This window comes from Pelophylax lessonae, assembly GCF_965119305.1.
Source record: "Pelophylax lessonae genome assembly, chromosome: 7".
Taxonomy (NCBI): domain Eukaryota; kingdom Metazoa; phylum Chordata; class Amphibia; order Anura; family Ranidae; genus Pelophylax; species Pelophylax lessonae.
The window spans coordinates 234,603,136-234,747,314 of NC_138774.1; the positions used below are offsets into that span (position 1 = coordinate 234,603,136).

A 144,179-nucleotide genomic window follows, 5' to 3' on the forward strand; every position below is an offset into this window, starting at 1 on the left:
TCTCTTGCAGTTTTCCTAAAGTGATATGGATGTCTCACCGCCCCCTGGTGGCCAGCCCTTACATTACAGGTAAGATTGGTTTTATTCCTCTCCCTGTAATGTTTGGGGGTTTTTCTGCTGTTCTGTTGAGTCTTTATTTTCTTTCCTAAAGCCCTTCTAGGTCTGAAAGACGTCACTCAGCCCGTGAAGATCAAGATCCTCCCAGGTTGCAAATGCGGCATTCATCATCAAGTTCCAGGCGCCATCGGTCGTCCTCTTGGCGACATGGTGAAGAGTCTGGAGCTACTTCAGGACACCACCACTCTGACAATAGATCCTGCTGGGGATGTGGGGCACAGGTGCCTTATGGAAAGTCGCTCTGTGTGCCCTGTTTTGCACATGCTGCAAACGAAAGGGAAGACAGCAACCAGCAGATGGAGTCGCTGGTCAGGTGAGTAGTTAAGGAGTCCTTAAAAACCTTGGATCCTGCTCGTGCTGGAACTTCCTCCCCCAGGATGGCGAGTACTCCGGCTGGTGAAAATATTCATATCCCTGGGCCTTCCCAGCACAGTCACTCCTCATCTGACTACTCTGAGGGTGAGCTTGAAGCAGACGACCCTGGTGCGGGTTTTGACTTTGCCATGGTTCCCTCCTTGGTCAAAGCTGTGAAGGAAGCCCTGAAGTGGGATGAGCCGGTAGAGAGTCACCCTCTAAACAGAAGAGGTATTTTAAGCACCTCAAGAAGGAACACCCTTTCTTTCCCCTGTTAGGGGAGGTCGGCGAAATCATTACAGACGAATGGGGCTGCACAGAGAGAAAAAACTCTCTACTCTCCAAAGTGAATAAAATGTACCCGTTTAAAACGGAAGAGGTTAAACACCTGGAATCTGCACCTCTGGTGGATGCAGCACTGATGCGTCTGGTGCGTCATGTCACCCTTCCGCTTGAAGACACAGTCACCTTTAAGGATGGCCTTGAGAGACGCATTGATTCAGACCTCAAGCGCATCTATGTGTCAGCAGGAATGGCATGCAAGCCAGCATTGGCTCTCGCAGCCCTGTCTAAAGCAATGGAGGTGTGGACAGACAGTGTGGACACAACGCTCAGAAGCGTGTCGGAAGAAGTTGCAAGAAATTCGCCAGTACATGAGCTGAGGCTGGCAGCGGCTTTATTGGGGGAGGCCTCCCTAGACATGGTCCGCCTTGCGGCACGGGTAATGCTTTCATCGGTCACTGCAAAACGGGCTCTTTGGTTACATCCTTGGTTGGCCGATTGAAAGAGTGTATCAACGTGCCTTACTAAAATATATATTTCATAATATATATTTCAGCTCATGCCCACTTTCCAATGGAATGTGGTCCCTTGCAATTACATATTAACGAGCCAGACTAACACTCATTCATACACCCTGGACATCAGACAGCTGTATTTTGCATATGATGACAAGACGTTGACATGTTAAACACCTTTACATTCATTCATTTGGACACTTGACAAGTTGAGGCTTCACATAGAGATTACTGACACCACCCATAAACAATTGCTTACATTAACACATCAGACAAGCTGAGCAGAGACGGAACGGCCCTTGTCCACAAACACAATCTCAGACACACGACACCCCACACTTACAGAGATGTATAGGGAAAACAAAAGCCTTTCATGTATTGTTTCTGTGAGATATGTTCTATTGTTAAATTGACTCATGAATTGTAACCAGTTTAAAGCAGTTTTTGCCGCTCAAAACCTCCCTTAAATATGAGCGAAACTTGCAATAAAATCAGATGTGTCTACACCTTGCTTAAGTGCGCTGTGTCCTCGCATCTCCCGGCTGGAGAGAGGGAATTCACTATTCAGGGGGGTTAGCAACTGAAGGGCCATATATCATCTTGAAAATTGCCTCCTGACAAGATTTGAGCTAACACCGATCCTGCGTCAAAACAGGCCTGGTGCCGAATTCCATTTGAGGGGTCCTCCCTATTTGGCAACAAGTTATAAAGCGCCATTTCCCATGCCGCAGGTGGTAAGTCGGGGTTCCTTCCCCAGGATAGGCGCTTGCTGGACCAGAAGAGGTCTCAGCCCAGGCAAGGGGCTGATCGATCAAGGGATGCTCGCCTATATAAGCCTGGCCGTCAATTCCGAAAAAACTGGAGAAGACCGCAGCCTTCAGGACAGAAAGCACCCAGAGGAGGGTCTTCTGGTGGTCGGGAGGCCACAAAGTCTTTTTGACATTGTGCCTGCCCAGGCGGAGCAAGTCGGGGGTCGACTACTAAGCTTCCAACACGTCTGGGCAGCCTCGATAAATGACTTCTGGGTCGTCAAGACAGTATCAACAGGCCATTCCTGGAAATTCTACAGTCCGCCCAGACTGAGGTTCATTCCAACCTCATTGCCACAGTCAGAAGAGAAAAGACAAGGCCTTCTGTCTTACGTAGATCTGTTGGTGGCTCAAGGCGCAGTGGTTCCAGTTCCAACCAACGAGAAGTTCCAGGGTCTATATTCCCCTCTCTTCTTGGTTCAGTAAAAGAGCGGTGCTTGGAGACCGGTCATAGACCTCACGCACCTGAACCCTTTTATCAAGAAGGAGAAATTTAAGATGGAGATGCTATTCACCATCCGTCAAGCAATACAACCGGCAGACTGGCTTGTGTCAATCGACCTCAGGGATGCCTATTTCCATGTGCCAGTAGATTATCAGAAGTTTCTACGATTCGCAGTAGATCAGAATCATCTACAGTTTGTCTGTCTCCCGTTTGGGCTTACTACATCGCCGCGGGTATTCTCAAAGGTCTTACTAGCAGTGGTGGCTTTGATCAGCACCAAAGGCGTCCGTCTGCACCATTATCTGGACGACCTGCTCCTGCTGTCACAAGACCGAGAACAACTTCTGGTACACAGGTCTGAGGTAATAGCCACTCTTCGCGAGTTCGGCTGGTTACTGAACATGGAGAAGAGTCACCTGGAGCCTACCCAGTCGTTAATATTTCTGGGAGCTCAGTTCGACACAAGTCGAGGCACAATTTCTTTGCCCCTCGAGAAGATCCCGGTAGTCAGGGACAGGGTACGCCTAGCTATGACGGCCACTCACCTTCGAGCATCTCAGTGTCTAAGAGTGGTTGGGACCATGGTAGCCACGACTCCAATGGTGAAGTGGGCACTGGGCACAGTGGAAAATGTGGCCTTTCCAAGTGGGGTTTCTCCATCAGTGGCGTCCAGGAGATCAAAATCACTTCATTCGCATAACATCATCAATGCGGGAGAGCCTTCCATGGTGGTTGCAGAGCAAAAATCTCCTCAATTGCCATTCCATCATGCCCATCTCTTGGATCACGGTTACCACGGATGCCAGCAACACCGGATGGGGTGCCCTCTGTCAGACGGAGATAGCCCAGGGCAGCTGAGATTTCCAAGCTCACAGGGTAGTGTCAAATACTCTAGAATTGCGAGCTGCTTTGTGCGCTCTGAAAGCATTCCGTCACCTAATAGAAGGGACTTCTGTGATCCTGAGGATGGACAATACGACCGCGGTCTCCTATGTGAAGCGACAAGGAGGCACTCGCAGTCGCTCCCTGTTGAAGGAGGTAGATTCAATCTTATATTGGGCCCAGAAACACCTGGTCAACCTCACTGCAGTGTTTCTTCCGGGGGTACAGAATGTTCAAGCGGACTTCCTCTCAAGAGTCCGCTTGGACAACAACGAATGGAACCTTCACAACTATGTCTTCCAGTGGCTCACTTCTCTGGAATTTCACCCGGAAGTGGATCTATTTGCATCTCCATGCAATCGCAAGCTTCCGAAGTATTATGTGAGGTTCCGTTGTCCCCAAGCCTTTGGGATGAATGCTCTGACAGACCATTGGAGATTCCACAGGGCATATGCCTTTCCCCCGGTTCCTGTCATTCTCCGGTTCCTGGCGAGACTCAGGGTGTAAGATGTGGAAGTGCTAACAATAGCCCCATACTGGCCGAACAGGCCATGGTTTCCACTGCTGATGCTCCTCAGTTTTCGGCATCCAGTTCCTCTACCCATCAGGCCGGACCTTCTGTCCCAGGGAGCAACTCTACACTCATGCCCGGCTCATCTGCACCTGAAGGCATGGTTTTTGAGAGGGAAAGGCTGGAGGCGTTAGTTTGCTCGAGTGGGGCAATTTCTACTCTCTTAATTTCCAGGAGAGCAGTAACTAACAAGGTCTACGGAAGGATCTGGTCCAGTTCATGGATTTTGTTACCAAGAAAGGGGGGTCATGCAATGACCTGGTTTCCTGCAGTCGGGACTGGACCTACCATTATTATTAGCTCACTACGTGTGCAAGTTTCTGCTATTTCGGCCTTCACAGGAACTTCTTGGGAGTCTCATCCCCTTGTTCGTCAATTCTTTCGGGGAGCTTCCAGACTCAGGCCACAGAGGAAGCCAAGGTTCCCTAAATGGGATCTTCCACTCGTCTTGAACTTCCTTTCTGATGTCAGAAGAAGTCACACGGACCAACTCTCTTTATTGATCTGTCTCTGATATCGGCCTTCTTGGTAGCCGTCACCTCGGCTAAAAGAGTCTCCGAGATTAGTTCTCTGGGTTGCAAAGAACCATTCCTGACCTTCTTCCCAGATCTGGTGGTTCTTATCCCCATGTTGGGATCACACCCCAAGGTGGTCTCTGTTTTCCACAAGAACCAGGAGATTGTCCTTCCAACATTCAAATCGTCAAATGATCCGGATACACATCCATTAGATGTGGGTGCAATTCTGAGACTGTACCTGGATGCAACAGCTTCCTTCAGGCGTTCAGATTATCTATTTGTTCTCCTCCACGGAAAGAACAAGGGCTTGCGGGCCTCGTCAAGATCCATAGCGGCATGGATTGTTCAGACCATCCAATGGGCATATAAGGCTAAGGGCTTGGCTCCTCCAGAAGCGGTGACCGCGCATTCGACAAGAGGGGTGTCCATGTCCTGGGCGGCTTCTTGTCATGTGGCCCCTGAAGTAATATGCAAGGCGGCATCATGGTCTTCCATTAACACTTTCATGACTCATTATTGTATTGAGCCAGCTTCATTGTCTTCTGTTAACTTTGGTTTGCAAGTACTGTCTGTTGATGGTGCAAATTAAATTTCTTTTGGCCAGCAGTTTCCCACCCTTGTGTGTTTGGCTAGTTATTTCCCACACATAAGCTGCCATGGAGTCTGTCAGGAAAAAGGAAAATGGTTATCAAATACTTATGCCAGGAGCAGGTGCTCTATATGACCCCATCTTGGAATTATTCAAAAAAGTGAAATTCGCTTGGTCCAATTTTTGGTTTAAAATTCAGCTTCTGGAAAAAAATATGCAATTTCTACTTGTAATTTATAAAACAAGGGTAGACTGATTTTTCTGAATACATTGCAACTGCCAAGTAAAACATGCAAATTGAGATATTTTTTGGAAGCAGGCAACAGTTGTAAATTTGTGCAATTTTTATTCAGTATAATGAGCAGAATTCTATTTACAAACATACAGAAGAGACAAATATATAAGAAGAGACAAATATATAAATATATGTTAATCCAACATAATGATGGTATCCAACATGTCGCGTCATGTGGTCTGTTGGTAAACAGATCAACTGCTACCAGTCCATAGTTATTCATTTAAGTGCATATCAAAATTGTTTTTAAAAAATCCTTTATTTTAAATTATGTATTTTAAAAAATCTGCTATACTGTATATGAAATTAAATATCACTTTGCTTTTTACATTTTCTACAATTACAAAATATCACCAATCAGCACTTGGTATGACAGAGATTGAAAACTATTGACTAAGCAGCCTTGAGCTTCAAGCAGGCCTAAAAGTGGGTGCCTAATGTACCCCTACTCTGGAAAACTAAAATGTACTTTTACTAAGCACATATATCGGTTATTATTGAACTATATACTTTTAATTTGAGCATTTTACATTGTTACATGCTTGCTCCTTTCTAGTTTTTTAGTTATCAAACAATGAACTCAATCAATCATTCAAAGTTGGATCTTTCTTGTTTTTAATACTGTATTAAATGTAGAGATCAGCCAATAAGACCCTAGAAGTACAACCGATTAATCTCTACAATCTTGCTGCCTTCACTTTTTAGCAAATGTTCAGATAAGGTATCAGCCACACAAGAAATACATTGTTTTTTTTTTTTTGTTTTTTACTCCAACCTATAGAATTAAATTGTGAGAAGGAAGAGTTAAACTGGAAGCAGGAGAGAGCGGCGCAATAGTTTAGCAATAGATTTAATAGATGGACAAATAACATAGTAACTCACTTCAAGGTAAGGGTAAGCGCCGGTTCACATACACGCGACGCTACTTCCCGGGGCGACCTCCGAGATCGCGGTGCGAGCAGCGCGCCGCGACCTCGGAGCGGCCGCCAAGGACTTCATAACATTGAAGTCTATGGCGGTCGCCTCCTGGTCGCCCCAAAGAAGCTCCGGACCCTTTTTCTAGGTCGGAGAGACTTGTGTCGCTCCTATTAGAACCGGTCCGCAGCTTCCCTATGGGAGGCGACCTGTGAGGCGACCAGGTCGCCCTAGTGTGAACCGGGACTAAAACTGTGTGGTACAAGTGATGGTAAACACAAGCGGGCGGATCTCCGAAGTGACAGGCAGGGTCAGATTGCAGGGTTCAGCATAGCTGAACCCTCGATCTGTCCTTGTGTCACACAGTCACCTCCCCCCACACACGTTTGTAAGCACCAGGCATACATTAACCCCTCCCTCTCCAATAAAATCAACCCCTTCACTGTCAGTGTAATTTTTACAGTAACAGTGCATATGTATAGCACTGATTACTGTAGTAATGTCACTGGTACCCCCAAAAGTGTCAAAAAATGTCAGTCAGGGGTCCGATCTGTCCGCCGCAATGTCGCAGTCCCGTAAAAAAAAGAAAATCGCAGATCGCCGCCATTACTCGTTAAAAAAAAAAAACACCAAAAATGACATAAATCTTTCCCTTAGTTAGTAAACGCAATAACTTTTGTGAAAACCAATCAAAATACGCTTATTGCGATTTTTTTTACCAAACATAGGTAGCAGAAAACAAATTGGCCAAAAATTTAAAAAAATTTTTGATTTTTACATTTTTTTGGGGGGGAATTTCATATAAAAAAATTTCATATATATTGTTATTATTTCAAAATTTACGCTCTTTTTTTGTTTATAGCGCAAAAAGTAAAAATCCCACAGGTGATCAAATACCACCAAAAGAAAGCTCTGTTTGTGGGAAAAAAAGGACGTAAATTTAATTTGGGTACGGCTTCGCACGACCGCGCAATTGTCCGTTAAAGTCGCACAGTGCCGAATCGCAAAAAGTGGCCCAGACGTAAGACAGCAAAATCCTCCGGTGGTAAAGTGGTTAAACCATGGGTGTCCAACCTTTTGGCATCTCTGGGCCACATTGAGTGTAGAGAAATTTTCTCGGGCCGCATATAAAATATATACTGTAGTTAAGGTAGATAAGCAATAATACGCTGCCGTGCCCTTCCTGCGCCGCCGCCGCGCACCCCCCCCCAGCACTAATTTAACACAATTAGAGGACGATCAAATGAAATGGAATCAGTATACAGAGGTTTACTTCTCCTGAGAGTTATTAAAGGAACACTCTAACCACCATGACCACTTCAAATCCCTGAAGTGGTGATGATGGGAGGAGTCAGAAACACTGCACATGCTGGGATATTTACAGTTATGTGCTGGGGGATAGTTGCACTCCTCGCAGATATGACTTAGACAGCCGGAAAATTTAATTTCCCTATTCATACATGTATGATCATGGACATGACATATTATGACAAAACACAACTAGTTAATAAAAAACATATTGCAACAATTTACACACGCTAACGCACATACCTTTTCTACTGATTTTGTAGACTGCTGGTCATGCCGGTGTAACGTGAGAATTACCTACCCCGTGAGAAAAACCTACCCTCGTCATTTCCGGCCAGGAACAGCTGAGCAGCGCAGCAGTGCGCATGCTCACAGACCCGGATACCTATAGGAACAGATGAGGAGCTGTGTAGTGCGCATGCGCACTAGCATGAATTGATGAGGGTGTCCGTGAAAAAAACCTACCCACGCGGCGGGTACATTAAAACAGCTGGGCTACAATACGAGTAATCTCCACTCCTGACCCTGTGACTTCCCTCATCTTGGCTAGTAAATATAAAAGCGGCTGGCGGGTCCGTGAATTGTGTTTTCATACACCCGCCGCCGCTTTTATATTTACTTGCCGAGATGAGGGAAGTCACAGGGACAGGAGCGGAGATGACTCATATTGTAGCCCAGCTGTTTTAATGTACCCGCCGCGTTATACACACTGAGGGTGAACCGGAAGTGACGAGGGTAGGTTTTTCTCACGGGTAGGTAATTCTCACGGAACACCGGTACTGCTGGAGGAAGCAGCGGCTTCAGTAGAGAGCAGAGCCGCTGCTTCCTGTATGGCTCCTGTCACAGGCGGAGGAGGAGTGCATTTCATATCACTCCGCCTCTGACAGAGCCAGAACTATACAGGAAGTAGCGGCTCCGTCACTGACTGCAGACACCTTAAGTCTCCCGCAGCAGCCGGGAGATCGCACAGCACTTGCAGCCCAGTGTGTGCCCATCCAATGCAGCCTAAACAGTGCCCATCCAATGCAGCCTAAACAGTGCCCATCCAATGCAGCCTAAACAGTGCCCATTCAATGCAGCTTCACCAGTGTGTGCCCATCCAATGCAGCCTAAACAGTGCCCATCCAATGCAGCTTCAACAGTGCGTTCCCATCCAATGCAGCCTAAACAGTGCCCATCCAATGCAGCCTAAACAGTGCCCATCCAATGCAGCTTCACCAGTGCGTGCCCATCCAATGTCGCCTCACCAGTGCATGCCCATCCAATGCAGCCTGATCAGTGCCCATCCAATGTAGCCTCACCAGTGCATGCCCATCCAATGCAGCCTCACCAGTGCATGCCCATCCAATGCAGCCTCACCAGTGCATGCCCATCCAATGCAGCCTCACCAGTGCGTGCCCATCCAATGCAGCCTCACCAGTGCGTGCCCATCCAATGCAGCCTGATCAGTGCCCATCCAATGCAGCCTCACAAGTGCATGCCCATCCAATGCAGCCTGATCAGTGCCCATCCAATGCAGTCTGCAATGAAGATAGAGGAGAGTCGCTGGATTACACAGTGGGGAACTCCCACTTACCCGGCGACCGCTGTCATACGAAGCCCCACCTCCTGGACCGGCTCCTATAATAGACTTCACCAATGTGCCGTCTATCACAGGAGCCAGTCAAGGAGGCGGGGGTTCGTATGACAGCGGCCTACGGGTATGCAGGAGATCCCCCCCTCTGTAATCTGGCGGCGCTCGCCCCCTCTCCTCCCCTTCAAGGTGGCCTCTGTCTACAGTTAGTTGGAAACCACTGTGGTCGTGCCCCCGAGTCGACTTCCTTCCTGCCCAGCAAAAATAAATAAAAAACTGTCAGGGGGCAGTGGGCCGCATTGCCTGCGGTTCTGGGCCGCATGCGGCCCCCGGGCCGCATGTTGGACATGCCTGCTTTAAATGGCTTTCTTACAAAATGTGTCAAATCACTGATGGTACTATGGCCATGCTCTAACGAATTCGTTTTTTTTGTAGCAATTCTGAACGGATATGAACGTTCTGTCCGCAGGGTTAGCCATTATAGTCAGGCTTTATCATCATTATCTAAGCTGACAGCGTGCGTTTTCCAACATTACTGCTGACCATTGAGAAAAATCCGGACTACATTCGTCTATCCCTCACATTTTGCTGTCTCTGTCACTGTGTTCACGATACTTGTGACGCACAACTTTGAACCGAGCTCACACACCCCCCTCTCCCTCTTCTCCTCAGCTCTCTCTACTCAATAAAGGCGGGAACGAGTAGCCCCGCCCATTTCCTCTGTACAATGGAACGTCCCCTCACACGAGAGAGAAGGGCAGGTAGGCTCCGGCGCGGTGACGTCACCATCGCGGCTGCTCTCGCGCCCTGCCCACCCCCTTTCCCTCCTCAGCCTGTGGAGGAGCCGTTAGAAAATGGCCGCCGCGCCGAGCGGAGAGGAGAGACTGTGAGTGCTGGCTTCCCGGCCGGTCTGTGTGCCCCCACTCCCACCCTCCCTTTCCTTACACCACCTCTCCCGCCCTCCTGCCTGCCATTATCTCCCTGTGTGTGAGGGGAGGGGGGCGGGTCTGACAGGGTGTCCGTGTGCTTTTTTTTTTTTTTTAATGAATCCCTGAGGTGAGGGGGGCGGGGCTGTGTGTGAGGAGAAAATGTCCCTGTCACTGGGTGCTGATGGCTGTCTTGTGTAAGGGGGGGTCTGGTGTTGGGTCAGAGTGTAGTGTCGCCCACCCCCCATCCCTCAGGCCAGGGATGACATTTGCTCAGTGCGTCATTGAAGCCCCTGTGAGTGAGGAGGCCCCGGACTGTCCATAGTGTGAGGGGCCTGAGCTGGGGGAGCACTGCATGACACACCCCTTTATGTCAGAGGACTCCATCACAAGTCCTGACCCTGTCCATTTACACCATGCCATGTGTCCTCCATTTTTATATCACACCTAGGCGTTCGGCCCCACGTGTGCGGCAAATCCTGGCGTTTTTAGGTCGCTCGTTGTCACGTCCAGCATATCGGAATCGGCGGCAGGCCGAAAACCGCCACAGCTAGACGCTGCAGAGAGGGGTATGCGTGTTCAGTATATGTGCAAAGGCATGTATGACCCGAATGCAGGAATTCTATGCTCTGGACATACGTCCCTGAATGCATGCGGTACACCAACAAACCCATCAAAACCTATAGTGAGCTGAAACGCGGTAGCGAATAGTACCAGTGTTTAGGGTTGTAGGCTCCGAACGCTGGAATTCTACATTCCGGAATACATCCCTAAATGCGTGTCGTACGGTGACAAGCCTATCAAAACCTATAGCGAGCTGAAACGCAGTAGCTGGACGCAGGGGCGAATAGTACTCGTGTTTAGGGTTGTAGGCTCCGAACGCTGGAATTCTACATTCCGGAATACATCCCTAAATGCGTGTCGTACGGTGACAAGCCTATCAAAACCTATAGCGAGCTGAAACGCAGTAGCTGGACGCAGGGGCGAATTGTACTCGTGTTTAGGGTTGTAGGCTCCGAACGCTGGAATTCTACGTTCTGGATATACTTCCCTGAATGCATGTCGTACGGTGACAAGCCTATCAAAACCTATAGCGAGCTGAAACGCGGCGGGTGGACACTGGGGCGAATAGTGTTTGGGGTTGTAGGCTCCGAACGCTGGAATTCTACGTTCTGGATATACTTCCCTGAATGCATGTCGTACGGTGACAAGCCTATCAAAAACTACCACAAGAGGACACAGTTTTAAATTAGAGGGGCAAAGGTTTAAAAGTAATATGAGGAAGTATTACTTTACTGAGAGAGTAGTGGATGCATGGAATAACCTTCCTGCAGAAGTGGTAGCTGCAAATACAGTGAAGGAGTTTAAGCATGCATGGGATAGGCATAAGGCTATCCTTCATATAAGATAGGGCCAGGGACTATTCATAGGATTCAGATATATTGGGCAGACTAGATGGGCCAAATGGTTCTTATCTGCCAACACATTATATGTTTCTAACCTATAGCGAGCTGAAATGCGGTAGCTGGACGCAGGGGCGAATAGTACTCGTGTTTAGGGTTGTATGGTCCGAACGCTGGAATTCTACGTTCTGGATATACTTCCCTGAATGCTGAATGCATGTGGTACGATGACAAGCCTATCAAAACCTATAGTGAGCTGAAACGCGGCGGCTGGACACTGGGGTGAATAGTACTTGTGTTTAGGGTTGTATGCTCCGAACGCTGGAATTCTACGTTCTGGCCTTACGTCAGAGTGCAAATGGTATGGCGACGAGCCACTGCGTGTTTCACATCAAGTCTGTCAAAATCTGACGGACTGAAATAAGCGATGGCTGGACGATGTGGAGAGCGGTACACGCGTTTAGGACCTCATGCACTAAGGCATGTATGCTCTGAACGCAGGAATTCTACATTCTGGCCATAAGCCCCTGCAGGAATTCTACGTTCTGGCCATAAGCCCCAGCAGGAATTCTACGTTCTGGCCATAAGCCCCTGCAGGAATTCTACGTTCTGGCCATAAGCCCCTGCAGGAATTCTATTTTCTGGCCATAAGCCCCTGCAGGAATTCTATTTTCTGGCCATAAGCCCCTGCAGGAATTCTATTTTCTGGCCATAAGCCCCTGCAGGAATTCTATTTTCTGGCCATAAGCCCCTGCAGGAATTCTATTTTCTGGCCATAAGCCCCTGCAGGAATTCTACGTTCTGGCCATAAGCCCCTGCAGGAATTCTACGTTCTGGCCATAAGCCCCTGCAGGAATTCTACGTTCTGGCCATAAGCCCCTGCAGGAATTCTACGTTCTGGCCATAAGCCCCTGCAGGAATTCTATTTTCTGGCCATAAGCCCCTGCAGGAATTCTATTTTCTGGCCATAAGCCCCTGCAGGAATTCTACGTTCTGGCCATAAGCCCCTGCAGGAATTCTACGTTCTGGCCATAAGCCCCTGCAGGAATTCTACGTTCTGGCCATAAGCCCCTGCAGGAATTCTACGTTCTGGCCATAAGCCCCAGCAGGAATTCTACGTTCTGGCCATAAGCCCCTGCAGTAATTCTACGTTCTGGCCATAAGCCCCTGCAGTAATTCTACGTTCTGGCCATAAGCCCCTGCAGTAATTCTACGTTCTGGCCATAAGCCCCTGCAGTAATTCTACGTTCTGGCCATAAGCCCCTGCAGTAATTCTACGTTCTGGCCATAAGCCCCTGCAGGAATTCTACGTTCTGGCCATAAGCCCCTGCAGGAATTCTACATTCTGGCCATAAGCCCCTGCAGGAATTCTACGTTCTGGCCATAAGCCCCTGCAGGAATTCTACTTTCTGGCCATGCGGCCCTGAACGCATACCATATGGCGACGAGCTGCCGCATGTTATACATCCAGCCTGACTGAAATACGCCACATATGCAAAGGTGTGTATGCCCCAAATGCAGACATTTTACCTTTTGGCTAAACGCATGCGGTATAGCGACGAGCCCCTGCGTGTTTCGCATTCATCCTGTCTGAAATACGCCACGTAAGCCCCAAACACAGGAATTCTACATTTTGAAAATGCGTCACTGAGTGTATGCAATACGGTGTCCAGCCTGTCAAAACCTATAGCAAGCTGAAACGCGTTGGCTGGATGCTGGGGTGAATGGCACTCGTGTTTAGGGTTGTATGCCCCTGAGCTCATACGGTACAGCGATGATCGGCTGCGTGTTTCACTTCCAGTTTGTCAAGATGTATGACTGAAATAGGCCACATGTGCAAAGGTGTGTAAGCCCCAAATGCAGGAACTCTACCTTCTGGCCAAATGCCCCCAAACGCATTGCGGTACAGCAATGAGCCACTGCGTGTTTCACATCCAGCCTGTCTGAAATATGCCCCAAACGCAGGAATTTTACCTTCTTGGCCATAGAGGCTTAGGATACATTTTTCTGTCTGTCAAAATTTCTGACAAGCTGAAATTGAACGCTGTGTTGAGCGGTACGCATGTTTAGGTTTGTATGCATAGAGCAGGGATCTCCAAACTACGGCCCTCCAGCTGTTGTGGAACTACACATCCCATGAGTCATTGTAAAACTCTGACATTCACAGACATGACTAGGCATGATGGGAATTGTAGTTCCTGAACAACTGGAGGGCCATAGTTTGGAGACCCCTGGCATAGAGGCAGAAATTCTGTCCCTGAGTGCATTCGATACAGATTGTTGAAACACGATGGGTGAACGCTGCATATTTCATATTTAACCTGTCGAAATCTATGACTGACTGAAATATGCCACGTATGCTCCAAACGCAGATATTCTATGTTCTGGCCTATACGTCTGTGCAAATCTATGATGGACAGAAAATTGCTACATGCGCAAAGCCACGTATGCCTGGAATGCAGGAATTCTACCTTCTGGGCTATACAGCTCTGAATGCATAGGGCACAGCGTTCCGTCTGTCAAAATTTCTGGCAAGCTGAAATATGAAGTGGCTGGATGCTGTTTTGAGTGGTACGCACATTTGGGGTCGTATGCGCAGAGGCACATATGCTCCAAACACAGAAATTCTATGTCCCTGAATGCATACGGTACATCGTCCAGCCTGTCAAAACCTAGGGCAAGCTGAAATATGAAGTGGCTGGATGCTGTTTTGAGTGGTACGCACATTTGGGGTCGTATGCGCAGAGGCACATACGCTCCAAACACAGAAATTCTATGTCCCTGAATGCATACAGTACAGCGTCCAGCCTGTGAAATTTTACGGTGACCTGAAATACATGCTAGCAGGTGAGTGCTACAGACGTTTAGGGTTGTATGCACAAAGGCACGCATGAGCCGATCCCTGGACACAGCGTCCAGCCAGTTGAAATCTATGGCGAGCTGAAACGTGGTGGGGGGTACACTGTGGCGAGCAGTACGCACATTTGGGGTAGTATGCGCAAAAGCATTGAATCTTGAGTGCAGGAATTCTCTGTTCTTGAGAAAAAACCCTCAGTGCAATAAGTACAGTTTCCAGCCTGTCACTCTATGGTGAGCTGAAACGTGGTGACTGGACGCTGTGGCGAGTAATACAAATGTTTTCATATGCAGGAATTCTATAATCTGGGCATACGTCCCTCAGTGCATACGGTACAGCGTCCAGCCTGTCAAAATCTTTGGTGAGCTGAAATACATGATGGCGATGACTGGACATTATGGTGAGCGGTACGCATGTTTAGGGCTGTATGAGCCAAACAGGAATTCTCCTGCCCCAAATGCATACAGTGCAGTGTCCAGCCTGTGAAAATCTATGGTGAGCTAAAATACGCGGCAGCTGTCGCTGTGGTGAGTGGGGTGTACCTTTAGGCTTGTATGTGCAAAAGCACTCACAGGAATTTTCTGTCCTGGAACACACATGATACAGCATCCAGCCTGTGAAAAATCTACGTCAAGCCGAAATGTGGTGGCTGGACGCTGTGGCAAGCAGCATGCATGTTTATGGTTGTATGCGCAAAGACACGTTTTCTCCAAGCACTGGAGTTCTGTGTTCTGGCCATACCCCCTTAAATGTATACGGCAGAGAATCGAGCAGCTGTACATTTCACAACCAGCCTGTCGGAATCGATGACTGACTGACAAACACCACGTCTCAGCGATGTAGTGAGTGGTACACACATTTAGAGACACATGCACAAAGGCACGTGTACCCCAAATGAAGGAAATCTATGTTCTGGCCCATTCATTCCTGAACACATAGGGTACATCGTCAAGCTGCCATGTATTTCATGTCCAGCCAGTTGAAATGTATGGTGAGCGGAAATACACAAAGGCACTGTGACAAGTGGTACTTACCTTTAGGCTCATATGCATAAAGACATGCATGCCTCAAACACAGGAATTCCGGTGTTGCGGGCTATACGTTCCTGAATGCATACGGTACAGCGTCCAGTCTAAAAATGTATGGCGAGCTGAAATATGCAGTTGATGGATGCTGTGGTGAGCAGTACACACATTTAGGGCTATATGCTCTGAATGCAAGAATTTTATGTCATAAAATATCATAAAATGCATACAGTGCTAGTGGTGCTCTAAAAATTCAGGATGTACTTTTCCGAAACTGAAATTGATATTTTTTAAAAATATATGTATATTTTCATAAATAATTTTATTATATTTGGCTTTATAGTTATTATGAATTTAAATTATGAATTTATTGTGGGCCATTATCGGCACTTTTTGAAGAGGTGTTCAAAATCCTGCTTGCTGAATTTTTGGTGCATATTTGGCAAACCACACCAAAAACGCACCTCCCCCATTCAAATACATTGAAAAGGACGCATCAAAAATGCACCCATATTGAGTTTTCAATGCTTTTTTTTGAGTCACATGACCTATGAAAAACACACCATAAGCAGGGTAAAATGACAGATGTCTTTGGCAGCCGTCATCTGCACCTTTTTTTTTTTTTTTCTTTCGCCACAAAACTTAAAACTGGTACATGTGTTTTAGGGTCATATGCGGAAAGGCAAGTATATTCCGAACACAGGAATTGTACGTCGATGAATGCAGAATATGTGTTGAGCTTGCAGTGCTATTAATTCTTCACGGCACCCCAAACATGGCTAGCATGCAAGGCTGTATGTCTTAAAAGGTGCAGGAATTTGGGGCATGTTGGGAAACCCATTCAAGTCCTGCAAAAAAATTCATAAAAAAAAAAAAAAGCGGGTAAAAACGCACATTCCTGCTACACTAGGTTTGAATGAAGCCTTAAAGAGGTTGTAAACCCAAATTATTTTTTTTTCTCACCCTGAAAGAGAAACGCATAATGAGCTAGTATGCATCGCATACTAGCTCATTATGAAATACTTACCTTAGAACGAGCTTACCTGTATGACGGGCGACATGTTCAGTCGCCTGTCTTCCGGGATCGCGGCATCTGGCCATCTGATTGGCCGGAGCCGCGGTGACGTCACTCCCGCGCACGGGAGCCGACATTCACGACACGGGGCTCTGAAGGAATGGCACCAGCGGCCGTTCCTTCAGAGCGCAAGTGCCAGTGATGTCACTTGCTGCATTTAAGGTAAATATCTTCTAAACGGTACACGTTTAGGAGATATTTACAGTACCTATAGGTAAGCCTTATTATAGGGTTACCTATAGGTGCAACTTACAGAAGTGGGTTTACTTCCTCTTTAAGGCTTGTTCACTACTGCTTTACTGTCTGAAGAGTGATATACATTCGGATTGCTCTTAAAGCAGAGTTCCGGCCTCAAAATCGATTTCGGGCCATCCGCTTGCTCTAGGTCACCTGAAAAACAAATGGATAATTACGATTTTTTTTTTTTTGTTTACTTACCTTGTTATTGAAGAAAATATACTCAACTTTCTTCCACTTCCTCCCTCTGCGGCTGTGGTCCGCGCTGTCACTTCCTCCTTGCAATGATTCCTGGGAGCTGAATGTCATCGCTCCCAGGAATCAATGCGCCTGCACCGGCCCCGCTCGTCAGTTCCAGTGCAGGCGCGTCATTCCCTGCTAAACAGCTTCTGGGTGTGTCCAGAAGCTGTGGAGGGATGACGCGCCCGCACCGGAAATGACGAGCGGAGCCGGTGCAGGGCATTCTGGAAGAAGAGGACATGGAAGAGGCCGCAGAAGAGGATGCACTGGCATCAGCTGCCCACATTTGAGATGGCAGCGCTGGAGAAGAAATTTTCAAGGTAAGTATTTCTTCTAAATGGCACAGCTCATAGGCTATCCATTGTGGAATGTACTAGCCCTGACTGTCCCGGGGGTATTCTTATCTAAATTTCACCCCTGAGGCCGGAACTCTGCTTTAAGAGAGCATTAGACAGGTGGTGAGGTGGCATTGTATTGCCTTCTTACTGTGCTTTTACCCCCCTGAGCCATGGACTCCTACTCTGCGGGAGAAAGCGGTGGGATCTACTGCAGGACACACCCCTCTTTCCTAATATGTTGTGCCTGAGGACACGAAGACCAGCTGATTTGTACCGCCATCTAGGCAATGCTTCATCTATCAGAAGCTCTCTCCCTGGGAGCCTGTCCATATAAGCTGCATTCACTTCATGGCATGTGTCCTCTGATGTGCTTCCTTTTTCTGTTACAAATGAACTTGTTAGGTGTGTGTCAAATCCTAGCAGTTTTTGGGCATAGCTGTCACATCCAGCCTGTCAAAATCTACAACAGGCTGGAATTTTCAGCCACTGGATGCTGTAGCAAGCAATAAACCCGTTAAAGGTCGTATGTGCAAAGGCATGTATGCTCCAAACACAGGAATTCTATGTTCCTGAATGCATACAGTGCAGTGTCCAGCCAAATCTACTGCAGGCTGAAATATGCAACGGCTGGCTTCTGTGGCATTTAGGGCCGTATGCCTCAAACACAGAATTTCTATGTTCAGGGTGTATCAAGTAGTGATGAGCCCAGGCATTCTATGAATTCCTCTCTATCTGAGCTTCAAAATCCCACTATTTTCTGTTTTGATCAGTAGGAAATGTAAACAAAGGGGCGGGAATGCTCGTGGCATCATTAGTGCCCTTGTCTAGACACAAACTCATCCTCAATGAGTTTGGAGGATGCTGAGCTCATCTCGAGTAGCAACCCGGTCGACTTTTAGGGCTCGTTGACACCTGGTGCATTGAGCTTGAGCAATGCATCTTAACACAAGGACACTGTAAGGGCTCTTTCACACGGTCCGCCTCCGCAGGCGGATCCGTGTTGCTCAGCGGGGATCGATCCGCGATCCCCGCTGAGCCGGGCGGATGACAGCTCCGTCTCCGCTTGCAGAGCGGAGAGGGAGGTGTCTCAGCACCCGCTGCCCTCTATGGGGGATCGGATGAGAGCGGACCGCTTGTCCGCTCTCATCAGATCCGCTCCGCTCCGATTACTGAACGGATGGAAAAATAGGGTTTCCATCCGATTTCAGCACAGGATCGGATGCGGATGGCAGCGGGTGTCAGCGGAGGTGTCTCCGCTGACACCCACAGCCCCATAGAGCTGCATGGAGGATCCGATCAGATCCGCCTAAAAAACTGACAGGCGGATCTGATCGGACCGCCCGTGTGAAAGAGCCCTAAGGGCTCATTCACACTAGCTTTGCTCTCTGAAGAGCAATTTGAGTTCAGATTGCTCTAGATTGTTGCTTCAGATTGTTGTATCGCCTCCTCACCACCTGCCCTAACACCTTGAACACTGCATTGCACCCGGTTGTGAGAGGCCTGTAGTGCAGCCCCATGCACTTGAATGGTTCTGGAGCTATGCCCCCTGAAAGCGACTGGTGTATGATTCCTGCCACAGCCACGAAGCAAAGTATTGGTTAACATGTGTACACTCCCAGCTGCTGCCTCTGCCACTAAAAAGGAGTGGTTGGGGATGGTAAAATTGCAACTCAGCCGTCGGGTTTTACTCTCTCCCTCAACCGCTAGTATGAACAAGCCCTTAAAAGAGATAAGCCTGGGCATCCTCTGAACCCCTCTTTATCTGAACATGAAAATTGCGCCATTTTCTAGTCCAATCAACTGCAGGCTGGGTCATTCACCACCTCGCAGGACATGTAAACAAAGGGGCAGAATGCTTGTGGCGTCAGTGCCCTTACACATACCCGTAATTAGTCAATGACAAAAATAGCGCTTCTTTCATGTTAGATAGCAATACGTTTGAGGATGCCTGAGCTCATCTATAGTAGTAACCAAGTCATTTTTTTAGGGCTTTTTGACATTCGGTGAGTCGAGCTGCATTGATAAAGCACAGGGACGCTTTAAGGGCTGACGCACTTGGACATCTTAAGGTGCAGATGTGCCCTGGTGTAAAAATCGTGATGTTTTTCTATGCCCAGGGAACCTCAGCTGGCATATAAAGCTGACTGTAGAAGTGAATTGCTGTATTTGGATAAGTGCTGATACTTTTGTACATTGGTTTATACATGTGCATGCACTTGAAACATTTCCTGAAAGCATAAGGCTGCGTTTGGTGAATACACCATACACATGTGAACACTGATGCATACGTCATGTAAAACCATTCACTTCTTTGGCCATCTGTACTTACCAACTGCAGCTCCCTGAGCATGGGATTTGGTGTACTTGGGCCAAGGGAACTGGTGAATTAGTTGTAGGTAACATTCCAATCAACTTTTAGGGCCGTTGAAGGGTGGTAAAACCCAGTGGTTAAGCTGTGTTTTTTTTTTTTTTTTTTTTTTTTTACCACCCTCCTTGACTGCATAGATAGCAGTCAGGGATGTACACATGCTTTGCCATGAAATATGCTAGGCCATTCTGCAATTGTCCTGCAACTGCTCGCAATGCATGTGGTTGTGGTGCGCTAGTGCCGAGTTCAAGAGGTTTAGGGCTCTTTCACACGGGCGGTCCGATCAGATTCGCCTGTCAGTTTTTTAGGCGGATCTGATCGGATGCCCCATTCAGCCCTATGGAGCAGCGGATGTCAGCGGTGACATGTCCGCTGACACCCGCTGCCATCCGCATCTGATCCTGTCCGTGAAATCCGGACGGATGGAAACCCTATTTTCCATCCGTCCTGGGGATGGGATCGGATGAGAGCGGACAGGCGGTCCACTCTCATCCGATTCCCCATAGAGGGCAGCGGGAGCTGTGACACCTCCATCTCCGCACTGCAAGCGGAGACTGAGCTGTCATCCGCCGGCTCAGCGGGGATCGCGGATCGATCCCCGCTGAGCAGCACGGATCCGCCTACGGAGGCGGACCGCGTGAAAGAGCCCTAAAGCAGCCAGTAAGAACTTAATAACAAGCCTCCTCTCCACCTGTCAAATGCTCTCTGAAGAAAATGCTGATCAAAGCATGTATAAATGAGCGCTTGGGTAGCACTACCTGTTAAAGTCGCTTTGGGGCAGCAACCTGCAGTAAAACGCTTTACTTATGCAAGCTATTCTCCCTTTTGGTTCTTAAAAGAAAAAAACAAGTGTGCATTTAGGAAGTACCTCCTAAATGCCTGCAGATCTCTTCACAACTGCTTGCAAAAAGCAATCCACTGCAGATTGCTTTTCAGGAGGGCAGTCATTCACACTATTGGATGTCCATAGATGTAAAGATTTGCTGGGAAGAATGAGTAAAATTCATGGATTCCCTCATCTGTTAAAACGGTGCGGATCGGAAATCTCCAGCTGACCCCTATTGTAATCTGAACAGTGCCTGCATTTGATTGGCTACAGTTGCTGTTTTGTCCGTTTAGTAATATTCAGATACCTGTGTGAGCACACTTATGACTTGTTCTAATTAAAGTGCACCTTGCAAGATGATTCAAGGTCCATTTATCTGGCAGCCCCCCCCCCCCCCAAAAAAAAAAAAAAAGATTGCAGAGCAGCATTGTTGATTGGGGAAGGTAGTGTTTCAGACTGCTGGAAATCTATAGTGTCCTGCCAGCCCTGGGCAGCTTAATATAGTGGTAAAGAAAAAATATAGAAACAAAGTTCTCCCTTACTAGGGACCAACCGATATCGTCACACGGTATCCGTATTTGAGCAGCGGTCTGTCAAATGCAAATTTTTGGGGAAAAGATACACTGAATTTAACCGTTTGCCGACTGCCAACAGCAATATTACTGCGGCAGTGCGGCTCCCCTGCGTCCAGTCACGTAGTACTACGTCACTGGAGTGCATGTGATTCCGGTGGTTTAGACACAGCGGGAGACGGTGTGCGGGAGGAGAGGTGGCGGTGGTGGCCGCCTTCCTCCTCCGATCATCCGGGAAACGGAGAGAAGACTCGCCTGCTTAGGTAAACAAAGCAGGCGGATCTTCTCTGACAGGCAGGGACAGATCATCAGTTACAGCTAAGCTAAAACTGCGATCTGTCTGTGTCTGTCACAGAACCCCGCCCACACAGTAAGCATATAGACATACATTAACCCCTTTGATTACCTACAGGGTTAACACCTTCCCTGCCAATGGCATTATCACAGTAACAGTGCATATTTTTAGCACTGATTACTGTAATGTCACTGTTACCGTACCCCCAAAAATGTCAGAGGTCCGATCTGTCCGCCACAATGTCGCAGTCCCGCAAAAAATCGTAGATCCCCGCCATTACTAGTAAAAAAACAATAAAAATGACAGAAATCTTTCCTGTAGTTAGTAAACGCAATAACTTTTGCGCAAACCAATCAAAATACGCTTATCTCAATTTTTTTTTTTACCAAAAATGTGTAGCAGAAAACAAATTGGCCTAAAATGTTAAAACATTTTAGATTTTTTTTTTTTTAATTTTTTTGGGGAATGTCCTATAGCAGAATGTGAAAAATATTGTTTTTTTTTTTTCTTCACAATTGTCGCTCTTTTGTGTTTATAGTGCAAAAAATAAAAATCGCACAGGTGACCAAATACCACCAAAAAAAAAAAAAGCTCTATTTGTGGGGAGAAAAGGACGTAAATTTCATTTGGGTACAGCATTGCGCGACCGCGCACTTGTCCATTAAAGTAACGCAGTGCCGAATCGCAAAATAGGGCCTGGTCAGGAAGGGGGTAAAACCTTCTGGGGCTGAAGTGGTTGAAGAAAAACTAAACCGTAAAGTTAGCCCAATTTTTTGTATATTGTGAAAGATGTTACGCCGATTTAAATAGATACCCAACATGTTACGTTTTAAAATTGCACGCACTTGTGGATTGGCGACAAACTATGGTACTTAAAAATCTCCATAGGCGACCCTTTAAAACATTTTAATGGTTACCAGTTTAGAGTTACAGAGGAGGTCCTTTGCTAGAATTTATGCTCTCACTCTAACGATCGTGGCTATACCTCACATGCGATTTGATCACAGTTTATATTTGCAGGCGCGACTTACAAATTAGTTTTCTGAGCATGAAGGGACAGGGCGCTTTAAAAAAAAAAATGTTTTTTATTTTTACACTTTCGCTTTTAAAAATAAAAAAATTCTGGTCACTTTTATTGCTGTCACAAGGAATGTAAACATCCCTTGTAACAGTAATAGACAGTGCCAGGTAATCTTTATGGAGGGATCAGGGGTCTAAAAGACCTCAAACCCCTGCTCTGCACTTCAAAGTATTCAAAACTTCAAGATTGGCGTTTTTGAATACTTTGGATACCATTGGCTGCTGAGTTAACTGGAAGTGACATTGTGACATCACTTACGGGTTACTACATTGGAGACCCAATCAAAGCGGATTCCAGCTTTTTTTGGGTCTCCAAGCAGCCGGCGGACGTGGGGTTTCCTGTTGGGACAGAAGACCCAGGTGGAGCTGCGGAAGGCGGCGGGACGTCCCTTCCCGCTGTTTGTGATAACGGCCAATGGGCTGCTTAGGGATCTAGCTGCAGGCATCACCCCCGGTACAACCACTTCCTCAAAATGACGTACAGGTATGTGATTTTGCAAGAAGTGGTTAAATTATGCAATTGTAAATATAATAAAAATGTAATTGTAGTTTTGTATTGCAAGTTTTATCAACATTCTGGGTAGAAATGACTGGTTGAGGACATTTACATAATATTACAGGCATAAAGTTTACCTGCACCATTGTTGCATCTGCTTGTCCTAGGGACCATTGTCTTTGGTACACAAAGTGAGAAAATGGAAAAGTGGAAATCAAAAACTCTAAAGTTGTCACAGGAACAAGGAAGGAGAAAAAAATCTTTCAATGAGTACAGGAGGGGATATTCCTTACTTTAGAGAGATTTCTTCTTTATGTTGTATCTCTGGGACAGGAAGTGAAGGGAAATCTACCGAACATAACCTAATAATTGGGGTCTTACCCATTCCCTCCTTTTCCAAAACCTAAAAGAAGCTTGTGCTTTGGACACACATGTTGTTTTAGAGTAACCCGATTATTTGAATGGGCTGCCTAATGCACCAAAAAAAGGTGCTGCATTTTTGGCAGTGCATTGCACAATAGTATGTTGTTAAAGTGCTTTGTGTCATTCCGAATGAATGGCACCACATCACAACATTGTGTGTAACACGCATTAGCATGGTGATGCAAACAAAACTCCCGATGTGAGCATTGAATTGTGCCAAAGGTTAACAGAATAGCTGAACAGTGGCTGCATCTGATTGAATGCAAGTGCTGTTCTGCCAACAATTTCCCACCTGGCCCCTTCAAATTTTCAGTCAAAGGATGTTGGGTGGATTGGTGCCAATAGGGCCACCCACTGGTTGAATTATAGCCTCTTTGTTATGAACCCAGCTGAACTTCACTCAGTGTTAGACCCGATTTAACCATCAGTATTTAACAATCAGTATTTTTTTGCAAAAAAAATTACTTAGAACCCCCAAACATTATATATATATATATATATATATATATATATATATATATATATATATATATATATATATATATATATATATATATATATATATATATATATATATATATATATATATATAATTTTTTTTTTTTTTTTGCAGAGACCCTAGAGCAGTGATGGCGAACCTTGGCACCCCAGATGTTTTGGAACTACATTACCCATGATGCTCATGCACTCTGCAGTGTAGTTGAGCATCATGGGGAAATGTAGTTCCAAAACATCTGGAGTGCCAAGGTTCGCCATCACTGCTTTAGAGAATAGAATGGAGATCATTGAAATACTTTGTCACATCTTATTTGTCATTCAAACACAATTTATTTGGAAAAAAATACACTTTTTTGAATTAAAAAATAAGAAAACAGTAAAGTTAGCACAATTTGTTTCTATCATGTAAAAGAGAATGTTACGGCGATTTAAATTGATACCTAACATGTCATGCTTCAAAATTGCGCATGCTCGTGGAATCGCGACAAACATTGGTACTTAAAAATTCCCCTAGGCGACGATTTAAACATTTCTACAGGTTACCAGATTAGAGTTACAGAGGAGGTCTAGGGCTGGAATTGTTACTCTCACTCTAACGATCGTGGCGATACCTCACATGGGTGGTTTGAACACCGTTTACATATGTGGGTGCGACTTCTGTATGCGTTCGCATCTGCGCTAAAGCTTGGAGGGACGGGGCGCTTTAAATTTTTATTTAATTTTTACAATGTCTCTTTAAAACAATTTTGGTTTTGATCAATTTTATTCCTATTACAAGAAATATCCCTTGTAATAGAAATAAGCAGGACAGGTCCTCTTTAATGTCCGTTCTGGGGTCAAAAAGACCTCCGATCTCACATCTATTCTTAAAAGCCAACAAAAAATGTCATTTTGGCCCTTTTAGGTCGTTGGGAGGAAGTGACATATGACAACGACGTCACTCCAGTCCCCCCAAGGCCATATAATCGAGTGGGGGCTATCTTGCCCTTACTCAAATTCCTGCCTTGGACCTTAAAGGGCCGGATCGATTTCCCTGCTATGGACGGCTCCTGTAAGTGGGGAAAATGACCGGGAAGCGGCAGGAGGGGGGTGGGCACCTCTCCCACCGCCTGTAAAAGGGATCCTGCGCTGCTGGGACCACTCTTATGTTAAAGAGGACTGGGGTTATGGCTGTAAATACACGGTGGGTGATCCAGAAGTGGTTAAAGTGAACTTTTGATGGTCGGTCTGCATTAAATGCCCTACTGCTATGTGGTTGTAAGAAAATGCTTTGTATGGGTATGTTGATCAACTAAAAGATAAAATACACAATTTTTCACTTGAACTATAATTTATGGATGTGTTGCTTTTCACACATTCTTATTTTGCAAATTATACCAGGTTCAAAGTACAGTACTTTGTTTTTGACACCAGGAATCGAATGTGCAGCTACCAGTACTGAAAAAGTTCCCTGTTGGACTGGTTCACAATTGTGGTACCACATCCCTCGATTTGATTTTACTAGTAACAAAATTAACAGGATGGGACTTTAACAATACCAATCATCCAAAACCTATTAAAAGTCTTTTTGTTCTTGTTCATTAAAATACTACTAAATGAGATTCAGTACCATTACAGAAATATTATTTTTGCATCATTTAAAATTATCTGTAAAGGTATTTTTCTCTTTTCATCTCCTAACCTACTGAGCGGCTTATATAAGGCAAGCAGTAGGTTTTGAAACCGGAGGATTATGTGTTTAAAGAGAAGTATGTTTTATTGTATGGTACCATGTTAGGCACGTGCTAACATACTGTAGCTCAAATGTGTGATTCACCCCTTAATGTAACTAGCCTCTGACCTAAGATGAAAACAAATGTTATAAGAACATTTATTATTTTTTTCTAATCATTAGTGGGTCAAATCAACATTCGTTTTCAACCGTGTAACAGGTAAATTCAAAGGAGCATGATGAAAAATGTATCTGAAATGAACTCATTTTTAACCATGTATGTATGTGGTTTTCGTTCTGTAAAGTCCATTAGTTCAAAAGTCAAATGTTAAAAGGAAATCAAATCTTTTGAATGTTCTGAGACTTTTTAAACGAATCTTCAGAAAAGGTAAACTAACGTTGTACACCTTTCCAAACCCCTGGTAACCGCTGTCCATGGGCACTGAGCTCTCAGTTCCCACACAGCTGGTGCAGCAGTCCAAGGATACGAAATCTCTGCTCTTCTCCCTCTTCTCTGTGCAACGCTTCTGGGTTGGATCAGAGCAATGCTTTGTCGGCTCTGACCAGTCAGAATCAATCTGATCTGTCCTGAAAGTGCTGCACAACAGTGTTAATTTTGTTTTGCGGAAATCATTTTCGTCATAATTTTTAGCATGTTTCCAGTGACGAAAACGGAACAAAATTGTAAGGGAGGGCCTTTTTTTTTTTTTTTTTTTCAATGGTATTATTAGATGTTATTAGATTTTTACTCCAGGAGTATATGAGTTTGCAAATTCTAGAGAAATGCTTAAATAATGCATTCCATTTTAACTAAACCCATTCAATTTTAGTCAACTAAAATGTACTGGAGATTTTAGTTGACTAAAACAGAATCAAAATTAAGACCGCTGCACAGAGGAGGAGGAAGAGCTGGGATTTCAATTCCCTGTGTTGCTGGTACCAGCTGTGTGAGCACTGACAGCTCAGCACCCATAGAGGTAAGCACAGCAGGGACCAGAGGTGGGGAGGGTGTACCGTGTTAGGCCATATGCACATACAGCTCTTTTGAACGTCTTTCTCCTGCATTAGAAAAAACGCCAACATTTTAGGTGTTTGACTTTTTTTTTCTGCTCCTAAACACCTCTCTATGTTAACATATGTGTCTATGCACTTACAGTTGTAGGGGTGTTTGTGGACAGAAATATAAATGCATCAAAATCACATTCAGGAGATGAGTATTTGGACAGAAGAACTTCCGACACACCTAAATGCATGTAAAAGCGCCCTAACGCAAGCCCTGATCCTCCTCTTCTCAGATCCCCCACTGACACTTCTGGCCCCTCCCTTCTGGCAAGTGCTCCCAGATCAAGCAGCTTGCTTGGCCCCGCCTCCTCTCTCCTCATTGACTCACAGGTTGTGATTTACAGTAAAGGGAGCCAATGGCCAGGAGCGCTGACGGGACCTAAAAAAGAGGAGGATCGGGGCTGTTTGTTTAAAAAAAAAAAATCTGCTTTTAATATCACTTTAAACACTTTTTGAAATGTTAATAAACGTTTTTTTTCTACTTGGTGCAGGTGACCAGTTCTTGTTATTAAGACATTAGACCCCTGATGTTATCTCTGCGCTGTCTGTAAACACAGACACATGACCTACCTGTGATAATATGTATTTTTATAGGCATATAAATGTACATTATGATTCACATGCATACTAGCTCATTATGCCTTTGTCTTTCAGGTTTTTCTTTTTTTTTTTTCTGAGGTTTACAACCTCTTTAAAGTGTAGTTACACCTTTTCAGAAAATAAAAAGGTGAACAAATACCTTACAGCCTCCCCGCCCCCCCCTGCTCCACACTGTACTTACCTTCTTGGATGATGAGCTGTTGGTGCTCAAGGAACTGGTGCAGCGGTCCAAGGATTTAAAATCCCCACTCAATCTCATTCTTCTTTCTGCAGCACTTCCAGGATGGGCCAGAGCAATTCTGACTGGACAAAACAGAGCAGTGCTCTCATCCAGTTTGTCCTGGAAGTTCTGCAGAAAGAAGGGGGAGACAAGTAGGGATTTCAAATCCCCTGGACCACTGCATTGGCTATGTGGGCACTGACGGCTCATTCCCTACTTAGGTAAGTATGTTGGGGACCAAGGGAGGGTGTATGGTGTACATCTTTTCATTTTTCTGAAAAGGTGATCTCATCTAACCCTTGAAATAATGAACAGAAATCAAAGTATGCAACTCAAAGTAATTATAAAAGGATATTTCATAACAATTGCTGTATTCTAATTAAGATAGGTGACCGATTCTTTTCTGTTAACCGAAAAAAAGGTAAATAAATTGACAAGTGCAGATTAAATAATATGCTTGCAAGGGAGATTTGTTTTTTCAAAGTTGAATAATTGTTTTATTTTTCCTTTTTCATCTCATCTCAATATTGACAAACTTGCTTCTTTTATATCTATGTGATGTCAGATGCTTGTGGTAGTCTTTCAAATAAAGGGGTGGGCAGTGGTATTGTTATGGTTTTCATTCTGCACAGCTGCATTTCTGTGAAACAATGTTTTCATCTAAAATTGAGGTTAAATGGGTTTTCCTGTGTGAAATGTGTGTGCATCATATGCATTTTGCAGCAATTATACAGGAACTAGATCAAAGCATATGTTGTCAAAAACAGTGCATCAACATGATGCTATAAAAATGACTTGATCTATTCTGTGTCCTAAGTGATAAAGAGCTGGAAAAATAAAAAAGCTGTTATATTTCACCTACAGCAATAAGGCCTCATGCAAACAGGATGTTTTTTTTTTTTTTTAACTCTCCTAGAAGCCAGCAGCATTTTTACAAGCTTTTAGAAGCTAATAGTCATCAGCTTTTTGGACGTTAATTCATTGGCCAGAATAAATTATTTATTTTGGCCATTGAAATTAACTATTTGCTCAAGCACTAGCTCCTGGACACACTGGCAGAGTTTTTTTTCCCTGCCTCTAAAAGCTCCCGCCACTAAACGCTCATAAAATCCTATGTGTGCATGGACGCATGGAGGGGCATTTAGAAGCAGGAAGAAAAAAATCAGATGCCACCTAGAAGCAGCTGTAAAAATGTCCAGTATACATGAGACCGTTGTTGCTGTTAGTGTTCTTTGACTATTTATTATGTTTTTAGCGATTCACGGACCATAATTGCGTATTTGTTTTACTAAGAGAATTGTTTTCCCTATTGATTACTATTTTCTGATTATTCTTTCTGCATTTGTTGTCCTCCTGCATTTTCTGAAAAATATACATTTTCATTTTTTTCCTCCTTTGACCCACAAACCTAAAAGTTAGGTTTACCTTTGTAATTTAATTCCCTATGCAGTTAGGGGCCTCAGAACATTTAAAGCTGAATTGTGTAAAACTAAAATGTTCTACATTGCATTGGGGCTGTGTCTGCACTGCACGGGTTATCATAACGGCTTGATTGTGTCCAGGGAAACCAGGCACAGCAGTTTTACTTACCTAATCCTCTCCAGCAGGCTCCTCTGCACTGCTTAACTGGTCCCTGCAGTCTCTTCTCTCCTGTACTTGTGTGGTCTGAGGCCCTTCGAGATCATCAAAAACTGAACCAGAGACCATAACCCTGGATGTCAGTTTGCTGAGGAACAGTCCACTGCAGGACCAGAGGATCCCATAAAGTAAACATGATCATGCCATCCCTTAGACTAAGTGAGTAGTTAATGCTCGCCGTGTGGGCACAGCCTCACTGCAAGGGAGGAATTTCATTTTCCTGAGTTCATCTTTATAAACACTGTGTAGCTGCTTGTGATCTAAGATTCCTGTACTTTGGGCACATGTTCCCCGCATCACTGGAAAAAGCACTTTCCCTCTTTCAAGATCTGTGCGTGCGCAGTGCTCCCCCACCACGGAAGTGGCTGAGCTGTGACAGGAGGGAGACTTAAATGCGCATGCACAAGATTTAGGCCCCTTTAACACTGGTGCTCTTTTGCCATGCATTTCCAGGGCAACAAAAGTGCAAAAAAACTATTCCTTATTAAATCCTATGTAAGTGTTCACACTGCAGGTGCAGCGCTTTGAAAAGTCCTGCATGCTGCATCTTTGGTGCAATTTTTCAAAAGTGCACCAAAAAGGCACCTTTCATTGTAAGTCAATGGGAACTCATCAAAAGCATATCAGTCTGAAATGGACCTTAAGCTGCACAAAGGCACATCAGTGTGAAAGGGTCCTTAAGCCTAGGTTCACACTGACTTGCAGGTTTTCAAATTGTGCGAGTTCAGCTGAACTTGCGCGTTTTCAAACTGGCATTTCAGTCCGACTTCAGGGGAGGATTTGAGAGACATCTGTGCGGGTTCATACACAGATATCTATTGAAATCATCCCCGGAGTTGCCAATAGTACAGAAAATACTTTTGGGAATCGTTTGCGGCGCTGCACCGATTCGGATGTTGTATGTATGAAAACAAAACCGATTCACGTTTCAGTTCAACTCAGTTTACATTTTTTTTTTTTTTTTTTTTTTTTTACAACCAGGACTGTTCCCTGCTGTCAATGGGGGATTTCCCACTGACAGCAGGATGTAAACAAAATAGCCTGCTTTACCATTTTTTTTTTTTTAACCGCTTCAATACTGGGTCCTTTTCTGCCCAGGCCTTTCAGCGCTGTCACACTTTAAATGAAAGTTGCGTGGTCATGCAATGCTGTACTCAAATACATTTTTAAAAAAATAAAATTTCACACAAAAAGCTTTCTGTTGGTGAAATTTATTTACTGCTGGTTTTTTTTTTTTTTCTTTTTTTAAAAAAGACCAAAACATTTTTTTGTAAAAAATAAGTAATTTAACATTCAGCACTGATGGGCACAGATAGGCGGCACTGATGAGCTGGCACTAAAAAGCAGCACTGATTGGCATTACTGTTGGGGCTGCACTGATGATCAGTGCCCTGATTATCTGTACAGGTCTCCCCTGCCGCTGATCTCCTTTCCGCGCACACTGTCAGTGTGCGGAGAGGAAAGCCGAAAACTGGCATTTCCTTGTTTACATGTGATCAGCTCTGATTGGGCACAGTTGATCACATGGGTAAAGAGCCGCGTCATCGGCTCTTTACCGAGATCGGGGTTGCTCTGTGTCCCCGGGACACAGCACGTGTCCGCAATAGCTGGGCCCGCAATCGCAGGGCACGCAATCGCAGTGAGACTTGGGCGACGACATATGATGTCCTCAGTCTTTACGGTAGTTAGGCATCTGCCGACCACAATCAGTAAATATCCTGCGAGTAGGCGGCAGGTGAAGGCTTAGTGATGTACTTGTTAATCGCTTAACACATGCGCACTGGTGCAAACCCGTGATCGCTGTGTCCACCAAGGTGATCGGTACACAGCTGCTAGAGCGGCCAGGGTATCATGATCACTATGATTGGTCAAAGTGATTATATGATAACAGTGTCAACAAAACAGTCATGAATGGTTACCATTCATGACTGTTTTGGTTTCTATTGTGATGCTGTGGTTGGCTCACAGCTAATACATGGTCCCTGGGCTAATCACAGCACCCTATACTATGTGATTAGCTGTAGCCAATCAGATCACAACCGCAAGCAATCTTTCATGAATGAAAGCCATTCATAGCAGCTAAAACTATAGTTTATAACGGTGATCACTACTGTTCTATGCAATACACGTGTTTAAAAATAAAATAAAATTCCTGATCCTTTTTTTTTTTTTTTTTTTTTTTTTGATCATCTTTTTTAATTTTATATAAATAAAAATAAAAATCTCAGTGGTGATCAAATACCACCAAAAAATCTATTTGTTTGAAGAAAATTATATAAATTGCATTTGCGTACAGTATTCCATGGTTGCACAATTGCCAGCTAAAGTAACAAAAAATGGACTGGTCATGAAGGAGGTAAAACCTTCAAGAGGTCAAGTTGTTTAAAACAGTGTTCAGGTTGCCCCAGTGTGCCCCCCCCCCCTCCCCAAGCAAAGCACTTTATCCCCATGTTGACAAGGAAAAGTGTTTCCAACCCCACATCCCTAGCTGGTGGTTGTCGGGATGCAGGGGGCAGTGAATTATTGCAATCTGAAAGTTCCCTTTGACAAGGGGGTCCCCACATCCTCCCCCCTTATGTGATTGACTATGGGGTACATACTCATTCACCCAAAAAAATTACAACTGTAAGTAAACACACAACACAGTCTTTGACAAGTCCTTTCTTTAGAACAAAAAAAAAAAAACGTCCCCTGATGTAGATGCATTGTCAATCATGCCGTCCAACGATGTAAGTCAGGGCTTGACAAATTTGTTTGGAATCTAGGAGCCAGCTAAAAAAGTTAGCAGCCAGTTTTTTTTTTTTTTAACAACAAAGCTTTATTTTCAATGACGAAAATAACAGATCCTAAATTTAACCACTTAAGCCCCGGAAGATTTTACCCCCATTCCGACCAGGGGGTATTTTGCGATTCGGCACTGCGTGAATTTAACGCACAATTGCGCGGTCGTGCGACGCTGTACCTAAACGAATTTGACGTCCTTTTTTTCCCACAAACAGAGCTTTCTTTTGGTGGTATTTGATCACCTGTGCGATTTTTTGATCACGCGCTATAAACAAAAAAAGAGCGTCAATTTTGCAAAAATAGCAATATTTTTCACATTTTTTTATATGAAATTCCCCCCAAAAAAAATGTAAAAATCAAAATTTTTAAAAATTTTCGGCCAATTTATTTTATGCTACCTATGTTTGGTAAAAAAAATCGCAAAAAGCGTATTTTGATTGGTTTGCGCAAAAGTTATCGCGTTTACTAACAAAGGGAAAGATTTTTGTCATTTTTGTTGTTTTTTTTTTTAACGCGTAATGGCGGCGATCTGCGATTTTTTTTTGCGGTACTGCGACATTGCGGCGGACAGATCGGACCCTTGACTGACATTTTTGACACTTTTGGGGTTACCAGTGACATTTCTACAGTAATCAGTGCTATACATATGCACTGTTACTGTAAAAATACACTGGTAGTGAAGGGGTTAACTTTGGAAGGGAGGGGCTGTGTGTGTCCCTAGGGGCGTGGTTTCTACTGTGATTGGCTGTGGCTCTAGCTGTAAGGACACTGATCAACGGATCTACATACTAGATCCGTTTTATCAGTGTCTTTGCAGCGAGGAGAATGACAGGCAGTTTGTTTACACAAGCTGCCTGACATTCTCCCTCTCCCCCGCCGATCGCCGAGTGACCGGCGGACATCGGGTCCGCTGGTCACACGCGCGGGGGGGTCCGTGACCACGCGGGAGCGGGAGCGCGCCCCGGGGGGCGCGCGCTCGCTCCCTAGACCCTCACAAGCAAGCAACATAGCCCTACGTTAGTTTGCCTGTGAGGGGCTGACCGCCGACGTAGATAGTCGTGCTGCGGTCGGCAAGTGGTTAAACAGTGCAGCAAGGTTGGGGCGATAGGAGATCCAGTGACCAAGAGTAACATATGCCACCTTAGGCACCTACGCTAAGCAGAATCCACATGCTCAGTGGGGATCTCTCTGCTGATCCCCCGCTGAGCAGGCGGATGACAGGTCCTGTCCGCTCTGCTATGCAGACACAGCCCATTCTCCTCTGTGGGGCAATCAGATGGAAACGGACCGTCTGTTTCCATCCGATGCCATCCAATCCGATTCACTGGACGGATGGTAAATAGAACCACGATCCGTCTGTTTTTGGTGGACAGGATCGGATGGCGGCGGCTTGCCACTCCATAGAGACTGAAGGGTCCGATCAGGTCCGCCTGAAAAACTGACAGGCGGACCTGATCAGAAAGCCAGTGTGAAAGGGGCCATCGGCTGTGTGGCAGGGAGATGATGAAAAATAATAATTTTTTCTTTTTTTTTTTCCATAAAAGATTCTTATTGTGAGTAAGGGATTATAATGCAAAACAAAAGATCAACACATTGCAAGGAGATTACAAAATGCAATTTTTAAAGTAAGGCCCCTTTCACACGGTCCGCATTCCGTTGCGGACCGTGCTCTGCTCAGCGGGGATCGATCCGCTGATCTCCGCTGAGCCGGCGGATGACAGCTCCGTCTCTGCACTGTGTGCCGAGAGGGAGGTGTCAGAGCCCCGCTGCTCTCTATGGGAATCGGATGAGAGCGGACAGCTTGTCCGCTCTCATCCGATCTGATCCCCAGGACGGATGGAAAATAGGGTTTCCATCTGTCCGGATTTCACGGACAGGATCGGATGCGGATGGCAGCAGGTGTCAGCGGACATGTCACCGCTGACATCCGCTGCTCCATAGGGCTGAATGGGGCATCCGATCAGATCCACCTAAAAAACTGACAGGCGGATCTGATCGGAACGCCCGTGTGAAAGAGGCCTAACACTCTTTTGCAGAAGTGCGTAAATATGTAGAACACATTATCCTTCAACTTCCAGGAGAGAGAGGTGTAAAATGGGATTTAAAAATAAAAACAAATAACTACACTCCCTGCACACTTGCCTTTAAGCAAAGGGCGCCAGATGAAGACTGCAAAAACTTCCGTCTCTCCACCTTTTGGGAAGGAGAAGAGCGGCATTGAGAACAAGCAGTGGAAATTCCTTGCATTCCTAGTTACTATATAGCTGCTTGAATCCCTTCTGCTTGAAATAGAAATGCCAGCTGAAAATTTATATAGCAGGATGAGGTTGCCCTCAGCTGTAGGCCTCATCCCAGTATAACCACATCAATCCAAGAACTTCAGGTCACCCTACATTCAGGAAGGGCTTAAATAGCATTGTCTTTTAAGTAAAGAGAGGTCTATTTATAAATGTTTTCAGACAAGAGTCACACTTTTTGACCCCGGATTCTCTGTGTGAATGTTGAGTGAAAGTAAGGCTCTGTTCACATCTAGGCGTTTTGGGGCGTTTTTGGGGCGTTTTTCTGCTCTAGGATCAGCTCTCAAAACGCCCAACAAGACAAATCCTATTCATTTCAATGGCCCCTGTTCACATCTGAGCGTTTTGACGCTGTTTACAAAACGCCCAACGCTCAAAAAAGTACATGAGCTTCTTTTTGGGCAGATTACAGGCGTTTTCCATTGATCTCTATTCAATCTAAAAACGCCTGCACAAAAATCGCGGTAAAAATCGCGGTAAAATCGCGGTAAAAAACGCCGCAAAAATCGCGGTAAAATCGCGGTAAAAAACGCGCGAAAAACGCTACGCTCAGGTGTGAATGTAGCCTTATATGAATCTTTGGTTAAAATATTTATAAACAGACCCATTAATGTTGGGTTTCAGACAGTCTTTCTTCTGATTCCCTTGATGACTAGAAATCCTTTAAAACAAACTCTACACGCTCTTATCAATAGTGGTCACTAAAGTGTTTTGGTATCAGTTTGTATGTTTTCAGTGTCCTCCTTCTTCTTACTAATGTTGCATTGCTGTTCACGGAGTGAGAACATTACAGTAGCTTTTATTTTTGCTTGCATTGAAAACGATTGCTGATGCAGTATTTTCTATGTACCTTTTAGTATTTTGATTTTGCTCAGTTGTAGTATTGATCTTGCATTGCTTTTACTGCTTGGCTTTCACTCTTCTTAAAGTTGAACTCAAAGAAGATTAAAAAAAATGTAAATTAATTTAAGTATGTGTTCATTAAAAAATAATTAAAATAAATGAACATAGCCGAGTCTGCGAACAAAAACCAAATTCTAAGATCTTTTTAACCACTTCCCACTGCCCACCGTACATATATTGCGGCAGGGGCAGCCCTTAATGGCTGCCGGCCTCCCGCGATTGTCCAAGAGACTGACCGAACGGTAAACAAGGCAGACAGCAGCTCTGTCAGACAGGAAGGAGATTGAACACCGATCTCTCTCTCTTACTGCAGTCAGTCAAGTCCCAGTACAGTTAGAAAACACTCCTTAGGGACACACTTAACCCCTTGCTCATCCCTGATGTTAACCCCTTCCCTGCCAGTGCTATTTATACAGTAACAGTGCATATTATTTAGCACTGATCACTGTATTGGTGTCACTTGTCCTCAAAAAGTGTCAGTGTCAGATTTGTCTGCCGCAATGTCGCAGTCCTGCTAAAAATCGCTGATTGCTGCCATTACTAATAAAAAAAATAAATAAAAAGTCCATAAATTAGCCCATAGTTTGTAGACGCTATAGCTTTTGCGCAAACCAATTAATATACGCTTTTTGAGATTTTTTTTTTTTACCAAAACATGTAGCCGGATACAAATTGGCCTAAACTGATAAAGAAATGTTATTTTTTTACATTTTTTTTATTAAGAATGTTTTTGTTTTTCAGAGTTGTCGGTCTTTTTTTGTTTATAATGCTAAAATAAAAACCGCAGAGGTGATCAAATACCATCAAAAGAAAGTTCTATTTGTGGTGGGAAAAATGACATCAATTCTTTTTGGGTACATCGTCACACGACCACGCAATTGTCAGTTGGAGCAACGCAGTGCCGTATCGCAAAAAAAGGCCTGGCCTGGTCAGGGGGTAAAACCTTCCAGGGCTGAAGTGGTGAATACATATACTTGCTGTAAAAAGTTCTCCTTTTTATACCATAATCCTTGTGTACAATGTGTGGTTCCACATGTTCCTTTACCTACATTTGTAATGCATTTGGGGCGTGTTTGAAATGCAATTGTGTTGCACTTTTTGCCATTATTTCTGATCTTCTTTTTTTTTTTTTTTTTTTTTTTTACTGAGTTGCATTAACGTGCTTGCAGTGCGTTCACACGCATTCTAATATGTTTGTGTGAAAAAACGCAGCATCGTATAATATATATATATATATATATATATAATTTTTTTTTTTTACGCACCTTGTATACTAGGTTGCTTGAAATACTTTATATCTTTATTGCATATGTCTTTGTACTGCAATTACAAACCAGTTCAGTTGTATCTATATACGAGTAGCCCTTCATGTATATTTGTAATAAAGAGCATGTTGGTGAGTGTGTGGAGATATATATAATATATAACACAATATACTAGGGGGCTACATTGCAGAGCATAGTTTATTGCTTCATTAAAGAATAATCTAGCAACTTTTGCAGCAGTACCCTTTTAATTACTGACCTGTGTGTGTTTGTGTGTGTATTTTCATAATGTGAATCTAAAGGGCAACTGTTTCCCACCTTTTTTAAAGCAGACCTGCAAGGTAAAGGCATAATGTGCTAGTATGCATCGCGTACTAGCACATTTTGTAAAACTTGCCTGAAAACAAAGCCCTATAACGATGCAATGGAGGCAGCGTCCATCTTCACCCATCTTCCTTACGGATCCGCGGGCTCCAGCTGTGTGACGGGCCGGAGCCGCGATGACGTCACTCCCGTGCATGCGCGGAGTAGCTGTCCTTCACGGCACAGGTATCTGAAGGAACAGCACGGAAGGCCGTTCCTTCAGAGTGCATGTGCCAATGACGTCATTAGCTGCATGTAATGTAAATTTCTCCTTAAGGGCTGTTCACACCAGTTGCTTTTCAGTAAATTTTTAAAATGCTTCCAGAACACATGTATAATAATTGCCATGTATTCCAATGATCCTTATTTACTCCAGTGTGGTCAGTTCCAGTTTTCAGCAAAAGTACAACCTGCTGCATATTTTCATTCAGGGCCACATCAAAATACATCTAAGCACACATAAAAAAAAATAATTTGCCAAAAGAAAAAAGTGCACAGAATTCACTGTATTTTAACCACTGATGTCCTGGGCTTTCAGTGGAGATATCTGAATGATGCCTGCAGCTACAGGCATCATTCAGATATTTTTTTTTTATTCCCTGCACAGTAAAAACAGTCCTAGAGGCAGTTCAGCCACTTGATTGTTTTTACGTTCCCTCCGGTGCTTCTGCCGGCTTGCCAGTGTGATTGGCAAACTGGAGAAGAAATACGCCAGCCATCTCTGACTCTAGGCGTTTGGGTGCAACGTTATAATGTCACATCCGGCCCTGGCAGTTGTAAACACTGCTGTGTGTTGGGATGTAAAGGCTAAGATCTGTTTTTTTTTTTTGTGTTTTTTTTTTTTTTTATCTCTTGCTTTTTAGCTTAAAGGAAAGGTGTGGGGTCTTATAGATCCCAGATCTCTCCATAAAAAGTACCTTTGATGCCTTATTCCTATTACAAGGGATGTTTACATTCCTTGTAATAGGAATAAAAGTGATCAAAAAAAAATTTAAAGGGAAAGTGTGCCACTGACTTTTTTTTCTTCCCTACTCCTCTTTTCTGACTTTTTTTTTTTTTTTTTTTACTAGTTTTGCATTTGGTTAGGGTCAGCGTCACTACTGCTAGCATGAGGCGATACTTGGATCCTATAGAGGTTGCACAGGCAGTCTAACTCCTCCAGGATGGCACATCAATACGTGCCATTGGTTTGCTGTGTCTCCCAGCACAGCCTCAAGAGCATGGAGGAGATTCTAGGAGGGCTGGACAGAGCCGTAGAAAGTCCTTAACCCATCAGCAGGACCGGTCTCTGCTCCTTTGTGCAAGGAGGAACAGGATGATCACTGCCAGAGTCCTACAAAACTACCTCCAGCAGGCCACTGGTGTGAATGTCTCTGACCAAACAATCAGAAACGGACTTCATGAGGGTGGCCTGAGGGCCCGACGTCCTCTAGTGGGCCCTGTGCTCACTGCCTGGCACCAAAGAGCTCAATTGGCATTTGCCATTGAACATCAGAATTGGCAGGTCCCTCACTGGCACCCTTTGCTTTTCACAAATGAGAGCAGGTTCACCCTGAGCACATGTGACAGATGTGAAAGGGTCTGGAGAAGCCATGGAGAACATTATGCTGCCTGTAACATTGTTCAGTATGACCGATTTGGTGGGGAGTCAGTGGTGGTCTGGGAGGGGGGGGCATATCCATGGAGGGACGCATAGACCTCTACAGGCTAGACAATGGCACCCTGACTGCCATTAGGTATCGGGATGAATTCCTTGGACCCATTGTCAGACCCTATGCTGGTGCAGTGGGCCCTGAATTCCTTCTGGTGCACGACAATCCCTGGCCTCGTGTGATGAGAGTTCCTGGAGGATGAAGGAATTGATACCATTGAATGGCCCCCGCGCTTGCCTGACCTAAATCCAATAAAACACCTCTGGGAAATAACGTGTCAGTCCATCTGACGCCCCCAGGTTGTACCTTAGTCTATTCAGGAGCTCAGATATGTCCTGGTCCAGATCTGGAATGAAATACCCCAGGACACTATCGGTCACCTTATTAGGAGCATGGTCCGACATTGTCAGGCATGCATACAAGCACATGGGGGCCATACAAACTACATTTTGAGTTGCTGTAATGAAATTTCAGCAAAATGGACTAGCCTGCTGCATCATTTTCTCACTTTGATTTTCGTGGGGTCTTTGAATTCAGCCCTCGGTAGAGTGATAATTTTCATTTCCATCAAACAATGTGCTATTCTTTCGATCCTAACACATTACCTTGCAGTATCCATAGCAGTACAGATATCCAGCATTGTTTTCTCTCATTGAGATCTGATGTGTTTTTAAAGTGTTCCTCTAATATTATATATATATATGAACAGAATTCTAATTGCAACACTTTTGTTTTTGCCCCTATTTTTCATGACCTAAACTCAAGGATCTAAGACTTTCTATGTACACAATAGACCTATTTGTCTCCAATATTGTTCAAAAATCTGTCTAAATCTATGTTTGTGAGCACTCCTCCTTTGCCGAGATAATTCATCCACCTCACAGGTGTGGCATATCAAGATGCTGATTAGACAGCATGATTATTGCACAGGTGTGCCTTGGGTTACAGGTTAGGTACAGTGAAAACCGGGATTCAACCATGAAGAGAACACCTCTCCAAAGTGCCAGATGCCATTGAATGTGAGCATTTGCTGACTCAAGTGGGTTACAAAGATGAACTGCAGTCAGGTCGAGACCCTGATGAGGACGATGAGCTTTCCTGAGATGGTTTCTGACAGTTTGTGCAGAAATTCCTTGGTTATGCAAACCGATTGTTGCAGCAGCTGTCCGGGTGGCTGGTCTCAGATGATCTTGGAGGTGAAGATGCTGGATGTGGAGGTCCTGGGCTCGTATGGCTACACATAGTCTGCGGTTGTGAGGCCGGTTGGATGTACTGCCAAATTCTATGAAATGCCTTTGGAGATGGCTTATGGTAGAGAAATGAAAAATTCAATTCACAGGCAACAACTCTGGTGGACATTCCTGCAGTCAGCATGCCAATTGCACGCTCCCTCAAAACTTGTGGCATTGTGCTGTGTGATAAAACTGTACATTTTAGAGTGGCCTTTTATTGTGGTCAGCCTTAGGCACACCTGTGCAATAATCATGCTGTCTAATCAGCATCTTGATATGCCACACCTGTGAGGTGGATGGATTATCTCAGCAAAGGAGAAGTGCTCACTAACACAGATTTGTGAACAATATTTGAGAGAAATAAGCTTCTTGTGTACATAGAAAAAATCTTAGATCTTTCAGTTCAGCTCATGAAAAATGGGGGCAAAAACAAAAGGTTTGCTTTTTTATAATTTTGTTCAGTGTGTGTGTGTGTGTGTGTGTGTGTATTGTATATATGTGTCTTTTTTGTGACCACAAACACTCCCTCCTGCCATTCTGTATTATCCATTACTGCTTTTTTTGTTTTTTTCCTGTATTGATTGTGCCACTTTCCCATGCCTCTCCTCATTTTACTACTTTGTGTTAAAGGGGGAGTCCACCCTAACACTAAAATCTCTAAATCTAGAGGCATCCACGATCTAAGACTAACCTATCTAACCTTGAAAGGAGGAATCGGTATACATATCTTTTTTGAAGCTGCTCTGGTCCGGTCTCCAGCGGCAGAAGCTCTACAGAGGAGACAGCCGACAATGGAAATGAATGGCAAGTGACATCACCCATAAAGTTATTATGGGGCTTCTGTTGTCGGCTGCCTCTTCTGCACCTGCCTCCACAGCGAAGCCACAGCTGACAGCTCAGCATGGGAACAGAGTAGCTTCAAAAAAGATATATATATACCGATTTCTTCTTTACGGGGTTAGTTAGATAGGTCACAGTCTTCGATCATGGATGTCTGTAGATTTAGAGATTTTAGGGTTAGGGTGAACTTCCCCTTTAATTAGCTCAATTCTGTGCTAGTTGCAAAAAGTAGAAGTGAGATTGAAGAATTATTTTATTACTGATGAGTTACATCATGTTACCATCAAAAAGTTGCTCATGGCTACAAGTGCTGAGCTAACAATGTTCTGGCCTGTGAACATTTCGCTAATGTAGTTTTTAATTTACAATTTTCATTCCAGAATAAGTAGCTGCTGTACCACTTTACCGATATGCACCCTTTAAACTGAACATTTAAAATGTGTTTTAATGAAGTGTAAAAGTCACATAGGAGCATCTAGCACTGTTATTATAAACTAAATCTCAGTAAGTGCTTGGTGTAGAAATTGCAAGGTGAATCATATATATCCTGGTGGTTTTCATTTGACTTAATTCTAATACTTTATGAGCACAAAAATGAAAATGTGTACAATTGTTCAAGGTTAACAACCATACCATGCCTCTAAAAAGACTGTGTCTGATATCTCCTATTTTGGGGAACGCCTTTTTGGGGACTCCTTGGATGAGATTGTCAATGGTCTCACAGGGGGTAAGAGTACCCTTCTGCCCCAATCCGCGAAGGATAAAACACCCCGCGTGCGGCGGGGTCCTTCCTTCAAGGCTCACCAGGGGCTTTTTTGTGCCTCTGGGGCGCAGGAAAAAGGTAAGCCATTCAGAGCCTCCGGAGAGGACGGGACGGCTTGTTCGGATGAGTCCGAGTATAGCCAGTCTGGTTCGGATGACGGTTCATCCTCCGCATGAAGGGACACTCTCACCTTCGGGGCTGGGGGACAGTCTGTTTAGCCTTCCAGAACCCTGGGCATCTCTGGTTCAGGACTCATGGGTTCACAAACTAATTTGTTCAGGGTTCAAGACCGTATTTTGGTCTCGCCCGGCAGACAGGTTCTTTCCACCTTGTCTCCGTTCATCTCCGGGATCGTTCGTGGGCTCCCAGGGAGGGGGTGCGGGCTCCTCTTGCGCAGGGAGTGGTGGTGCTGTTTCCTCGGCAGGAAAGGTTTCGGGGTCTTTTATTCACCCCGGGTACCCTGAGGCTTCACCAAGGTTTGACCGGGGTGTTAGCCTTGTTCCCGCTCGGGATTGCGATCCTCGGTTGTCTCCACGAATTCCTGTTGAGCGGATTATCACCTGACCCTGTTGGGCGATCTGTTGCTCGTCCTTTCCGATCAATGTCCTGGAGTTCAGGGCGATCAATTTCTGCCTGCTCCTTGGACGTCTCGGCTGCACGGTCTCCTGGTTCGGTTGCAGTCCGACATTGCCACGGCTGTGGCTTACATCAATCATCAAAGGGGCACCTGGAGTGCCCGGGCGGCGAAGGAAGTGGCCGATATTCTGACTTGGGCCGAGGCGCACGTTCCAGTTATCTCTGCTGTTCATGTTCTGGGAGTGGAGAACTGACAGGCGGACTTTCTGAGTCGTCAGCCCTTGGATCAGGGGGATGGTCCCAGCATCCGGAGGTGTTTTGTCTTCTGTGTGCCCAGTGGGGGACACCGGACTGGGATCGGTTTGTGTCTCATCTCAACAAAAAGGTGGAAAGGTTCATGGCCAGGGCTTGAGACGCGGATGCCGTTAGTGGTGCCTTGGCACCAGTACTGGCTGATTTATGGCTTTCCCCCGATTCAACGGGTTCAATTGATTCTGGTGGCCCCAGAGGGTCCAGACTGGCCTCGTCAGTCTTGGTACGCAGACCTCGTAAAATGGTCTTCGAGCCTCCCTGGCGGCTACCTCTGAGAGAAGATCTGTTGTCTCAAGGGCCAATCTTCCCCCCTGCTTTACGGTCTCTGGCTTTAATGGCTTGGCGGTTGAAGGCCAGGTGTTGAGAGACAGAGGTCTCTCCGATGCTGTTATTCCTACCTTGCTGAGAGCTCGGAAGGCTACCTCCAAGGAAGATTTATCATCGCACCTGGAAGGCGTACATTGCCTGGTGTGAGTTGCAAGGGTTGCATCCTCGCTCCTTTTCGGTGGCGAGGGTCATGGCTTTCTTGCAGAAAGGTGTGGAGCAACATTTGGTGTTGGGCACTATTAATGGTCTGGTGTCGGCCTTGGCTATTTTCTTCCAGCGTCCCTTAGAGACTAATTCCGTGATTTGCACTTTTATTCAAGGGATGCGTCACCAGGCTCCTCCGGAGGGCTCCTTTGCCTCCGTGGGATTTGAATATGGTTTTATCCGTTTTGCAACGACCTCCCTTTGATAATATCAGAGTACTATCTATGCCTGTGTTGTCCCAGAAAGTTGCTTTTCTGGTGGCTATCACCTCTGCTCGCAGAGTGTAGGGATTGGCGGCTCTGTCCTGCCGTTCGCCTTATCTGGTCGTTCGTAGGGATAAGGTTGTTCAGCGACCTAACCAGTCTTTTCTCCCTAAGGTGGTGTCTGCCTTCCACCTCAATGAAGATATTGTTTTGCCTTCGCTTTGTGCGCAGCCCAAGCATCCCAAGGAATTTGCCTTGCATTCGTTGGATGTGGTTCGCTGATCAGGGTTTACCTGTCAGCCATGGCATCTTTTAGGAAGTCTGATTCCTTGTTTGTCCTTCCTGAGGGACCTCGGAAGGGTTCGGCTGCGTCCGCTGCAACCATTTCTGTGGCTCAGGTGTGTAAAGCGGCGTGGTCGTCTGTGCACACTTTTACCAAATTCTACAAGATTGAAGTCATGGCATCCTCGGATGCTTCCTTTGGCTGCAAAGTTTTGAGCGCTGCGGTTTGTTGAAGAGATGTTTTCTCTTCTTGGGGTGGATTTGTTCTGGGGTTTGCTCCTGTTGGTTGAGCTTTAGTTGCACTGTTGGCCATGTTTTTTTCTGGCCCTGTTGGCACGCTACCGTTGTTCTGTTGGTTGCGTCTTTTCCCACCCCTCGCACCTGCACTGCTTTGGGACATCCCAATAGTGATGAAACTTGGAAGAGGCTGCGTCTTCCTGTACTGCTTGCTACGAAACTGATTAGTAAGCTCTAAGTGTCTGAGGGTAATGTCGAGAGGGACAGCCCCTCAATTTTTTGATCACTTTTATTCTTAATACAAGGAACATAAATATCCCTTGTAATACAAAATAAGCATGGCAGGACCTCCTTTAATGTGAGATCTGGGGTCAAAAAGACTTCAGATCTCACATCTACACCAAAAAAGAAAAAAACATTTTTTTTTTTCATCTTGAAAAAAAAATCGGCTTTTTAAATCCGTTGCTAGGAAGCGGCGTATGACGTCTCTCTGGTCCTCCAAGGCCACCATAGAATCAAGTGAAGATTATCTTGCCCTCACTCTTCTGTCTGAGGAGACAGCAGACAGGATCGCTTCCCCCGCTGCCGGAGGGTCCGGTAAGCGGGGAAAACGACCGGGGGGGGGGGCACCCTTATGTTTAAGCGGACCACCCGCAGTTTCAAAAAATACCGGGGTTATGGCAGCTATCTGCTGCCATAACCCCAGTATTAAATGTCAAAGTACCGACGTAAAACGGAACTGGTTAAAAATCTCTATAGGCGACGCTTTAACCACTTTACCACCGGAGGATTTTGCTGTCTTGCGTCTGGGCCACTTTTTGCGATTCGGCACTGTGCGACTTTAACTGACAATTGCACAGTCGTGCGACGCCATACCCAAATGAAATTGACGTCCTTTTTTTCCCACAAACAGAGCTTTCTTTTGGTGGCATTTGATCACCTGTGCGATTTTTTTTTTTTTTTTTTTTTTTTTTTTTTTTTTGCGCTATAAACAAAAAAAGAGCGTAAATTTTGAAAAAAATAACAATATTTTTCACATTTTTTTATATGAAATTTCCCCCCCCCCCAAAAATGTAAAAATCAAAATTTTTTTAAATTTTTGGCCAATTTGTTTTCTGCTACCTATGTTTAGTAAAAAAAATCACAATAAGTGTATTTTGATTGGTTTGCGCAAAAGTTATTGCGTTTACTAACTAAGGGAAAGATTTTTTATTTTAACGAGTAATGGCGGCGATCTGCGATTTTTTTTTTTTTTTTTTTTTTTTTTTTTTTTTTTTTTTTTTTTGCGGGACTGCGACATTGCGGCGGACAGATCGGACCCCTGACTGACATTTTTGACACTTTTGGGGGTACCAGTGACATTACTGCAGTAATCAGTGCTATAAATATGCATTGTTACTGTAAAAATGACACTGGCAGTGAAGGGGTTAATTTTATTGGAGAGGGAGGGGTTAATGTATGCCTGGTGCTTACTGACATGTGTGGGGGGAGGGGACTGTGTGACACAAGGACAGATTCAGGGTTCAGCTATGCTGAACCCTGCAATCTGACCCTGCCTGTCACTTCGGAGATCCGCCCGCTTGTGTTTACACAGGCGGGCGGATCTCCACACTCGATTCCCTGACGATCGGGGAAGAGCAGCGACGATTGCCGCTGCTCCTCCCCTGGCCCGACTCCCGCTGTGACTGAACACGGCGGGAGCGCGCCGCCTAGAAGGGGGAGGGTCTGCCGACGTAGATCTACGTCGTCAGACCTACAAGAGCCACTTTGCCAGCAGTAGCATCAACGTAAGCAGCGGTAAAGTGGTTAAAAATGTTTACAGGTTACCTGTTTAGAGTTGCAGAGGTGGTTTAGTGCTAGAATTATTGCTCTCGCTTAAACGATTGTAGCGATACCTCACGTGTAATTTAACCACTTGCCGACTGCTTAACGCCGATCTACGTCGGCAGTCAGCCCCTCACAGGCAAAGTGACGTAGGGCTACGTCACTAGCTTGTGAGGGTCTAGGGAGCGAGCGCGCGCCCCCGCTCCCGCGTGGTCACGGACCCCCCCCCCCCCCCCCCCCGCGCGTGTGACCGGCGGACCCGATGTCCGCCGGTCACTCGGCGATCGGCGGGGGAGAGGGAGAATGTCAGGCAGCTTGTGTAAACAAGCCACCTGTCATTCTCCTTGCTGTTAGGATACTGATCACTCGGATCTAGTATGTAGATCCGTTGATCAGTGTCCATACAGCTCAAGCCCCAGCCAATCACAGTAGAAAGCACGCCCCTAGGGATACACACAGCCCCTCCCTCCCAAATAAAGTTAACCCCTTCACTACCAGTGTATTTTTACAGTAACAGTGCATATATATAGCACTGATTACTGTAGAAATGTCACTGGTAACCCCAAAAGTGTCAAAAATGTCAGTCAAGGGTCCGATCTGTCCGCCCCAATGTCGCAGTACCGCAAAAAAAATCGCAGATCGCCGCCATTACACGTTAAAAAAAAAACAACAAAAATGACAGAAATCTTTCCCTTTGTTAGTAAACGCGATAACTTTTGCGCAAACCAATCAAAATACGCTTTCTGCGATTTTTTTTTTTTTTTACCAAACATATGTAGCATAAAACAAATTGGCCGAAAAAGTAAAAAAATTTTGATTTTTTAATTTTTTTTTTGGGGAATTTCATATAAAAAAATGTGAAAAATATTGCTATTTTTGCAAAATTGACGCTCTTTTTTTGTTTATAGCGCGTGATCAAAAAATCATACAGGTGATCAAATACCGCCAAAAGAAAGCTCTGTTTGTGGGAAAAAAAGGACGCCAAATTCGTTTAGGTACAGCGTCGCACGACCGCGCAATTGTCCGTTAAAATCACGCAGTGCCGAATCGCAAAATACCCCCTGGTCGGAATGGGGTAAAATCTTCCGGGGCTTAAGTGGTTAAACACTGTTTTACATATGTGGACGCGACTTATATATGCGTTCGCTTCTGCATGCAAGCTCAGAGGGACGGGGTGCTTTCAATTTTTTTTATTATTATTTATTTTACTTTTACTTTTCACACTGTTCCTTTTTAAAAAAAGTTTTTTTTTTTAATCACTTTTATTCCTATTACATAGAATATAAACATCCTTTTTATTAGAAATAAGCATGACAGGTCCTCTGTATTGCAAGATCTAGGGTCAAAGAGACCTCAGATTTTACATTAACTAATAAAAAAATTGGCCCTTTTTAAGGCTCTTGAGTGGGGGACATCTTGCCCTCACTGGACTTCCTGTCCATCTCTCCACAGGGTCGCATTTGTTTCCGCTGCCGTCGGTGCCTCCGGTAAGCGGGGCAAACGACTGGAAGCGGCGTGAGAGGGGAGGCACCTCTCCTGTTGCCCAAGAAAGTGATTCCGTGGTGAATCTACCGCCAGGACCACTTTTATGTGAAATAACGAGGTTATGTCAGCTACTGCCATAACCATGGTATATGACGTCTAAGTAGATGTGTGTGTATATATACAGTGGGTGATCCGGAAGTGGTCACTTTTTTTTTTTTTTGTTTCCTAGAGTGAAGAAACTCTTTAGGAGCCAGCAGCTGATGGTTTGCATGGCTACTGGCTCTTAGTTCCACCGGTCAATGAAAGCTGGGGTCCATATTCCTGATCAGTAACCAATCAGAGTGGTTCCCGATCTTGTGGTGTCTACCATTTCTGATATAGCAATCGCATGAGCGTGTGTGTGTTTTTTTTTTTAATTTATTTTTTTTTATTTATTTTGTAAATAAAAGCTGTGTACCAAATAAACACCTTTTTTAGAGCTGGTTCACACTACGGGCTCTTTCACACGGGCGTTCCGTATGTCCGTTTTTCATCCCATCCGTTTGCGGATTAAAAACGGACATAATGTATCTCTATGTAAATACGGATGTCAGAGGATGATCATCCTCTGACATCCGTTTTTTGTCAGTTCAGTTCAGTTTTTTTGAACGGAGGAGAACCCTATTTTTTCTTCCTTTCAAAAAACGGAACTGAAGCAAAAACGGATGTCAGTGGTGTCATCCGCAGACATCCGTTTTTACATAGACATGCATTATGTCAGTTTTTCATCCGCAAACGGATGGGATGAAAAACGGACATACGGACCGGATGACACAAGTGTCATCCGTGTCCGTTACAAAAAAAAAAAAAAGGACCTGATCGGGCAAAAAAAAGGAACGCCCGTGTGAAAGAGCCCTACCACTACCAGAAAGTCGCCCCGTGACTTGTTTAGAGACTTGTTTAGAGACTTGTGCACTACTTTGAAGAGACAGGTGACTTTGTCTGTGGGGAATGCCTGGCTAATCTTTCTTCTTCCTGGAAAGTCTGATAACAAGTCGTGTCAATTAAGATAAGGAGGCAACTCCCATTGAAGTATATGGGACAGTCGGATCACAGGTTGCCTCAAAGTAGTACAGGACCCTTTTCTGAAGTCGGAGCAACTTCAGTAGTGCCAATTAAGACGGCACTGATTGATTAACATTGCTTTTGTTATGTCAAGCTACCTGGGGCAACACAGGTTGCCTCACAAGTCGCGCTAGTGTGAATGGGCTCTAATTGTCCTTAAAAATATGTATTTTTGATGTGCAAAATGGGAGTTCTTTTCAAAGTGACCCTATCACCACAGAACTGCTTACCTTTTTGTCAGATTGTGCCCTGAAACGCTACTGCTCTACAGCTCTATGGCTGCTGCAGGTAATCCAAACATTTGATCAGGACTTCAATACAGGGCTTATGAGCTAGGCAGGAGGAACCACTGGTAGCAGTGGGGAAAACTTGGGAACCAGCCAATGTTGCTAAATTTTGGACTGGGCATCAAAGCATTAATTACCTCTGTTTACAAAAAGGTTCATAAACAACATTACATATTTATCTGAAAAATATGAATTAGTGTGTTTGTGCGCAAATATGCACAAAACCAATATATATTCCTTTTAGGACAAATAATGAACTATATTTGGGACTTCCAGAATTTTTAAAACCTACCTGTCAGCTAGATAAAGGCTGATGCAGATGCATCCTGATCCCAACATTATAGTATCTAAATCTTTGAAATGTATATTTTTGTATGACAAGCTCCAAATAAGGTAAGATTGTAACATGATTTTGGAACCACTGGCCAGCCTCCCTGAATTGCTGCCAAGTAAGATGATCAAGGCCATTGCTTACATAATAGCCAACTGACTGAGTTCCAGAGCAAATTGGCAGTTATACCAACAATAATGTTATTTGCTTATGATACAGAAACTATATATATATATATATATATATATATATATATATATATATATATACATATATACATATATACACACACACACACGTTTTTTACTTTTTTTTTTTTTTCCATTCACCTGTCAGCATTCTTGTGGAGGGGTGGCTATAAAGACCCCCCCCCCCCCATCACTTCCTCGTGTACTGTATCATTAAGCCCTGACTCTCCCCCACCTGTGTCCCAGGCTCACATGTTGCTCCTGAGTTCTCAGGACGCACATAATGAGTATCATTGACACCCCCTGTAATAGCAATAGAGGTGAAAAAGGTTTAAATTTATAAAACCACTTTTTTTTTTTTTTTCTTTAAAGCCCACCCCCCATTTACATGCTCAAATAAATGCAAATGCATGGGTCATATGAAAACATAAAAACAAATATTGCGCTTGCTTAACTCAAACAATTTAAACAAAGCTGCACCACAATCGTGAGATATTGACACAATAAATAAGACAAAAAGGTAGCACTAAAAGATAACCAATTGGGAAAAAAAGTCCATAGACAAAACCATAATGTGACAGTCTGAAATTAGGCTGGACATTCCAGCTTTATAATATCCAGAGAAAAAGATTCCATATCTCAATCCAAAACTCCCTCCACCGTGTGTGTTCTCCGCCACCAAATAAGGATGTGCTCTTACCAGAGAGCCAGGACCCTCTATTACAGATCATACAGGCTATAATGAATCCTCCAAAACTGATCTCAGATAGGAGGTGCTTTTCCAATCCTTTTGTCCTCAGGCCGTCCACTTGGTTGTAATGCACCCAGTAAATGAATACAAAAACACTGATAATGTAAAACCCTCTCACGAATAGCGTTTTGATAAAAAGTATTGCACTTACATAATTCCAGATAAAAGGCAGCATAAATGGCAGATATCACGGTGATGGTGGCCATAAAAGACATCCATAAATGTGATTTAATGTATAGCTCAGCTCAATCGGTTTCGTCGCCAAAGGACTTCTTCCAGTGCCTATGAAAACGTCGGACATATTGGTTATTTCTACACATGCAAACTAATGAATTAGCTGTAAAGTTTTTTTGTGCAATTTGGGCACTGTTGTTTTTCACTGTTTCACAGGTGCATGCAAGTTTAAGGTTTGACATATTTGGCATCTATTTATTCAACAAACCTCCTCTATTATATTACAAAAAAATAGGGTATCTTATTGTTTGTACACAATAGAATTGAGTACTTTTTATTGGAAATATGGGTTTGATAAACAGTTATTCTAATGTTGTGTAGCATAAAAAATGCAGCTGTCACCATTTTGTTCTACAGGGTCTCTGTTTTTAGAAATAATATAATATTTTGGGGGTTTAAGTAATATTCAGGCCTTAAAATATAACAAAAGCCAAAACTTTTTATCACTTTCTCTAGATGTGCAAAGCTTCTAGAGACATACCCAAAAAGACTTGCAGCTGTAATTGCAGTGAAAGGTGGTTCTACAAAATATTGACTCAGGGGGGCTAAATACTTTTTTATGTATTTAGGGGGCCGAATACTTTTCATGTATTTTATTTGTAAAATATTTTGAAAACCATTTTTCTCTTTCATTCACTGAGGGACACAGCTCTATATCTTCTTAGACCCTTGGGCTTATGCTACTCTCTCTTCAGGAGTAGGACTAGGCGAATACAATTTTGGTTACGCCCCTGAGGCAGCCCCAGGGGGTATACCCCCACTTCCTGCTACAGGACTTCATTTTTTTTAATTATTTATTTATTATTTTATTTCAGGTACTTATATAGCGCTGTCAATTTACGCAGCGCTTTACATATACATTGCACATTCACATCAGTCCCTGCCGTCAAGGAGCTTACAATCTAAGTTCCCTAACTCACATTCATACATACATAGTAGGGTTTTTTTTTAATACAGGATCCAATTAACCTACCAACATGTCTTTTGGAGTGTGGGAGGAAACCGGAGTTCCCGGAGGAAACCCACGCAGTCCCCGGAGGAAACCAAACTCCAAGCAGGTAGTGTCGTGGTTGGTATTCAAACCAGCGACCCTCTTGCTGCTAGGTTAATGTGCTAACCACTACACCACTGTGCCGCCCTATTATGCCTAGTCAAAAGTAAGGACCTGGCTCCTTTTCTAAATAGAATTTTTTTCTTTTGTTCTTTTCTGTTCCTGTGTGAACTACAATCAATTCCGTTGCTGTGTGAACTGCAATCAACTGCCGGACTGGGTGACACACTGGATTAGGGCTGCAACTAACGATTAATTTGTCTGTCAACTAATCTATCGATTATTTTTACGATTAGTCGACTAATCTAACAATTATTTTTATTTTATTTTTTTTGCTTAATTGAGTTTTTTTTTGATTAGCTAATTAATCCTGTAATTAATACAGACCCCTCAGTAAGCCCCCCTCCCAGTACAGACCCCTCAGTAAGTCCCTTCCCAGTACAGACCCCTCAGTAAGTCCCTTCCCAGTACAGACCCCTCAGTAAGTCCCTTCCCAGTACAGACCCCTCAGTAAGTCCCTTCCCAGTACAGACCCCTCAGTAAGCCCCCCCTCCCAGTACAGACCCCTCAGTAAGCCCCCCCTCCCAGTACAGACCCCTCAGTAAGCCCCCCCTCCCATTACAGACCCCTCAGTAAGTCCCTTCCCAGTACAGACCCCTCAGTAAGCCCCCCCTCCCAGTAAAGACCCCTCAGTAATCCCCCCCCTCCCAGTACAGACCCCTCAGTAAGCCCTTAAATGGAACCTGCTGGCTAACCAAGGCTGTCTGTAATAGAACAAATTACTGGATCTTCCTGACCCAGATTTTTACTGCACAGGGTTGCTGTAGATGAAGTGGAGAGGCACTGTTGAGCACCTCAAATGTCTTCAACACAGGGATGCTGTAGTTATGACAGTTCATACTGAAGACATTTTTAGGTTTTGTGGCAATCTTTCTGCATTTTGTAAAAATATGGCTAAGCTTTAATTATGTCACAAGTTATGACAATGTTTTATTTCAGTAAGTAAAAAAAAAAATAAGGGCATTTTACTAACTTTTGCACCAGCAGAGCATTGCACCACATCACTGCCTCGCTCGCCTCTTGGATGTCATGCCGCTCGCCTCTGGGATGTCATGTCGCTCGCCCCTGGGACGTCATGCCGCTCGCCCCTGGGACGTCCTGCCGCTCGCCTCCGGGATTTTAATGCCGCTCGCCTCCGGGATGTCATGCCGCTCGCCTCCGGGATGTCATGCCGCTCGCCTCAGGGATGTCATGCCGCTCGCCTCCGGGATGTCATGCCGCTCGCCTCCGGGATGTCATGGCCCTCGCCTCCGGGATGTCATGCCGCTCGCCTACTGGATGTCATGCCGCTCGCCTACTGGATGTCATGCCGCTCGCCTACTGGATGTCATGCCGCTCGCCTACTGGATGTCATGCCGCTCGCCTCTGGGATGTCATGCCGCTCGCCTCTGGGATGTCATGCCGCTCGCCTCTGGGATGTCATGCCGCTCGCCCCTGGGACGTCATGCCGCTCGCCTCCGGGATGTCATGCCGCTCGCCTCCGGGATGTCATGCCGCTCGCCTCCGGGATGTCATGCCGCTCACAGCGGCTGGAGCACAGCCGGGGGCGGGGCAGTGCAGCGGCCCCAATCAATGCAGCGGCCGGCCGGCAATGCGAGCAGGGGGCGTGTGACGTGATGCGTCGACGCCTTTTACGCACGTCAACAAATTTTTGTAGTCGACGAGTCGTGACAGCCCTACACTGGATATCATAGATCCTTACGGTCTTCCTAGTCTGGCCTGTGAGTGCGACCCAACTATTAGCTCTGTGCTAGGTTGGCTGCGACATTGCCCTAGCCCTAGTGGACTACGTGTACCTTGGGGTCCTGGTTGCCGCGTGGCGCCACCATTTTGTTGTGGATGGCTGCATTCGGCATCGGCGGCCATGTTTGTGTAGTCCGGCGCCTATGTTTTTGGAGTTTCCCATTGTAGTCAATGTGGCCGCATTTTTCTTAAAGTCTGGAGCGGTGACGTGTGGCGGGGGCCTCTAGTGACAGTGTCAGCGCTTCCTCTTCCTTTCTGATCGCAGCGTAGTTTGGCGCTCTGTATCCATTTCTGAGTGTATGATGGTGAGTCCCTGCGGGTATACAGTCCCTTCTTTGCTATAGCAGTGCCACTGATGCGCTGATCCTTGTAGTACCACATCGCTAGCGGTGTATAGGGTTTTTTTTTTTTTTTTTTACAAAAAAAAAAACTTTTTCTTTTTACACGGTGCAACCTCTGATTTAATCATTGAGCACCTGGAGCGAGTATCTCCACCTGACCCACTCTCAGAAGCTGCGGGACCCTCTGGGTCTCAGTCTGCCTTGGCTGCCATGAGGGTGGCCCTGCAGTCACTTGTGTCAAAGGTTGATATGGCCCTGCAAAAGTGGCGTAGCAAAAAGTGCCCCCCGCCTTCACCTGCATCCCCTGCCTCCCCAGAGTCTGAGGTGGATCTTCTGTCTCAAGGACCGATTTTCTATCCTGCTTTACGGTCGCTGGCTTTAACGGCTTGGCTGTTAAAAGCCAGGTGCTGAAGGACAGAGGGCTATCGGGGCGTCAGTGATTCCTACGCTGTTGAAAGCTAGGAAATCTACTTCCAGGAAGGTTTATCATCGAGTTTGGAGGGCGTATATTACTTGAAGTGCGTTTCGGGGTGGGGGGTTTCTCCCCATTCCTTTTTTGTGTCTCATCTGCTAGTTGTAGATCCACGTTTGGCTCTGGGCACCATCAAGGGCCAGATTTCCGCCTTAGCCACATTTTTTTAAAGGCCATTGGCTGCGAATTCCTTGGTTCACACTTTTATAGATGGGGTTTGCCATCTAGCTCCTCTGGTGTGATCCCTGGTACCTCCATGGGATCTCAATTTGGTGCTGTTGGTACTTCAAAAGCCTCCTTTTGAAAATATTTGTGAACTTCCTCTGCTCACCCTGTCACAGAAGGTGGCCACCTTGGTGGCTATTAGGTACTTCTGCATGTAGGGTGTCGGGAGTTGGCTGCGTTGTCCTGTCGGTCACCTTACCGGGTGGTTCGCAGGGACAAGGTGGTGTTACGACCCTGTCAGGCGTTCCTTCCTAAGGTCGTCTCTGGGTTTCATTTAAATTAGGATATTGTGTTGCCGTCTTTGTGCCCTAACCCAAAACATCCTAAAGAAATTGACTTACACTCCTTGGATGTGGTTCGGGCAGTCAGGGTGTACCTGGCGGCGACTGAGTTGATTCGTAAATCTGATTCTTTGTCCTTATGGATGCATCTCGTAAGGGGCAGGCCGTATCTGCTGCAACCATTTCCAGATGGATCAGGCAGACGGTGGGTCAGGCTCCTCCTTTCCCTGACAAGGCGCATTCTACGAGGGCGCTTAGCGCCTTTTGGGCCTTCCATCATCAGGCATCAGTGATTCAGGTGTGCAAGGCGGCTACGTGGTCGTCTGTACACACATTCACAAAGTTTTATAAGGTGGATGTCCTTGCATCTTGGGATTGGCGTTTTCAGGCTGCGGCTGCAGAGGCTCCTGCCTCTTGAGGGTGTATTTTTTCCCTGGAGGCGAGTTCCAGTTGTTCCTGGTTGGCTATGTTTAGCACTTGTTGGGAATTGTATCTATCGATTGTGTTTTTTCCCACCCCTCATATTCACACTGCTTTGGGACATCCCAAGGGTCTAAGAAGACATGGAGCTGTGTTTGTCAGTGAACGAAAGAGAAAACTGGATTTTGCCGTAAAATCCTTTTCTCTGAGGTTCACTGACGGACCCAGCACCCGCCCCTCTGTTTGGTTGAGTTATTCTTCTGACACTGCTTGTTACAAACTGAAGTCCTATAGCAGGAAGTGAGGGTATATACCCCCTGGGACTGCCTCAGGGACGTAACCAAAATTGTTTTCACCTATTCCTCAAAGACCAGCATAAGACCAAGGGTCTAAGAAGATATGGAGTTGTGTCCCTCAGTGAACTTTAGAGAAAAGGATTCTACCTTAAGACAAAAATCCAGTTTTCTCTATCGCTCATTGACAGACGTAGTCTTCTTGATTCTCAAGAGCTGGGTTATGTTGTCTCCGCAGGAGTAGGACTAGGCAGAATGACAAAACGTTCTGGCTCCACCCTAGGGGCAGTCCCTGAGGGTATATCCTCCCTCTCTCTGCTACAGGGAATCAGTTTTTTTCTGTCTAGTCAGGAGTAAGGACCTAAGTTCCTTGCTGGGATCTTTTGGTCCTGGCAAGACTTTTTTTCTTTAAGAAAAATACATTTTTTAGGTAGTTTTCTCCAGTGTTTTTTTCCTGTGAAATCTTCAAGCAAAAATGCCGGACTGGGCGACACTTGTGGTCACCCCAGCCGGCCTACGAGCGCGTGCAGACCATGGCATTGCGCTTGGTCGGCCGCGACATATTCAAGTAAGTATGCGGGGCCGGGCGACGGGCTGGATGTTGAAATCCAGTGGTCACCCCGGTTTCTGCCTAAAAGCGCGTGCAGACCAGTGCGCTGAGTCGGCCGCGACGGAGTCCCAGTAAAGGGACTGACTTTGCGAGTTAAAAGTCTCGCTTGGACGCCAGGTACCAGAGAGTCGAGGCGTCCACAAACCCCCACCCCGGTGGAGAGGGTATTGTGAAGAGAGGGTGCCTGTCGGTTCGGTATGGTGAGTAAACGTTCCCTTTTTTCCTCATTATGAGGCAGTATATATTATGGGCCCCTCCATATATGGTCAGTATATATCTGATACTTACAAGTCCCCCTTGTAATACAGCATGTGTTTGTGGGAAGTGGACTTGGTTCAAGAGCTAACACTCTACCCAGCAGACTGTAACATTACAGCAGACATAGGAGGTATAATCCTACCTTATGTGCAGTGTATCTCTGTAGATCCATATGTCACCTCTTAGCAGAGTGCAGGTGGATGTGCTGGGAAGACGATATCGGCGGTCCGTCGCCATTTTGCCATAGACCGAATGCCTGTATGTCCTCAGGTCACGCCGGCCGCCATGTTTTTGGAGTCTTATGTCTCTTCTATGGGGGCGGCCATGTTTTGTGAGCCCAGCTACCTCGTGGAGGGCTGGGAACGTCGGAAGGCGTACACAGGGGGCGGAGCCACGCCTTCTGCCCGGGAAAAAGCAAACAGCTCCTTCCAGTCTGTGTAAGACAGACGCTGACTGCAGTTTGTTGGAAACTGCACTGCATCGGTTGGTGAGCCTTGGGGGTCCCTCTCTCTCTCTCTGGGATCGAGAAGCAGGTACTCTGAGGGGCGCTATTGCGCTAGGGGGAGACACACAAAAAAAAAAAAGAAAAGTTTTTTTGTTTTTGCTGGCAAAGGTGTCCTGTATTAACATGGACCCTGCCACTCATGTATCTCCTCCGGATCCCCTCGAGGGGTCTGCGGGATCCTCCAGCACCCCATTGACAATTAAATCTTTGTCAGCTATTATGGAAACTTTTGTGTCCCGGGTGGAAGTGGCTTGTCAGGGACAGGGCGCAAGAAAGCGACCCCCGCCTAACCCCTTATTATCTGAAACTTCGGATTCAGACTCTGAGCCTATTTCTGCAGTTGCAGGTACTTCATCTGGTATTGGTGTCTCGGGTCCTGTCTCTTCAGACAGTGAGGAGGATGTTTCGGCATCCGCCATAGCCCGAGAGGAAGCGTTGGTAAACGCACTCATTGTATCTGTTCAAGAGACCTTAAGGTTACAGGGTATTCCATCAGAAATAGCTGAAACTGAGATCCCTTTTGGGACTAAAAAACGCATCAAAGTGGCGAAGGTTTTTCCATTGCCCAAATGTTTTGGCAATCCAATCGAAGAAGAATGGCGTCTGCCAAAACGCACCTTTAATATTTCTAAACGCATTGACAGGCGTTATCCGTTTGAGGAAACCCTGATTAAGAAATGGACAGAACCACCTGTGGTGGATTCACCTATTGCTAGATTGAAAAAAGCCACGGTTATTCCTTTAGAAGACGCTCCGTCTTTTAAAGATCCAGTGGATCGCAAGATAGAAGCTATGTCTCGCACCATGTTTTCCTTGATTGGATCAGCTTTCAGACCAATAATTGCTATTGGTCTGGTTTCGCAGGCTGTAACTGAATGGACCAAGTGGTTACGCCGGGACTTAGAAGAAGTCCCTCAGGCGGTATCAGATTTGTTGGAACAAATGATACAGGGGTTACAGTTTGTATGTGATGCGGCGTTAGACGCCACTCCATTAATGGCGCGAGCATCAGTCTCAGCAGTGGTTCTCAGGCGTACACTGTGGCTAAAAGGTTGGTTAGCCGACCAAGGTTCCAAAAAAGCATTGGCTAATATCCCCTTTTCAGGAGAGCGTCTATTTGGAGCCAACTTAGATGAGATCATTAAGGATCTCACCGGTGGAAAAAGCACCTTTTTACCGCAAAATTTTAAGGGTAGAGGAACTCGTCAAAGACGAGGGCCTTCTTTTTCTGCTCACAAGAGGTTTTTTCGTCCAGCGGGTGAAAAAACTAAGTCCTCCAAAGCTCCTACAGGAGGCGTCAGGGGTCGTTGGTCGGGCAAGCAAAAGCTCGCCCCCTCCAGACCTGAAGATAAACCATCCAAAGCCTGAAGGTGCGCCCCCACCCGTAACTGGGGTGGGGGGACGTCTTCGCCGGTTCCCGGATCCATGGCTTTCCAGAATCCCGGACAAATGGGTTTGCGAAGTCATAAGGTCAGGGTACAAGATCGAGTTTCGATCTCTCCCACCGGCGCGATTCTTCCCTTCCAATATCCGACTATCCGCAGATCGTTTAGAAGATCTGCGGAGAGCAGTCACAGATTTACTACAACAAGGAGTGGTAGTCCACGTTCCTTGGACAGAACGGTTTCAAGGGTTTTATTCAAACCTGTTTACAATACCCAGGAAAGAGGGCAAAGTGCGTCCAATTCTGGACTTAAGAGCACTCAATTCTTTCGTCAACATAAGAAGATTCAGAATGGAGTCCATTCGCACGGTAGCAGCCTTCCTGCATCCAGGGGATGTCCTAGCGTCCATAGACATCAAGGACGCCTATCTTCACATTCCCATTTTCGCAGGACATCAGCGTTTTCTACGCTTTTCCGTAGAGGAGAACCACTATCAGTTTGTGGCGTTACCTTTCGGTCTCGCCACGGCTCCGCGGGTCTTCACAAAAGTGTTGGCCCCAATGTTGGCACTTCTGCGCCAAAGAGGTATATCGATTCTAGGTTACCTAGACGATCTTCTGCTTCATGCAGAGTCTCCTCAGACCTTGCTACAAAACATAGAAATTACTATGATTTCTTTACAGGAATTCGGGTGGCTGGTGAACCAGCAAAAGTCATTTCTGGTTCCCACCCAGAGGCTCGAATATCTGGGTCTAATTCTAGACACAGTCAGGACGAGAGTTTTCCTTCCGGTAGGGAAACTTCGAAAGATTCAATCAGCAGTCCAGTTGTTACTGTCCAACAGCTGGTCTTCCCTTCGGACGTGCATGAGGGTTCTGGGGTTGATGGTGGCTTCATTCGAAGCAGTCCCATTTGCCCAGTCCCATACCCGAATTCTTCAGCAAGAGATTCTTCTCAGATGGAATCGGAATCCGGAATCCCTGGACAATCTGATACGATTGAGCAAACAGACCAGAGAATCTCTGGTTTGGTGGCTTCGGTCTCCTATGCTCAGCCAGGGAAAGTCATTTCTGCCAATATATTGGACGATAGTGACCACGGATGCCAGTCTATCCGGATGGGGAGGAATTCTTGGTCAGTTATCTGTCCAGGGACTTTGGTCCCCGGAAGAATCCAGGTTACCGATAAATGTATTGGAACTGAGAGCGATCAGACTTTGTCTGATTCACTGGACCGAGCAGCTCCAGGGCAGCCCGGTTCGGATCCAGTCGGACAATGCCACGGCCGTGGCTTATGTCAATCATCAGGGGGGCACCAAGAGTGTCCGAGCGGCCAAAGAAGTGGCTTACATTCTTCGCTGGGCGGAACGATTTGTTCCAGCAATCTCTGCGGTGTTCATTCCGGGGGTGGAGAATTGGCAGGCAGATTATCTCAGCCGTCAGACCCTGGATCAGGGGGAATGGTCCCTCCATCCAGACGTTTTCCACCAGTTGTGCCTACGGTGGGGCACCCCGGATGTGGATCTGTTGGCATCACGATTCAACAGGAAAGTTCAGAGATTCGTGGTTCGCTCCCGCGATCCTCTAGCAGAAACCGCAGACGCACTGATCGCCCCGTGGGGGCAATACCAGCTAATATATGCCTTCCCTCCTCTCGCGTTACTGCCAAGACTTCTTCGCAGGGTAGAGGAGGAAGGAATCCCAGTAATCCTGGTAGCTCCGGACTGGCCTCGTCGAGCTTGGTACGCCGACATGGTCAGACTGGTGGCAGACGTCCCATGGAGACTTCCTCTCAGGGAGGATCTACTGTCTCAGGGACCGATCTTCCATCCTGCTTTACGATCGCTGGCTTTAACGGCCTGGCTATTGAGACCCAGGTGCTGAAGGACAAAGGTTTGTCAGCTTCAGTTATTCCTACTCTAGTTGAAGCAAGGAAAGCGACTTCCAGAAAGATTTATCATCGCACATGGAAGTCCTACATTGCATGGTGTGAACCTTTGGGGTTCCGTCCTCGGTCTTATTCGATTAGTCGAATATTGGCTTTTCTGCAACAAGGGGTTGAGCAGAAACTGGCCTTGAGTACTATCAAGGGTCAGGTCTCAGCATTAGCCATCTTCTTTCAGAAGCCTTTGGCTACTCATTCCTTGGTGCGGAATTTCATCCAGGGGGTGCGACATCTGGCTCCGCCAGTGCACGCGCCGTTACCCCCCTGGGATCTTAATTTAGTGTTGTCGGTTCTTCAGAAACCTCCCTTTGAAGATATTAGGGAGATTCCTCTACCCACGTTGTCCCAGAAGGTGGCCTTCTTGGTGGCTATTACTTCTGCACGCAGGGTGTCAGAACTGGCCGCATTATCTTGTCGTTCACCATATCTGGTGGTTCATAGAGATAAGGTGGTTCTTCGTCCGAATCCATCCTTCCTACCAAAAGTGGTTTCAGAATTTCATCTGAATGAAGAAATTGTATTACCTTCCCTGTGTCCTAAGCCCAGTCATCCTCGGGAATTTGCTTTGCACTCCTTGGATGTGGTCCGGGCGATCAGGGTATACTTGAAAACGACAGACTCGTTTCGCAAGACGGATTCACTTTTTGTGATCCCAGATGGACCCAAAAAGGGGTTGCCTGCATCTGCCGCGACCATTTCCAGATGGATCAGACAGACGGTAGTGCAGGCTTATTCTATTAAGGGTCGGGAGCCCCCGTTCCCTGTTAAGGCGCACTCCACTCGGGCACTTAGTGCGTCATGGGCCTTTCGCCATCAGGCGTCAGTGGTCCAGGTGTGCAAGGCGGCTACCTGGTCGTCGGTGCATACCTTCTCTAAACATTATAAAGTTGATGTAATGGCATCGTCTGATGCCTCATTTGGCCGCAAGGTTTTGCAGGCCGCAATTTGAGGAGACCAGTGGTCTACCTCGAGGGTTTTTTTCCGTTGGAAAATTTTTTCTTTAGTCTCATTTTTTGTTTATAATGAGCCTTTAAAACTTCTAGTTTGGCACCGGTTGGGCCTACTAGATTGGATTTGATTTTGTCAATCCCACCCCTCATTTGTGGCACTGCTTCTGGATGTCCCAGCTCTTGAGAATCAAGAAGACTACGTCTGTCAATGAGCGATAGAGAAAAATGGATTTTTGTAAGAACTTACCGTAAAATCCTTTTCTCTTAAGCTCATTGACAGACGTAGTACCCGCCCCTCTATCATTGAGTTGGGTTGGGTTAAATTCTCTGTACTGCTTTGAACAGAACTGATTCCCTGTAGCAGAGAGAGGGAGGATATACCCTCAGGGACTGCCCCTAGGGTGGAGCCAGAACGTTTTGTCATTCTGCCTAGTCCTACTCCTGCGGAGACAACATAACCCAGCTCTTGAGAATCAAGAAGACTACGTCTGTCAATGAGCTTAAGAGAAAAGGATTTTACGGTAAGTTCTTACAAAAATCCATTTATTTTTTCCTCCTCTTCTCAATTATGTGCCACTTTGAGTTGGTCTATCACATAAAATCCCTATAAAATACATTTACGTTTTTGGTTGTAACATGACAAAATGTGGAAAATTTCAAGGTGTAGGAATACTTTTTCAAGGCACTAAGTGTAAATCTGCTCAATGAGACAAAGATGGCAAAAATAAAAACTTTGCAGGGGTATACGTGCTCTGTCCAAAATGAGGAAAAACGATTTTTGCCTAAAGTTCTACTCAAAATTTTCATTTTGACATGTGTCCAAAAAACGGCTCTGCCAGTGAAAGAGCTTATGGTTGTAATCTGTAATTGGCTACAGCTAATCACATGGTCCTGGTAGCCAGGTACCATGTGATTCCTGTGGCTCAATCAAAGACCACAACAGTAAGCAAGCTGTTCATGAATGGAAAGCCATTCATGACAGGTTGTTTACATTGGTCATAGCAATCGCATGATAACAATCTCATGATACCTGGTTACCGGTAACAGTAGTCACAAGGGGGGGGGGGGGGTGCTGCGCACATTTCTTAGGGGGGGTCCTAACCCACAAGAGGCAGAATCACGTATGGATACGTGACTGGGCCTGCAGAATATACTGTGGCGGGTCGGCAAGTGGCTAAAAAGTGTTAGGTGGAGTTGTATGTCGCTTAAACTCTAGTTAAAAAGTAAACACAGCAAATGTATGGTTTGTTTTTCACACAGTTGTTGCAATAAGTCCCTTATGACCTTTGGGAACCCAATTTTACTCTGAATTAGCACTGATTAGCGCGATTCCTTCTTGTGCTCTCCTTGGCATCTTTACTATCATTTCTACTGTTCATACTGTTACAAAAGTATACAGTATTTTGGAGTCCTTTTACATCATTGCAGTGCATGAGCGCACGTAGTAAGGAGCGTTGCATTAAAGCAGCCCATTCATTTGAACTAGGTGCCTAATGCACCAGAAAAATGCCATGTACCATTTCTGGCAGCATGCTGCAGTGCACATCCATCAGCAAGATGTAATAGGGTGCCATTCAGAATCAGTGGTGCATCATTGCACTAATGCATGGAACGTGTTACAGCAACATAGTAGTATGAAAAGGGGCCTTTAGTGTTTGCGTACATTTTTACAAACGCTAACAAAGAACAGCTGTTTCTTCCTATTAGACCTGAAATAGCTGCTCATAGCAGCTATGATACACAAGGCAAAGCCCTGGCTGTCACATTGAAAGTTGGTCTGGCAGTAATGTTTGCCCTAGGTCCTTTAACTGGCTAACATTAAACATTTAAGTGATTACATTGCAAATAACAAAATGTCAACCATAATACCAAATGTATTGTATTTATAATTTGTATGAATTTTATCACAAAGAATATGAGGTGTCCCTGTGCATCCAAACATTTTTTACTTCAGAGTTTGACATTAAGAAAAGGTGGCTAACATTGCAGGCCTGATCTATTGGAGAAATAATACAAGTGCGTTAAGCAAGAAGAGAAGCTGTAGTCTTTTACATTGACACTACATTAATAATAATAATGCAGTATTCATGACATGAATTCAGCAAAAGGCAATGGTATGTTTATATTACAGGCTAAAGCTAACTATTTATTTGAGATCTTATGGGCCTTGGATAACCAACCTCTGTTCATTTAAATACCATTTTAGGCATAGTAAAGTAGAAAAAGTTGTACTATGACCACTTGTGACCCCATGTTCTCAAAAGTGCCTTTTATAGATAATTCTTTTAGGGTTAAAGGTCATTTTAAATTTTTTTTTTTTTCCAATAACCTTGAACGCCTGGGAAAGTTCAGAATAAATGGTCAGAGAGATTATGGGCACAACGTCCTACAGGAGAATGTAGGTTCAGTGTATTATGTGTACATTATTGAGCTTATTAGCAAAGAGATTTCAGTCTTTGGCCCCTTTCACATGATCAGACCGATCAGGTCAGGCTGTCTGTTTTTCAGGTGGAGCTGATCGGGCCACCCATTGTACTCTGTGGGGAGGCGGATGTCAGGGGACATTTGTCCGCTGACACCCGCCTGCCATCCGATCCAACAAGATTCACTGAAAACAGATGGATGGCGAAAGGTTCGCCATCTGTCAAGTGGGTGGGATCAGATGAAAACGGACATGCTGTCCATTGTCATCTGATCTCCCCATAGAGGAGAGCGGGGCACTGACAGGTCCGTCTGCACAGAGAGCAGGGATGGACCTGTCACCTGCCTGCTAAGCGGGCATCAACAGAGCAATTTCCCTGCTGAGCTGAGTCCTTGAAAACAAATCGGCCCGTGTGAAAGAGGCCTAATGTGCGTGTTGGGCCTCGGTCAGCTTTCAATAAAGGCTCCAAATCCACTGTTTTTCATATGTTCCACTGCATTACTTCATATGTAACATGTTTACTTTGTGTTAATGTATACATTTTGTAAAGTATATTTGTAATAATCATGTCTTTTTCTTCACCCAAGGGAAGAAAAAACAGAAGATTTAGATCAGAAAGATAAACCCCCAAAACTCAGGAAAGTTAAAAAGGATAAAAACAGCGATGGAGAGCTATCTGAAGAAGCCCATCCATCAACACAGCAGTCAGAAGAACCCACTGAAGCACGAAAAGCTGAAGAACTTGAAAGTACAGAGGCTGCTGCACCTGCTGGCCCTGATGCTTCTGCCCTTCCTAAGCAAAGACGGTCTGTTATTAGAGATAGAGGACCTATGTATGATGATCCTACTCTTCCTGAAGGCTGGACAAGAAAGCTGAAGCAGAGAAAGTCAGGGCGCTCAGCTGGAAAATATGATGTTTATTTGATTAAGTAAGTTATTTATAAAATTGAAAGTGGGCCTGTCATTTTGCAGTAGACAACACCACAGAGGGAAAAGGGTGAGAAAGGTGGGCAGCGGCCCGTTTTTTTTTTTTTTTTTTCTCTTCAAGGCTGATGATACTCAGGGCCTACTCTTGATTTAGGCCTGATTGCAAAAAGGTGGGGATTCTTCCCACAGAGTTTCCTGGGGTGAAATCATCTTTTCTCACACAAAGCAAAGCATGCTTTCCATGTGTTATGGTAGACACTACGGGAAGTAGACTCTCTGGCTTTTAACATTGTGAGATTCACTATTTCAGAGAGAGATTCCTCCATTGTCCCCTGCACTGACAAGGTGTCTAGGACCCCTCCTCAGCCTTGGATAAAAAAGATGTCGCGCTCAGTGTCAAGAGAAGTTTGACTTCTAAAATCTGGTTCATGGATCTCTAATAATAATAATTAGCAACATGTACATCAAGCCAATGCGTTTCAGGGGAACAGATTCTCTCCCCCCCCCTTTTTTAGGGTTGTTGCTGTATAATCTACATGCTGAAACAACCCTAAGGGCGCACACAAAAGGCAGCAGCCCTATCCCCGAGAGGGCCCATCACCACCATCCATCACTGGGCAGTAGCCACCGGAAAGGCATTCCTTCCTTTTTGCCCACACGAATACCCACAAAAGACCAGTGACCAATCTAGTCAGTCCAGTGCAGTCTCTAATACAAGCTAGATTTCCTTGTCAGGCTGGCATCCATTTAGGGTTTTTCCTAGAGATCAGAAGAAAGGCTTTTGCCAACTCCACAACTGGACTCCTGAGTGACGAGGCCAGAGACAACCCAGTCTTTAGTATCAGGCAAATCAGTTTGTCCAGAGACTGAACCAATTAAGAAGACCGGATGAGCTGCAGTGTTCTGGCGTGGAACTGGGAAAATGAGTAGCCGTGCATTAGAATACTATCAGCCCAAGGCCTCTTGTGTAGAATGTAAGAGTTGGGTGACTCTTGGACTGAGTCTGGGAGCCTCAAGGAGAAAAACCTCTGGCTTGAGCTATTTCTAGGGTAAGACCTAGATAATCTAGGAAATGAGTAGGCTTTAATGCTTCTGAAGCTTCAGAATTCAACCGAACCATTGCAAAGTCTGAAATGTCCATTCCATGTTGTCAGTCAGCACCTGTGCCCACTGCTCACTCAACAGGAGGTTCTCCAGATTTTGCACAATAGGAGTTTCCTGGGACCTTAAGACTAGCACAGGGACCAAAAACGTTGAGGCCCAGAGTGTAAGTCGAACGACAGGTCTAGTGTCTGGAAGTGCTGAAGACTCACAACAAATTTGAGGGAGTGCTGATGTGCTGGACAAATGGTGACTTGCAAGCATACATCCTGATGAAGGGAGGCTATGACAGACCTGGTAGATTGCATGCACAATTCATGGACCTGAATAAAGACCTCTTGGCTTGGGAACTGCTGAAACCTTGCAGTGACTTCATGTCTTGTGATCCTACAGCTCCCCTGTGTCAGTGATTGGCTGCTGCATGGATAGCCAACAGCAGATGGACCATTGGAGCCAATGGGTGTTATCACAGCTCTGGGAGTTCACAGCCAATGTTGAGAGCTCCCTTTACACAGGGAACCTGGAGCTGCTGAATCACATGATCAGACCGGATTAAAAGAAAAGTACACAGATCTTTTTTTATACAGGGTATGCAGGATAGGTAAGAGGAGGAGGGAGGGAACATTTTAAGAATAGTTAGCCTTTACCAACATCAGAGCCTTTGTAGAAGAAGGCTCACAGGCCCATTAGGCCACAGGCAGATCAAAAAAATTATTCTGCATGGAGTCAGCAATCGTGGTTCCAATCTTTGGCCCCCAAAATCCTGCATAACTGCTGTGAGATCCTCCCAGGATAGAACCAAGGAGAAGGCCACTCTTGACAGAGCGAAGGAAGACTCTAGCAGAAGGCAACATTTCAGGCTGTCAGTATCAGGCCTTCAAACGGGTGCACTGCAGGCAGCCCTGAGCTGCTAGTGGACTGTGACCTGGAAGGACCCATTATGATGGGGACTGGTCCTTAAATGTCTAGGATCTGACATGTTGTGCTGTAAGGCGGGGACAACAAAGTTTAAGATGCAATGCTATGCAGATTCACAAGCTGGTAGCAGGAGCACCTTCAGCATTAACCCTTTCTGCAGTAAACCACCGGAAAAAAAAAAGGGATTCATAATGGTTCCCTGCAAGTCTTATTTGCGAAGTAACGCCCGCTGCTCAGTCTACATGACCTACACACAGTCTTCAGAGACTGGGTGAAACCAGAGGCTGTGCCACGACTCTGGACTTAAGAGCCCTCTGCTGCTAAAGCTGGATACACACTATCCAACTTTTGTGGTTCGCTTTTCTTCAGATTTACCTTTTCTATGTAGTGCAAGGGCCTGCCAGATTGCATACAAATTGAAAGTATTTAGGTTTGACCTCATATTATATGGTTTTGGTAAGTCTGAAGGAAAAAGTCTTCAGAAAATCTTATAGTGTGTATGGCCCTTAAGACAGAACACTCAGGTCTTGAAAGGACCATAGTGCAGAATCCAGTGGCTGAAGATCACATTCCATGCTTGCCCCACAATTGTCTAGTCCAGCAGGATCTGGGTACTGCCTCCAAAGCTTTTGCTGAGATTTGTTACGTATACGCAAGGTTATTTTTTTACTTCAGTAAAGATTCTACTACAATGCTTGATCTAGTCTTTGTGCACAGCTATCTGGATCATCCTCAATAGCCACACCGAAATATAAATTAAATTTATCTGCACCAAATGCCTTTGCAAAACCAGTTTTCTCTATCGTTTATCGACAAATGCAGCTCCATCTAGTCAGAGACTAAAGGGTTATGCTCCTCCTAGGAATAGGCACTAGGCAGGAAAAAATCTTAACCACACCTATGGGGGCTGTCCCTGCAGGCATAACCCCACACACTCTATCATCAAGCAGTTTGTTTCTGCCTAGTTTAAGGAATAAGACCTAGCTCCCTCGGATAATCTATATCCTTAAGGTTTCCCAGCCTGGCCAGCGAGCGTGAGTAGGTTATAGTCCAGAACTAGGCATCGCCGTGACAGTTCCCCGAAGAATGGGGATGAGCCTGCGAGTGGACCGTCTCTCTGGGACGCACATGACCTAGAACGCCGAGTCGCAGCTTCCGCTTGGCTGACAGCACCCCCATCCCAAGTGGTAGGGGATCTGTTTCGGAATGGCTCCCACCTGGTACCATGGTATGGTAAGTAAATCCCCCCCCCCCCCCCAAAAAACCCCTAGGAGTCTTTTTTGCACAGATCATGCTGGACGTCTCCTCTGTGGTCTGGTAATGTTTTTCTTGGGTTCCCTGTGGGTTTTTCTTCATTCGCTCTGCTATTCTCTTATAATAACCAGGGATTGTGAGCCTGCACTTATAGCCGTGGGACCGTGTTTTTGGCGGTCTTAAAGAGACACTGCCCAAATATTGGTAAAATGGAGTGCCAGGATTAAATATTTCACCTGCAGACCCCCCTGGGAGTGACAGCGGGATCTTCTGGTTCACAGTCTCAGCCAGAGATTGCAGCTTTCTTGCAAAATCTGATGTCTAAGGTATTTTGTCATTGCTAGTGCTGCCAGCCACAAACGCCCTCCGCCCTCACCTACATCAGCAGGGTATTCGGACTCTGAGATAGACATTACCGCCAAAGACGCAGACCACCCTGAGGGGTCGGTGTCGTCGCATTCTGATGGTGAAGAGAACCTGTCCTCATCAGCTGCCGCGCAGGAACAGGCTTTGGTGGAAGCTCTGATAGTTTCAGTGCGGGAACTTAAAACTGGCTGATGAACCCACAGCACCGGGTACGCAGGTGTCTTTTGGCTACTGCAGATCCCATAAATCGGGCAAGGTGTTCCCTTGTCCAGAATTGTTTCATACTATTATGAATGAACAATGGCGGAGCCTTAAGCACATGTTAGTGGTGTCTAAGCGATTTGCACGCCGTTACCCCTTTTGCGGAGGCAGTGGTCACTAGGTGGACTGTACCACCAAAAGTGGATCCCCCAGTGTCCAGGTTGAATAAAGTGACTCTGGTACCGGTGGAAGAGTCTCCAACTTTTTGCGGACCCCGTGGATAGACGGGTGGAATCCTTGTCCCGCCATTTACACGTGGTAGCAGGTCACTTATTAAAGACTACTTTTGTGAATGTTTTGGTAGCACAGGCTGCTACGGAATGGGTGAAGTAACTTAAAAGCTGAACGCCCCCCCAGGGTGTTGGAACTACTGGACCAGTTGGCTCAAGCCCTGGTGTTCATGTGTGATACGTCCCTGGATTTAGCCCCCTTAGTGGCCAGGGCATCAGTGGGGATTGCTATTAGGCGTATGGTGTGGCTAAAAAGCTGATCGGCGGACCAGGCTTCTAAAAAGGCCTTGACTGATCTTCCCTTGTTTGGACGAGTTGATCAAAGGTATCACGGGGGGTAAGCGCACTCCTCTTTCCCCATCCTATAAGGGCAAGGCCCCACGTCTGAGGCATGGGCCTTCTTTTAATGCTCATAAACATCTTTTTCGTGCCTCAGGGTCGCAAAAAAAAAAGGTAAATCATTCAGTTCTTCTGGGGTTTCCAAAAAGCCGTGGTTGAGGAAAGCAAGTCCTCATCTGCATGAAGGGGCGCCCTCTCACCTGATTCTGGGGTGGGGGGGACGTCTTTGTTTCTTTCTGGAACCCTGGACCTCCTTGATTTAGGACAAATGAGTTCACAAACTGATCAAATCTGGGTACAAGATTAAATTCCGGTCTCAACAGGTTCTTCCCATCCAATCTTCGACTATCCCCAGTCCGGTTAAGGGACTTGCTAGGGGCGGTACACGATTTGCTGTCGCAAGGAGTGTTTGTACCGATTTCTTTTCAGGAACGTTTTCAAGGGTTTTATTCAAGCCTCTTCACCGTGCCCAGGAACGAAGGCAAGGTGCGTCCCATCCTGGATCTCAAGGCCCTGAACCGCTTTGTGCGGATACAGAAGTTTCAGATGGTATCCATCCGCACGGTAGTGGCCTCACTACACCAGGGAGATTTCTTAGCCTCCATAGATATCAAGAACGCATATCTACACATTCCTATTTACGCTGGACACCAGCGGTTTCTTTGCTTTGTGGTCCAGAGGAGCATTATCAATTCGTGGCGTTACCCTTTGGTCTCACCTCAGCTCCAAGAGTGTTTACCAAGGTCTTAGCACCGGTATTGGCATTGCTGCGCTAGCGGGGGATTGCGGTACTGGGGTACCTAGACCATCTCCTGTTGAGCGGACTCTCCTTCAGTCTTGTTGGGGGATCTAACGGTCCCTGTCAGAACTCTGCAGGATTTCAGTTAGAACATCAGTTTCAAGAAATCTGCACTGACACCTGTCTTGAGGCTGGATTATCTGGTCTTGACTCTGGATTCAGCCTTGGCCAAGGTGTTTCTTCTCCCGGACAAGCTGCAAAAGTTTCAGGAGGCGATTCGGTTGTTGTTGGCAAACAATCTGTCCACTCTTCAAGTTTGCATGTAGGCTTTGGGTCTGATGGTATCAACCTTCGAGGTGGTTCCGTTTGCTCAGTTTCATACCAGACCTTTTCAAAGGGAGATTCTTGTCAAATGGAACAAGGATCCAAAGTCCTTGGACTCTTTGATTCGGTTAAGCCACAACACAAAGTCTGTTCTGTTGTGGTGGATTCAGTCTCAAGCACTATGCCTGGGCAAGTCCTTCCTCCTGTTGTTTTGGACGGTGGTGACCATGGATGCCAGCCTATCTGGCTGAGGCAGGGTGCTGGGAAATCTCTGTGCCCAGGGAACCTGGACAATGGAAGAGTTGAAACTACTGATAAATGTTTTGGAGCTCAGAGCAATAAAGCTTTGTCTGAGCCATTGTACAACTCGTCTGCAAGTTTTTCCGGTTCGGATTCAATCAGACAACTCCACAGCTGTGGCCCTACATGAATCGCCAGGGGGGCACCAAGAGTGTCTTGGCAGCCAAGGAGGTGGCCAAGATTCAGGCCTGGGCAGAAAACTTTATTCCAGCCCTCTCTGCTGTACACATTCCAGGTGTGGAGAACTGGCAAGCGGATTACCTAAGTCGTCAGGTGTTGGATGAAGGTGAGTGGTCCCTACACCCGGAGGTGTTTCATCTCCTGTGTGTTCTGTGGGGGACTCCCGAGGTCAATTCGCTTGCTTCTCGCCTCAACAAGAAGGTTCAGAGATTTGTAGCCAGGTCTCAAGATCCTCTGGTCGAAGCCACAGATGCTCTGGTGGCTCCTTGTTGTCAGTATCGGCTAATTTATGCCTTTCCTCCCTTGAAACTCCTGCCGAGGCTTCTGCGCAGGATAGAGGCGGAAGGCATTCCTGTCATTCTGGGGGCTTTGGACTGGCCTTGCCGGTCTTGATACACAGACCTAGTAAGACTGGTCGCCGATGCGTCTTGGAGACTTCCTTTCAGGGAGGATCTGCTGTCTCAAGGTCCGATCTTCCATCCTGCTTTACAGTCACTTTCTTTAACAGCATGGCTGTTGAAAGTCAGGTGTTGAGAGATGGAGGTCTTTCTGACTCTGTGATTCCTATGCTATTGAAGGCTAGGAAGTCGACTTCTAGGAAGATATCCTCGTACGTGGAAATCATATATTTCATGGTGTAAATCACTGAAGGTGCACCCTCGCCTGTTTTTGATTGCTAGGGTTTTGGCCTTTCTGCAGAAAGGAGTTAAACAGCGGTTGGCTTTGGGCACTTTCAAAGGCCAAGTGTCGGTTTTGGCAATGTATATCCAATGCCCGTTAGCTACGCATGCTTTGATTCATACCTTTTTATACAGGGAGTGCGCCATATGGCTCCTCCAAGAAGGTCCCCACTACTTTCGTGTGATCTCATTTTGGTATTATCTGTTCTTCAAAATCCTCCTTTCGAGAACATTCGGGAGATTTCTCTACTTTCGTTGTCCTAGAAGGTTGCCTCCTTGGTGGCTATCACATCTGCTCGTAGAGTACCTGAATTGGCGATGTTGTCCTGCCGCTCACCTTATCTGGCGATACACAGAGATAAAGTGGTGCTGCAAGTTTGCAAGGCAGCAAGTTGGTCGTCTGTGCATATGTTTTAATAAATTCTACAAAGTAGATGTGTTGGCATCTTCGGATGCTTCCTTTTGGCCACAAGGTTTTGCAGGCTGCTGTTTTAAAGAGAACTTTTTTTTTTTTTTTGGGTTTCTCTTTTGAGGGTGTATTGTGTTTTCAGGGTGAGCTCCAATTGTTCCTGGTTGAGCTTCATGTCACGTTTGCGTTGTCTTCCCACCCCTCATGAATATACTGCTTTGCGACATCCCTTTAGTCTCTGAATAGATGGAGCTGCGTCTGTCGAACGATAGAGAAAACTGGATTTTTATTAGAACTTACCATAAAAAGCTTTTCTCTGAAGTTCATCGACAGTCGCAGCACCTGCCCCTCTACTTCTGAGTGAATGGGGTTTTTTTTCTATTCTAAACACTGCTTGCAACTAAACTGCTTGATAGCAGAGTGTGTGGCGTTATACCTGCAGGGACAGCCCCCATGGGGGTGGTTAAGTTTTTTCCTGCCTAGTGCCTATTCCTGATGGGAGGAGCATAACCCTCTGAATAGATGGAGCTGCGTCTGTCAATGAAGTTCAAAGAAAAGGATTTTACGTTAAGTTTTTACTAAAATCCAGTTATTACTTTGCAAAAAAGAAAAAAGGGCCATTACCACTGTTCTTTACATAGCTTATGAAGAGAACAGAGCTGTGGGAGGGTCCCAGTAGGTCCACCCGCTACTGGTTGTCTGCAGAAAACTACAGGAGAGAGCAGAGACCTGACCAGTCACCCTGCAAAAAAAGAGGAAGCACCTGGTCATTTTCCAGGAAGCTCCTGCACAGAGGCAAAGTTTCACACCAGATTACTGCACGTCTGGTAGAAGTGCACAAAGCATAGCAAGATTCAAGGAAGAATACACATGCTTTTGTTTTGTGTATGTCTCTTGTATTTACAATATTTGCTTATAGAGTTTTGGCTTTAAGATGTAAGACCTATTTTTAATGTAAAAAAGATTGATTAATCTATTTTGTATTTTTAATTTAAATTTTACCATCGTCTGCACCTACTATTCTACATTTCCTTCCGATGTCTTTCCCATTCTCTGTTTATTTCACCACCACTAACAGATTCTTGTCATGTAGACTTTCAGGTGGTTTAGTGGTGTCCAATGGGAGTAATATTACCAAATTTCATAAAAAATCATATCACTTACCCTTTCTGGGAATTTACTGGTGACGACAAGCTTGACAGCAGACACACAAATGTCAGAGACTTGTGGACAGTGCAACTACAACCCAACTAAATAGCATAGCAAGGTTGGTCACCTTGGTTATCCCCACTACAGTTAAGCGAAACTGCTGGGTCACTGAACACCAACCCCAGTAATCAGGCAGATTCACTTCTAATAGAACGCTGACAGTTCAGTGTAAAAAAGTAAAAATATTGGTGCTGCAGTCTGTGTAATCCTTACGAGGTTGGGTGATTACTAATGTGGGGTATGACATACACTTATGTGTTAAGAGTCTAAAGAGGAGGAGTTAAAAACCAGACCCTATAATTTTTAGCTTTTTTTTTTTTTTTTCTTTTTTTTCTTTTGGCCAGCGAGCGGCATGCAGACCTCCGAGCTTGGTCGGCCGTGACATAGCCCCACTGGGCAGGGACAGCCCTGTGAGACAGAGGCGTAACTAGAAACTCCAGGGCCCCGGTGCAGGAAACCATGAAGGGCCCCCCGGAACCTTGGGTGGGGCCCTTCCCTTCAAGCCTGGGGCTCTTCCTATTGATCCTAGGGCCCTTTACTCTAGTTGCGGAGCCCTTTATTACGGTCCCGCAGTGGGCCCCCTTCCTGCCATCTTGGGGCCTCCCCACGGTGGTGGAATACCAGGGCCTGTCGCAAGTGTGACCTTTGCAATCCTGGAAGTTCACCCACTGTTGTCAGTAGTTTTTATTTTTTGGAATTTTAATTGTATTTTTTATCATTGTATTTTATTTTTTACAATGTCACTGACTTTGACTCTGTCCATTCAGAAAAGGAAGGAGCTGGTAAATTACATATTTACCAACCCCTTCCTGGTTCTCTATTGTGACACATCCCCTGCAGCAGCCGGCAGGAGGGGGGGGAGGGGGGCAGGGGAGCACACAGGGGCCCAGAGACAGCAGAACACAAGTGACCTGGATAGGAGGAGTGGCGGGGGCAGAAAACAGAGGAACCAATCTCCTCCATTTTCTTCCTCCAGCTACAGGAGGAAAAACAAGGACAGTGATTTCTCTACATGTTGCCCCCGCCGTCTCTCCTATCCAGGTGTACAGGGGAGGCTCCCTGGAGTATGGGGCCCGGTTGCAACTGCAACCCCTGTAGTTACGCCCCTGCTGTGAGGTAAACGCCTCGCGAAGTCGCATATGACCAGGCCCTGGCCCGAGTCGCAGCGTTCCTCCTGGCGGACAGCCGCCCCCCCCATTTCTATAGAGAGGGGTTCTGTCTGGAGCGGTGCCAACCCAGTTCCTGGTATGGTGAGCAGCTGTCCCCCCCCCTCTCCCCATGGAGGGTTTTGGGGTGGACGTTGGCCCCTCCTTGGGATGGTCGGACCCCCGGGTTTACTTCTTTCCTGTCAGGCATCCCCCTTCATCTGTCCCCCCATCCCCCCCCTCCACTTATGCTGAGGCTGTTTAGGTGGTCTGTTGGGGTGGGGGCAAGGCGCTATACTGGTGCTGGGGGCTGAGTCCTGGATTCTTTCATTTCCTAAACGCCACGCATGCAGTGCAGATTATCCTGGTGTGCAGGTGCCTGTTTCTGCTGGGTGGTGAGTCTGGTGGGGTTCTCTCCCACTCTGCTGAGGATTGCTTGGTGCTCGGTGCCTGGTGGCTGGGTGGTGCTGCTAGCGCAGTGGGGGTGTCCCTTGCAGTGTCTTACACCTTTTTTGTGGAGTTCCCCTGGTGACTCATGAAGTCTTTTGGGAGCACATCTCAACACCTGATCCCCTCTGAGACTATGGGGCCCTCTGGGTCCCAACCATCCATCGATGCTCTGATGGCCATCTTGGAGTATTTTGTGTCCAGGGTGGAGGTGGCTTTCAGGCAACGAGCTAGCAAAAAGCGTGCCCCCCCCCCCCCGCCTTCCTCTGCCTCATCTGTCTCATTAAATCCTGAAACTGATTTGGCCGCCACAGACCCTGCTGGGTCTGCAACTACGTGCCCGGAATCCTCTGATAGTGAGGATGATTCCTCCATGTCTGCAACTGCGCACAAAAAGGTGCTGGTGAAAGCACTGATTGTATCTGTGCACGAGACCTTGAAGATGGAGGACTCGGCTGCGACGGATGCGCAGGTTCCCTTTGGCACTCACAAGCCACCCAGAGCGGCACAGGTGTTTTCTTTTCCTGCCTATTTTGACAGAATTGTCTCTATAGAGTGGGAACGACCAAAGCATCCCTTTGGGGTCTCTTAGCGCTTTACTAGGCGTTACCCCTATGCAGAGTTTCTTATTGAGAAGTAGACTGTTCTAACGGTGGTGGACCCTCCGGTTTCCAGATTGAAGTAGGCAACCATGTTTCCATTTGAAGAGTCTCCGGCCTTTACGGATCCGGCTGACAGGAAGGCGGAGGCTGTGGCCTGCAATATGTACACTTTGGCTGGTTCGGCATTGAGGCCGGTATTCACCATTGCCCTGGTGTCGCAAATTCTGACCGAGTGGGCTAAGCTTTTACGCCGTGACCTGGAGGGAGAACGGCTCCCCCCTGCCTTTGCTGAGTTGGCGGACCAGCTGGTCCAGGGGCTGCAGTTTCTGTGATGCCTCTTTTGATGTGGCTCACCTAGTGGCACGGCTTTCTGTTTTGGCAGTGGTCCTTCGGCCTGTCTTTTGGCTCAAATGCTGGTCTGTGGACCAGACTTCCAAAAAAGGCCTTAACTGATCTTCCCTTTCAAGGAGATCACCTGTTTGGAGCTACCCTGGGTGACTTCTTCAAAGATCTTACAGGGGGGAAGAGTACCTTTTTTCCGCAGGCTACTAAGGGCAAGGAACCTTAGACACCTTAGTCGTAGACACCTTAGAACCTTAGTCGTAGACATGGGCCTTCCTTTTCGGCTCATAAGAAGTTTTTTTCGTCCCTCAGGGTCAACTGACAAGGGCTCGAAGCCTTTCAGGGCCTCTGTAGGATCCAAACGAACCTGATCTGGCAAACTGAGAGCGGGCTTTCCCAGACCCGCAGACCAAGCTCCTTCAGCATAAAGGTGTGCCCTCACCCACATCTGGGGTGGGGGGACATCTTTGCTTGTTTCTGGACCCGTGGACTTCCCTGGTACAAGACAGGTGGGTCCACTAAATCATTCAGTCTGGCTACAAGATCGAGTTTCGCTCTTGTCCCCTGGCAAGGTTCTTTCCTTCTAACTTGTGCCTGTCCCCTGACCGCTTGCAGGATGTGTTTCGGGGGGTACAAGACCTGTTGCTTCAAGGGGTGATTGTCCCGATTCCGACTTCAAAACGTTTTCAGGGTTGTTACTCATACCTATTTACCGTTCCCAGGAAGGAAGGCAAAGTGCGTCCAATCCTGGACCTCAAGCCCCTAAACTGCTTTGTGCAGGTGCAGAAGTTCCGAATGGAGTCCTTTTGCACCGTGGTGGCATCCCTGCATCTGCGATTTCCTTGCTTCTTATGACATCAAGGATGCCTACCTTCACATTCCAATGTATGCCAGTCACCAGCGCCAGAGGAACATTATCAGTTTGTGGCGTTACCCTTTGGTCTCGTCTCTGCTCCTCGGGTCTTCACAAAAGTATTCACCCCGGTGCTAGCTTTGTTATGCCAACGGAGGATCGCAGTGCTGGGCTACTTGGACAATCTCCTTCTGCGAGCGGAGACTCCTACTGCTCTGGTGAAAAACCCGGATATCGCAATACGAACTCTGCGGGAGTTCGGCTGGATTCTGAATTTTCAGAAGTCTGGGCTGGTTCTGTCCACAAAGCTGGACTATCTGGGCTTGGACTCTGGACTCGGCCTTAGCCAGAGTGCTCTTTCCTTTGGACAAACTCCAGAAATTGTAGGCTGCAATTGGTTTCCTGCTGTCCAGCAGATGGTCATCCCTCCAGACTTGCATGTGGGTGCTGGGCCTGATGGTGTCTGCCTTCAAGGCAGTTCCATTTGCACAGTTCCATACGAGGTCCCTGCAAAGCGAGATTCTGGCCAAATGGCACAAGACTCCGCATTCTCTGGATAATCCGATCCGGCTGAGTCAGGGAACGAAGGAGTCCCTGATATGGGGGCTTCGTTCTCCGGCTCTTCGGCTGGGCAAATCCTTCCTCTCCTTGTATTGGACAGTGGTCACCACGGATGCCAGCCTATCCGGCTGGGGAGACATCCTTGGCAAGCATTCTTGACACTGGAAGAGCCCAGACTACCCGATCAATGTCTTGAAACTCCCAGCGATCAGACTGTGCCTGGACCATTTGGATAGATCATCTTTAGGGATGTCCAGTGCACATTCAATCAGACAATGCCACTGCTGTGGCTTATGTCACCCACCAAGGGGGCACAAAAAGTGTCCTGGTGCCTCTGGAGGTAGCCGGAATTTTAAGGTGGGCAGATTGTTTCATTCCAGCCCTCTCCGCCGTACACATTCCTGGGGTGAAAAACAGGCAGACGGATTACCTCAGTCGATAGGTGTTGGACCAAGGGGAGTGGTCTCCAGCAGTTGTGTCTCCAGGAGGCATCCCCAAAGTGGATCTATTGATGTCTTGGATAAACGGAAAGGTGCGGAGGTTTGTGGCTCGGCCTGTGATCCTCTGGCGGATGACACACACGCGATGGTGGCCCGTGGGGTCAGTATCATCTGATTTACACCTTCCCTCCTCTCTTCTGCCAAGACTTCTACGCAGGATTGAAGCAGAAGGGATTCCTGTCATCTTAGTGGCTCCGGACTGGCCTCACCAGGCTTTGTATGCTAATCTGGTGCGGCTGGTCGCCGATGTTCCTTGAAAGCTTCCTCTCGGGGAGGATCTGCTGTCCCAAGGACCAATCTTCCATCCTGCTTTACAGTTGCCTCCTTTTGGCGTCTTGGCTGTTGAACACCAGGTGCTGACAGTGATTCCTACACTGTTAAAAGCTAGGAAATCTACTTCTAGGAAGATCTACCATCGTACTTGGAAGATGTTCATTGTGTCTTTTGGGATTCATCCTCGCTCCTGCTCGGTGACTCGGATCTTGACCTTCCTTCAACGGGAGGTTGAACAGAAATTGGTCTTGAGTACCATCAAGAGCCAGGTGTCAGCTTTTGCGGTTCTCTTCCAGCGACCTTTGGCCACTCACTCCCTGGTGTCCGACATTTGGTTCCTACAGTGCGGTCTCCGTTGCCGCCCTGGGACCTCAGTTTGGTGCTTTCGACCCTCCAGAAGCCTCCCTTTTGAGAATCATCGGGTGATTCCCCTGCTTACGCTGTCCCAGAAGGTGGCCTTTTTTGGCGGCTATCCCCTCTGCGCACAGGTTGTCGGAACTGCGGCATTATCCCGTTCACCTTACCTGGTAAATCACAGCGATAAGGTGGTTCTTCCCCCCTGACCGTCGTTCCTTTCATGTTTGTCTCTGATTTTCATTTGAATGAAGACATTGTGTTGCCTTCCTGTTGTCCCAGGCCTAAACATCCAAAGGAAATGGCCTTGTATGCCTTGGATTTGGTCCGGGCAATTAGGGTGTACCTGGCAGCTACAGAGACCTTTCATGAAGTCAGACTCCCTATTTGTGCTCGCGGATGGGCCTCATAAAGGGTTGTCTGCTTCCTCTACGGCTATTTCCAGATGGTTTAGATAGTGATTCAGGCCTATTCCATCAAGGGTCAGGTTCCTCCTTTACCCGTTCAGGCGCACTCTGCTAGGGCGCTTAGTGCCTCCTGGGCCTTTCCGTCATCAGGCGTCAGTGACGCAGGTTTGCAAGGTGGCCACCTGATCGTCGGTGCACACTTTCACAAAGTTCTATAAAGTGGATGTGTTGGCATCCGCCGATGCTTCTTTTGGTTGCAAGGTTTTGCAGGCTGCTTTTGAGAGAACCTGATCCTTGTTGAGGGTGTATTGTTTTTTTCAGGTGGGCTTAAGTTGGTTTAGATAGTGATTCAGGCCTATTCCATCAAGGGTCAGGTTCCTCCTTTACCCGTTCAGGCGCACTCTGCTAGGGCGCTTAGTGCCTCCTGGGCCTTTCCGTCATCAGGCGTCAGTGACGCAGGTTTGCAAGGTGGCCACCTGATCGTCGGTGCACACTTTCACAAAGTTCTATAAAGTGGATGTGTTGGCATCCGCCGATGCTTCTTTTGGTTGCAAGGTTTTGCAGGCTGCTTTTGAGAGAACCTGATCCTTGTTGAGGGTGTATTGTTTTTTTCAGGTGGGCTTAAGTTGTTTTGGTTGAGCTCCTGTTGCCTGGTTGGCTAATGTTTAGCCTTGGGAAATTTTTTGCTTTTCCCACCCCGCATATTTAACACTGCTATTGAACGTCCCAATGTTTGAGAATATCAGAAGCTGTGTCAAACAATGAGCGAAAGAGAAAATGGGATTTTTTGACTTGCTGTAAAATCCATTTCTCTGATGTTCATTGACGGACACAGCACTCACCCCTCTGTGGAGTTGTAATTATTCTGACACTGCTTGTAAAAATAGAGTACCTATAGCAGGGAGAGGGAGTATACCCCCTTGGATTGCTTATAGGTGTAGCCAGACTTTTCTGCCTAGTGTCCTACTCCTGTAGGGAGCATTATAACCAATGGTTAAGAATATCAGGAGCTGTGTCCGTCAATGAACATCAGAGAAATGGATTTTAGGGTAAGTCAAAAATCCCATTTTATTAAAAAAGAAAATCTCTATATGCGAGTACCTTTTGCACTCTCCCTTCCTTCCTAAATCCACCTAAATTAGCTGCCAGCTCTATGATTCGAACAAGCAGAATAGATAAAAGAAATAATATATAAGCAGTACACTGGTTTTACTAAAACCCAATACTAGCTAGCCACCTGTGTAAAATTTATCATACAAAGAGCATGTACAGAAACACCATGCTATAAACGCTTTGATATTATTTCAATCATTCATTTAAAATGTTACTATTATTAAACAGTGCTACAGCTCTTTCTTTACGTGCCTAGATCATTCAACAAATTCCACAATATAATCTCTTGATGTAGCTTTTCCATCATATAAATTCCCTGTTGTGTGCTTGCAATCCAAACCACTCAATATGTGCTCGATGATGTTCCTTTTGGTACCACACTTTCTTGCTTTGGCCTAAACTGATGTATATCTGTTCAGGAATGCTTATAATTGCTGTCATAACCATGGCCTTTTACTACTGTACTTAGTTAATTAAACTCCCCTCAAGCAAATATTTGGGTATATACCACTAGGTTGTCAGAATTATGATAGTCATAATCAGGGACTCGCGTTAAAGTAGAGCAATAGACAAGTTTTTTTTATTTTTTTCATTTTGGATAGAGCAAGGAAGGGTTATAAAACCTCTATTAGATTTTCCCTTCCCTTCTGCAGAGATTTCCCTTCACTTCCTGTTCCATAGCCAAACAGAAAGTGAACTGCAAATTAAAGTAATCCCTTGGGGGGCCCCCAGATCGCCAAAACTATTTTCCCCATTGGAAGTTGTCCCCTTTATTACTTTTCTGGGGAAAACCCAAAATGTGGGATTTTCTTTTACTTTCACTTTCAATGATAATGGTAAACGTAACAAATGGAGAGGGTGAATCTCCCTGACAGGGCATACACAACAATATTCACTAACAAGCTCCATCACTCTATCAAACACTAAAAAAAAAAATTGCCCCTTTTTAGTTATAATTTAACCACTTTTTTAGAGCTGACAGTCGTAATAAGAACCCATACGTCTAAGCAGCCGCTCAGGTGTTATAAGCAGCTGGAGGGGATGTCTCCCTCCACTCCGCCTTGGCTCTCTTGTCCGACCGGGAGATCCGAGTGATCACCTGGAACGTCCATCAGCTAGCCAGAGACCCGAACAAAGCCAGGAATAGGTTTTGATTGGGTCTCTGATGTAGTAACCTGGACACGACATCACAACATCACTTCGAGTTTACTGGAGTCTTAAAGGTGCCAGTTTTTAAAAATGTGAAAGTATTCAATAACGCTGATCTTGGTGTTTTGAATGCTTTCAAGTTCAGAGGAGGGGTTTGGGGTCTTATAGGCCCCAGATCCTTCCATAAAGAGTACCTGTCACTGCCTATTACTGTAACAATGAATGTTTACATTCCTTGTGATCGTAAGGGTGAGAGCAATAATTCTAGTGCTAGACCTTCTCTGTAACTCTAAACAGGTAACCTGTACACCTTTTTAAAATGTCGCCTATGGAGATTTTTAAGTACCGTAGTTTGTCGCCATTCCATGAGCATGCGCAATGTTAAAGCCTGTTAGGAATCTATTTACTCAGCATAATATAATTTTTCACATTATTCCAAAACAATAAAACTAACTTTACTATATATATATATATATATATATATATATATATATATATATATGAGAGAGATAGATAGATAGACATATATATTGTTTGAGGGTTAGAAGTAGTTTTCTAGCAACAAATACTGATTTTAACTTTTAAGCAACAAATGTCAGAAAAAAGGCCTGGTCTTCAAGTGGTTAAAAGTGAAAAGGGGACATAGTAGGGAACCTTGAAGCATGGACCTTCAAAGTTCAAAGTCTAGAGTTGTGACTTCCATATTTCTTCTGCAACAGACAGAGCACACCAGCAACCATAGACTGCAGCCTTGAAAAAAATTATCTTGGCATATCACGTGCCTGTGCCCTATTTTTAGTTATAAATTGTATTTTTAAAATTGCTTAAGGGAGTTGTAAAGTCAGAAGGCTTTTTTTTATCTTAATTCATTCTATGCATTAGGATAAAAAAACTTCTGTGTGTAGCAGCCTCCCCAGCACCCCCTAATACCTACCTGAACCTGATCTCTCTCCAGCGATTTCCACGAGTCCCTCAGCCATCCAGCTGAGACACAGCAGTGGCGTCATTGGCTCCTGCTGCTGTCAATCAAAGTTAATCAAAGTCAGCCAATCAGGAGAGAGAGGGGACAATTCATAAATCAATTTGATTTAATTGCTTTTTTCCCTTTTTGTTCACCCTGCTCTGCTTACATTGTCGTGAGCTGTACTGCCATTATAGTTGATTAATGTAATTGTATTTTCTAAAAGTCGTCTTCCAGGACAGCCCATGAGACCTTGGGGCCCCTCCTACCAGGACAGGAAACACATTCAAAATTTAAATAAAAGGTGGTCCCTTGGTCCTCACCTTCAGTATTTAGTGTTTCCTCCGGACAGGGGGTGACATGTTCCTGGAACTGAAGCTCCTGGTCTCCTGGACTGTCCTTGAAGACTTGGAAAAGATGCATCTTCTTCTGCCCAAGTGCGGTACCCCTTAGTGCCGCAATAGGGGCTGACCGCTCTCTCCTGTTCTCGTGGTCCACACGGGCAGGACCGTGAATGTAGTCAGTGGATCGCAGGGGGAGTTCTCTTCCGTTCCTAGCGGCGTCCTTGGAGCAGCACACGCTCCCTCTTGTTTACAAATCACCTATGGCAACCAGTAAAATAAACGAAAAAAAATTGGGCAGGGGCCAGAAAAGTGCCTATTCATGTAGAGGGAAGGAAATAGTAAATTGTTAGGAAAATCCTGGGAGCTCCACAAATGTCTCGCGTATAGCAAATGTGTTAAAGGTTAAATATAATGGTATGTGTTTTAATCCAGTGCATTCAAACTTGGCAGACAGCACCACCTACAGGCCATTATTAGGTGTACAAACAGGTGGGAAGTTTTCCTTCAAACGCAACCACTTTGCAGTAATAATTCCTCCACAAATAACCAACACATTTTTACATACACAAGTGTATATTTTTAATGTAATTTATCACAAAGTGTCTTGCCAAAGATTGACATGATGATATATAAGGTATGCACTGCTTATCATACTGTGTATTTATTTATATTTTGTTTTTGTTTTTTTTAAATAGCCCAAGTGGAAAAGCTTTTCGGTCCAAAGTCGAGCTTATAGCATACTTCCAAAAAGTAGGCGACACATCCCTCGACCCCAATGATTTTGATTTCACTGTAACCGGAAGAGGGAGCCCCTCTCGAAGAGAACAGAAACTTCCGAAAAAGCCCAAAGCTCCAAAATCCACTGGCACTGGCCGAGGAAGGGGAAGGCCAAAAGGAAGCGGGAAGGCAAAGCCAACAGTTAAGCTAGAAGGTGTACAGGTTAAGAGAGTAGTTGAAAAGACTCCAGGAAAGCTTCTGGTCAAAATGCCTTTATCTGGACATAAAGAAGAATCCGATGCAACCACATCAGAACAGGTTCTTGTCATAAAGCGTCCAGGCCGGAAAAGAAAATCAGAAATTGACCCATCAGCAGCTCCAAAAAAACGGGGCCGCAAGCCAGGCATCGCCAGTGCTGCTGCGGCAGCAGCCGAAGCCGCAAAGAAAAAAGCAATCAAAGAGTCTTCCGTTAAGCCCCTCCTAGAGACTGTATTACCAATAAAGAAACGTAAGACGCGGGAAACTGTGAGCCTGGAGGTTAAAGACGCAGATCCCCCGGAGATTCCCTCTGTTATCACTGAAAACATCGCAAAAGTACAGAACCCTGCAGAAAGTAAAGAAAGCAGCCCTAAAAGCAAGAGCACTCTGCCCAAAAAGGAGCAACAACATCACCACCATCATCACCACCATCACCACCATTCGGAATCCAAGGCATCCACAACTAGTCTAGAGCCAGAGACTTCAAAGGACAGCGTAAGTGCCCCAGAGCCACAGGACTTAAGTGTCAAAATTTTTAAAGAGGACAAAGTACCCGAGAGCGATGGCTGCACACAGGAGCCGCCTAAGACTCAGCCTGCAGATAAGTGCAGAAACAGAGGGGAAGGTGAACGAAAAGACATTGTTTCTTCATCCATACAACGGCCGAGCGGGGAGGAACCTGTTGACACCAGAACACCGGTGACCGAAAGAGTTAGCTGACTTTTTGAGAAGTTTAAAGAGAAAAACAAAAAACAAAAAAAAAAACATTTAACTAAAGGCAGCTGTTGTCTCTTCTCCTTGTTGGTAGGGCTCTGACAACGCTTCCCTATAAATGAAGTAAAGAAAAGTCTATTTTTCCTCCTGTAGCTTGGAGTTTCGTAGCTTCAGGGTGGGAGTGAATGTCAGTTGTGGATCTTTTTATTACCGACGAGCACAGTGAGTCAGGGGTGAAGACTTCTAACAGAGACAGAAGCAGCTTTGCACTTTTTTTATACTAAATAGGCTCCTTTGAACATGGCTTATTCTGCATCATACTACTGACCAAGGTGGGCTGTCTCCTTAACTTTTTAGGTATGCCAACTTAAGCTTTGCTCCTATTTAGCACACTCCAGTCCCCGTGCCATCTGTAGTGGCATTCTTGTTGCTGCAGATCAGAATCTTGCATATTTACTTTTTACCTGTGGTAAATATAAAAAGTATGGGGTTTGATTTAGTCCAGACCACAGTATTGCCAAATGATTGTGTCCCATGGACTGAGCCAGGGTATACAGAAGCCTTTTAAATAGGGTACCTTATCTGCCATTTATACATTAGAACTTTACCCAATGCTCTCTTCTCCTTTTAGTTTTTTCAGTGGCAGCTGGCGTATTAAAAGGCTATGTAGATATTTTTGTTATTCTTGTGACTTTAGTACATGGTTAGTCATATAACTAAAGGGGGAAATTTAAACCTATTATGTGACCCCTTGGGTATTAAGTTGAGACTATAATGTTTGAAAGACTATTTTTTAAATAAATTACCCCAGCTCCTAAAAAAAAATGTACTATTGGTGATTTGGCCTATATAATGGTGGCAGTTTGGCAATACCTTATTTACTGAGAAACAAAAGAGTGGCAGTGGAAGGGATTTTAGGAGACTAAGGATACTTGTAGTTACAGTGAAAATTTTGTTTGTCATTTTAGTTGTGTAAAGAACTGTCAGTAATATTTGTGGACATAAATGTAGAAACCTAGAGAAGTGAATAACCATTGGTGAAAAGTTAATGTGGGGGATGAATGATAATGTGGTATGCACAATAGACTTCCTAATAAATAAGCCGCTCATTGAAGAACACTCAAAGCAGCCTCTTTATAGGCTGATAGCATAAAGCAGGATATTTCCCTAAACTATGAAGAAATGTATAGTAGGGTCCAAAAGTCTGAGGTTAGTATCAAAGAACTGTTTATTTTATAATTTATATGATAAAAAAGGTAATTTGTTCTAACCTAAATGAAAAATTTCTAACAACTTTATGTCATGTTTTACTAATGCAAATCAACAGAAATGTATAAGTATTTTCAGTACTGTCATTGTGCAGTTGGTCCTTTGTAAATCCATTCCATAACGGGTAAATCTTCCCCACACCTAAACATTTACACCACCACGTTTGACTGTAGGTTTTATACTCTGTTGTGATGTGGCCATGTCCTTGGATAAGCTCAACTTAAATTCCAACTCCAGCCAATTTGAAATGATAAATGTAAGTTCTTTTCAGTCATCCACATACAGGCCAGACTTAAACAGTGATATTTATGTATTATTAGCCCATACTTTTTTGCACATTTGTTATGTTATTATTTATAATTTATATTGGAAACTGCTGCTCTCCCAAACATTCGTTGACTGCAAATTTACTAGTAGAATTTTTTTTTTCTGTTTATCTGGATTTGAATATCATATGATGGTCCTCTTTTGACTTGTGATGAAGTGCATTTGATATGCTGGTTTTAGATGCTCTGATCACTTTAGAGCTGCAATGTGTAAAATTATCTCCAGCATACATTATTATACTGGTCACTAAGGAACTATGCGTGTAGCTGCAGTCTGTCTCTGAAATATTTCCTCGTCACTCAAGAACATTGAGCATAAAATGATTCCTTCATCTCCTTACCATAATGATAGAAATGATTCTAAAATATTTCAGTGCTTTTCTGACATGAAAGAATATGTTTACTTTAAAAAATAAATGCATATACATCCCATATGGGTAAGCCGATTCTCCCTGACAGGAAGACTCAATGAAAGAACTACAAGCCGACAGCCACTAAGGATGTCAGGGCTTGTAGTTCATTCAGGCACACAGGGCTTTGTGTCTGAATGACGCAGCCATGTGGGCGGAGCCCCGCATGGACGCACTTTTTTTTTTTTTTTTAAGTAGTGGCAGCTAGTATGGGGAACTTCTCCCCATACTGCTGCCACAGGGAGGGGGGTCAGCGGGGCAGCACTGGGAACATGTTACACCCCTAAAATCAGGTAGAACATGTACCATGTTTCCAAAGGTGAACTTATCCTTTGAAGTTGAACTCCAGTAATTCAGCCAATCTCGAAAATGTGCCTGCATGCCACCTTTAATTTACATTTGACAGTTTTATGGAGCTCTGTGAGCACAGCTATTGCTACACTCTCCGACCTCTGTAAGGAGAAGCACTGCATCTCTGCCCTCGCCTCTCCTTTGCTCTTTATTTGTATTTTATGAATGGTTTCACAATAAACAAAAAGCTCCATCATTAGGTGAGGGGAGGGTAGGGGTGAGCACAGTGGTTGCATGCGACCCTGCAGCTGACTTTCTGGAATTCGATTTAAGAGCTAGGGCCGATTTCACATATTTGCACTGCATTAGCACACCAAAAAAAGGTGCATGTACTATTTTCTGAAATGCCGCACAATACAACCCCTGGTGTAGCATTGCCATGCATTATATTGGGACCTTAAAGAACTATTAGGACCTAAAAAAAAAAAAAAAACTGCTGTCTCTGCGCTTACTATCTCACTAAATAAACTAACCATTAACCTTTTCTAAACTGCTAAAGTGTTATAAATGAAAAACTTCAAGGATATAATATGTGAAATATTAGATTGGACGTTAAGACCTACAGAATTCATACACATTTATTTGAAGCACACGTGTTATGTAAATAAGTCATGTTTTCATAAAAATGAAATCATTTCAATTGTTCATGAACAGGCTAGGTACATTTTGGTTTCACACAAATCACTTTTTAAAAATAATTTATTTTGAAATAAACATTGTTCTTCAGACTTTTGGACACCACTGTATACAATTAATTTACAGATTTGCTGTTTAGAATTAAACACCCTCGAGATAACGCTGTGAAAGAAGCAGCCATTCACCAACCCAGGCTCTGTGTATCAGTTCAGTGTCATAAAGCTTCACCTGTTCACTGATACATTATTCTTGTTACCAGTATATAGTAGTGGGAGAATGGCTCCTATCAGAGCTTAATCACAAAGGTGTTCTGTTTGATTACCAAGTCTGTTAAGGGATGGCAATTGTGTAGAATTGGCAGAATTTTACAATTATAAGGGAACTCAATACCAACTGTTCTTCCAGTTAATTGTAGTACAAGTAGTTTTTCTGTAGTGATGATATTTGTTGCACTACTTTTCTTCCTCCACAGAAGAAAAGACTGAAATAGTATTTATTAAAAAGGAAGGACTCGGGGGAAATAAATTTTATTTATGGGTGTTTTTTTTTTTTTTTTTTTTTTAATCTGTAGATCAATTTAGCTGAGCACTTTTTTTTTTGTTTGTTTTTCTTTTAAGCAGACAGCCACATGAAGCTGCGAAACTCTTGTTTTTTTTTTTGTTTTTTTTTTACTTCATTTGTTATTTTACTTGGCAGTTTTATAAGGACTTCCTGTTAGGAAAAAAAAAACATTTCTGTCAAGGATATTCTACAGCTTTGCGTGGCCAGTCAGATTCCAGTTGGCATTTTTAGGTCTGTATTTGTTTTAAACAAGCTCTGTGACTTTCACAATGATGTACAGAAATGACAAGTGATCTGTAATTCATAGCCAATTGAACTGGTCACATTACCTCATCAACTGCCATATAGATCTCATTGGGCTTCTATGTGCAGTCAGCAATGGTAATGCAAGCTGAACTCCAAACTAGAAAAAAAAAATTAATTAAAGTGTTACTAAAGATCTTTTTTTTTACATTTTTTTTTTATTACAGTAATAAACATTTTATACCTGCTCTGTGCAATAGTATTGCAAAGAGCAGCCTGTGCTTTCTCTTCTGGGGTCCCCCACAGGCGATCTTGGCTCCTCCTCTTATTTTACTTGCTACATGGGCGTACAGTGCATGCTTACTTCCAAGCTGTGTGTGCCTGTGGAGCCGCGCTCCGAAGCCATACACAGCGGGGCTTAGCCCCGAACCCTGCTTCCTCACTGCATTTGATTGATAGCAGCACGAGTCCCTGTGTGAAGATGGGAGAAAAGCTGCAGCCTTGCACAGTGCTGGATCTCTTCTCCTCTCTCTCTTCCCCTTTACACAAGGAAGGGTAGAACAGAAAGCTTTAAAAAGTTTTTACTTTAATGCATTTAGGGAAAAAACGTTTTGGCTTTAGAACCACCTTAATTTTGCTTTTAGATTATCAAGTTACCAGTACTCACGTAATGGAGATATTCACAGGGTTCCCCTGCATTTCACCTGGGTAATACGGTCTTACTCTATGGTCAGATGACCCCACAAAACTGCTGCACCCATTCCCAAGTTTCTTCTCAAAGAGCTTGTGTATTGACAAGCAGTGTGGGCATTCACCAGATGAATACCTTTTGCATCATGCACAGCATAAGAAGGTAAGCTAGAAGGATGTCATGGGGAAACCTCCCATTGGCCGCTGTGATTTCAGATAATTAGCAAATAGGGCACCATTTTTAGTTACATAGTGAGGTTGAAAAAGGACACCTTTCAACCTATGATGAGCGAGTATATATATGTTATTACTTATTATTGCTTTGCTAATATTTAACTGGGTTCGGGGGGAAACAGAAGCACTTAATGTTTGTGGTGGTGTTAGGAAGCTTGAGCTACACTTTACACATAGAAGCGTGAAAGAAGAATTTTGTTCATCCAATTTTTTCTAGTGCAGGCTTAAAAATGAAAATGAGAACGTGCTTGGTTGCCAACCAATCGCCTTTTATTTTTGTCTATCCACGTGTTTTTTTTTTTTTTAAGTACCCATGTTCAATGTAAAATTCCGCAGAGAATACCACCTCTATAGCAGTTTAAGTGATGCCTAGAAGTTTGTAGAAGCAGTTCTTCAGCAATAGATGTAAGAGTCTCATCTCCCTGTTAACTGAGTGAATGTGAGTTTTGTGGTATATATTTTATTTTTTTTTCCTAAAATGTAACGTGAAGGCCTTTGTATTAGTTTTTATCTGATATTCGTTTGTGAGGACGCTGTGGGTTTGCATGATTTTTATACTTCAAAGATGTGCAGAACTCCTAGTAGCTGTTGTATTGAGATATATATATAAATATATATACACATGATATTTATCAGCACATACCTTCTTGCTTTACAAAAGTATAAGGGCCATGTAACATGTTAACGTACATGAGCAGACAATGTTGACCATGTTTTCTTCATGTTCATTCCAAAGCATTTTTCGATATTATTAAAGAAGAAAAAAAGTCATGACTATATTCTACTTTAAACTGTTCAAAGGATTATCTACATATTTTGTTCATGATTACAACATGGCCTACCCTGGAAGTCCTTATTAACCTGCACCTTACTATTTTCTTTTTTGGAAAAGCAAAAAAGAGGAAAATAATTTGTTTACAGAGAACTCAGTTCTACAAGTGTGTTAAATGGCAGTAAAATAACCTATGTATCCAAGGAGCATAAGGTACTCGGCATGAACAGGAATGACGTTGCAAAGGGAGGCGGAGCCCTTGTTGATCATGTCTACAGCCTACAAGGAACTGTCAATTCTGTGCAGGTGTTCAACAACCATTTAATGTTTTACGTTGTACAAGTCTTTGGAAAAAAAATTGACATAGGATTATTTTATCATCATTTGAGACTTCTTCCATTGTCTTGTTTTATTTCCACAAAAGGTTCTGTTTGGCATGCAGGAATCCACAAACAGCTTCAGTACTTTGCGCTCAAGAATACATATTTGACTGTTTCAGAGCAACAATCACGGACTCTCTGTAGATTTAGTCTGGCATTGTTTTTTTGTTTAATTTTTTTTTAACTTCCATATACTACTGGGCTGAAATGACAGACAACTGCTCTGTAAATATGATTTTCAGTACATTGTCACATTTTGTTTTTCTTCCATGATTTTTCTTTTACATGAGTTGTGCACTTTGTTTTTTGGAAAATCAGGTGCCCTTCTCAAATGCCTTTTCATAGAGAGCACTTTAGTTATGTCTTGTTTGTGTGATTTATTATAAGTGAAAGTACCTGTGACATAGGAAAGACTTTGTATCCATACATAAGGAAATAACGTGTGTAAATGTCTGTATACTGAAATATACCAAACAAACTCTGCTTCTAGCATTCATTCAATGTTTGTCCTATTGATTTTCTTTTCTTAACTGATTTACGCAGATGACAAAGTTCAAATATGGATAAGCTATTGCTCTGTGGAGAAACTACCCGTCCCAGCCAAGCTGCCTAAGGGGGTGCCTGGTTACTTATGTTTTAACCTAACTAGGCTTTTCTATAATTATGCCTTCCATCTTTTTTGCATGTATACTTGCATAACCAGAAATTTACAGACTGACACCTTGCACTTAAGAAAATAGATTGTAACTCTACTGGAAGAAGTGCACTATTTTCAGTAGAGCTAGAGTTTATTCTCTTAAGCACCAGGTATCAGTCTATTGATTTTGTATCCTTTTCACCCAAGGATCTGTTCCCAGTCTGCTATCATTACTTTTGGCAGCTAAGAGAATAAGCCCCGTCTGACACTGTATGAGACGCTTGTCTAAAAATCTCTTGGAAAAAGCTTCATAAAGCCATAAATCTCTGTGCATTGTGCATCAAAACAAATCTAAAAGCCATTAAGGTTGATTTACTAAATCTGGAGCAGCTCTGCATAGAAACCAATCGGCTTCCAGTTTTTTTTTTTTTGTCAAAGTGTAACTGAACAAGCTGAAGTTATGAGCTGACTACCATGCACAGTTGCACCAGATTTTGCACTCTGATTTTAAAATGGAACCCACTAAGACCTATGTCAAGGAGCTTTTATTAACATCAGAACAGTTTCTCTCCCTATACAGGTCAGTGGAAATGCAGAAGCAGTTTGATGCAGCAGATGTCAAATGTAGGTTATCTGCAGGTAAAAGACACCTGTCTGTGAATTCTAAAAATCTCAAACTCGTGGGAAATACTAGCAGAATGCACCTGAATCGATTCGACCTATTGACACAAGCCCAAAGCCAGTTGACACAGGTACTTAGTGTGCCTATAGCATATCCACATACGTAATAACATAGCAAAAGTATCAGAGGTATTCAGTAGCCTGCTAAGCCACACAAAATCTATGTTTATTACCATGCCTTAAATTGCAGAAAGGCAATTTGAGTGGCTGCTGTGGTTTGCTACCAGGAGGTTTGTTGGAAACCTAAAAGACTGGCATCATCGATAGGGTCAAGAGTCCACATACATGGCCTTTTCACTTCCCTGACTCATCCTTTTATCTTTGCTGCATTCACACATTAGCAACCAAATTTGTTTAGCTGGTGGAAGAGTGCTTAAATAAATAGTAAAACAAAAAATGTTTAATTTACTTCTAGGCCCCACGCACACTGGATGTTAAAAACACCACTTTTAGTGTTTTTTTCTGTGTCTAAACACCCCTCAATGTTAGCCTATACTTCCATGTACACATAGGCCTTTAGAGGCAGAACCCCCCCCCCCCCCCCCCCCCCACTGCCAGCGCATTAAGGAGCTGCCGCATTTTGGCAGAAAAAACATGCATGATGTGTCTAAGCACACTAAAGCTAGGTGTGTTTTAGCTCTTGAGCGTTAAATTATTTCAATAGCCAGAATAAATTATTCTGGCAAATGAAATTTACTTCCAAACGCTTGCCATGTCTAAAGGCATTTTGTACATTGCTTTTCTCCTGCCAGGGGGAAAAGGGTTAAGAAGAGCTGGGAAATGCCCAGTCTGCATGAGGCCTGATACCTTTTTGTACATGAGCTTGTGCTTTTACATACAATAAATTGTGTTAAAATAAACTTATATCAGTTTAAATGCTTTCACATCAGAAAACGTGTTTGCTACATGACATTCTGACCAAAATTTGCTTCCAGGTTACAATGCAGGTAACCTGGTGCAAATAGAAATACATTGTTAACAATGTAAACTGCACTGTTTCCCAGCACTGCTCCTTTCTTACTACACTGTATATAAACAAGTGTATGTGATACGAGTGAGAATGACCCTTAGACCCCTTTCTTGCTGTACCTTTTCTTAGCTGTTAGCTTTTTTTTATTTTACTGCATTTAATTTTTTCCCCTGGTGCCTTTTTGTAATGCTCATTTTTAGAGATATACAGCACACAGGGGAACCCCCTTCAAAGTAAATTGTTATGCCTATGCTATTTCACTTACTTAGACACAAAGCCAGCATCCCAAGTAAAGGGCTTGACAGTGTCACCAGTTACTGCTCACCACTGATTTTTGGATTTTTAGTCATCCATACGATGTGCCAACCTAAATAGGTAGACTGCCATTGCTGACCTCGTTGTCAACAATTGAGTTGCCAGGTTGTCATGTTGATCCAGTTGCTGTAATACATTAAGTCACTAAATACAGTGCTGGTCCAGTTAGTCCATTAGCACTCAAGATGAAAAGGCTAGAGTGCACCCCCCTTTCCCCATGACTATCTTCTGCTTGGCCTTGACTAAACCCCAATAAGTATGCAGATCGGGAATATTGTCTTCACTTTCTGGCTTTTAATTCTGGGTTAGTGATGTACTGTAGCCAGATACCCAGGCAACTTTCGTTTTCTAACGTAGGGCACCAATTGCAGTTTGTATGTTTCTTTTTAAAATGAACTGGAAACTAATACTATTTTCTGATATATTGTTAATTTAATTATTTTTAAAGCGAGAGAAAATTGGAGATGTATGGGCTTTACATAAAAAAAAAAAAAAATCCATGCTGCAGCATTAGTCCTAAGTCTGCTCTAAGATTGAGAGCTGAGCAGTCACATGACTGTTCAGTTCTTGGTTTGCTCCAAGTGGAGAGCAGTGACTGTAAGTCGTCGCTCTCTACTCTGCTCCTCCAGCTCTCTGGAGCACCAGGCTAGGCAGGGGGAAAATGCAGCTGGCTGCACCCAGGAAATTGCGGAACCAGCAGTCAATCAGGAAGTGGGATGCGTGCCTACAGTATTGTCAGGATCCTTCCTGAGCCTGGCTCAGATCTGCTTTGTCAGCTAATAGCAGACCGTAGCCTGCTGTCAAATTATTCTGGGTCACAGGAGGACAAAAATATTTGCACTCCTGTGATCCACAAGAGAAGTTTGGCCAAAAAAAAGCGTCGGCCATACTTCTGTTTTAACGATTTAGCATAGTTGTTGGCAACTGTGCCAAAATGTTTTGTAACCTGTATAGTATTAAGTGGAATTAAAGCTGTAGCTGTTTTCAGTAAAAACACATTGTATAGTTTCTTTCATTATGCTATGTAATTTGGCAAACAGCTGCTGCTGTAATGGATAGATCTCCATGTTGAACACTAAAGTGGAGGAAGGGGAAGGTAGATCTGCAAATTTTGCATCCCTTTGTGCCCCTGTTTCTGCTATTGGTTCTTTTGATGCTCCCTTGCTGAGTCCTTTTTTTGATGTCCTGTTGCTGAAAGCATTGTGGCCAGGCTGAAATCATTACCGATAAACCTCTGTAGGGAAATACTGTGCTGATTGACACAGAGACCTACTGAGGCAATGGTTTCTACATGACCTTCAGAAAAAACAAAAGCTAAAACATAGCCTGATATGCACATTTGCTTCCCTCCATGATTTTATATATTTTGTTTCTTACCCTGTATGTAAATGTATTCCATGTAGAAAAGCTGTCCTTCAGCATATTCTGAAATATGATTGCCTTGCTTAGTTATATGTTGAAAGATCCACGTCATAGGTTACTTTAGATTGACTGGTATTGTATGTGCCTTTCTACAGCTTTAATACATTACCTTCAGATTTCAGTGTGATGGTCATCAAAGCTTCTACATTATTAAAGCAGTTATTTGCTGTCTTTGTATAAAAGGCAGTGCAACTCTTCTCTGTGTAATAAATGTGGATGTACCAATGGAGCCGTGTTTTGATGCCTAAATAGAAAACTGTGAACCACAGTAGCATACGTCACAGGGTTTCACTGTGGGTTGGATTTGGGCTTCCATTTCAGATTCCTTTATGTAGCATTGCTTTTGCAGTCTACGCATAGTAAAGTAAGTTTGTTACAAATCTATTTCAGCTAAAGCAGAACATTCATTTATTGGCTGCCCATGATATAACTGACCGAAATATATCCACCCAGATATCATATGCCTAGCACGGTAAATGCTGTTTTTCAAATAACACCTACTATTACGTGTATGTAGTTATTGTATGTTTTAGAGTGTGAGTATGCAGAGCCATTAGGAAGAGCAACACTTTTTTCAAGTTGCTTTTAATTCCTGTTACTTGCCTGCAAGTGCTACTAAGTCAATTTGAATAGACCATAGTTTCAGTTTTCACCCAGCACCCCAGCAAATGAAAGGATAACTAAAATCAAAGGCTTTGTTTTTTTTAGTTTTAGATAGAGTGGAGAGGGATTAGAACACCTGTCAGACTTTTATTAGTTTCTGTGCCCCCATTAGGAATATCCACTCTCTCTTTCTCCTGATTTTACCATTGTCACCGAGAGTGAAAGTGAAATGTAACATTTTTGGGTTGTCACCAGAACAGGAATAGAGGAAATCTTCCAAATGGGGACATTGGGTCTGCTGACATCCCAGGATTCCTTTACTGTGGGGGGGGGTTCATTTTACTTCCTGTTTTATCTATTGGACAGGAAGTTAAGTGAAATCACCTCAATGGGACACAGATGACAAAAATAAAACTGGCAGGGGGTTATAACCCTCCTTTACTCTATCCAAAATGGGGGGAAAAAAGTTTTGCCTTTAGTTCTTCTTTGAACTTTCATCCCATCATAAATATGTCTACACAATGCTGAGAAAGGGTGGCACTAGACAGTATTTTAGGTTCTATTGTACATGTTTTTTGAACACCTTCACCTTAAAGAGAGATGGATGCCTCCATACCCCTTACCCTAATATTTGTCAATTTGTAAAGAATTAGCAGGTTATAAAAACCGAACCTTGTGGATTGCTGAGAAGAAAACACGCGCCATCTAAGTGTAGCATATGAAGTTTATTAACCGCTTAGTAGAAATGTACTCACAATGACAAGCCATGTATTGGCATTGGAACAGTGCTGCAAGATTTCCCTATTTGGCAGAACAGAGTCAGGATGGCCTCAGCGGCTTAGCCTCGGGAGGATGCGGCCATTGGATGCCAGCACTTCCTGCAACAACGGGGTGCTCACACGGCTTGTCCTGACGTTACTTTCAGGTGCAGGGAGATCTCCTAGGGTGACACCTTTGCGGAGCATGCACTCCTCCTTCAGGCCTGGGGCATGCCAGGCTCCACTCCCAACAGTAGAGCTCTCCACAGCTGCTCTCAGATTTGCTACGATTTCAAAACGCCCAGGTGTGAATGACAAATTGCAGGATGCACTTTTGAGATGCCATTCATTTGAATGGCACCTAAAATTGAGGTGCAGTTCTGCCGCGATTGTCGCATGATAAACGCATGAAGCTTGTCGCCCAAAAAAAGTTCAAGACTTCAAGAGCGGATTGCTGCAATTGCATTGCGATTTATTGTGGCAGAATCAAATTAATGGCATCTCATATGTGTGTTCTGCAATTTGTCATTTACACCTGGGCATTTTTGAAATTTCGGGCAGAATTGCGGCAAATCTGCCCACGATTCAAAACGCAGAGGTGTGAATGCAGGCTGAAAAATAAACACATTGACTGGATTATGTGCCCTAAAATAAGGCACGGAATGCTGTAGGGATCTGGTATGGTCTTTTTGGTTTTCCCTAATAAAAATGTTGGGAAGAATCCGGAAAGCCCTTCAAGTTGGGAAAGAAGTAGGTATTCTAATTTTTCCAATGGACACTACAGCACTGCTGCCAGACAGTAATATGAACTGGCTGCGCAGAAAATTACTTTTTACACATTTCCCTGGTAACTTCATTAACACCCCAGAAACAAAGGTGTAAGTGCAGCCTCAAGGTTTCTGCTGAATAGGGGCTAAAACCTGCGGTCAATTTGTGAGTGGAAAGCCTTGTTTTATTATATTTATCGAATATTGAACAGGTGGTTTATAAGGAAACAAATCAAATTTTACATAAGGGTTACCATCCACTGAAATTACAGCAAGGTGGTATTTTTTGTGGTTTTTGATAGGGGGAGGAGATCATGTCTGAAGTGATTAGTTTTTTGGAATGTTTCTAAGTAACAAAAGCAAATTTTGTATTTTAAAAATCTAGTTTTATGTGGCTAATAAATGCACAATTTTGATTAATGAATTGTGCAATGTAGGATTTACTGAAACACTTCGAATGTGAAAAAATGAAAAGCATTTTTTTTTTTTTTTTTTAACAAAATGCTAGTAAGAGAGCAGATATTCCGTGAAATGTTCCGTTGTTATAGATATAGATTTTTCTCTAATCATGTTTAGTTATGAATGAATAGAGCTATATATTTGTGTTTATGTTCATATATACTGTAATTGTATGAAAAGGCATAGATCTGTACTTTCATAGTACTGTTTTTTCCTATTCTATCTGTTTTGAGTACCATTTCATTGTATGGTATTCAATGTAATGTTGTTATGCTTGGCCACATCTGAATTTTGCTCAAACACATCCATAGCTTTGACCCTCTGGTCAATTTATGCAGGCCAAGTTGCGGTAAAAGCAAACATGGGACTGTCTCTGAGCAGATCCAGACTTGACTAATTTGGGCACCAGAGTGGCTGCACATGTTTATGGGCATGCTTCTACGTTTGGGATGGTAGGCCAATTATCCAGATTTCCCTATGTCCTGGTAACAAAAAACTGAAGTGTGAAATTTAAGAGTGGAATCTTCAAAAAGCTTGAATGTTTCACTGTCTCTTTTAGAGCCCATTCAGACAGGGGCGACACGACTTGCTGGGGTGACCTGTGAAGTCGCGGTGCACAGCATGCACTGCGACCTCGGCGCGACATGCACAAACTTCATATAATTTAAGTCAATGCAAGTCGCCTCCAGGTCGCCCCAAAGTAGTACAGGACCCTTTTTCTAAGTCGGAGCGACTTGTGTCGCTCCTATTAGAATGGGTCCTGTGCTAATCAATGGCAGGCGACCGACCGCGACTTGTCAGGCGACCAAGTCGCCTGACAAGTCGCGCTAGTGTGAATGGACCCTTCAAGATCCAAGTAAATATATGGGAGGTGGGTGTCTTTTGGAAAATATGCGATTTATTTACTAAAACTGGAAAGTGCAAACTCGGGCTCATGTCTGCAAGAAAACCAATCAGCCTGCAGGTTTTATTGTCAAAGCTTAATTGAACAAGCTGAAGTTAGAAGCGGATTGGCTACCATGCGCAGCTGCACCAGATTCAGAGTGCTCCACTTTTAGGAAATCTACCCTAATATGACAATTAGCAAATTAAGTGTAAAAAGTTTAGCTAAACTAATTAGCAGTGGATGGGCACCTTTATTTTTCAGAAGCTAGATTATTCAAGAAAAAACATTGGGGGAATTAACTAAGCTTTCTGCGCCACTATAATGTGCAGGAAACTGTCAGGAGTTGGTGTACGCAACTTTAACTATGTAGATTGACCCGTTTTCAAGTCTATCTGCACCAGTTTCTATTGAAATAGAAACTAGTGCACTTCTGTAACTATTTATCAGAGGGAATATGGCAGATATCCATAAAGAAAACTAATGCAGATTCCTTCCATGTGTGACCTTGTCGTATGGGATATTCACACTACACAAGCAGAGCCTGCAACCCCCCCCCCCCCCCTCACTGAGCTAAGCAGGGAGACTGGAACACGCAGCTCCAGCTTTCATGTTCTCTGTGCTGTCAGACATGGCAGAACAGAGAAGTGGTGAAGAAAGGGACTTGTGCACCTTTTGCTAATTAGAAGCAACATCTGCTCCATTTTTATATTTAAGAATGGTGCTTGCATCACTCTGTTAATTTTATAGTAGTAAAAAACTGACAAATGTTGCAGAAGGTGGCATGCAAGTTGTTCTGCTGTATTCAGCTTACAAAGATATATCTTTGGAAAGCCGGTCTGAGGGGGACTGGTGGAACTGCTCCTGGATGTAATGGGCGGAGGAACAGGATGGCAAGGGGGGAGGGCTTTCTCTCCTGGGTTTTGATCTGGCTTGCTTGTGGGCCTGTCCCCAGTTGTAGGTAAGCTCTCTCTAAGCTGTCCAGGTTCTGATGTCTGCTGGTGGGGATAGGCTATACTCGGTCTGGCCGGGGGCTGAGATTGAAAAAGCCGTAGTGTAAGTGCCCCTGGGGTGGCAGCCCAGGGGTGCCTTAATTTCTCACTGGTGAGGGGCAGCTCGCTGTGCGTTTTTTCGGCACCTTGGTCACTGCACTATGCACACCTTTTTCACACCTGCCTCTTGGGACAGGCCTTTTGGCTTGCACCAGAGGAATTTTTTATTCCGGCTGGAAGGCCTGCCTTGGTTCCTCACATGGCACCATTGCACTTTCCCCACTCCACTTTCCCCCACTTTTTGTTTGTTTGTCTCTTTTTCTTTGTAGTCCGTCACCTGCACTATCACCTTTGTTTTCTTTTATTTGCACGACTTGTAGGGTGTGGGTCCTCGGGCCCAGCCTTGAGTCTTGGGAGGGGGTGGATATGGCCTTTTGGCTTAGTTCGCCCTCTCTCATGGGGTCTCCCTTTGGGGGAGCCCCACTTAGTACTTGGGGTGGGCTGTTTCGGCAGTCCCCCTGAAGAACGGGGTCAGTTTGGTTTCGGCCGACTGACCATAAGTACCTTAAATCCCTGTCAGGAGTCTTGCGCCCCGGGGATCGAGGTTTCGGGTCCTACCTCTTCGGAGGGAAGACCATTCGTTTTCGCACACCCTGTGCACTTTTTGTGTTCTCACTTTGTGTGTGCACTTTTTTATGCACCGGGTGGAGTCTTTTGAGTGTGTTTCACACGCTACGGGCTTTAAAAAAAAAAAAAAAAAAACTTGTGCACCTTTTGCTAATTAGAAGCAACATCTGCTCCATTTTTATATTTAAGAATGGTGCTTGCATCACTCTGTTAATTTTATAGTAGTAAAAAACTGACAAATGTTGCAGAAGGTGGCATGCAAGTTGTTCTGCTGTATTCAGCTTACAAAGATATATCTTTCGTATTCACAAATATGAGATATGAATCCACTTTTAAGTAGATCTATTGCCTGCCATCAAAGTGATACTAAACACACATTTATTTTACATTGTCCCTTCTATTTCTGTATATGGATGATTGCACTGTAATTAATTTAAAATTAAGAAAAAAAAATTAAGTACCTTTCTCATTTGATATACAGCTGTCACATGACCCAGATTTTTCCTTAATCTGTCTGCAGGGAAACTTAAGCAGGAGGAGCTTCTAGTACTCTGCTGCTTTTTAAATGTTCAAAATAAAAAAAAAAACAGCCTTTGGAGTTCAGAGTAAAAAATAAATTACTTAAAAGGCGGTTTTAAATTGTCCTACAAATATATTATGAAATAAAATATATGTCATGCCTTGTGTCACGCCCATCTGCAGTCTGTGTCTTTGAATAACCGGGAGATGAAGCCTCCATCAATCTACATGTAATATCCCACCCCTATTGTGTTTAGCTGGTTAGTGGGTTTAGAGGAGGAAGGAGGTATTGGGCTGTCATTTTCCACTGTGTATACGCCCACATGTGTGACTCTATAGTCACATGGGCTGCTCAGATGTGATAGGGAAGAAAGCATAGAAATACACTGAAAACTGAGCATGTGCAGAGTTTCCATCACAGCTCTGCAAAATCCCTAGCTGAACTGGGGACATGGACAGAAGGTAGAGATGAAGAGCAGCAAGATCAACCAGGTTTTTTGCAGATTGCAGAAAACAAATCTCATAGTAACTGAGTATGTACAGTATGTAATACACCATTTATTTATCTTTTTTTTTTTTTATTTAATGATGTGGGTTTAGTGACACTTTACCCAAAAACTGAATGTAGGCAGTTTGGGTGGTAGGCAGAATTCTCAGGCAGAGGAAGATAAATAATGTCTGTGCTTCTCATATTTATAGTCCTTAACTACAGCTTTAAGCCTGAGGTGGTAGGAAATAGACACACAGGAGTGTAGTAAATATTTGAGTTGTCTTAAAATTCTCTGACTGAAAGCAGTGTACTAGGCAGGCAAATTTAAAAGTCTATGTCTCACTTTAGATCCACTTTTTTTAATATAAAGTAGTGCACAAAGCCATAGCTAGCATTCAGTCTTTCACATTAGTGTTGTCACACAAAATAGACATCACATTTGCAGACATCTTGTGTTCTTCTGTAAGCTGCCCTATTTTTTCTTCCAGTTCTCAATTCCTGTATTTGTGATAGATTGTCTGCTCTGTACAATGTGGTAGAGCTTAACTGATCCACAATGCACATCCCAATCTTTAACACTTGCCGTCCGCCTACCGCACTTGTACTGTGGCAGGTCGGCACTATTGCACAAAACCATATACCCGTACGTCATTTCCTGCAATAGACACTGGGGGGTGCACACTGCCAGCAGCGTAATCACATGCTGATTGGACACAGGATGCCAATCAGTGGGTCCAACGGACCCAATGTCCGCCGGCCACCATCGATCATTCCCAGGCGAGGCAGAACGGCGATCTGCCTATGTAAACAAGGCAGATCAAAGGAGAAAAGCAGGAACACCGATCTGTCTTCAGACAGAGCAACACCGACACAATTAACCCTTTGATCGCCCCTGATGTTAACCCCTTCCCTGCCAGTGTCGTTAGTACAGTAACCATGCATATTTTTAGCACTGATCTCTGTAATAATGTCACTGGTTCCCATGAAAGTGTCAGGTGTCCGCAACGTCACAGTCCCGCTAAAAATTGCTGATCGCCGCCGTTACCAGTAATAAAAAATTAAAATGCCATAAACATCACATAGTTTATAGAGGCCATACCTTCTGCGCAAAACCAATCCATATTCGCTTATTGGGTTTTTTTCTACCAAAAATATTTAGCAGAGTACATAATAGCCGAAACTGATGAAGAAATGTGATTTTTTTTTTTTATAGCAGAAAGTACTTTTTTTTTTTTTTGTTTTTTTTCAAAACAGACGCTCTTTTTTTGTTTATAGCACAAAAAATAAAAAACGCACAGGAGATCAAATACCACCAAAAGAAAGCTCTATTTGTGGGAAAAAAAGGACATACATTTTTTTTCGGTACAGCGTCTCATGACCACACAATTGTCAGTTAAAATAACGCAGAGCAGTATCGCTTTAAATGGCCTGGTCATTAAGGGGCAACACCTTCTGGGGCTGAAGTGGTTAATATATTCTATGAAAAAGTATGGAAATGCATTAATTATTTTTTTATTTTTAAGATAAAGATATTTGCCTGAAATTTTTATGTAAACGTTTATTCAATCAGTGTTAAATAGTTTTTAGTTTAATGTGCCTACATAGTTCACTTGTCAAGATCAACTGGTATAAAAGTCCAACAAGATCCGTTCCATAATCACTATTTAGGGCCTTTTTTATTTCCCTTTCCTAAAGTAAAATTGTGCTTTGCCCATTGAAGACAAAGCAACAGGTTTTCTTTTATGCCCACACACCCTGCAGCATGCTCTTACATTTCCTTCGATCCCCCACCACCCTGTTCAGTGACAGGAACCAAAGTAAATGCCTGGTACTCTCAGGTACGCAGAGCATGCAACTTCCTATATGACATCACTATTTCACACTGTGGTAGTCCATAGCCCAGTGTAAGCTTAAACTCCCAACGACTTGAAGCTTATGTAGAAAGTTAAATTAAAGCACAGATTCACTTTATGTCAAAGATACTAGAAACCTTCTAATGCCTCGTACACACGCATTGATAGTTGGCCGTGAATTTTCGGCCAACATCCGATCGGCCGATTTTCGGCTTGTTAGTATGATGCTTTCGACAACCGACTCTGACTTTTCGGCCGAATAAAATCTGGTGTGCATGCTATAAAATTTTTGTTGGCCGTCAACAGAACGGCCAATTTTCCGTCAGTCAGTACAGATTTCGGCAGACAAAAATCAGATGAGCAAGACTGGGCATGCTCCGAGAAGAAAAAACACACGGAAAGTAAACCAGCACATGACATCACTTCTGCAGTTGGTTGTTGTTGGCCGAGAAAATTTGTGTGCAGTCTAGAGCACATTTCAACCAACACAACAACACTGGACAAAAGACGGCTGATCGGTCGGCCAACAATCGTTGCGTGTGTACGAGGCTTAAGGCAGGGGTCTTCAAACTATGGCCTTCCAGTTGTTCAGGAACTACAATTCCCATCATGCCTAGTCATGTCTGTGAATACCAGAGTTTTACAATGCCTCATGGGATGTGTAGTTCTGCAACAGCTGGAGGGCCGTAGTTTGAGGATCCCTGTTCTAAGGCTACGTTAATATTATTATTTTTTTTTTTTACCTATCACAATATACACAGCAAAAGTATTTAAAAATTGCCATTCATGATTTTGTTAATTGCTTTTACCTAGTAGAGCAAAATTGTGATGATTACATAGATTTAGTTATCTCATTGTAGATGTTGATGCATTTCGTTTATTTATGAACGCTTTAAGCAGCTCTTTTATGTATAGAAAAGAAATGTAACCCTATATACATTTTCTTAATATTTTTGGAGGTTCTGGTAGCAAAATCTCCTAACTTTTCTAACCTAACTTTCACACATCCCAGAAGGGGGGGGGGGGGCCCGTTCACTTTGATGGATTGTTATTGTATTTTATATTATCAAGAATGAAATTGTGGTGGTGGACACTACCATAGATGGGACAAAACTAGGAACAATGAAAAGATGATTTGCCACTACAGTCCTCAAACCAGCTAGTGACTCATTCCACCAGTCTTGACCTTATCTAAAAAAAATATTTTGGATGGGATGACCTTTTAAACCATTTGAGCCCATGAACCCTTTTCTTCCTAAATCCTATTGAATCCCAGAGTTTTTTTTTTTTTTTCCAGTTTTAGCAAGGTCCCAATTCTGCACTAATATATATATTTATTCACAGTCTACCTTAACATATTATACATATATACTTGTGACATCACATCCCTTCCAGTGTAAACACAAAGGGAAGCATTGTGCTTACAGTAATTGGTTACAGGCACGCCTATAGCATGCTGTGTAGCAAGATAGGAAGCCCATCTCTACTGACAGCTGCCAGTTTCAATGCTAGTGCCTATGGCGGCCTGCAGGAGCCAATGAGTCCTGGTGCTATTTTAGAAGTGTTTTGGCACAAACGGGAGCTGTCCCTGTTGCCATTTTAAAATATTGCCTGGGACTTATGTGATTATAACTGCCTTCATACAGTAAGTTGTCCCGCTAGGCCTACCTTTTTAGTGACAGTTGTAGTTGCTTTCAATGAAACCCCTTCTAGAACAGATATCTATTATTTGGAATCCAAAAACATACGGTCTTAGTTTTATTTACACTTTACCTAGAAAAGCATTTTTCCTTTGCCTATTGCTTGTACTTTTGTCATATTAGTGTTATTTTGTCATAAATATTTTTTGTTTGCTTTAAATACAGCTTTTTATCTCTTTGACAAATGTAAATTAGATGTCTACAGCTTTCTAAAATTAGCGAACAGATCAATGATAATACAAGAAACACTGACTGCCAGACCGTTTCTGATGCATAGCAGATTAGTGAGCTTTCTCCAGTGTTTGAAAAATGCTTCCACATGTTAACAATTCAGGATTCAAAAGAAACAAAGTAGATACACTTGTCAGTTTGGAGTCAGTATTACATTTCTTCTGCAGGTGAAAACAATATACTTGTACAGGGTAGTGATTAAATGCTAGTTTAAGCTTGGGTTCACATTATAGCGAACGCAGACATCACATGTGGTTCGCACCACATTGCTGTGCAGATCACATGAGATGTCTTTGTGATGTGAATTCAGCCATACAGTTTGTATGGCTGAACTCGCATTGCATTGGCATGAAAATGCTGCAGGAACCTTATTTTCCTACACTGGAATGGGGTCTGTATGTGTTCACACCCATGCATGTTTGCACTGCGATCTGGGAACCGATTGGGGGTGTCATTAACTTTGTTTTGACACCCGCAGTGGTTCACAGAGGGTAATGTGAACTGCCTGTGAGGGAAATGTGATGTGGGAACCCACACTGGAATCGCGCTGGTTCCCACATCGCAATAGTGTGAACCTAGACTAAAGCCCAGAACCCTGGGTAGCCTGAGTCTTGTGGAGCTTGTAACAGGATAAATTTACAAATAACATTTTAGGAGTCCTAGCAGAAACTTTTTTTGGCCTTTTAAGCTCACCAGTGTGATGCATTGTTATGAATTCCACTAAAAGATGAACTCAGAATGAACACGCTACATTTTTTTTCCCAGCTCACTGCAGCTTATTTTAACAGCTGCCTTTGTAAAATCCCCTTCTGTCTGAAGACTTCATTGATGTTTTTACACATTCTTTCTTCTCTTCCCCATAATTAAATTATTGTATTTTTGCAAGGATAAGAGGACCCTCAAATGAGAGGGGCATGGAGCCATGTAAGCACTGGAAAATGGGCACAAAAATGTTACATACATAACTCTGGATTAATAAGAGCCGTCTGCAATATCCTAAGCTCATAACACCACAGCGCCCACCTCGCTGCACTCAGCACACCTCCGGTGTCCTCAATGCTGCAAAGTGCTTGGACAAGTCCGCATGCATTGACTTTAATATGACTTGTGCCCACCAATGTTCTGTCTTGCAGTGCCTTTGTTAGAAGATTTTGCTTGCTGCATTTTATGCAAATTAACATGCATTTTGATATTAAATCAATTTAAATTGGATTTTTAACCTTGCAACATGCTTTAAAGCTTCTCTCCATTTGTCGGTGAACTTTAGTTTGCTTGGTCTTAGCAGTTCTAATCTATTTACTTTACACAGTGCACCCAACTGCTGCATCTGTTAGTAAACTGTATGTGGCCTCAGCTGTGTTTTCTCCTGCTCTCAGAACAAAATCGAGTCGGGCTGACCATTGCTTAGCCATTTAGACAAAGCTTTGTGTTCTATGAATGAATGAGGCAAAGAGGTGAGCAGATGTCGCAAGGCAATCAGAGGAAGCTTTTTTTTTAATTCACTAAATACAAAGCTTTCTGTGAATGGCTGAGGAGCACTCATTCAGAATTTGAGCTATGCACATATATGTGTAGTGTTTCCTTTTCTCTCTTCAAAGCTCTTATTGTCGTTTCTCTCTGATGCTCCATTCTTTTGTTATCAGTATGAGTCACTTCTGACAAGTTCTCTGACACATGAGATAACATGAGCTCATTTGTGTGGGGAAGGAAGCTTAGAGGGAGATAAGCACACAGTTTGTCTATTTAGGATAAAGCTCTGCATGTTCCTTTGTTCCTCTGCCTATGTGGAGGGGGAAGGGGGTATCTTTTTCCTCCAATCAGCTCTCACACAGTGGAAGTCCAGTCTCCCCACCCACTCCTATGTACTGCTGAAAGATGAAGAAAGAGTAACACAATCTGCACTTTTCAAAGGGTGTAGAAATGGAAAGACAGCAGATATACAAGTAAAATGTATGTAGGAGGATTTGTTTCATCGCTGTGTATCATCTGAGGCTATTCACTTCATTAGGTATATGTGAGGGTTTACAACCACAAGTCCCTGTATGCTGTATGCAACTGAGGCTACATACAATTTACACAGTCCACACTGGAGTCTATGCTATATAAACTAAATCCGCTAGTGAAGTAAAAAATTTGGACTAGTTTGGTCCACATGAACTATTTTAAAAATAAATCAATCCTTTGCAAGGGGATTTTGCCTTAGCTTAGTGAATGAGATGAAGCTCTTTTGACTTCCACTGAAAGTTCACTGAAACATGGAAATCAGCTTTAATGGGGTTGAAGCAAGTCCTTTAATTAACTTGATGGATTTACATGTGAAGCTGGTCAGTAAACATCTGTTTCTGTTACCATCTTTATCCGTTGCTCTTCCAGATGGCATATATGATCAATGTAGTAATAAGCATTCATCCACACAGTAGATTGATCTTCCATGCAGTTTTGTTCTTCCAATCTCATTCCTGATATGACTTACAGGAGAGCAGTCTGGAATCATGAGTTTTGCCAGTAAGAATATTGATTGATATATTACATATAGTATAGGTCCAGAAGTATGAGTTTAGTTTAGGTATTTTAGTCTACCACTTGGTTACAAACATTTCCACATATGGAGGATTACAACAAAAGTCTGGACTGGGCAAAAAAAGAGAATTTTTTCATAACTATAATCATTTGTCTTTCCTTGTCCTTTTCCAAGGCAGAATATGAATAGTACTAGGCTCGGTACCTTACCCACCCTACATGACCAGTGATATCTACATGCATATGCATGATTAGACCCCCATTTTACTAAATCGTTAAACAGAGGGTGGGTGGTATGCTGACATCAATAGACACCAGGAAAGAAAACGGGATAAACAAAGAACAGTTTTTGGTTCTCCTGGTGCCTATATGTTGCCATAGACATGGTATATAATTCACTAAATTGGAGGAATAGATATGATATGGAATGTACTGCCAAACAAAAGACATAGACAGTGATATTGTTTCCCTTCCAAATTCTACTGAAGTGAGCAGATCCACATTGTGAAATAAAGTCAATTGAAAGACCAGTTAAAGTCATTGTAAACGATCACCTTGTAAGACAATCCATTCAGGTTAAAACCAAAATAAAATGCAAAACATTTGTGTATAGAGATAAAAAAACATTATACATATATTTTTCCCCCTTTTTTTTTTATAAGTGATCATATTGCCTCTGTTCTCAGCTGCATAGGAGCTTGGGGGGGGGGGGAGCAACAGCACACCGATCTTCCCAGTGAGAGGCTGAGCAGGGGAGACGTGTCAGCACAAGTCAGATTATTGGAGGAGAGTATGCCGAGTTCCCTGCATAGCTAGAGCACTGGACAACCTTCTCTTCTGCTTAGTGTGGTCTGTTATTATTAGAAGGACTGGCAGGAACACCAGGGATTTCACATAAAGGAAGCAATACAAAGAGAACAGGATAGTTTCTCATACAAGTACATAGTACAGCAGGCACATATCAGGAATATGAAACACTTTAACTGCTTTACAGATCAGCTCCAGCAGTTCTCTGATGTAAACGGCTCAGGGCAAATCTACACTTTCAGTGGAGTACACAGTTACTACTTGCCGGGGTGTAGGTTTGTTGGATCAGTTTGACTAAGCAGTTGGCAATAGACCTCTTGGAGGCCTCTTTCCCTCTGCTGGAGCTTGTAGGAGTCATAAAAGACAGAAGACAGACAGAATGAAGATAGATTCTAAGAGCGTGTACAGTTTCATTAGGAACAATATCCTTTGACAAATATTTGAAGGCAGCAAGAACCATCTACTGGCTCAGGTGTAAGCTGGAAGTGACTTTGTGGAAACATACAACTGGCTGAAGGGCTACTCTTGGGGAGATACAAAGTTGTATTTATCCCACAAATTCTGTGAGAAAGTCTCTAGCTATATCCTAGATAGATTGTTGTACTTGATGAGAATAGTTTGTTGCTAGCGAATGTAATACAATTCTGCAACTTCAAATATCCAGGTCTTCAAGGCTAGATGCTCTGGATTAGTGTGGAGACCGTTGTTCTAATGCAGAAACAGAGGAAACATTGGCAGAAGGCAATGGAGGTAAAAAAGAAAAAGAAGCATCCAATGCCCCAGTTAGCCAGCATGGATTATAATGAAATGGCTATGTTTCTTTAATTCTAGAACAGGGCTCCAACCTCCCAGATTCCTCACAATGAATTCTGAGAATTTTTCTGAAGTCTGTACCAGAAATCCCCCCCCCTTCTTTCCCCACTTCCCCCCAAGGTATTGTACTGAAGCCTTGTGTGTAGACTCTGGTATTTATTGGGGTAAAAGAGTGACCTGAAGGAGCAACCTTGGAAAAGAAATGATAATATTCTATTGAAATTATTCAGGGGTCCTGACATTTCTCCATCCAAACATGCACAATTTCAATTTGGCCCTCACTGTGAAGGATTGGATGGACAAGGAGTCAGTCTTGAGGAGTTGGGACAACAAGAAAGTTAATGAGCCTTTTTATCCTCTCCTAAATGTGCACATTGGGCTGTAGGAGAATGCATGTCTTGATCTAGATGTGTATAGTTGCTTGTTCATCCTTATGTGGTGCGAAAGACCTTACTTTTCTTTTGTCACTTGATTGATGGCTTTAAATAGCATGTTACCAAACAGGATGACTATGAAAGGGATTTATGCACCAGCTTTATTTGGATGTAGGTAACTTTAGCACTGTTTCATTGAGAGCCTAGATAACATGCTGTTTGTCCCCATCCTAATGAACAGCTGTTTCGTTGTAGTGTATCCATGCTTTGATAGATTTGACCAAATTTGGTGTTAGATGTACTGCCAATCTGCAGGCTCTCTGGTAGCTTAATAGGCTTTTGTTAATTGTTTGACCAACATACCTAGCAAGGGAGCTGAAAACACAGAAGAATACAAAGTATGAGGATATAAGAAAATAATCATCAGTGCAAGATGCTTGTCCAGTATTTTACATCTGAAAGTAGTCAGTCAAACTCTGGTCATACCAGCAAACGTGAAGAAATAAGCCATAACATGTGTCACTTAAAGCAGAGTTCTACCTACATTTTACATTTTTCACTCCCTCGTTCGTGATCTCTGTACCATGTCTTATTGGTCACTTTTTTGTATGTAAGGTATGTATGACGTATGTAATTTCCACCTGCACATTGGTTCCTGGGATTTGAGTGTCCTAAATCTCAGGAGTCAATAGGCAGCCTAGCAACGCAGTATTTCCAAAGCTGTGCTTTGTACGCAATGTGCACGCTCGAAACTGAGAGGTGCATACTGGGTAGCTTGTCCCGCCGTGTCCCAGAAGGAGGAACGAGTGGGCTTCAGATGCCCACACTGAAGATGGAACTGTGCTTGCTGGGGACACCTGAGTGAGGTTTTTTTTTTTTTAATTAGCAATGGTGATAAAACATACATATATTACTAATGTAAAGGATTAGTCCTGGCGATCACGTGGGTGTTTAAAAATATAACAAAAAAACAACAACCTGGAACTCCGCTTTAAGAGCAAGATGCACAAAAAATGACCTCCTGCATGTAAAGTAGATAAATCTATCAGAGCTGCAAACCCCACTAAACTATATGCGAAATTGAGCAATAACAAGTGAATCTCTATAAGATCAGAAGAAGCTTCTTCTATCCTTATTGATACATCTAATAAGGTGTGGGACTGCATCCAGGGGAGAATGAACCTGAATGGACTGTGCCCAAGGACAAGAAGTAAAAAGCTGGCCATAGATGACTCGAAATGTAGCCAGTTCAGCAGACACCGGCTGAATTTCGATCTATATGTCGCTGTTCCTGTTGTACAGAAGTTGATCTAATGATCGACTTCTCTCTAATTGGCTTGTTGGAAAATATTCCTTCGATCAGCGCTGCTGGGGCTGATCAATGTATTTTTACTGTGGATGAGTCCTACTGTCAGAATACAATGGCACAGCGCAGTGGTGTATTTAGGTTTTGTGTGCCCTAGGCCTGACTAAACTTGTGCGCCCCCTAATTTAAATATAACCCACCCCTTCCTGTAAAGACCACACCCCCTTCCTGTTTATGACCCGCCCTGTAATTTGTAAACCACAGACCACAACCACAGTCTATCAGTGCAGCCTTATCAGTTCCCATAAGTTCAGCCTCATCAGTGCAGCATATCAGTGCTGCCTTATTAGTGATTTGCCTCCTGGACCCTGCCCTCCAGCTCAATTCGCCCCATAAAACTGGCACTATACTAAAAGTGTAGCACAAGCCGGCGGGGACCCCTTTTGTGCGGGAGCTGGGAGGAGGCTGTTTTTTTTTCGTGTGGGGTGCAGCTTTTTTGCTGCCCCCCTGCAAAGTGCCGCCCTAGGCCTGGGCCTTGTAGGCCTAGGCCAAGATACAGCACTGGCACAGCAGGAGGATTCCTCTATCCACCTCGCTGGTGTGGATGGAGAAATCCTGCTGGCTGATCGGGAAAAAAAAAAAAACAACTAATAATCTATAGTCAGTCTAATGCCTCATACACACGCAACGATTATCGGCCGACCGATCGTCCGACTTTTGTCCAGAGTTGTGTTTTGTTGGTTGGAATGTGCCTAGACTGCACACGAATTTTCTCGGCCAACAAAAATCTACTTCAGAAGTGATGTCATGGGCTGGTTTACTTTCCGTGTGTTTTTTCTTCTCTGAGCATGCCCAGTCTTGCTCATCAGATTTTTGTCTGCCGAAATCTGTACTGACTGACGGAAAATCGGCCGTTCTGTTGACGGCCAACAAAAATTTTATAGCCTGCACACCAGATTTTTTTCGGCCAAAAAGTCAGAGTCAGTTGTCGAAAGCATCATACTAACAAGCCGAAAATCGCCCGATCGGACGTTGGCCGAAAATTCACGGCCAATAATCGATGCGTGTGTACGAGGCATAACACTGACTGGGTGAGCTGGTCCTAAGGATAAAAAAAAAAGTGGGCTGTCACTTCAAGAAAATGTATAGATATACATGTCACCGATCCTATGGGTTTGGATATGGAGCAGATCCCAGATCCATATTGTATGCTGCTATAAAGGCAACAGGGAAGTGCTTTTGCAAGTTGGCCAATTTGTGTTATGATTGCAATAGATAAACATTACACCTATGTGTTCTTAGGGTAAAAGAAATGCAGCGATTAAAAATGTATTCATGGACAACCAAAAGTCAGTTTACATGTTTTGACAACATTGAAAAAAAGAGAAATAGCACTACGTCTACTGGTTTACTGCTACATAGATTTACTTTTAGACACAGTTTTCAGCTTGCATACTGTGGGCCTGATACAGGTCTTAAATGACAACTTCTTAAATTGTGCCCATAGTCCCCAATAAAAATCAGACTTCGAGTAGGGCTACTGGTTATCTGAAGGTTTGAATCTGGATAGCTGAAGACAAAACAGATACAATATTTTTGTGCCAATGTATCCTTGCCAGTCTCCTTCATGAACGGCTCTGAAAGAACTTGTTTTGTTCCCCATGGCAACCAATTGGGTCCCCTTGTAATTTTTTTCCCCAGTGTGGGTTGAAAGGGAACAAATAATTGTATTGGTTGTTTTTAGCAGCACATGCCGTTTTTTTTCTTTAGACACTTTGATAAAAGACAAACATCTTTGGATGCCATAGCAACCTAGTCTTCAATGGATTTATGTACATCTTCCCAACAGATACACCGCTGGCTCACACATACCCACCCAACCACCCCCTCTTATCAGACCATTTTTTGAATACCCTAACAATGGACCCCTAGTAGATTTAACATCTTTTAAGTCTGTTTAAAATTTCGCATTGAGCAATACAAAAAAAAAAAAATGGCAACTGCAAAATCGCTTTGTCCCTTTCAGTAGCTCTCACTCTTTTGACACAGGGACCGTTCTTCACCGCTTTCGTCAACAGCCGCACAAAAACAGGCTTTGCTTGAAGACTCTGTAGTGAAATATCATATGACCAAATATACAAGGACTGTTATTTAAATGTATGCTGAGTGCTTTCTCTGTACAGTTCTGCTCTGTTAACACGTGTATCAGACTAGTGCCTGTTTTTCCTTCCCATAAAACTCCCCCCCACAAGGTTATTCTCTTATAAAAATGAAAAAACATATTTTAAGTTTGTTTTCAGACATTGAATTATTTGCTAGTCCGTTAAAACTGTGGTGTTGAAATTTTATATTTGTGTGTAGATTTTGATGGCTTAAAAAGACGTCGATAAATGTTTTATCTGAAGTTAGTATTGTTAAAAGAAAATGAAGTAACTGTTCCAAACACAACTGCTTTGTAACACATTAATAAATATGCTGAACGCTACTCTAGTCATGACCCATTTTTACCCCCTAACCTTACCCTTTTCCTGCTTTCTTTTGTCTGGCTTATTTCTAGTGTGTTTTAAATCTCTCTGATTGCATTCTTTATAAGGAATAACTACTTGTTTCATTAACAAATGCAGCTAAATCTTAAAGACACATGTTTATATTGGAATAAAAGTTTTTCACAAATACACTATATTGTCAAAATGTTTGGGACACTTGCCTTTACACGCATATGAACTTTAGTGGCATCCCACTCTTATTCCGCAGGGATCAATATTGAGTTGGCCCACCCTTTGCAGCTATAACTGTTTCAACTCTTCTAGGAAGGATGTCCACAATGTTTAGGAGTGTGTCTATGGGAATGTTTGACCATTCTTCCAGAAACGCATTTGTGAGGTCAGGCACTGATGTTTGATGAGAAGGCCTGGCTCACAGTCTCCGCTCTAATTCATCCCAAAGGTGTTCTATCGGGTTGAGGTCTGTGCAGGCCAGTCAAGTTCCTCCCCCCCAAACTCGCTCATCCTTGTCTTTATGTACCTTGCTTTGTTCGCTGGTCCAAATCTTTTGGTGGAGAGGGAATCATGGTGTGGAGTTGTTTTTCACGGGTTGGGCTTGGTCCCTTAGTTCCAGTGAAGGGAAACCCTTAAGGCATCAGACATTTTTGACAATTTCATGCTCCCAACTTTGTGGGAACAGTTTGGGGATGACCCCTTCTTGTTCCAACATGACTGAGCACCAATGCACAAAGCAAGAACCATGAAGATGGGGATGAGTGAGTTTGGGGTGTAGGAACTTGACTGGCCTCAACCGACAGAACACCTTTGAGATGAATTAGAGCGGAGACTGCGAGCCGGGCCTTCTCTCCAACATCGGTGCCTGACCTCACAAATGCACTTCTGGAAGAATTGTCAAACATTCCCATAGACGAAACCTTGTGGACAGCCTTCCCAGAAGAGTTGAAGCTGTTCTAGCTGCAAAGGGTGGGCCGACTCAATATTGAACCCTACGGACTAAGACTGGGATGCCATTAAAGTTCATGTGCGTGTAAAGGCAGGCGTCCCAATACTTTAGACAATATAATATATATATATATATATACTCCTTATTTTCCAAACTGTACTGGATAAAGAAAACTCAGAGAGGCAATCTGAGTGCAATATGGCAGCCTACAGAATTAAGAGATTGCATTTACAAAGAGTTTATATCATTTTCAATTTCTTTTGGTTTACACGTTTTTTCCCCAAAATGTATTAAAACGGCCCTGTTCTAGTTAACCACTTAACCTCCAGAAGATTTACCCCACCACTTTCATGACCAGGCTACTTCTTGCGATACGGCACTGTGTTACTTTAACTGACATTTGCGCAGTTGTGTGGTGCTGTACCCAAATAAAATTTGTCATTTTTTTCCCCACAAATAGAGCTTTCTTTTGGTGGTATTTGATCACCACTTAGTTTTTTTATTTTTTTGCTCTATAAACAGAAAAAAAACCCAACAATTAAAAAAAAAAAAGAAAACTATATTTTTTACTTTCTGCTATAAAACTCATCCAATAAAAATCCAATTTCTTCATAAATTTAGGCCAATATGTATTCTGCTACAAGTTTTTGATAAAAAAAAAAAAATCCCAATAAGTGAGTATTAGTTTACATGAACATTATGGCACCTACAAACTATGGGAATTAATTTTTATTTTTTTTACTAGTAATGGCAGTGATCAGCAAGTTATAGCGGGGCTGCGATTTTGTGGTGGACAATCGGACGCTGACACTTTGCGGGAACCAGAGACACTAATACAGTGATCAGTGCTAAAAATATGCAATCACTGTACTAATGACACTGGCTGGGAAGGGGTTAAATATCTATGGCAATCAAAGGGTTAATTGTGTGCCTAGCCAGTGTTTGTGTTTACTATGTGTGCTGCTTTTTCTAGGGGAAGAGATGGATTTTAGTTCCAGGAACACAGAATCCATCCCTTCCCCCGTTAGAACGGGAACCCTGTCTTATTCACACAGGCAGAACTCTGTTCTGAGTCTCTGCCCGACGATTGGCTTCTGCTGTGGATATTCACAGCAGAAGCAGCCCGCTGGTGGTGCGTGCACCTGCAGACGGAAGTGCGGGATCATGTGTATATACACTATCTCACAAACGTGAGTACACCCCTCACATGTAAATATTTTATTATATCTTTTCATGTGATAACACTGCAGAAATGACACTTTGCTACAATGTAAAGTAGTGAGTGTACAGCTTGTATAACCATGTAAATTTTCTGTCCCTTCAAAATAACTCAACACACAGCCATTAATGTCTAAACCACTGGCAACAAAAGTGAGTACACCCCTAAGTGAAAATGTCCAAATTGGGCCCAAAGTGTTAATATTTTGTGTGGCCATCATTATTTTCCAGCACTGCCTAAACCCTCTTGGGTATGGAGTTCACCAGGTTGCCACTGGAGTCCTCTTCCACTCCTCCATGATGACATCACGGAGCTGGTAGATGTTAGAGACCTTGCGCTCCTCCTCCACCTCCTGTTTGAGGATGCCCCACAGATGCTCAATAGTGTTTAGGTCTAGAGACATGCTTGGTCAGTCCATCACCTTTACCCTTAGCTTCTTTAGCAAGGCAGTGGTCGCCTTGGAGGTGGGTTTGGGGTCAATATCATGTGAGATACTGTATGTGATGTGTTGCACAGCTGCCGCCCTGTAGCAGAAAAACTTCTCTCTCCCACTGTTTGTTTTTACCTCACTACAGTATACAGTAGGGCCGGTGGAGAACCTCTCATTTTATGACCTGGATAAGTCTTTCCAGTAGAAACCACAATAAAAACTGAAGTCATAACCCTTTCCCACTTTATTCTATAAGCAAAAAAGGTTTTAGCTGTAGCTAGGATAAAATGCATTTTTTGGTTTCATAGGTAGATAGCTTTCCACCCCCCCCCCCCCCCCCCCCGCTGCAGGTTCCTTATGTTCATTTTACCAACCATTTTCTGTATACAATTTTTACTTTCTAGAATTCTACTTCCTGCATTTAGTGTGCAGCTGCATGCCATAAAGTAAAAGTGAATTGCATATGGTGCATTTTACATGCAACATTGTTGAGCCCTATAGAAGATGATGAACTTACTGCAAACTGTACCAAAACTCTAGCAAGCTAGATTTAAAACAGAAGTGCAGGAATCAAAAATAACAAACATACAAACTCCCTTAGATAGCTCCAGCTGTCCCCCGCTGGCTCTACGCTGAGAAATGAGCAGTCAAAAACTGCTGATCGCTCAGTTCTCAGGCGTGTGCTCTGCCCCTCCACCGGCCTGAAGGGGGTGGGAACAGATGGCTCAGGCTTTCAGGGGCATGCTGAGAGGCTGAGCCAGCTGCCGGTAAGGCTTCTGTGTGGATCCTGACATTAAAGCGGAATTCCGGCCTCAAAATCGACACCATCCGCTTGCTGTAATGTAGCTGAAAATAATTTCAAATTTTTTTTATTTACTTACCTTGTTATTAAAGAAAATATACTTACCTTCCTCTTCCTCCCTTTGCGGACACAGCCACCGACGTCACTTCCTGCTTGCATTGACTCCTGGGAGCCAAATGTCATCGCTCCCAGGAGTCAATGCGCCTGCACCGGCCATGCTCTTCACTTCCGGTGCAGGCCCGTTATTTCCTGCTGAACAGCTTCTGGGCATGCCCAGAAGCTGTGCAGGGATGACGCGCCTGCATCGGAAGTCACGAGCAGGGCATTCTGGGACTCCGACGTCACCGAAGAGGAATCACTAGCTTCAGCTGCCCACACCTGAGATGGCAGCGCTGGACAAGACATTTTCAAGGTAAGTATTTCTCCTAAAAGGTAAGTGAAACTGGGGACAGTTCAGGGGCTATCATTGCTGAAATGCATTAGCCCTGACTGTCCCGGGGGTATTTTTTATGTAAAATTGTTTTTTTGAGGCCGGAAATCCGCTTTAATGTCAGGATTACTGCAGAGCCCAGACTAGCTCTGTGATGTCAGCTGAGAGCTGTTATCTGAATCTAGGTCACAGGAGTGCAGAACTAAGTGACCCACAGGAGAAGTATAGTCAAAAGAGCTTTGGCCATATTTCTCCTTTAAAAAATAAAAAAAAAGAGTACAGTAAAACCTTGGTTTGAGAGTAACTTGGTTTAAGAGCGCTTTGCAAGACAAGCAAAATTTTCAAATAAATTTTGACTTGGTTTACAAGCGATGTCTTGATATACAAGTAGCTTCAAGTCACAGCTGAGTATAAAAGAGAAGAGAGGCGCCTCTAAGTGTAGCAATATGGTTACATTTAATGAAGGTACAACATTTAGCAACTCACATGGTTGATGATTGGAACAGGCACATCTAAGTATGCAGGCATCCAGGCTAAAGCTGTCCACATAGACCATCCTCTGCACCGCCATCTACGTCATCCCTTCCATGCTGCCCCTCGCTTTTAGATCCCTTTACTGCAGGGTGGTCTTCCCGGTCAGGATTACAGACTGGCAGCCGGCGGTGCAGAAGATAGTCCATGTGGACAGCTTTTAGCCCGGATGCCTGCATACTTAGATGTGCCTGTTTTATTCATCAACCATGTGAGTTGCTAAATGTTGTACCTTCATTAAATGGAACCATATTTCTACACTTAGAGGCGTCTCTCTTCTCTTTCATACTCTGTAGCTCCTACTGGATTTTGCTTCTTATCCCCTTGTGGAAGGGGCTATTTGTGGATGGACATTTTATGGTTATATAACCTATCGCAATGCTATAATCTTTTTATATGGACTATAAACTGAAGGATTTATGAATAAATGGTTGTGGAACGAATCATCTGAGTTTCCATTATTTCTTATGGGGAAATTTGCTTTGATATAAGAGTGCTTTGGATTACAAGCATGCTTCCGGAACGAATTATGCTCGCAATCCAAGGTTTTACTGTATATGGAAACAACTGGGCTAGGATTAATCTGCCAGTCCAGAATTAAGAGAGCTGCCACTACTGGCCTGTTTTTAAAAGTGCAATGACTATGGCTGATATCCTTATCTTTGCTTTTTAACTTGGCAAGTCGCTGAATCAGATTGAGAATGCTCATATTAGGCATCCCTACACATGCTAGTCTAGGTTAATGATTGCCAAGTGATGACAGAAAGATTAAACTGATAACCCTGGAGCTCTCACAAAAAGTCTGTAATGTCAGCTCCCTTTTTGTATTCTATATTATACTAGAGGGTTGTTTTTTTAGGTGCAATTCACTGAGGTTTTTAAAATACTTTTTTTTTTTTTTTTTTGTTTACAACACACTTGCATTTACTTTTTTAGAAAAATTAAAGCACCCACTGATGAGTTGAAACCAACGGCTCGTTGACACAGGTAGCCAGGAGAGGTAAAAGCCGGTGGGTGAGCTGCAGTTTTCCCAATCCTGACTGCCCACCTAAACAAGGAAATGCAGCCGCTCAGGCCTGTACACATGGTGTGACTGTGAAGCTTTGGTTTATGGGCATAAGAAAAATTTAACTAACGTCACATTCATAGTGCAGTATTCAAGTGAATGGGGCTGTGCCACAACTGCATGCAGTGAAGTAGTTGGCTTTTTTAGGGTTAAAACCGATGGTAAAGAGGCAATCTATCACCTCCCAACCGCTTGTCAGCTGCCCTCTGAAAAGCAATCAACTGCAGATTTTCAAAAGGGCAGCAAGAGCTGCCGCACATCTGGGCAAGCCCTTACTGAGCTCAAAGACCTGTGTGAACAAGCTCGTAGGTGTGCTGCCATGCATCTGAATTGCAGACCTGTGATTTCTTTGTATCATATGCCTTCAGTACAGTACAGAAGATCACATGAGAAAAACAAATAGTTGGCACACACAGTAACATTGTGCAAAGAAACAAAATGTTTAAATCAAACAAAATGATGTGTGACGTAATGACGTTTGTGCGGTCCAAGCTAATAGCTATGTCACACCGAGTGGAGCGCAACCCGGAAGTAGCTTGTTTCCCTGCGAAGAGGACGAGCAGCCCGCACCGCTAGACCACTAGGGATGTGATACTTCTTTTTTAATCGCTTTACCCGGATTATGGGCAATAAAAGGTTTATTTGAACAGAATTACACTTGGAGCCTTTTTCTTCTCCCATATACCACCACTGATACCCCGGAATCCAGCGGAATATCTGCAAGTATGGAGCCATTTAAAGGGGATACCTATTAAGCCCAGGGGGCTTTTTCAAGCGTGAATAGGTTCTAATGCCATATGGTATATAGAATCCACTTCATCTGGTAAGTGATCCAGCCTATTCTTTCTTACAAGAAAATTGATGTCACAGCAAGCACGTGCACTTTTTGAATTGAAGATTCACATATTTTGTCATCAAGGACATTTACTTGAGCACTGAAGTCACTTTTATTATATTTTAAAAATTTCTTTGGAGACTCTTCATATATATATTTTCCTTTTGATTATTCACGGATTATTTATTGAATTTTATTGAAGTTTTTCACCTACTTGATTATTCACTTGTTTTATATAATTTTAGTCACTTAAAATTTGCACATACCTTGTCACTATTTATTCATTTATTTGCAAACTTCCACACTGGTACACATACCATTGTAAAAGATATAGTTAATATATAGGTATTCACGGTTTTTAGCAAGCGCTGTATTTGGTCTAATTAGGCCATAGACACTCTATATACCCTATTTTGTACAGCAGCTGATATTTATTGGTTTTAGGCTCTTTTTTTATGAAATATTATTCACCGGTAAATGTTAACCCTTTTAGTACTCTTCCACTGGCGCGAGGTATATACTTTGTATATATATTTTAAAATAAAGTATAAAACAATAGCCTTGTGTCTCCATGTGCACTCCCACCTCATACTGGACTCCAGCTTACCACACCAAAGGGACCTCTTGTTCATAGGTAAGTCAAAAAGCATTTCATAATCTCCTCTCCAAGGAGTCAAACTTGATTTCCATTATGACATTGAACTTTTTTGTAGTTGTACATTCCACTGATAAATCAATATATTCTTGTACCAGCATACAGTAGAAGTGTGCAGTGCTAAGGAAAGAGAAAAGAGTCTTCTCATACTGTAATTGTTTTTTCCTGGCCCTACCTTCTATCAGTACACAATGGGTTAACGACTCCTCTGGAACCCCTCTTCCTAGCCAAATAAAAGACAGCCCCTCACCCATGGAAGTTTTCTTTTTTTTTTTTGGTCATTCTCCAGGCCACCTGTTCATTGTAGTTGGTAAGTACTTTGGTTGCTGCAAGTATATCCACCCCACCACAACGCCTCGCCATGTTCAGCCTCTCATGGAGTTGGAAGACCCTGAATGTTGGATAGTAATAGGTAATAGGTGTGGTATTAGTAAGCTCTGCACTGTCACCTTTGGCCTCTTCCTTAGGGTTTTTCCTGTCTTGTATAGGCAGCATGCCGCAATGCTCTCCTGGCTTTGTTTTCAGTCTGAGACTATTGGTGGATGATGTTACAGAGAGCAGGGAGATGCGGTGGTGCAGGGTATTGACCAAGCCGGCAGAGGAACTGGTTTTTCTCTCACTCTTTCTGCAGTCCTGCCAGGTTTCTCTTGTTGCGATTTGCTCTGCTGTATGTTCCTGGGGGTTAGACAGTCTGACTGTTTTTTGTCTCAGATTCTGTCTCCTGTCTGCCTCTAGAAGGGCAGCCTGACCTCACCTGCTAATGCTTAGGAAGCAAGCGGATGTTTTTCTTAAAAGAGATTATGATTTATTTTCCATATTTTTTTGCATGAGCTCACCACACCTGTTGGTGGCACAGAAGACTAGCAAAAGGTAGGAGGGGGCAATGTGGGACATGTTTTTAAAAGAGTGCTCAAGGAATGCAAAGTATGGTGTTTTGCGTTATTTTAGGAGCAGAAACCCTAAATGCAAACACTCCAGAAATCATAAGACCCACCACTGGTCATCTCCTGACCAGGACAATCTGCATTCCTCAGATTCCTACATTGGCGGCTTTCATGCTCCTCAAGCAGCTCAGGTGGCTATGGCTCACATGTGGTTAAATCAGTGCAATAGCAAATGCCTTGCCTAGCCCTGGTTGTATATTGGACCTGCATGCAGTCTGCAGTGAGCAGAAATTAGTTTGCATGGCTTTCAAATGACCATGGATAAGGAAGATGCACACATTTCAAAGCCTAGAAGCTGTAGCGGAAAGTATGCGGCTAATATCAATGCGTCAGGCAAGACGCAGGTCCAACAATCGCAAAAAGCGCAAAAAAAATGTGAAAAAGGCAGGGCCTTCTTTTCCCATAATGACGGAGCATTAAAAGCTCATTGATAAAGAATGGGAGAGATCTGATTAAAGAAGACTATTTTACGATAAAGGGTCTCCAAGCTGTATCCAATGAAGCTGGCTGATTGGCTGATGCATGTTTAAGCAACGCACTTCCAGGAGTGGACAGGATACGCCAGCATCTGGTGCGCAAGTGTCTTTGCCTTTCAATACCTTTAGGGATCCTTTGGATTGAAAAGTGGATTGAATAGGGCTGGTTCACACCGGATGCAGTCCAATGCGTTTTTTTTTTCTGAGTCAAAAATGCATGAACAGTGTTTACCATGGATTTCAATGGCCTACTTCTCACCAGTGCAGTGTGCTGAAGTGCAGTCCACTAAAGAAGAACATGTTGCACTTTTTTTTCTGTATGGAACGTATCTGTAACATGGTAAAATGCATTGAAAAAGCACCTGAACACTTCAAAAACGCACATGCAGAAAGACCTCTTTAACTCTGATTGCTGACTTTTGTGGACACTTCCATATACCTAGTTCTAGGGCTGGCGCATTCAGTTACAGCCATGAGAGCTTTGCGGTTGCACGACTGGAGGGTGGATGAAGTCTTTTGTAACATTCTCCATAATGGGAGATTGTGGTTTGGCAAAACGCTGGACAAAGCAAGTGGAAGAAAAAAATGTCCAGACTGTGGCCATAGTACATTAAGAGAAAGCAACCATCTTTTTGCTCAAGTCGGTTGATCTTCAGAAGGTTTCAGGAGGCCTAATCTTAAAGCCCAGGCTGAAATTTACCAGATCACAGTGAAGGGGCTCAAACTTCCCTTTTACATGGAATCAAATCCAGATCAGGCTGCTAGACATCTGGAAAGTCTTTTGAAGGTCTGGCCAACTAGTGTCTTCCAGTGGTAGCCATAAAAGCTTCTTTTTGGAGTGTTTGGGTGACAAACATCAATAACAGGCAAGAGTAGAATCACCAAATCCTTTCATTCATGACCAACAGGTCTCAAGAAGAAAGAATTATTGCAAGATTACATATAAAAATTATACTGCAACAACTCCATAGTGCTGGTCCCACCAAAAGAACAAAATCTGGGGGTTTCTCCCCATTCTTTCTAGTATCCAAGGCATCAGGAGCTTTCCCTACTGTCTGGGTTTGAGGAAATCGAATGCATACATACACACCAAAAGGTTCAAGATGGTGTCCATGCCAAACAGTCATGGCGATAGTTCAGCATTAAGACCGGTTAGTGTCAATCGACCTGGCTGACTACTTCCATGTACCAATCAGTGCGTAACACCAGAGACATCTGAGATTTGCACTGACTGGCTGTCACTTCGAATTCAGGTGTTTGCAATTTTTAAAATCAGTACAGCACCAAGAATCTTTTTTTTCCAAACATTTTGTTGCCAGTGCATCGGTAATTCGTCATTGAGGATAGGCTCTACCACTATTTGGACAACGTTTTGATTGTCACAGGTGTAAGCCAGGAGCTGGAAAAGCATCACAACCATGTCCTAGAAGTTCTTTTTCGTTCAGTCGACTAGTAAACTGGGAAAGCAGTTAACCCCTTCTTAATCTATGAAGGATCGTTTTTCATGCTTGAATAAGTCAAGACTGCAAAATTTCTAAAATGAAAATCTGTGTACAGAGTCATGGAGACCTTATTTATGTCAGTGAAAGATTGCATTGTCCCCATTGAGACATTTTACAGCGGCCATTCGTGTTGCCTTGGGCCAGGTGGCACATGGGGGCTTTTCAATTTGCCTTCCTCAGTCAATGGGATGGGCTGTTTATGGATCAGAAGTTCTTTGTGTCTACTACACAAATTAGCATGAACTGGAGTTTTGGACATTACCAGTGTGCCTCTTTTGTGATGTGCCTCGCAGCCCAGGAGCTAGAATAATTCTGACATCGGATTCCAGTCTGAGGAGGCAAGTGCAAGGCAATAGGAGCCTGTTGGAATGCAGATGCTCTGAGTTTCTTAAATGGAGGGCAGTTTATTCTAGCATTGCAAACCTTTCAGTATCTTCCTCCAAGGGGTCTAAATAAGGTTGATCATTGACAACAAGACAGATGTAGCTTACATTGCCATCCAAGGGGGCACCAAGAGTATTTTCCTGTTACAGTTCGCAACATAAACTTTTCGCTGGGCAGAAAGCCACTTACAAGCAGTTAATGGCAGTCTACTTACTGGGAAAGCAGGATCAACTAATGATTAGTTAGGCAAATTATTTTCCAACGATAAGTACCTCAACTAGTATTGGCTCTATGGGGCATTCCAGCAGTAGTTCTCATTGAGACTCCACTGAACATGCAGCTTCCGGTATTTGCAATAAGGTACAAAGGTGAAGTGATAGAAGATGGGTTCACAGTGCCATGGGATTTTTTTCTATTAGTGTTTGTCATCCTCCAGTGTCCTTAATTATGAAGATTCTTCTGAAAATTTAGACAGAAGACATCCCATACAGGTGCTTTCCACCTACTGAGGAGGCCTTAATTTTCATTGCTCCCCCAGATGTCGTCAGCACCACTGATCTTGTGTGAGGTCAAACAAGATCTTTTATGTCAATGGCAGCATCCCAATCAGTTACACTCTTTTAATAGCCTGGCTATTGAATCGGCTGGACTAGAGGTGCAGAATGTTTCTCATCTGAGTTGGTTCAGACCTTGGTAAAGACCATGAACACTACATATAAGAGAATATGAAGAAAGCTTGTTTGGTTTGCTCAGCAAGGTTTTCTCTCCCCTGTCCCCAGCTCTAGACAATATCCTGGACTGTTTTACAGTCAGCGCTTGAGGTTGGTCTGGAATGCAACTCCACTAAAGTACAGGTCTCTGCCTTTATCCTTTATCTTTTTTTTTTTTAGGCTGCAGATTGGTGAAAGGGCCTTTGAACAAATGCCTAATGCAGGCAGTAATTTTATATATGACCACCAAGGAAATACTTGTTCCCTTCATGGGACTTAGGCTTGGTTCTGAAAGCACTAGTACAGGCATCCTTTGCTCCAATAGCTTCATTTCCATTGCGGTTCCTAGTCGTAAAACTAGTTGCTTCAGACAGAAGGATGTTGGAGATTGCTGCACTTTCCTGCAAAGATCCCTTTTGGGTCTTTTTCCCAGAAATAGTGATACTACATCCACCTCCAAAGCTCAATTCTAAAGTGGTATCCAGTTTCCATAAAAACTGGGGGCAGTCCCTACAAGCATTCACACAGAGTCACTGAGTACACAGCAGGAAGACTTCAGTTTCTTAAACATAGACAAGTTGCTAACCCTGTACGTGCAAAGGTCAAAAGACGTGAGGAAAGTGGACAATCTTTTCATTTTGCCATCAGGTTCTCAAGACATCTTCTATTGGTTTACCAGGGTGATTAGATTGGCATGCAGGAAGTAGGCCTTTATGCTCAGGAACAGGTGCAAGCTCCTTTGACCTGAGATGGTGGCAGCCTTTTGGGCAGTTTTGCCAGGATTTCAGTGAGAGATATTTGTGAGACAGCTAGCCCTTCATTCAACTTTACAAGCTAGACGTGCAGTCAGCAAGTTCTGAAAAGTTTGGGACGAGACATAAAAATTATTTTTGTCTTTGGCAGCTTTTCTTTGATTGTCAATGTTTCTTTCATGTATTCTCTCCCACCTATTTATTCAGCTAGTTATATCCCATTGTGTGCTGACATGAGGTAGGGCCAGGAAAAAGAAAAATTGTTATCAAATACTTCCCGTAATTTTCCTTTCCTGGACTATTAATATTCAGCACAGGACTCCTCCCTAGTGGTCTGTGGCAGGCTAGGTTATCGAACACTTCAGTGGGGGAGGGGCTGTCTTTTATTTAGCTAGGAAGAGATGGTCCTGTGGGTTCCAGAGGAGGCGTTAACCCATTGTGTGCTGATTTGGATAGGCCAGGAAAGGAAAATTATGGTAAGTATTTGATAACAATTTTCAGTTTTTATTATCCATTGAGGGACACAGGGATGAATAAATCAGAGATGTGTGGCTTAAACTGATGCCTTCAGGTGGTTGACACTGGCAAAACAAAAAAAGGAGGATGGACGCTTCCTCATCAGCTCTACTGAACAGAAACCTAAGTACCTATTTTTCTCTTCTATTACTTTCTCGGCACTTTGAGGATGTGATGTTACTTCGGTCAAGACTTTTAGAAGCTGCTTGAGCTAGTCCCCACACCATAGCTATCCAGACCAGCTGATCCAAAGGCATAGCCTTGGGAGGCCATACCTCTACTGTGCAAGATCAAAGATTGCAGGTCTTATATGTGACCATCGGGCTCTGGGCTCTTTGGTACAGGTCTAGTGCTGTGTCTCGAATAAGGTTCTATTTAAATTCAAGAATAAAAGTACAGACACAGGAAAGAAAAGATACAATGTTACTTGGTGATTAGTAACATCCTCAATACAAAGAATCAATTTTTCCCCAATATTATGAGATAGTAATAGTGAGAGAGTACAACAACAAATGATTAAATATAACCTGAGTCTGTAGGGAAACTGAAATAAAATTAACACATATACATAGGTGGAGACCCCACAATATAAGGAACGAAGAGGACTCGAGGTCCAGGTTGTGTCGCAGAGGTCCTTTTTAGAGCCTGACAAGAATGCCCTCAAATCAATCGGTAGGGCGAAATGAGGAGGCTTTGAGTATGATGGTGGACAGTGGACCTACCAATGAAGTAAAACGAAAAGCAAGGTGAGGAGAGAATAGATAAAAGGGGGAAGAGGGGGGAAGGATGGATGCAATTTTGGGGGAGGTGTAGCTTGAGCCTTTTCCATGTGAATTCTATAGTTAGGGGAAGATGGTGTGAAACAGAGGAGAGTCCAAAAAGAATATCCAGATACACCAAATAGCTATGTATGAGGAGAATTTTTCATGATGTTGTGCTGCCAACTTCTCCACAGCATTCTCCGTATTAGGAGTAGATTTATTACCTCAGTACACCCAGTCTCTGGTATTTTCCTGTAAAATCTCAGGAATTAATGAAGGCATCTTGGTTACCTTCAACTATTATGCACTACATTGTGCTGGGTCCATTAGCAATATGAGGCGCAGAGGTATTCCTTTGCAATACCCAGTCTTCGATATACAGTATGTTTAATTCACTCCAGCAAATAAGGAAGGCATCTTGGTATGTTACCTTAATACACTGCACTCCAAATTGTTCTCTGCGCTTTAGGCATTAGAAGCACAATCCTTTTCTGTAGCAGAGGTATTAAGCTTTTTTTTTTTTTTTTTAACATAAAGTTTATTTAAGTTTCAAAAATGAAAAGAAAACAGCAGTGTTACGTTCGTCACAGACTGGTGAAAAAGATAACAAGCATGGTATAAATTAGTATCCCACAATTTGCGAAAAGGCATATTATGGAGCTAGTCAAGATACAGTGTTCAGTAAGTAGGAGGGGAAAAAGGGGGAACAAAAATGGGGGCTGGGGGGAACATGACTGCTGGGAAGGCCAGTAGGATGATTCTAAACCCTAATAGTTTGGATAAAGGTAGTGCTGCGTTCACTAATGATCTCCACAACTGTACAGTTGGCGTTTGAGGCTGGTTCCACTGAAGGAGGTTCGTCTTTCTAGCATAGAAGGCGGAGTAGAAGACCAACAGTTTTTTGCACTGAGGGGCTTCTAATGTGTCACAGGTACCTAGCAGAAGGGGTAAGGGATCACACGGACCCTGATTTCACCAATATGGTTAATGTTATTTAGCACTCTATTCCAGAATTCCTTCAATCGTGGGCAGGACCATACAACATGAAAAAAGCCAGCATCAACTAAACCACATCTAGAACAGGACACTGCTTTGTTGGCGTCAATTCTTGCCAATTGAGCAGGAGAGTAATAGACCCGATGTAAGAACTTAAGCTGGGTCTGTTGCACACTGAGATCATCAGAGGAAGATATTGTTGAAGGCCTTCTTCCCAGTGATCATCTGTAAGTGCAGGTATGTCAGCCCACCAAAGCGAAAACAAGTGGGAGACTTTGGAAGTAGTATCAAGTACAGCTAATAAAGAATAGACGGCCAAGAGGTTTATCTGTTGAACTACTCTGTAGTTTCAGGTACTCTAAAGCAAGCGGACAAGCCAAAAATAATTTTTAGGGTAGAACTCCGCTTTAAAGGATGGGGAATTGGGCCCTAAAGGCATGTTGTAGTTGAAGATTTTAGAATATCATACGGTTAGGTAAATCATTCCTACTCTTAAGGTCATCAAAGGTAAGTAGCCTCCCCAGGGATACAATATCATTTAGGGTCATAATCCCATATCTAGCCCACAAAACAGGGCCTGGAATGAAGTGGAAATGAGGGAGCCACAGGTTGCCCCATAATGGGGTGTATGGGGACCAAATGTCAGTCTTTTCTACTTTTGTCTGGACTGTTTCCCATACATGAAGAGTTGTTTTCATAGAAGGGGTCATATTAAGGTTAGAGCGGGGACCCCGATTAATCAGATTGAATAGGAACCAAGCAAGGCCGCCTCTGAAGTGGAAGCAGGATTGGTCGGCTCCGCCGATAGTCACTATTTAATTGTAACCAGGACCGCAGCCCAATAATATTTAATGAAACACGGTAAAGCAAGTTTCCCAAGAGTAATAGGTAGTTGCAAGGTAGTTTTTGCCACTTTAGGGATAGCCCCCTTCCAGACAAATGAGATGAGAATACTATCCAATCTCCTAAAAAATGCATTAAGTATAAGTACCGGGGTTTGCCTAAAGAGAAACATACATTTGGGTAAAATGGACATCTTATTAAGGTTAACACGCCCTACAGGGGTGAGAGGTAGGGACCTCCAAACAGCACATCTCTGAGACAGGTGGGACAGCAACAGTTTAAATTAAGGGGAATATACTGCCCAAGATCACGATGTATATTTTAACTCCCAGATATCAGAATTGGGACACCCTCTGTAGCAGCTAAGGGGTGAAGAGGAAAGAGAACATATTTCCCCAAATTAATGCACACACCTGAGTAGTGCCCAAAGCTATCAATAACCGACAGAGCCCAAAGCCACAAAGAAGCACCCTCATCCCTGAGATATAATAGTGTGTCATCAGCGTACAACAAAACTCGCTCCTGGAGAGGACCAATGGTAATACCCTGTACCTCAGGTGAGGACCATAGGAAGATAGCCATAGGTTCTATTGCCAAAGCAAAAAGTCCTGGAGATAGTGGGCATCACTGTCTAGTCCCTCTTTGGAGAAAAAAAGAAGGGGAGAGAGTAGTTTCCATACGTACCCTGGCCATCGGGGACTTGTACACAGCCGTACCCAAGAAATAAACATGGGCCCGAAACCAAACCGGCGCAAGACCTCCCACAGATCCATTCCACAGAATCAAAAGCTTTTTCAGCATCCAGGGAGGTCACAACCCCGGACTGGGTAGCACCATCAGTAGAGACCATGACTGTGTACAAAATACACAAAGAAATCCTGGCGCTGGAAACTGGATGATCAGAGAACCCAAAACCTGTGGTGTCAAGCTAAATGGGATGGACGGCCATATGTGAAGTGCCAGTTAGTCCAAGTCAGGGGTGCAGCTGTCCCATGCTCAGATCCAGAGAAAAGTACGAAAAAACAACAAACGGGCACAGGAGTCACAGAGGAAATATCACAATGAATGGTCACGAATGATAAGTGTCTCATTTATTAAAACTGGTATAAATGCTGTTAAGCAGGATACATCCAAGAAGTGAGGCAGTACCTGTGGTGGAAGTCAGGGAAGCAGATGGAAACATCTCACAAGCCTCTCAGATGGTGGAGAAGCCCAGGGAGTGACCGCACATGAGGAGTGGCGGAGAGGGAGATCCGTGGCCTGGGGTTGGTGGGGTGAGGCACAACTCCCTGTAGAACGAACGGGCCGCAAGACCGCAACAAGCTGGCATCTTCTCACCTCAGCTGTCCTGAGCGTCGCCGACGGATGACGTCATCAGCAGGTGACGGTCAGCTCAAGAGAGTCCGTTCCTGGCTGCAAGGCAGATGGTGAAGGCAGCCCCACTGTGCTTGACGTATCACGCACCAACAGCAGTCATGTCCAGGAAATGGGGGGATGATGGTGAAATGAAGATTAAACGCCACAAGGGGGGGTAAAAGTAATGGAGATTACATGTTTTGGGACAAGCCCTTCATCAGATCTCATGACCGCGTACAACCTCAGAAGATTAATATCTGTCCCCTTACCCGGCATAAAACCAGTTTGATCCTCGTGGATTAATGTGAGTATAACCTAATTAGGTCTTTTGGCTAGAATCTTAGTATTATAGCGCATGTGTTAAGTAAAGAGATGGGCCTGTAGGATGTACATAGCTCCGGATCCTTCCTGGGCTTAGGAATCACTACAATGATAGTCTGAGCATGGAAGGTGGAAGATTCCCCTCCTTCAAAGTTTGAACCAACATCCTATGGAGCCTAGGCGTTACCTCTTCTGCATATTGTTTATAAAACTCCGGAGGGAACCCATCCACTCCAGGAGTTTTTCCGGATTCCAACGCCTGCTGAACCTCTTCTAGGGTAATTGGGGCATCCAACCGCTCCCTTGCTGAAGGGGCAAGAACGGGGAAGGTCACCTGGTCCAATAAGAGTGTAACTCCTCGGCCGAGTATTGTGCTCTGGAAGAGTACAATTTGGTATAGTAGGAGGCAAAACAGGCATTTATACCAACCGGGTCCATCACCAGAGCACCGTGAGCATCTTTAAGGTGTGCTATGGTGGCAATAGGCGATTGTTGCCTAACCAGCCAAGCAAGAAGTCTACCCGTCCTCTCCCCCTGCTCAAAGATGTGCTGTATTTGGGCCAGTTGATGCTTTTTTTGCTTTAGCAACCCTAAGGAGCATAACCTCATGATAAGCCGCCTGCATAGCTTGGTAAGTAATGGGATTGGATGTAAAAACATATTGGGACTCAAGCATTTGCTCCTTGGTCTTAGCCTCCTCCAAAGTAATAGCAGCATCTCTATGGGCCCTAGAGATAGAGGTCTGGTAGCAGCCTCTGAGGTATACCTTAAACGCCTCCCACACATTACCTGGGGAGGTAGTGTTATCATTCACCAACCAGTACTCTTTAATTAATTTGGCAACTTCAAATTCAGTAGTTACATCTGATATCCAGAACCGAGACAAGCGCCAAAGCCTCTCAGAGGAGGGGGTTATAGTTTGTAGACAGCACATAATAAGTGAATGATCGGATATGCCACAGGGAAGCACCGAGACCTTGTGGATCTTAGAGAGTAAATTGCCGCTAGCATAGATTAGCTCAATACGAGACACCGTGTTTTTTTTTAGAAAATCCATGTTTTTTTTTAGACTTAGAATCTTACCTCCCACCAGGTAAATCTCCTGTATTTTTTAAGATAGGCAAAGACTAAAGAACATTTTATCTTATCATTCAGCCCCCTAATGTTCCAGGCGAAGAGTCTTAGAGGGGCCATATCATAGGAGAACGTGGATAATCATTCATTGAGAGTGGTTTTCCCAGACCCGGAGGAAGAGACACATCACCTACTTATAGGTAGACATAGAGCATTTTGGTTTGTAAGACTGAAGTTACTCGACAAATAGGGGAATCTCAGCATCTTGGAACAAGTACCACTGCGACTAAATCTTCTAAACAAAAAACAAATGAACCTAAACCCCACCCCAGCCCACCCCACACATCCACAAAAAAACTTTGGAGTGTTTCACTACCCAAACCCAATAACAGTCAAACATTAGGAGAATCTCCTATGGGGGCAGTGCGTAATAGGTAGCGCACTGAGTTCTCAGTTTCGTACAATGTGATTAGACTAGCCCGCAGCTTTCATATTTGCCTGGAGGCCAAAGATAAAAAGGGGATCCAATAGGTGAAATAAAACACTTAGACATTGCTAAGGACACCAGCTTAGTTTCTCATATAATAAAAAGAAAAAAATAAAACTACTGTATATAACTAACAGGTCCACTCCCCCCCCCCCTCGCACGCCAACCAGGGGAGAGAGCAGAACCAACACTCAAGGGTCAATAAACTAGCTATCATAGTGAACCAACATAGTAGGTTTGCCATCTCATTGAACTAATTAATATCTCCTGAAGGGATTAGAGCTCAACCGGTCCCACCATAGGATGTTCCAGGTGATACATGACAGTAATAGCCAGAGCGGGTCACAGGGTAGGACCTGCGCTCCAAGTGCAGACCAGGTACCCCAGAGAGCTGATCCAACGGTGCACTCCAAGCTGACCCGCATGTATAGATGAAGTGTCATCAGGATAAAGACAGGATCTATTGAGGGGTAGCAGTCATCAGTTCCAAGTGGTGGAGCCTAGTTTTCCACAGTGAAGAGCAGGTATAAACTTGCAACAGCCAGAAACAATTAAGAGAACTTCGGTCAGGACCAACCGGGTCAAAATAGCAATATAGCGACAGGGCAACAGCAGTCATAGTAAATTGATATGATATAGTAGGGTTCCATCCACTGCAACTCAGTTATGTAAATATGCTGGTCAGCAGCAAAAAAAAAAATAAAAGCGAAGGGCTAACCGCACACATGCATGACAATTCAGCAGGGAAGAGGGGAAGCTCAGCTACGCTCCTCCAGGGAAGGTAGACGAGGGAGGAATAAACAGTTCAGCAAAGGGACACATGCAAATATAGTCAATAAACTCGTGGCAAAGTTTCAAGCCACTGTGAGACCTCTTCAGGAGAAGTAAAGTAACAGGTAGACTCACCATCCACCACCCGCAGGCGGGCCAGTAACAGCATGCTGCATTTCAGACCCTGGGTGCGAAGTTGGGCCTTGACATGATCAATTGTTCTGCGGAGACTCTGTGTTTCCACCAAATAATACAGAAATATCATCAGCTTGGCGTTCTGATGGCGCAGCTCCTCCATCTTCCTTACTTCCCGCAGTACAAGATCTTGATCTCTGAAGTTCAGCAAACGGAATATGAAGGTGCGCGGCGGTGTGCCCAGGGGGCCTCTTGTGGGTGGCACCCTGTGGGCTCGCTCAACCATGAAATGAGGGGAAAATGGCGCCTAGGGGATGAGCATGCGTAGCCTAAAGCCGCAGGGGTCTTGGCCCTCAGCACCCTCAGGCAATCCTACATACCAGGTTGTTCCTGCGGTTCCTATTTTCACTGTCCTCAGCTCGCGACTCCAGGGCTTTCACTTTTACCCACAATGTGTGTTTCGAGGCCTGTTGCTCCCTTACCGAATTCTCGGTGTCGCCGACTCTTCGTTCCACTTCTTTTAGACAGTCTCTGAGCTTATCCATATCTTGTCTGATTAGCCCGATGTCCGTCTGTATAAGATCGTCAGTGTAGTTTGGCACCCCGATATAGCCTTTATGAGGGCATCAAAGTGGTCCGAGTTCATAAGCGGTGGATCTGCCTGATCCGTCTGAGACGCCATGCTGAGACGGACAGCCGCGTGCTGTCCCTTAGCTGACGGAGATGTTTTGAGGGCCAGGTTCCGTTTTTGCCCAGGGACCGCACCCCCCTTTTTCATTCCCAGAGATCAGCGGGTAAGTATGCTGTGGTTAGGGAATAGTGGATCCAACGAAAGACGGATAAAAAAGACCAGACAAGTGTGGAGCTCTGATTACACACGCGCTATCAGGTCGCCATCTTAACCACGCCCCCCCCAGAGGTGTTAACCTTCGTATACCTTGCATCTTGTATGACTTCCATGGGCATTCATTTTTGACAAGTCTCCCATTCATTGTTCTATTCCTTAGTTGCAGAGCAATGTTTCCATACCCACAGTTGTGCCCCAATTTCTAAACATTGACTGTATTACTAGATGTCCATTGTAGTTTCCACATTTTATTGTAAGACCTTGATGCCTGGATACTGTTTTTAGATTCATACAGTATTTAGTACTCTACCTTATATAGGCCTAGAACAGTTGCTCCCCCTTGAAGATAACCCTGTTCTCTTGGGTCTTTAGTGAGCAATATCATGACACAGGAACAGCAGGAATTATTTCAGGGCTCTCCGGCTTCATTTAAAAGCTTCCTGCATTTTTTTCTTAAGGTGAGGTCATCAGCGTGATATTACAGTGGAAAGCCCTGCACATACGCATGATCGTCACCTTCTTTCCTACCCTCTGAAAGAAAAGACTGGTGTTACTGCTATTTATTTTGGATGTACCACCTGGATTCTCCGTGCCCCAATAACACCTACTATCTGCTTTCACGTTACGATTCGGCGCTCGCTCCTGGGGCTCTGGGGCGCGCTCCCGCGTGTCCCCGGTCCCGCCGATGGTCTGATTCGGTACAGAACCAATCAGTTATCAGGTCCAGGCCAATGATTTTTGGCCTGGACCTGCTGATCAGTCCTGACCAATCCCAGACCTAGCAGTGCCTGTGTAATGTAAACACAGGCACAGAAATGACCCTCTCTTCCCTCCCCAAATCCTTTTTGGATTCCAGCGTGAGAGAAGAGAGGATCAAATGTGAGTACAGCACACAGCACACTTCTACAAACCTAGATAGGCACATTTACCCCCGATCACCCCCCTGTCACATTGCACACTATACACAGTATATAGCGGTTTTCTATATTTCTGTAATAGTGTGCCTTGTGGCATCAGTTAGCACTTGCGACCGTTAGTTTTAGGCCTAGGGTACCCGCCACCCCCCCATAAAGATTTAACCCCCTGATCCCCCCCCCGATCACCCCCAGTTAACCCCTTCACCCACTGTCACATTGCACAACATATACATGTTTATAGCGGTTTTCTGTGTATCTGTAATAGTCTGCCTTGTGACTTCATTTAGCACTAGCAAGTTTGTTTCTGTCCCAAGAAGGTTTAGGGTACCCGCCAACCCCCAATAAATATTTAACCCCTGATCCCCCCTGATCACCCCCAGTTAACCCCTTCACCCCTGTCACATTGCACACTATATAAAAGGTAAATAGCGGTTTTCTGTATTTCTGTAATAGTGTGCATTGTGACTTAATTTAGCGCTAGTGACCATTAGTTTTAGGCTTAGGGTACCCGCCACCCCCCCCATAAAGATTTAACCCCCTGTTCACCCCCAGTTAACCCCTTCATTGCCCTGTCACAGTGTCACTTTTATAGTGTACGGTTTTTTTTCTGATCACTATTATTAGTGTCACAGGTGACATAGTTAGCTAACATAGTTAGCGTTAACGCTAGTTAGTGTCAGTCTAGGACAGCACAGATCCCCGCCACATAGTGAAAGGTAATTTAACCCTTTGATTACCAGTAACACACACTAAAAACCTCCATTACTGGTATAGTATCTGAACAGATCAATATCTTTGATCTGATCAGAACTATACTAGCATCCCCAATAGTTTAGAGTTCCCAAAATGAAGTGTTAGCAGGATCGGTCATGACACCTGCCAGCACCTGCGATTAGCCCCTCCGCCCAGCCCACCCCACCCAACCCAGGCGAGTGCAGTAATCAATAGATTACCGTCACTTCCAAAAACACAACACACATAAAACCGCAGCGTTCGCAGAGTCAGGCCTGATCCCTGCTAGCATTTTTTTGTAGTGGTTGAAGTAGTCCTCGACAACCAGGTGCTTTTTTACCTGTGAGTCACACTAGTGTACCTGTAAATTTAGTGGCTAAAATGACCAAATGGAGGTACACTAGTGAAGAGGCCTACAGGATGCTGACCATGTCAGATGAGAGCGATGGGGAAGCCTCATTGGCAGAATCAGGGTCAGTATACGAGCCTGTAGACAGCAGTGGCTCCCTGACAGATAGCTCCTCAGAGGACAGAGGGGTCCCTGCTAAGGTCATAGGTGCAGAGATCGCAGGGTGTTCGTATCCAGCAGAGTGTCGGTACTAGTGCCGCTCAAACTTCTGGTGAACTGGCAAGCACCAGCGGCCTAGTACACCCTGGTTCTAGACATACCAGCACTGCAGTAACACTTGGTGACGTGGCGAGTCCCATAAGTGCAGTTGAAGCTGGTGCGGTGGCTAGCACAAGTAGTGGCCTGCAGCCACTGAGAATTCGAAGACAGGCCCTGATGCACTGGCATATCCTAATTGGCAGCCCACAGATTCTACAGCGCTCGTAGAATCCCCCATTCACTGCCCAACCTGGAATTCAGGTGGAAACAGCCAATTTTACTCCCCTTAATTTTTTTGAGCGGTTTTTCACAGAAGATCTTTACAGATCTATTGTGGACCAAAGCAATTTAAATGCTGGTCAATATATCGTCGCACTTCCAAATTTGTCCCTTGCCAGAGAATTCAGCTGGAAACCTATAACGGTTTCCGAGTTTAAAACTTTTCTGGGCCTTTCCCTTAACATGAGCATAACTAAAAGGAGTGAACTGAGGTCATATTGGTCCACTAACCCAGTCCTCCATATGCGCATGTTCTCTGCATGTATGGCCAGGGGGAGATATGAGCAAATGCACTTCAGTGACAATGAACTCTGTTGTCCTCGGGGAGACCCTGGATATGACCGGCTCCACAAAAAAAACACTTCAATCAGCAGTTTGCAGCCTTGTTTACACCCAACAAGTTCTCTGCGTTGATGAGTCCCTGATTAAGTTTACTGGCCGCCTTGCTTTCAAGCAGTTTCTCTCCAGCAAGCGTGCCAGATACGGGGTCAAGCTGTATAAGCTATGTGACAGGGCCACAGGCTATACAGTTAGTTTCCGTGTTTACGAGGGAAAAGATAGCACTGTGGAGCCCCCCCAACTGCCCACACTTCATAGGGAGCAGCGGCAAGATTGTGTGGGACTTGGTGTCACCCTTATTCGGAAAGGGGTACCATTTGTACGTGGACAATTTTTATTCAAGCGTGCCACTTTTTAGTCATCTTCTTCAATTACAAATTGGCGCATGTGGCACTGTGTGACCTAATCGCCAGGGCTTCACTCAACAGCTTGTAGATTCCCATCTTAGTCGGGGGGCGAGAGCCTGCTTGAAAACTGACAAATTGCTTGCAGTGAAGTGGAGAGCTAAACGGAATGTTTTCATTGTGTCCTCCATTCACGCAGACACGACAGTCCAAATTCATACGGCAACTGGTGTTTTGGAGAAGCCTCTCTGTGTCCACGACTACAACCTTAATATGGGAGGGGTGGACCTCAGCGACCAGCTTTTTGGCGTCGTACTTAGTTGCCCGAAAAGCAAGACGCTGGTACAAAAAAGTGTCTGTTTATTTATTCCAATTGGCTTTGCTGAAAGCTTTTGTGCTATACAAAGCGTCAGGACGAACTGGATCCTTCCTACAATTCCAGGTTGAGATCTTTAGGTCGAACGCACGCGTCACGGGAGCCTGGGTGGAACGCAAGCTGGTACTCACCGCTCTCCACTCACAGGCACCATTTTTGGCTGACGTTTCTCCGGTTTTTATGTACTGTGAACCTGCACACTTTATTAAAGATTATTTAACGGTACTGCACTATCTGGAGCCTTTTTTACTTCCTACCCTGATCGGACCCTGAGGATCCAGGCCATCCAGGAGAGGGATTGTGGATCGCCACGGGACTACAAAGCCCAGCAGTGATCTCCCTGGCCCAGGTGGCCATAAGGCTTATTAGGTCTTAATACCGTACGGTATTTAAGACCCACTACTTCTGGTGAGTGCATCCCCCTATTATTCCTCACAGTGACACTACAAGTACCAGCATTGGACTATTGGAGGATTCAGCACAGAGCACATGCACTTTCTTTTATTGGCACTCAAGATTTAGCTGTATTCTCACCCAAGTCACATATGAACTTTTTACTTGGACTTTATTTTGCACTTATTTGCACTAAAGGCACATATATATCATTGGTTGTGGAGGGGGAGAGATTGGCTTTAAAAGAAAAAACTAGGATATATTGGCACCTTCCCCATAGATGTAAACATGTAGAGAAAGGGGGGGGGGGGTTCTAAATCTACCCCGCTGGGTAGAGTTAGAACCAAAGGGGATTTAAATGTGCCTCTGAAAAAAAATGTTTAAAAAAATCGAACTCTTTAAAATTGATAGCAAAATTTATTAAATATACATTAAAAACAGACATACATGCAAGACATTACAATATATGTGATTATAACAGAGATTACATCTATCGTCAGGAAGACCATCTGATCATTACATTTTGGTGAGCCCCTGCTTTTTATTTCTCAGGGGCTCTAAATTACATGGGTTTTAACCTCTTTTTCTTTTCTCTGTTTTTGGAGATTTATATTCAATGTATTTTTCCTTTTCCTCTTGGAAACAATTTAGGAGCTGCCGGCCACACCCTTTATGGGACATCAATTGACATAAATACACACCTGCTGCTAAACATGGTTAAATCCATTTTGACCAGAAATTGAGGGTAAGTTTTTTAAGCTATGTAATATTTATACAGCGGATTGACTGTTGTGCTTACCCCATCTCCCAGACGCTTGTATGCGGGGATATGGTGCGCCAATTGAGTACCATCTCCTCTCCTCCCCTCCCCATTTGGTGGGCACCCTACAGGGACATTATACCCTTGGGGTTGCCTTTCTCCAATATGCCCCCCTTTAGGTTATCTGATGACTTACTCCTTACAATATGCATATCTCTCCTCATTTCCTCTTTCCCCTCTGTCCCTTCCCCACATTTAAATCCCCTTTGGTTCTAACTTTACCCAGCGGGGTAGATTTAGAAACCCCCCCCCTTTTCTCTGCACATATATATCATTTTACCCATATTTATTGTGATTTTATATATATTTATCATCACCTCCTTTATCCATAGCATTTATTTTACTGTGTTATATATATCATTGGATTTTATAATCTCTGTAATTTATACTTCAACACTCAGCACTTTACACAAATGCCTACCATCCTTTAAACCCAGGATATCTACAAATTATTGTTCATTCCTGGATTCACTCCAGCAAGCACTTTAGTAAACCTCAAATTACTTTTGGTGGTCTTACCCTATATGAGATCTTTAGTGCCTACCTGTATCCAGGAGGTGCCCCTGCCCAACTTCCCCTACCAGATGCAGTGAGCCGGCTGCATTTTCCTTATGCCATCCCGAGTACCCCTACCCAAAGACACACAAAAAAGATGTCGTGTCTGTAGCAGGCGCGGATTTAGGCGTGACACCCATTATTGTTGTCCTGACTGTCCTAACCAACCTGGTCTCTGCATCGGGGAATGTTTCCATCGCTACCACACACTAGTGGAGTATTAGCGTAGGGTACAGCAAGGCACAGTCTAGGGCACACTTACACAGGGTCTCGAAAGATGTTCGATGGCTATCGTAATTTTGAGAGACCCTAAGCTGGAATGTTACTTACAGTTGAAGAAAAAAAAAAGTTACAAAAAAAATTACAAAAAAAGTTACAAAAAAACATAATAAAAAAGCCAAAAATAATTGTCGTTTGAGTTATTTTTCTGTTCTTACTCTGCTGTTCTACTTCTACTCTTTCTATTTTTACTGTACTTTGTTACTGTTTTTCATTGGTAACCATTTTTTACTTTTCAGGTACCAATGTAATGTTTTATTTCTATTCTATTGTTAACCAGTTTGCCTTGCAGGTACACTCATCAGCTGCCACACTGATTTTATATATTCTGACACAAACAGCGTTTGCGCTCAGCATATATGGAAATCTCTGATGGCAGCGCTGTAGGAGGTGATTTCACCACTGCAGTTAAAAAAAAAAATAGGTATACATGGCGTTTGTCATGTATACCCATCATTAGAAAGTGGGTTGGATGTTTTGGGCGGCTAATGATAGGTATACTACACATTTTCTGGCGGAGATTTCTTCATCCACATCGATCGATGTGGATGAAGTAATCTGTTAGGTTCTCTTTTTTTTTCGTTCAGCCCACAGGCTGCATGAAAAAAGAAAAAACCTACAATATATGCCAAACAAGGACCAGCAATGTACTGGTACGTTGCTGGACTTTGAGTGGTAATACCAGGATGATGTCTGCAGATTTAGGCATCATCTTGGTATTGTTTTTTAGCGGTCGGCCTACATGTAAAAGTGATGCTAGCGGATAATTAGCTGCTAGACTGCTTTTACAAGCAGAGGGAGGGGACTTTTGCGCCAGTTTTTCTCGGGCTCTCCTGTCCCACCGGGTAACCAGGGAGTGCAGCCGGTGGTTCAATTATCTAACCATAGAACTGATTGGAGATGAGAATGACTCCAATCATCTCTATGGCCTAAGATACCGGAAGCTACGAGCATTTCATGACTTCTGCTTCGCCAGAAATAAACAGCGCCATTGGGAAAGCATCTTATCACACCAAGTTTGGTGTGGTCAGATGCTTTAAGGTCAGAGGAGAGATCTAGAGTTTAAAAGACCCCAATTAAAAAAAAAAAAAAAGAGTGCCTGTCACTACAGATTGCTATCATAGGGGATATTTAAATTCACTGTGATAACAATAAAAATGATTAAAAAAAAAAATGAAAGGGAAGGAGTCAAAATAACATAAAAAAGCAAAATAAATAATTAAAAAAAATTCAAGCACTCCTGTCCACCCGTGATTGCGCACAAAGGTGCACGTAAGCGTCGGTCTAGTGTCATATGTAAACAGCAATTACAGCATGCATGTGAGGTATCTCCACAAACGCCAGGTCGAGGGCAATAATTATTGCAGTAGACCTCCTCTGTAAGTCCAAAGTGGTAACCTGTAAAGACTTTTAAAAATGTACGTATTTTCTTGCCGCTGCACAGGCGTGTGCAATTTTAAAGCATGTCATGTTTGGTATCTATGTACTCAACATAAGATAATCTTTTTAATTTTACCAAACAATTAGGAATTATATACTGTGTTTGTGCATTTGGAAAATCTGTGCGCAACTACCGTGTGTCGAAAAAAATTGCAACATCCACCATTTTGTTCTCTAGGGCCTCTGCTTTAAAAAAATATATAATGTTTGGAGGTTCAAAGTAAGTTTCTAGTAAAAGAAAAATATTTTTTCATATAAACAAAAAGTCACAGAAAAGGCTTGGTTGTCAAGTGGTTAGAAGAGTGGGTGATGTGTGGCTAAGATTGAGCATAAAATGCCAGGACAGTTCAAACACCCTCCCAAATGATCCCTTTTTGGAAAGTAGACACCCAAAACTATTTGCTGAGAGGCATATTGAGTCCATGGAGTATTGTATATTTTGTCCTAAGTTTCAGAAAAATGACAATTATTTTTTTTTTTTTTTACACAAAGTTGTCACTAAATGATATATGCTCAAGCATGCCATGGGTATATGTGAAATGACACCCCAAAATACATTCTGCTGCTTCTCCTGAGTACAGGGATACCCCATGTATGAGACTTCTGGGCAGCCTAGCCGCGTACAGGACCCCGAAAACTAATCACCGCCTTCAGGCTTTCTAAGGGCGTAAATTGTTGATTTCACTCCTCACTACCTATCACAGTTTTGAAGGCCATGAAATGCCAAGATAGCACAACCCCCCCCCCCCCCCATGACCCCTTTTCGGAAAGTAGACACCCCAGGGTATTTGTTAAGATGCATGGTGAGGATTTTGCAGCTCTCATTTATTTTGGAAAATGAAGAAAATAAAGGAAAATGCATTTATTTTTCTCTTTTTTCCAATTTCAAAACTTTGTGACAAAAAGTGATATCTGCAAAACACTCAACATGCCTCTCTGCAAATAGCTTAGGGTGTCTACTTTCCGAAAAGGGGTCATTTTGGGGGGGGGGGGGGGTTGTGCTTTCTTGGCATTTCATGGCCTCTGAAACTGGGATAGGTAGTGAGGAGTGAAATCAACAATTTACGCCCTTGGAAAGCCTGAAGGCGGTGATTGGATTTCGGGGTCCTGTACGTGGCTAGGCTGCCAAAAAGTCTCACACATGGGGTATCCCTATACTCAGGTGAAGCAGCAGAATGTATTTTGGGGTGTCATTTCACATATACCAATGGCATGTGTGAGAAAAATATAATTTAGTGACAACTTTGTGTAAAAAAATAATAATAATTTTCCCGAAACTTGTGGCAAAATTTAAAATATTCCATGGACTCCCCATGTCCCTTAGCAAATAGATTGGGGTCCCGTACACAGCTAGGCTCCCAAAAAGTCTCATACATGTTGGTATCTCTGTACTCAGGAGAAGCAGCAGAATGCATTTTGGGGTGTCATTCCACATATACCCATGGCATGGGTGAGCATTTTATCTTTTACTGACAACTTTGTGTTAAAAAACAAATTAAAAAAAAAAGTGTAATTTTCCCAAAACTTGTGGCAAAATATAAAATATTCCATGGACTCACCATGCCTCTCAGCAAATAGCTTGGGGTGTCTTCTTTCCAAAATGGGGTCATTTGGGGGGGGGTTTTGTGCTATCTTTACATTTCAGGGCCTCCGAAACCGTGATAGGTAGTGAAAAAGTGCAATGAGAAATTTACACCCTTTGAAATTCTGAAGGTGGTGATTGGTTTTCGGGGTCCTGTACACAGCTAGGCTCCCATAAAGTCTCACACATGTGGTATCCCTGTACTCAAGAGAAGCAGCAGAATATATTTTGGGGTGTAATTACACATATACCAATTGCATGCGTTAGCAATATATCATTTTTTTTTTTTTGTAACTTTTCAAACACCTGTGATAAAAAAAATTAAATATCCAATGGGCTCAACATGCCTCTCAGGACATTCCTTAGGATATCTACTTTCCAAAAAGTGGTAATTTGGGGGGGGGGGGTTGTACTGCCCTGCCATTTTAGCACTTCAAGAAATGACATAGGCAGTCAGAAAGTAAAAACTGCATAAATTCCATTATTTACACCATAGTTTGTAGACACTATAACTTTTGCGCAAACCAATAAAAATACGCTTATTGAGATTTTTTTTCGCAAAGACATGTAGCTAAATACATTTTGGCCAAAATATATGACAAAAATTGAGTATATTGGATATTTTTTAAAAGACAAAGTAGAAAATGTAATTTTTTCTCAAAATGTTTGCTCTTATTTTTATTAATATCGCAAAAAAATAAAAAGCGCAGAGGTGATCAAATACCTACAAAAGAAAGCTCTGTTTGTGGGAAAAAAAGGATGTAAATTTTGTTTGGGTACAGCATTGCATCCCCATGCAATTGTCAGTTAAATTCATGCAGTGCCAAGTTGAAAAAAGTGGCCTGGTCATTAGGCAGGAAAATCCTCTGGTTATAAAGTGGTTAAGAGTTGTTTAGTGGACAGTCCTCTTACATCAGATGGCCATGTTTCATGTGCCACTTGTATTTCTAGGAAATGTTCACCATTCAACCTATTTATATCGGTTCATCCTCATCACTGGCCTCTCTGCCTTCGCTACCAGAGACTTCTGCTGTAATCTTTACTTTTGACTTCCTGTCATTTTGCGCACAGTTTTTCATTATACAGGATTTATATAGCGCCGGCAGTTTACGCAGTGCTTTACAACATAAGAGCATACAGTACAATTGCAATACAGTTTAATACAGTAGGAATCAGAGGGCCCTGCTCCTTAGAGCTTACAATCTAAGAATAAGTAATGAAGCGGCCTGATCAGGGACATTTAGAATCTTCTACTGCTACCTTTTTGGCAGCACATTTCTCTCTTGGCACATCTCCGACAAAAGGTCAGTTGGTTCATTTGTGAATCTGTTCGAGTTTGCAAAAGACCTGAGACTGGGGCGGAGGTTCACTTTCCAGCAGGACAATGACCCTAAACAAACAACCAGAGCTACAATGGAATGGTTTAGATCAGGGGTACTGAATTAAAATTCATGGAGGTCCGCTTAGTAAAATCTTCTTCTAGCGGAGGTCCGAATCATGTTTGTGATTTGATTCAGATCCTTTACATTACAGCACCCTCTCCTAGGCGGTCCCATCTCTGCAGCTGGGGAATGCAGATGAAACTGCACATGTTCCCGGCCCGCAGAGGAACACGCCACACTTCAGCACAGCTTGGTACTGCGCAATTTAAAAAAAGGGTCAGGGACTTGTTTTCCTGCATTTCACATGGGTAGTGCAGCCCATTAAAATGAATGGGCTGACCTACCTGTGACACTGAGCCCCATATCACAATCCCATCCTTACATCTATTCCACATTGTCCACTGCACATCACAGTTCCCTTCCCTTCACCAAGATCCCCTTTGTGTTATCATACCGCCTTAACATCAACACCCTTCTTATCCCCTCATTACAGAACCCCACTCCCCTACATTACTATCCTCAGCCCCTCATCACAGTACTCAGCTCCCCCACATTGTCCTCAGTTCCCCATTACAGTATTCACCCCCCCCCCCGACATTACAGTACTCAGCCTTAACCCCCATTCCCCCCACATCAGAGTCCTCAGCCCCCACACATATCAGCGTCCTCAGCCCCCACACATAGACTCCTCAGCCCCACACACATATCAGAGTCCTCAGCCCCACACACATATCAGAGTCCTCAGCCCCACACACATATCAGAGTCCTGAGCCCCCACACACATATATATCAGAGTCCTCAGCCCCCACACACATATCAGAGTCCTCAGCCCCCCACACATATCAGAGTCCTCAGCCCCCAACATAGACTCCTCAGCCCCCACACATATCAGCGTCCTCAGCCCCCACACATAGAGTCCTCAGCCCCCCACACATATCAGAGTCCTCAGCCCCACACACATATCAGAGTCCTCAGCCCCCACACACATATATCAGAGTCCTCAGCCCCCACACACATATATCAGAGTCCTCAGCCCCCACACACATATATCAGAGTCCTCAGCCCCCACACACATATATCAGAGTCCTCAGCCCCCACACACATATATCAGAGTCCTCAGCCCCCACACACATATATCAGAGTCCTCAGCCCCACACACATATCAGAGTCCTCAGCCCCACACACATATCAGAGTCCTCAGCCCCACACACATATCAGAGTCCTCAGCCCCCACACACATATATCAGAGTCCTCAGCCCCCACACACATATATCAGAGTCCACAGCCCCCCACACATATCAGAGTCCTCAGCCCCACACACATATATCAGAGTCCTCAGCCCCCACACACACATATCAGAGTCCTCAGCCCCCACACACAAATATCAGATTCCTCAGCCCCCACACACAAATATCAGATTCCTCAGCCCCCACACACACATATCAGAGTCCTCAGCCCCCACACACATATATGAGAGTCCTCAGCCCCCACACACATATATATCAGAGTCCTCAGCCCCCACACACATATATCAGAGTCCTCAGCCCCCACACACATATATCAGAGTCCTCAGCCCCCACACACACATATCAGAGTCCACAGCCCTCGCACACATTATAGTACATAGCCCCCCCACACATTAGAGTACATAGCCCCCCCACACATTAGAGTACTCTTCTTTGCTGTACTCAGTGTCTCTCCCCCTTCCTACATTACGTCTCCCCTACCTTACACAGCCAGGAGAACTCGAGGCATAGCAGGTCTGGAGGAAGGAAGCTGCAAGATGGTGATTGGTTGCTTAGACTGCCATTCATCTTGGCAACCAATCACTGGCTGTTTACCTCGGGCAGTTCCCGCCCTCCCTTCAGAGCTGTCCTGCCTCACGCTGTCGGCTCTGCAAAGAAATCATCACAGCTGAAAGGAGAGCAGGCTGATAAATGGCGAGACAGCTGCGGTCCGGGAGGGGGAAGGAGGGGGGCCGGAAACGGACCGCGGGCCGCCATTTAGTGATGCCTGGTTTAGATTAAAGCATATTCATGTGTTAAAATGGCCCACTCAAAAGTCCAGACCTAAATCCAATTGAGAATCTGTGGCAAGACTTGAAAATTGCTGTTCACAGACACTCTGCATCCAATCTGACAGAGCTTGAGCTATTTGCAAAAAGAATGGGCAAAAAATGCACGCCACACTTTTCAGATATTCATTTGTAAAACATTTTGAAAACCATTTATCATTTTCCTTCCACTTCACAATTATGTGCCACTTTGTGTTGGTCTATCACATAAAATCCCACTAAAATAAATTTCGGTTTTAGGTTGTAACATGACAAAATGTGTCAAATTTCAAGCCGTATGAATACTTTTTCAAGGCAACTGTAGGTTTTAGATTTCAGGGTTTAGGTTAACTTCAGATAGGTGAATGACTTCCTGACATTACAGAAGATTTCACTTGAAACACAGAGAACATTGTAGCCGGAGATTCTCACGTCCAAATACATTTCACCATAGCCATAATAAAAACGTAAACATCTGTACATAAAAAATCCATGCGAAAAGGTAACTGGCAACAGCTAATACTCACACTTCAGTGGGAAACTTTGCACAGAAACGTGAAAGGCCAGCCAATAATGACATGACTAGGAGAATATGCTACAAATAGAAAATCTTCTGATACACAGCCCAGGCCCAGTCCAGACTTGATATTTGATTATTTTTCCATATTTAGCCAGTCATTGACAGCTCTATTTCTTTGCTCATTTTACGGTTTCTTTCCACACACCTGCTCATGTAGAAAAAAACTGATTGGCACAATAACACTGCTAATTTATCATGCAATCAACCGGCAGATGGAACCAGAAGCTGATGAGCTGTTCTAGGAAATCATCCCCATGACTAAGCTCTGGGGGGGAAGGGGCGTGTCCAAACTGCGTTGGGGGCATGGCCTGGCAGGAAAGCCCAGGCTGAGGTTGCCACTCTTACTAACATCAACCTGGGACTCCGTGGATGTGCGGCACTTTCCCTTCAGTGATTACTGGAGCTGGGACGAGCTCCATCCTTCGCCTGTACTCCCACAACAGATGCGGACCTACTCGTTTCACTCCCTATGCTGACTGAGCCTGAGTGACACATTCATCTATCGTGGGTGACCAGGGCAGCCATCAGAAATTTTGGGGCCCCTTACACAGCTTTAGGCCTGGGACCCTCCGGGCCTGACAACCAACATTCCCCAGGGCCGTCCCATCAAATCCGCCCACTAGCCATCCCACCTCAGTCCCTTTAACATTCTTACAACTTAATATATGAAAATTAATCCAATCCACCAAAGAGACATCTCCATATTTTCAGCAAAAATACACGCCAATCCAGCAAAGAGATGGCCTCATATATTCAGTAAAGAGACAGCCCAATCCAGCAAATAGACATTCCTTCGGCTGCATCGGCTTACTCTGCGGCCGTCCTGCTTTAGCAATTGCTAGTTACTACAACAACAACTCGTTCTCGTTGGTTGGGCCCCTCGGAACACCTGAGCCCCCTACATGTGCATGGGCTGTCCCCCCTGGTGGCAGCCTTGAGGGTGACTAGGAAATCACCCCCCTGGCTGTGCAGCGTGGTAGAAGTGTGTGAATTTTGAGTGGCTGAACAAAGCTACAAGCTATCAGGGTGGTAAAACCATTCAAAAATATTTATTTCAATTGTGTATGTTGCTGATTGCTTTGAGTTTCACCCAAGTGGAACTTTAGTCAGAAAATGAAAGTGATTGTAAACGATCACCTTGTAAAACAACCTATTCAGTCTAAAATAG

The 144,179-nt window shown here is 44.1% G+C and overlaps 1 protein-coding gene across 1 annotated transcript; it reads left to right on the forward strand.

The window, feature by feature from the left end:
* Positions 1–9,956: 9,956 nt before the first annotated feature.
* MECP2 (methyl-CpG binding protein 2) lies at positions 9,957–83,583 on the forward strand. Its single transcript, XM_082264031.1, has 3 exons — positions 9,957–10,059; positions 63,055–63,396; positions 81,451–83,583. Exons 1-3 carry the CDS (start codon positions 10,028–10,030, stop codon positions 82,448–82,450), a joined length of 1,374 nt encoding a protein of 457 aa, XP_082120157.1. The 5' UTR covers positions 9,957–10,027; the 3' UTR covers positions 82,451–83,583.
* The last annotated feature ends 60,596 nt before the right edge of the window (positions 83,584–144,179 follow it).

What these genes read in the sequence shown, in the direction of transcription:
- MECP2 (XM_082264031.1), top strand. Translation starts at nt 10,028, where the DNA reads ATGGCCGCCGCGCCGAGCGGAGAGGAGAGACT. An exon ending in CCGAGCGGAGAGGAGAGACT is followed by an intron (nt 10,060 to 63,054) that starts GTGAGTGCTGGC and finishes TCTTCACCCAAG; the next exon opens with GGAAGAAAAAACAGAAGATT. An exon ending in TATGATGTTTATTTGATTAA is followed by an intron (nt 63,397 to 81,450) that starts GTAAGTTATTTA and finishes TTTTTTAAATAG; the next exon opens with CCCAAGTGGAAAAGCTTTTC.